General features: G+C 42.4%; 2 protein-coding genes across 4 annotated transcripts; one reads left to right on the top strand and one right to left on the bottom strand.

The window, feature by feature from the left end:
* Positions 1-11,898: 11,898 nt before the first annotated feature.
* RRP1B (ribosomal RNA processing 1B) lies at positions 11,899-32,944 on the bottom strand. Its single transcript, XM_048955844.1, has 16 exons — positions 32,664-32,944; positions 30,594-30,676; positions 29,514-29,571; positions 28,710-28,795; positions 27,559-27,620; positions 26,157-26,286; positions 24,697-24,761; positions 24,017-24,180; positions 23,357-23,451; positions 22,559-22,656; positions 22,108-22,127; positions 21,590-21,715; positions 20,092-20,831; positions 16,953-17,096; positions 16,224-16,290; positions 11,899-15,188 (listed from the first exon to the last, which is right to left on the bottom strand). The coding sequence occupies exons 1-16, from the start codon at positions 32,794-32,796 to the stop codon at positions 14,998-15,000; spliced, it is 2,262 nt and encodes a 753-aa protein (XP_048811801.1). The 5' UTR covers positions 32,797-32,944; the 3' UTR covers positions 11,899-14,997.
* A 136-nt stretch (positions 32,945-33,080) lies between these two features.
* LOC125698063 (heat shock transcription factor 2 binding protein) lies at positions 33,081-69,412 on the top strand. Of its 3 annotated transcripts, none has more exons than XM_048955957.1 (8): positions 33,081-33,191; positions 35,542-35,692; positions 41,996-42,099; positions 45,957-46,106; positions 50,078-50,216; positions 52,338-52,455; positions 59,889-59,992; positions 68,526-69,408. In XM_048955957.1, the coding sequence occupies exons 1-8, from the start codon at positions 33,156-33,158 to the stop codon at positions 68,732-68,734; spliced, it is 1,011 nt and encodes a 336-aa protein (XP_048811914.1). In that variant the 5' UTR covers positions 33,081-33,155; the 3' UTR covers positions 68,735-69,408. The 3 variants fall into 3 exon arrangements, with proteins under 3 accessions (XP_048811914.1, XP_048811906.1, XP_048811897.1); XM_048955949.1 differs by having other exon boundaries at positions 33,129-33,191; positions 35,545-35,692; positions 68,526-69,411; XM_048955940.1 differs by lacking the exon at positions 33,081-33,191 and adding an exon at positions 33,217-33,496 and having other exon boundaries at positions 68,526-69,412.
* The last annotated feature ends 48,251 nt before the right edge of the window (positions 69,413-117,663 follow it).

Genomic DNA, 117,663 nt, shown 5'->3' with positions numbered 1-117,663 from the left:
CCACTCTGCCCTTCACATTTCCACTTGCCAGCCACCATTTGCGATCAGCACTACACAAAGCACAAGGCTTGACGCTTCACCAGCGCACTGCCATGGCGAGGACAGTGCACACGTCATAGAATCATAGAATCATTAGGTTAGAAAAGACCTCTTAAGATCACCTAGTCCGGCCACCAACCTACCCCCACCATGCCCACTGCCCACGTCTCTCAGTGCCACATCCACATGACTCTTGAACACCTCCGGGGATGGTGACTGCACCACCTCCCTGGGCAGCCTGTGCCACTGCCTCAATACTCCTGAGAAGAAATGCTTCCTAATGTCCAATCTGAACCTCCCCTAGCAAAACTTGAAGCCATTCCCTCTTGTCCAAACACTGTTATCTGGGAGAAGAGGCCAACTCCTACCTTGCCACAGTCTCCTTTCAGCTGGTGATAGAGAGTGATAATGTCTCCCTTGAGTCTCCTCTTCTCCAGACTGAACAATCCCAGTTGCCTCAGCCACTCCTCATCAGACTTGTCCTCCAGATCCCTCACAGCTTCACTGCCCTTCTCTGGACACACTGCAGGGCCTCAATGCTTTTCTCGTAGTGAGGGGCCCAAGTTTAAACATAGTATGTCCCACCTGTCCCACAGCTCCTCAGGCACCCAGAAGGTGCTGTGAAGCCAGCAACACCATTCACAGCCACCCAAACCACTCTGCAATGGCCCACTGCTTGCTGCACTGACAGGCCACACGGCTTGCCAACAGATTTTGAAGTGAGTGCAATTGTATGTTATTGACACAACCCTTCAGAGAACTGCCAAAGAATAAAAGATGTGTTGGCTAGCAAGTGCTGCAATACATCAGGACGCTGCTGAGATAGGAGTTGATAAAATGCCTGGGAGCTTCATCTTCCTCTGGCCATTTGTCATTACTGACCATCGTGGGTTCAGTCAAAGATCATGTCACAAGGAGAAATCATGCCTGATGCCTCTTGTTCTTCTTAGTGGACAGCTTTAAATCGAGTCTGAAATAGAAAGATTATTTCTCAGAAATATTAAATTATATTTCCTCATGTTATCTAGTGGTGAATGAAGGAACATTCTATTCCTTTCTCTGTCATCACTCCAGTTGCAAAACACAGAGCTTGCTCTAGGCTGGCTTTACAACTTAACAGATTCTGCTTTTGTTTGCAGTACTTAATGTTTGACAACAGGATACAAAATAACCTCCACAAAAATCTCATGTTTTTCCCTTTGTACTAACTACTGACACTTGTATGAATTATTTCTCAGATGAGTATTTGAGGTGTTTGTCTTAAAAGAGTTGAATTTACTGCAAAGAAAAAGTGCAGTGCTTCTAAAGGTTTAATTAGTGTTACAGAACAACTTACATTCCAGTGCAGTTAAGGCTGAGACTTATATCTCCATCATCTATAAATGGAGGTATTTTCTAATTTTATAAACTGGTACATATCCTTGGAGTGTAAGGTCAGAACAGTGATTCAAGTTGATAATGATCTGCGTCTTGTATGCTCAAGATACAGCAATCTGGCAAAACATAACAAAACAGCATTTCACATGAGGAGGTTCTCTCAATGGAACACAGGTCTGGGTGGCAAGTTAAGAGTATATACTGGTTTTAAACTAAAAGAGAGGAGGTTTACATTAGATGTCATGGAAATTCTTTTCACAAAGGGTAGTGAGGCACTGGCACAGCTGCCCACTGGAGGCAGGTTGGATGGGGCTTTGGGCAGCCTGAGCTGGTGGGGGGGCAGCCCTGCCCATGGCAGGGGTTGGGACGAGATGATCTTTGAGGTCCCTTCTAACCCAAACCACTCTGTGATTCTACGATTCAGTTTCTAGTCACATATCTTCACTCTTCCTCCAGACTTCCTGTTTTCATACATTCAAACCCACTTCCTATCCCTCCTTTGCAAGACTCAACGCCTGGATTTCCTCCTCTCATCAATTTAGTATACCTAGAGCCAAAGTTGATTGCTAGTTTTTAACCTCTTTCACATTTTCTTCACTTTTGTTTTTGTTTTTGTTTTTTTTTGTTACAGTCTTCTGTTTTTTCATCTGATTTGAACTATTCTATCCTCCCCAGTAAATGTCATTTCTCTTTGGCAATTCCACTGTTTTCTTTCTTTCCATATTTCCTAAGTGTGTGTTCTTAACTATGTAGTCTCTGTTTCCAGTAATCACTCTTAAACTACCACCATTTTTATTCTCAATTTTCTCTTCCGCTTCTCCTTGTCCCATTCCTATCTGTACTCTCAACAACAACAACATATCAGACTCTTGTCCCTCCATGCTCAAACCAGGCAGCTGACTGGTATCTATGTTACCCTAAGGCAAAAAGGAGAATAAAGTGAGATTCCAGCTTCCATTTGCTGTACCAATATGAGGCAGGAGACTTGAGGAGCAAGATTGGCAAGTAAAGTCTGCTTTCATGAACTCTGAAGAGCTTAAGGCAGTACTTGTAACAGACCATAGACCATCAGATTTTTTTCCTCTCTAAGGCTTACAGAACTGTGTTAGAATTTGAGCTGCTTTTCCTAAATGGAGCAAAATACGCATTCTTGACATGAAAGCATCATCTTTTCCCCAAGTAAGCAATCCTAGACTTCAAAGCATAAGCTGACAACTTATTTAAAAAAAAAAAAAAGAAGAGTAAGGTATCTTCTGCCTTCTTCCAGCATTATGGGCACTTGTTGGAATACAGATGTTGTCCTTTTTTTCTGCTTTTTCTCCCCCAGCACTAAACTGTATTCCTTTGGGACACAACTCAAATAACATATCTGATTGGTTGCACAGTATTGCTGGGACAGACTCGGCCTCTCAGAAGGCAGCTGTGCACTGACATTTCTAGTTTGTTTCTGTCCTTATAGAGTCTGCCCTGGCTGTATAGTTCCCTTCATACATAGTGATATACAGAAGATGTCAGGAAGTTCTGGCACTTACAGCTGTTGGTTCTAAAAACAGCCTGAGCACGTCTGACATTCTCACCGAAGCAAGTTCCTCCCCCAAGAAGGAAAGTACACCTCGTGCATTTACTAAAGCCTGACTGTGGGTTTTGTACGGCAGCTATTTGACCACGTAGGCAAAGCAAGGAATATGCCCAGGGAAGCCTGATATAGCCAGCACAGCTGATAATAGACTGCTTGTACACGTGAGCAGAGAAACTACAGTGTGGGTAGCTGTGCTGAAGCCCTCCATATGAAGGCAGTGAGCCTGCAGATGCAGAGTTCTGCCTTCCCCTGCAGCTGCTGACAGTGTTTCTTACAGGGCAACAAACACATACTGTTTCTCCAGGGAAATGGAGAAACCCTTTCTATGCAGGATTACTGCAATCTTCTTAATATTCTGAAAGCAGTCCTCCAACCTCCTAGCAGTCTTTATACCCAGGAGGAATAGCCGAAACCTTCCTTTGTGCTCTAAGCAATGTATGTATATGTAGAGGATTAAGCAGTGGAATCTGCACACGCAACCAAACGTAAGCAAGGGGATGACTCAACAGCAGCTGAATATCAAGCACCACATTTTTTCAAAATATGGTGAATTTATACATCTGTACACTAAAGAAGTTGCCACAAGTAAAGCAAAGCCCACAGATCAGTTCTTTCCTTTCCAGAAAGCAGTTCTTCTAAGTGTGATCACCCAGTGTTTCTGAGCAGTGTTTTTTTTTGGGTTTTTTTTTCAGATTTTGCTCCATTCATTGCTTAAGAAGTAGTCCCCTTTGTCAGGAAAATGAGTGTGTCAGAGGAAGTAAAACTAGACTTCAACTCCACAGTCACTATGCATTCTGCTATGCTGTCCTCAAGCCTGCTCTCTCTGAAAACAAACAAAGAAAATCAACTCACAAGTACTCTGCCAAATCTAGGGGCTACTAAGACTATGCAGAGAGCAATACCAATTTAATATGTGACAGGGACCTTCATTAGAGGAGGAAAAAAGTCCAGGTTAGATCAAATGTAAGCGAACAGGGAAGCTATCCAAAGCTCCCCACTACAGCTGCTGCCACGGTACTTGCTGGGATGACACCTCAATCTCCTGACCTGTCACTGGACTCTGCATGGAGTTTGATGCATGGACGTTTTTTTGTTTTGTTTTGTTGTTGTTGTTGTTGTTTGTTTTGCTTTTAAGTTAGCCTGTCCCTTCAAACCAGTTCTCCTCGATTAGAGCAGAATATTGTCAAAATAAATAAATAAATAAATAAAAATTGTGAGTAGACAATCATGATTTGATGAAGAACGGATAGGCCAGAAGACAACAGTTTACCAACAAATGGCTATGTTCCACAGATGTTTTTTGTTCTTCCTATACTCTCCTTCTACACTTCTCCTTAATCCCGTCATTGCACCATAAAGCAAAACAGACCTGGAGTAATACAAAAAATTGGCCAGCCAGCAGTCCACATCTTTTCCTACCTTATCTTTGCTCCTGAGCAGACAGAACAGCTTTATTGGCCATTTCTTGCATGAGCTGTACCTTCCAAGGTCTGTCTTGCTACCCTTTGGAATTCCAGTGGACAGGGCATAAAGATGTTGTGAGATTACAGTGAATAACCAGCTTAGCATGAGACAACAGTGTCGCAGCATTGCACTGAAGGTAATCAGCTTTTAGACTGCATGAACAGAAATACAGCCTGCAAGACATATAAAGTAATCCTTGCTTCATATTCAGCCTTCATAGGGTCTCTAGTTGAGTATTGTCAATATTGATGCACAACCTTAGGAGGAAATGGTTTCTGTATCATAATAAAAGGACAACTACAGTAACAACCTACCAGTACATGTAGCTCACAGCTACAAAGATGAAGGGAATAAAATGATGTCCATAGTGGAGGAGTTACTTCCATTACGCAAAAGATTGTGAAAAGCACAAGAAGAGATTGCTTTGGAAGATTGCTTTTATCTTCAGTTCATTTGTTTTTGCATAACTAGCGGAAGAAATATATTTTCTGAATGTTAGCTGTATATTAATTTTGCCTTGGAGCAGAGGAACAGACATGTGACCATATAGCTTGGATTTTCTGCATAAGCACAGTAGAAAAACTATGGGGCTGCCAAAAATATGAAGCACTCAGCTTGATCAGAGATGAACAAAGAGAGGGTCTTCAATCAGGTTTTGTATCTTATTTATGGAAATGATTAATGTAGTCAGAAAATGTCAATAATGGCAGGAAAGCCATTTTCTCAGCGAAAGAAAGCAGATGATTGAAAATTGATTTTGCCATCACACCTGTTCTGCACGGTGAAATTAGAATGGCTATGCCAAAGCATTTCACAGAGCTCCCATCTCCAGTACTAAAAGAGCAACAGCCAAGGCTGCTTTGCAGAAACCTCACGTGACGTTAAGCCTGCAAACTAGCAAGGCTGATATGCATTCATCTTTGGTGAAAAAGCAGCCTGCAGAAAAACTGTGGGACTGCTTCTTCTTTAAGCAGAATTGAGGGAAACAGTATAGCAAGCAGTAAATAGTAAATATGATACATATAATTCTGTACTGGAAACTGCAGTCTTCTCCTATCACTTTTGAAATTTTGAACAGCCTGGCCTTGTAGTGATTAAAAAATGGTCATTATTAAGAGAGGAGGTGATCAGAAGAGCACAGTGGAGTATCCATTCACTTCTACCTCTGATTTGAATCTGCTCTTTATCACTGACTTGCAACAACTCAACATGTTCTGATTCTTTTCACAAAAATATCATCCCAGTGGGGCATGAGGGAGGAGAATACGAAACATCTCAGCTCCAGATGCTAGGTGTAGCCTTGCAATCCTCACGTGAACTGGTGTATCAATCAAAGTGAGTTGAATAATGCACCAGTGACCGAATGTCACAATGGGAGATGGGCCAGCAAGAACAATTTTCTTTAAAATAATCACTGTCACAAGATAAAGTTCAGGACTGTATAGTGTGGGATTCTTGATCCTCAACCACACCTCCTTCAGAAAGATCAGGCTAAAATTACTTCTTTTTTAAAAAACAATGCAAGATCACTTTGCTGTGAAATCATCAGCTGAAATATCCCTTGTATTGGTACAGTTCCCAGTAACTGGACATGAATATTTCCATTGGTACTGTTGCCCGCATATTTTGTTTCTAGTGTCCATGTAACACCATTGTGGAGTTAATCAAAGGGAAGCAGAAGGCCTCCTTCAGTTTGCTAAGAGAGCTGCAGTGCTGAGGGTCAGCTTGCAGTTTTATCCTGGATGCTCATGCTTGTGCCTTCAGGATCCAGGCTGAATGTTCTTACCCCCTGTTACCTGATGTTGGTGAAAAGTAACTCTCATTATTAGGTGCTTACTCCCAGTTACCTCTTTTTAGTGCTTGTTTAATCATTCATAGAATCAGAATCATTAAGGTTGGAAAAGACCTCTAAGATCACCTAATCCAACCACCACACCCATTCCCACCATGCCCATTGCCCATGTCTTTCAGTGTCACATCCTTGAACACCTCCAGGGATGGTGACTCCCTGACCTCCCTGGGCAGCCTGTGCCACTGCCTCACAGCTCTTTCTGAGAAGAAATGTTTCCTACTATCCAACCTGAACCTGCCCTGGTACAACTTGAAGCCATTCCCTCTCATCCCACCACTGTTATCTCGGAGAAGAAGCCAAACCCCACCTCACTACCACCTTCTCATTCACCAGGGTTAAAGATGTAGCAGAATAAATGCTCTTTGCATAGATAGCTCTTTGCCAACCACTAGCATATTTGCAGCAGCAGACAAAACTCTGCTTTGGCAAGCAATGAGGTAGGACAAGCAATCAGCTGTGGTGCAATACAGTACAATGTGGTCACGATAATAGCATTACAGCAATGCACACAAATGTTTTCATTTTGCTTTCAAACCAAAAGCAAAAGAAGGAAAAAAAAATGTGCTATTTCATTGCTCTGAATGGTTTGATTCCACAGGCATTTCAGTACCTGATTTTTAATATTTAACCTTGAAGCTGCGACACAATGTAAATTTGTTTTATAAAACACAGCTACAGCTGGAAAGAACAGGGCCTTTCCTGGCAGCAGGAATAAGGCTGGCTATCATGAATTGCCTCTCTCAGCAGCTTGTCCTGTCTGCATCTTGCGTCACGTGCTGTCCTTGTGCAGTCATGAGTCACTTGCTTCAAATCTCACTGCTCAGGGCAGCATCCTGGGGAGCAGTATTTCTTCCCTGGGGCAAATGTGCACATGCAGCAGTGAGAAGCCAGGCCACCACTGTGCTCTAAGCAGAACAGATTTGCATTTCAGTTCAAGCTGCGGGGAAGGGAGTACATGGGATGTTGACTAATACTGCATCTGTTTTTAGTCCCGTTACCTGGGTAATGGCAATTTCACTTTGTTCTTTTCTTCCAGCTATTACAAAAGATTTTCTACTTTAATTTAACATTTACTGAATCAAACTATCTAGTTCTTCCAGCTAGCACTGGTTCACTAGCAAGATGGTGGTAATAGAGGACTGATTTCAGGGGTATAAGAGATGTTAGTTCTGTTCTAAGCTGGAAACCCCTTTCTAATTTGCCTGTGTGATGAAGGGACAATTCTTAACACTATTTTAGCTTTCAACATTGTAACTTATAGCAACCACTACTCTATGTAGTTTTGAAGTTGCCCAGTTTTTTCTTTCTTGGTACAAAATTAAAATGGTAGGATGAAATTAACAGACAGTAGCAGGGCCAATATTTTATAACAAAGTCTCCAAATTTCACCAGGAGTTTCAGTGTGATCCAGGGTTTGCTGGACGCTGCATTTACTGATAAAGTACATTCTTGGTTTAGCACTAGTTAATGTATTAAAAACAAAATGAAACTAACCAACAAACACAAGAAAAACCCCAAATTTACATATATTCTTCTAGAATTGTGATTCACACAAATAGCCAAAGCTGTAAAAAGTCAAAGGACTTTCACGACTGGCTTTTTCTATTTTTTGATCCATGAATAACAAACTGTTATTTCCTAAAACTGAAGATAAACCCAAATACAAAAATACAAATATGCAATTCAAAGGCAGCTGCCTGCCCCCCAGATCTAGGAAGAGATAAAAGAATAAAATCAGAATCTAGGTTCAGCATATCACCAGCAATGCAGTTGTGCGCAATCTACAGAATCTGGATGCAGGTTTCTGGAAAGGGAGAGCCAGAACACAGAGTGTCGTTTTCAACTCATTTCAGTCTCACTTAAGTGAAAGCAGGATATTTCATACAAAGATAATTTCTTTTGAGGATTTTCATCTTCCTGAAGTTGGTGTTCTGGAGTGAAAGAAGAGAGAACTTTTGGTGTTAAAACTGCAAACACCATGTACCGTAAAACATCCAGCAAGATGCTAGCAGTTTTGAGAGCAAAGGTGTTTTTTTCCCCATGCCAGTCTCTACAATTAAATATGCTAAACTGATATAATAAAAATTGAAGATTGCATGAGGTAAATGGGCAAAGACTGTAAGAAGTTACCATTATACAGATACCTGAGCTGATCAAGATGCATCAGCAGCAGCAGCAAACCAATATCATTATCCATGGCAGGATAGAAATAATCAGCAAAAACTGCTTTATCATATGCAAGCTCTAAACGTGCCAATGGCCAACTGCAAATTTCTGAACCTGGCATTTGTATTTTTTCCTTTAGAACTGTACTGTACTCACTTACATTAGAAATTCATCTCCTCCCCCAAGGAGTTCATTCACTGTTCCCTGAAGTGAATGCATGCAGGGAGCAATCAGGAGCTTCCTGCTCTTGGCAAAGTGGCAGTATTGGAGTTCAGGCCCTCAAAAGCCAGTTTTGCAGCCTGTGAACATCAAACATTTTCTTCCTGTCTTTCCAGAAAGAATGGATTTCTAAGGAACAAACACTGGGCGCTCTCTCCTTTCTGTCAGTCTATCTGGAGCCAGTGCAAACCTCATGAATGATTCTTGTTCTTCCTTAGAAAGGGATTAATGACAGAAAGACTTGAGGGTTTTCTTTTCAGAAATTACTCCATGGCAGTACTCTGCAGAGACAAGTACACATATCAGATTGTACAAACATTTAGAGCCTTCATTTTATGGCAAATACCTCCCAGATGTTTACCACAGTGCCAAGGCCTACAAAAATGTGGCTCCAGAGTGCAATGAGATTGCTCCCTAAATTAAGGGACTGTGGGATTCAGCTCCCTGGAGAGCCCAGCTCTTGGCACTTCCACTTTTTTTCACAAATCAAAGAGGTAGCATTTAATCCAGGGTTCTGTTCAAGCTCACGTTAGCTTGTAAAGAACAAAATTCCCTTAGCAAGAGCAATTTTAGGATCGTATCTTTTTCTAAGTGGGATCATGGAGCATGGTTAAGATTGGAGTCCAACCAAGCCTCGATCAAACTAACATTTCCAAAAGCAGAAATAGTAAGAAATTGTGTGCTCAAAAATCTTACTGGACTTTGGGAAGCAGTCCTCCTTTTTAAAATTATTTTCTTCTGATCCTGTATGCAAATTTTTGTGTTGGGTATGACATTCAGTGTCTGGTTAGTCTTGTGAGTCTTCATGGAAGGTCAGACAGAGGGAGAAATGCTATCAGCTTCTCAGTAACAAACACTGCAGGAATGCTAACAGGAGGCAGTGTCCTAGATTGAAGAACTTTTACATGCTGTCAAAAATGTACAGTGAGCAGAATTCAAACCTTGCAGGGCTTTACTTTTATTCTGCAAGACAAACATCTGAAGGAGAAACGTAAACAAGCACAATTTACCTTAGGGTCTGTTACAGCCACTGGAGATTTTCTTTTAAAAGCAACTGTGAAGTTGGCTATCTGTTGGTGTTGAATCCAGAACACTGTGCTATTTCAAAAGAATAGCATAAATTCGTAAAAGAATGATGGTCCTACTAGCTACTCTTCTCCATTTAACTCTTCAAAAGGAGTCCAGCCATAATTGACTTGATTTTAAGCCCATGCCTTAAAGCTCAAGGACTTCTTCAGTACGAAATACTAAAGGATAATCAGAATAGTCAGAAATAATCAGGAAAGCAATATAGAGGTGGTAAAACCTGATGTCGTCTCTTAGAAATACATCATGGAAGGAGCACTACAGACCAGAGTCAGTTATTTCATTCCAAAGTCAATTTCAGTAAAATCATTCACATTCCAAGATGAAATTAACAGGAGTCTACAACAAATTTTGGGCTTTCTTAAATCTTTCTTTTTTTTAATTTTTCCCTCAGGAAGGGTTGTTCCTACTACAGCTGTAGTTCTCAGATTATATTAATAACTTTGAAAGTCTCACTGTATTTCTCCTGGATTTGCTTGGTGAGAATAAAATGTAAAATACGCTCATGTTATTTTGCAGAATGTTGCCCAGAGAGATGTTTTCTGCCTTCTTAGAAACACCAGACAGTATGGATCACTGAAATGCCAACCCAGGTCCAACCTGCTTGCATGGATCACATAAAGAGCCATCAGGGGCACTGAATCCTGAAATAATCCCATGAAGCCAGTTCAAGATAGGCAGCACAAATTTCCCTGTACAGTGCCCCAAACAAAGCAATTTAGATCCTATACCACAGGAAGGCTGCATAACTGTAGTGGAAATGCTAAGTCATGGCCTGAACCAGTGATTGAGCACCTGGTGGGAAGGCAGGACCAACCCAAGGGAGCTCAGGTGCTTGCAATGCACCTGAATGACCGGAAGGGGTGTAGCTAGGATCCACTCCTTCCCAGACCTAAGTTCTTTACTATGAGAATGGTGAGGTGCTGGCACAGGCTGCCCAGAGAGGTTGTGGATGCCCCATCCCTGGAGGTGTTCAAGGCCAGGTTGGATGCGGCACTGGGCAGCCTGGTCTAGTATTAAATGGGGAGGTTGGTGGCCCTGCATGTGGCAGGAGGGTTGGAGATTCACTATCTTTGAGGTCCTTCCCAACCCGGGCCATTCTGTGACCTCATTTAAGGGTTAGCAGTGGAGGGGAGAGCACCTCTTGCTAGAGATCCCTGCCTACCTAAGGCCTTCCAAAGGTAAGCAGCTCTTTTCCTGCATTTCTGCCTGCTGCATTTGGGCTTGTTCTCATTTGCTGTAGCCAAAGACTTTGCCACCCTGCCGTTATTGTCTCATTATAGCATCACAATAATGTACTACAAATAAGTTGTATCTTGGCCCCATGGCTAAGTTACAGACAAGGATTTCCACCTGACAACATGTAGAATAAAAGCACATGCAATGGTTAATTTAAAGTTAAGGTTCATTGCTGTCACAGTGACCTTTGCTACTGTAAAAACATTCTGCTATCTAAAAACCTATGTATTCATAAAAAAAAAAAGTGTAAACCTCTTTAAACACGTAACAATATCATTACTTCCACAGGACTTTAATTCATTTATATTTTAGCTCTACTGGTGCCATTTCTGAAGATTCCATGCCACTTAAAAAAGTATTTTGTATTTTTTTTTTATTGCTGTTTCTTAAGCACAGGACAACTCAGTTCCCAAGATGAAAATGTAAAAGGCTGGAATTCTCTGTGTATGTAACACCTTTCTTCATTCTACTGGTAACAAATATGTGAACAGCTTTTAGAATGCCCATGTGCTGTATGCTTTGCAGCATACCTGGACAACTGTACCACTGAAGTACACACTGCCTGTATTATTGTAATATTGTATTAATATTATTGCTTCAATTACCAGTTCTAATTGTTGAGGAATTACTGCGTTTGATCTACTTTGCTTCTGCTAAGCAATTTCACAGCTGCTATCTACTTTATGACACAATTCCAAAGGTCAGTAGTTCGAGGCGTATGAACACCTTATCACAGCCTCACTCACTTCTAATGTGTCAAAGTCTTCACCAGAATTGGTTACTCATACAAGAGACAAAGCACTGCACATGCAAGAATGATTTCTTCATACTTTCAAGCACTACCCTCCCATTTCCACGTATAAATTTACCCAAAATATAATGGCCACAAAAAATAAGATGGTTTATTGAAGTAGACTAAATGATCTAATGCTTAGACACCATATTTCCATTAATAATGTTGTTGCAAGGGTACATAAATGACAATGGAATTTTTTCCTGCCTGTGATCCATCTAAGCACAGGAAATACAAAAAAGTGTGCTAGAAGCTTTCTGAGTCACAGAGCTTTGATAGAATATAAAAGATCTTACATGCCCAGTAATTTAAATATAGTTTCAACTTTTTATGTTACTGGATATTGTGCTTTTGAGTCCTCTTGAAGCCATAAGGGATTACAAACTGCTAGAGCCTGAGAAACACAAAGTTGATCAGATTTGTACCAGAAATGTAAAGATAACCATTAAAAAAAACAGTCCTTTAAAGATATGCCACAAGCTTAAATTTTAACTCAGACTATGATTGGCAGCTTCAGAGATGGAAAAACACTATGAAAAAAGCTATGAAGACACATCACACAGGTTAGTTCAGCTTTTCTTTTCCTTTTTTCCCCTTCAGTTAAACCTCCCCTTAGAGAACCATTACGTCTGTGCAGTGAATATCTCAGATGTTATATTTATTTCTCCTTTATTTATGTCTGTATTCAGTGTTTACTGGAATTTTCATTATCCCGATATTTGGGGTAATTTACGTTAATTAACCTGACAATGCTAACTGAGCTGCATTGAGGCGATTTTTTTGTTTGTAAAGTTGTCCTGAATGAAATTCCAGACACCACTGAAGACATTACACACTCTGTATGCATATTTATAAAACATTCCACCCCTGACATAGCACAGACATTACATGCATGAATTGCAACACATAATTACATCATAAAACTTGTCGATAAAAAACCTGGCCACCATTGTTGTCTGCTATGATTAGTGGTGTCAGCAACGCAATACTTGCAATGGGTTCAAAGGATCCAGCATCAATTGAAAAAGATCCAGACAACCACTTAAATACATTTCCATAATAGGATATATGTAATAAACAAAATAAAACCAACGTAAAACTCCAGTGTATCCTGATCCTTGATTTTTTTTGTAAGCACACCAGATCCACCTCCTGACTGTTAGCATCTATATCCTTGCAGGAATATAGCATCTTCAACAGATGGCATTGACAACCATGCAAATACAAATGCATTTATGCATATTCCACAAAAAACTTCTCACACAGTACAAGATAAACACACAACATACTTATTGTCTTGCAAGAAAATGCATTATGCTAATATATAGAATGAGATTTTTAAAAAAATTGATTAATGATAACTGTTTAAACAGCAAAAGCTATCAGTTTTACCAGATGTATTCTCCAGAGATCTATACTGAGAAAAGGAAAGAAGAGGGAAGAAAAAAGAAAGAAAGAAATTCGGTCCTTTGTTTTAAATGAGAGAAGATGAGCAAAATGACTTTCTAACATCCTGATGGCAATACCACATAGCGAGTGAAAAAACTGTCATGGTTAGAATTAACAACCAAGACCAACCAGCACTCTGTAAGGACAGAAATCTTTTGAAGAAATCTAGGTGAACTATGAAAGTCTGGTTTCAGTCCAGTTGCATATAGGGACTACTCTGGCAGAGGACAGTCAGCACCAAAGACTGGTAAAAAGTAGTATTTAGCAATGCAAATGTGTTACACCACAAAGTTTAATTCTGCTCAGCGAATTAGCAAAACATTTACTAGTTCTCATAGCAGAAGGTATTGAAGTAGTCCCACTTTCTCTAACCTAGGGGATCCCAGAAGGAATGAGTGGAAAGTTTAATGAAGCTCTGTTCTGGCATCAGGTTGTACTTTGAAGCTGAACTCTTACGTAGAGATCTGCTGCAGAGCCTCTGCTTTCTTTGCACAAGCAAAACTTTCAAATAAAGATTTGGTATCTTTCAACCATATTAAAAAGTTTTTATTTTCATTTGCTTTCTCTTTCCTCATAGTTCCCCCTTGGAATATTGTAACAGTCTCCCACAGATGTACACAGTGTTCTGTACCAAAGTAAAAAAAAAAAAAACATCTGCACATCAGTTAAAAAAAAAAATCCAAGTGTAAGCAATGCAAGGAAACATTGCAGAAAGAAATCTTCTGGTTCTACATCAAAGCCAAAACCAAACTGTTTGGACTGTCAAGTTTTACCCTGTGTTGAGAGGCACCGAAGATTTGAGAGGCATATCCTAACCAAGGATGCATGACACTGATCTAGCTTTACTACAACCAGTGGTTCATTCACTGAATGAGATCTGTTCTGGTAAAATGTGGTGATACCAGCTGCTAAAAAAGAAATCTAGGCTCCCTGTGATACCCCCAGGAAAGTCAGCACTGGAGCTGGAGTGGTGGAGAGACCAGCTGGAATTATCAAAGATTTCTCCCCTGTGACAGCATGTGAATTACAGTAGAGAAGAGGTCAGCTTACCGTATGGCAAACATAAGTCAGCTTTGGCACTTGTATTACCAAAAGTAACAGAGTGAGAGTTCTCCACTCAGCAGAAAACCCACTGTGAAGATTTAACGTATCAGTGATGGGTTGAGCAGCCACATACCTATAACTCCTGGAAAATCTTTCTTAGTTGGGTAAAGCTACCCGAGACCAGCTCCTATTAAGCAGAAACATGAGGTAATTGTTGTTTGCAGAAGAAGAAACAAGATGCCAATGATGGGGTAACATTTTAAAATACACAAATAACTAACGGAGTTAAAATTTCTGTCATCTTTTTCCTTTCAAGCCCTGACCCATTAAAAATAGTTTAACAGCATGAATTGCAAGGTTTCTCAAACTGGCTCAAAAAAAATCCCAGAACAATGCAACCCTCACCATTCCTGAATTAAATGTAAAAGTCTATTGTGAATTACGTGGACGGTGACCATATTTTTGTAGACTATACCTGAGTAGAGAGTGGATTTTATTTCTTTTCCGTTAATAAGCAAAACAAATATTTCAAGATACAGCTGAAGTGCTGTTAAAATAGTGATGTCTCAGGTCACAATCAGAATCTTGTATATACAATTAACTTAAAAAAATAAAGAAGTTCAAAATACCTCCAGACAATGTTATATTTTAGCAAAACGTCCTGTACAAAAGTAGGCCATTGCTATTGGTTTAAAAGAAACCCCTAGCAGTTATTTTCTTCTTAGTTTGTGCAGTAAGTGGTTTCTTCAGTTCAGGCTCTCTGTCTGGGGTACCTGCAGGAGACTTCAGCACTCCATGACGGGGTTTCTGTGCAGGATTGAAAGCTACACGAGAGGGTCCTTCTGGGCTCACCAAGATACTTTTGTCAGTCTTTTTAAATTCTGTTGAAAAACAAGCAAGTCAATTAAAAAAAAATGCAATTACTGGACTCATCAATTATCTGTGGAATTGTCCAGCCCTGGAATTTTGCCTTAGATCCTTAAGTCCATCAGAGATGGTGGTGAAATGCATTTCTTAGCTGCGTCCCTTTGACAGTGAGGTTTGTTGCAATCCACAGAAAGGTTATGAACAATTCATTCCCTGCAGTTCCATAGGCCAACAGAGAATTAGCCTATCCCTCAGAAACAAGTGTTTATTTATCCCATAATCCAGTGTCTCTGTTCTTACAGTTAATCAGCATATATCTCCAGAGACTCCTGGTTATCACTTCTGCTAGTAGATACGCATTTTTGTTTTCTTTGTGCAGCTGTTACATTAACAAAAATGCATACATCAAATCACACTCTTCTACATTTGAACTTGGCCTACAATATACCTCAAAGTAACAAAAGTAGCTAAGTGAATACATGCAGTTAAGTAAATGCCTTGCTCCATAGCACAGAACAGGAAAAAACACTGTCTGCTTACATGTGAGACACAGAGAGGGACTGGTATTTATCTGCTCATTACTAAATTGCATTAGAGGCAGCCAAAATGAAAGTGCAATTTTCCTGTAATACAGCCTGAGCTCATTAGAACATTGACACCTTTATCCTGAGAAACAGAACAAGCAATGCAGAATATGAAGGGGGGTGTGCTTGAAAGGCTCCCCCTGCATAACAGGAGGCCAGGGAAGGAGAGATTGTTACTATCACACTCTTCTCAATCTATAAGGCTTCATCTGCAAGTCAACAATGCAGCACCATAGAACGATGCAAGTCTAAGCCACCAGGCTGAATATCCTCAACTTCTCCTTCTCCTCTGGTTAGGAACTTGAAGATGGCTTATGAACTAGTCAATGAATTGTTAATAAATACTGAGACAGAGATCAGACCAATCCTGCTTGAGAGAGATAACAAGAATTTTAAAGTGCAAATGTGTACAGCTTCCCCCTTCGTTGGTGACATGCGAGTGTCACACAGATCTATCAGACTCACCAGCAGTCATGTTTTTATTCAAACCAAAGGTGACTTTTTTGGAGCCGGATGATTGCAGCTTATTCAACTGTGAAGCAAAATGAAGGCAGAAAATAAAATAAGACTCCTGAGGCAATAATATGAGTTCTTTTACCTACATCCCATCAAAACTGATGCAAAGCAGCCTACTCCCCTCACTTCGGTTAGAAGCCCTCCAATGATCTAGAATTAACATAATGATCTCTGCTAAGACATTGGTTTTCTAGTCAAAAGCAAACATATTTAATTTGTAGAGTAAATGACACGCTCTAGGATCATTACATTATTTGACACCAAACAAGAAAGTTTGTGTGAATTAAATAGACGGCGGTCTTTTGAAGCCTGTAATGCAAGTGGAAAGAAATGGAGGCTCAGAGTCAGTTAACAGGACTGAAAATCAGGAGGTTTTTGTTTTATTGTGAAACGAGCAGGTTCAAAATGGCACCCTTTCAACAGAAAGGCATTTTTTAAATCAGTGGAGAATAAAGAAGAGACTTTGAAAATGCCTACAATTTGTTTTCTGAAATTCTGAAGCTAACTGTAGGTCTGTCTGCAAGGAAATGTGACAGCATCTCCAGATTTACCTGCCTGCATTAGAAGATTAACACAGACTGGAAAAAACAGCATGAGTGAGGGTATGTGCTTGGTTTGGGCATGTTTCAGGAAAACACTTGTGGCAAGATTTAGCTGCCACTGGTGAAATCACATTACCGGAATGGAGGCTCTGGTGGAGATGGTACTTCTGGCCTTCCTGAAGAGTAATGCCTTTGGGACAGTTGATTTTTCAAATTTTACAAAGTCACTCCCTTGTTTTGCTTTCTTTTTCTTTAATGGCAATAAAGCGGTGCTGCTTTCCTACAAAGACAAAAGGGAAAAAATCCTCAGTACAGAAGTATTGTAACTAATCAATACCTAGTGCAACGATCAGAGCTTACCACACATGGTTCTGTCAATGTTGCCAAAGCTCAGAGAGAGCTGTCTGGTACTCACATAAACCAGCCATCCTAATTAACCCCCAGGAATTAATCTTAGACTTATCCTGACTGAAAACACAACCCTAAGACAGGTTGTGTGCTGGAACACAAAGCTCACTGCATAGCAAAGTAAAAGGACCCTGCCAAAATGTTGCCTGGCTCATCAGGATGCAAACAAAGCTTTCACCTTCCTGTGCATGATGCTGCCTTACAACCAATTCAGCTCTTCCATAGCACCTCTGGTAGGATCAGATACATAACTAATGAACAAACTCAGCTTTAGGCTGACACGGGAACGAAACAAAAAGTCAAATATGGTGTCTGTGCGCACTCAAGAAATCCAGCAAGTGTAAGTTGCTACTAGTCTCTTGCCTTCCCCTCAGTTTCACTGTGAGTGTTGCCATTTGCTAAACCTGTCCTTGCCAGAGGGGTTGGAATAAGATGGGTTGACGTGAATGGGATGAAGTTCAACACGACCAAGTCTCAGATCCTGCATTTTGGTTACAACAACGCAGCGCTACAGGTTTGGGGTTGAATGGCCAGAAGGCCGTTCTCAGGAAAAGGATATGGGGATGCTGATTCTTGGCATAACATAAGCCAGTTGTGCACCCAGGTGGCAAAGAAAGTCAATGGAATCCTAAATTGTATCAGAAATAGTACAGCCAGCAGGAGCAGGGAAGTGATCATCCCTCAGTACTCAGCTCTGGTGAGGCCACATGTTGAATACTGTGTTTGGTTTTGGGTTCTGCACTACAAGAAAGACTTGGAGGCCCTGCAGTGTGTCCAGAGATGGGCAACAAAGCTGTGAGCAGTCTGAAGCACAAGTCTGATGGGGAGCGGCTGAGGGAACTGGGATTGCTCCGTCTGGAGAAAAGGAGGCTCAGGGAAAACTTTTAGCTATCTACAGCCACCAGAATGGAGGTTGTGGCGAGGTGGGGATGAGCCTTTTCTTCCAGGTAACAGTGACAGCACAAGAGGGAATGGCCTCAAATTGCACCCAGGGAGATTGATGTTGGTTATGAGGAAAAAATTCCTTCTCTGAAAGAGTTGTGAATCATTGGCAAAGGCAGCCCAGGGCAGTGGTGGAGTCACCATCCCTAGACATCTTTAAGGGTAGATGTAGCAATTAGGGACATGGTTTAGAAGGCAATATTAGTGGTTGGTAAATGGTTGGACTAGCTGATCTCAGTGCTCCTTTCCAGCCTTAACGATTACATGATCTTTAAGGTCTTTTCCAACCCAAGCCACTCTATGATTCTTTGAAAGCTATCCCTTTCCATCCAAGGCAATTCTCAGGATCTGTAATTTTAATGCTAATGAAATGCACTGCTTCAGAGCTTCTCAACGTGTTGTCTGTGAGCATCAAATGCCTGTGAACTACTGTGAGGCTCATCTGCACTTTACAGTGATCTACAAATGTGAAATTCCTAGAACAATTTGCAGCCATGCTGTGGAAAACATCCATGGGGATACAGCTTCTGTCAATTTGCTTTAAAACAAAGCAGAACTCTTCTAGCTTCCTGAATTCTGAAGACAACCATGAAATAGCACTGAATGTGCTCGTTTTTCTTCCTTCTCTTCCTTTTTGATATTTGAAGATCATTTCTTAGGTGGGTATATTATCTTGTGAAATTAAGATCCAAAACATGCCCCTTGTAATTCCTGGGCAAGAGACCAACGTTACCTAATTAAAATTAGGAAATAAAATAACATTTCTCTAATGATGAAATTCAAAAGAAAAAAAAGGCAAAGCCTGATTTCCTCCAAAATTATGTATCTTAGCTAATGCTCTGCAGGGAGAAAAGCAGTTTACATACTGGATTAAGAATTGTTTTGGTTCTTTCCTTCTCGGTGCTTTATCATCAAAAAATAGGAAATGTTGAAACAGTGTTAACATCATTTTCAGTAATGTTTCAAAATGCATTCAGAGGAAGACTCAGTTGTTTTGTATATCACATTTAATTTATGTTTTATGAATTTTCTACCCTGTGAAGTGGGAATGTCAGCAACACTTCCAATAATACAACTGAACCCATAAATGCTTAAGGATGAACGTACACACAAAATGAATGGTTAAAGGGATTTCAGAGGCAAGAGACAGAATAATATTCTCTCTCAACAACGCCACCAAAAACATACAGTGTAAAATACTTTTGGACTCTCAAATTGCTGCAATCTACCTTCATTGCCAAAAGAAAATGGGAATGAACTTGTTCCCAAACTGCAAAACTACACATAGTAAGAACAGTGCAGTCAGACCTTCCTAGTGAAAGTACAGCCTGACTTTTGTGAGGAACTAGATCATCCTCAAAAGTGATCGTGGAACCACTGATGACACTGAAATTCCCAGTGCCAGACTATCTGTTCACTCTTTTCTGCATAGCACTAACAAGATGCAGAAGTGAGTTAGCAAAAAAAAGCCATGATTGGAATTACTGAAAGCAATATCACAAGGAGCTTATACTAATCCAAGTATACGGTGTTGCTGCTGAACTAAAAAGGTTCCATCTCAGCATTCCCATCCTTTTGCCAAGACATGGCAAGACTGCACACGTGCTTGTTCAGACACCCAGTGCAAATCAATAATTAACTCAAAGGGGAAATCAAAAAAATCAAACAAACAACCCCAGCCAACTACAAAGGCAACTCTACAACCTAACCAACCAAGTTTCAGTGACATGAATTCTTTCACAGCGATAGCTGGCACAGGCTCTAATGTTACAGCGTAAGGAGGTGTAAAAATGTAGCAGGGGTGAGAGGATTCTTGTGAAACCCATCCTTTTGGTAACTGTACAGGTCAGATGTAAAAAATAGCCTGCAAGTTTGTGAAGAGGGCAAAAGGGAGGGGAAAAAAAATGAAAAATAGATCTACATACCTCCTTTCTACTTTTCTTGCACGCAGTCTCCAGAATTCCATTGCCTTCAACAGAATTTATCACCTCTATAACTTTTCGCTTCTTTTTCAAGGTTGCTGCTTTCTGGTTGGAGACTTTCATCCCTTCCAGAGCAACCAGCTTTGTCTTTTTCTTCAATTTGACCTTTGTGGAAGGTTCAGATTCAGAGTCCACATCTCTTGACAGTGGGCCCTTCTTGTTGGATTTCAAGTCTGCCTGCTGCAAAAAGTTCTCCCCATTGACCAAAGCAGACCCTGCTTTTTGTTTCTTTTTCCCAGCCTTAGGAATTAATGGTGTGACAGATGGGTTGACATGCTCTGCCTTGTTGGCATTAGCTGCACCATTTTGACACTCCAGCTTTCCAAGAACATTCTGCACTTTTGGATTCATTTTCTCTGACTGAATCTTTTTACTCTGCTCTGTGTCAGTCTGACTGCTCTGTGCAGTGATGCTGTGCTTATCTCTGGTCTCACTTACTGCATTTCTGATCTCATTTGTCTCATTAACTAGCAATTTCTTCTTCTTCAACTTATTATTTTCTGGCATCTTTCCTGGGTTAAATTTAACAGATCCAGATGTTTCAGCTACTCCCTCCTCAGAATTTCCATCGATTGTTCCAGAATCAGCATGTGGGCTCTCCCTTATCTTCCTTTTTTTTCTCCTCTTCTGTGGAACTGATGCCTCCTTTGCACTTGATGTCTCCTGCTCATCCTTCCCCGAGCCTATCCCAAAAGGAATGCCATACAACACAAATATGAAACAAAAAGGTACATACAGCAAATGAATTCTGGTTAGTCCTTCATTTTCATTTTTATTTTTTCCTCCTAATAGACATAATATTTTCTTGTTTTACTGTTACAGCTGCTCAGGACATTGCATTCCCTGAACTTCTAGCCTAATTAATATTTTGCTGATCTTGCCTTGTCACAGCTGACTTCTAAGCCATTCCATGGGGGAACAATACTCCGTACAGAAATAATGTTAGAAAGAGTTATTATCTACCTATTAATCCCAGAAGAAGAGCAACTCAGGGGTTCAGTAATTCAGTGAGATATTTTTGGTATGATTCAGCTTTGGCCATGTCAGTATTAGACATACTGCTATAAACTTGTTCCTGCTTCCTTTCTTCACCTATGCAGAAGCTCCACCAAATTCTAATGCTCTGATATCCTTTTCCAGGAACACTGACACAATTCTGTTTTTCTACAGTAAGTGAATTGCTCAATGGAGTAATGCAAACAACTGCTTTCAGTTCTGCTTTTGATCAAAACTGAGGTGATCTTCACCTCAAAAATGAGAAACAAAATTCCCATCACAGATTGAACAGACCTTAATTTCACTTTTAACCTTCACTGCAATACAAATTAGTGCGCTCTAAACAACAGTTTATGCTTTCTTCAGAACTGCAGTACCTGATACTTTCTGTTATTGGACAAATGGTCATAGATCATCTCTCTTAGAAAGGCTGACCTTGTCTTACCTTTTACTTTTTCCAAACTGTTTTTCTCTGAAGGTTTAACAACTTTTTTCTTTCGCCTTCCTCTGCTGAATGTATCATCGTCTTCATCTGTAGAAACATCTTCAGGGAAATCTTGGGGGAAGATTCCTATTGAGGGGAAAGGGTAAGGTATCTGAAAAGCACTGGTATTTTCCATGTTGCTGTTCATACACAGTGTAATTCCCACAGAAAGCAGATCAACTCATTGTTACCCATTCAACTCAAACCAAAATCCTACCAGTGATTCCTATTTGATTAAGTAAAAATAACAATCTTTCATTTAAGGACGAAGGACAGGGTTGGTGAAATTGTGGAAGGGATTTGGCAATCTCATAAAAAACATGCAATTAGTCCTAGTGAAGTTAAAGGAAAAAGCCCACAGTACTACAGTATCCTTGAAAAGCAGCTTAAAAAACAACAACAAAGATTTGCAATACACATTGCATGGGGATCATTATGTATTCTTTAAATGAAAGAAATTCTTTCTGCTCAATCCTTACCTTCTGCTAAATCCTGGAACCTGGAAGTAAGAAGGAAGGGAGAGAAGGAAGAACAAATCAGCATTACTGATTTAGTACCAATTGCAACACAAGTAGCACAGCGTCACTGTACTCATTATAATTCTGTTGAAATAGAAATGATTTTACAAAGGAGTTATAAAATGCTTACTCCAGAAGAGATCCAAAATTGAAAGCCTTGAGAAAAGAGGAATGTAATGCTCCTGTAACAATAATTTGTGTCACATATAATGAAACGTGACATTCTGCAGGGCACAGCCACCCAGTGCAGACAGACCACAGTTGCCAATGAGGAACAGCAGCACAGGCTTCATCAGGCACTTGCCAGGTAAGCCTTCCTTTGTGAGACTGTCACCAGAACAAGAGGGCAAAGGAAAGGTGAAGTAATTTAAGACAAGATAGCACAAGCAAGGCGTATTTCAACAGAACTCACTTTTTGACCAGCTTGTACAGACGCTTTCTGTTAAGGGCAGGTGTATTTTTCTTGCTTGCCAGTTCAAAGAGTTTGTCAGCAACAGCTTTATAATCAAACTGTTGGAGGAAAGCACAATATGGCTTTTCTTAGTAAACTTACCGTGCAAGACAACCCAATGAGACTAACATTAACATCAACTCAAGAACCAGACACACCCTTTAAACACTGACTTCCTTTAAACCCAAAGTAATTTTCTTTTGAAATGTACACCTTCACACATTTCTACTCGCTTTTAAAGCTGTTTGTACTCGGTATTATTTCCTGAAACATGTCTAACCTTAATTCCTATTGATGAAAAAAGCTAACCAACTTCAGAACTCCCCAAAATATTTAGTTAAGGACCAGATTTAAAGTATACCATTTCTTGTTTAAAAGCTACAGATGGGTGAAGAATATCTGCCTGAATGTGCACAATTGGTGCATCTTTCAAAAACACTACACTGCACTGGAAATAAGCCTAGAAAACACGAATTGCAACATGTTACTCTCTTACTTTTGCTCTTAGTGTCAATAAAACTTATGGTGACTTCTTGACCATCCAGAAGGCCACACATTTCTGAACTTCTGAAATAGGAAAGGAAGAGCAAAAGGAAGAAGGTATAGTAGAGGAGAAAGAAAGAATCAGGGAAGAGGATTAAAATTTTATAACATGTTTATCTGATTCACACTCTTTCTTTCTGCACATGTTGAAATAAATCAGCAACAAAAAAGAAAACACAGAGGGGGCACTGCTAACAAAGAAAGCAAGTCACAAACCTGAAGAACAGGCCCAATACTGTCATCAGCATTTTCATATGCATCCTCTGTTTTTTCAGCGCTCTGTGCTGATTTTCCTGACAAACGTCTATTTGCTGTTAATAAAAAGTAAAACCAAAACATTGAATATTAATGCTTAGTTTGTAAAAACAGACACCAAGCACTACTCTCATACAGCAGAAGATTAGCTGCAATTTTCTTCACACCACCTTGTGAGCCTGTCCTGCTTTAACTGCTTTAGGTTGCCACTATGCAATACACAATAATGCCATTACCTGAGAACACAAACATACCTGTATCAAAAACCTGCCTGCTCTCGTTTTTTTTTTTCCATTCATTTTTAGTTCCCACAGAATGCCAAAACCACACTGTCTTTTAAAAAGTTCTGAACACCCAAGAGCCAAAGGCCAGACTGGATTATTTAGCACTGTTGTAGAAAGCTGGTATAGTCCGTTTTTATTGAAACCATCCATTAGTGTGACACGTTCTTGTGGAATCACTTTATTTAAGCACATCCGAAGGAAAACAAGGAAAAAGACAATCACTTTCACATCACCCTGGACAAATGTGTTTGAGTGGTTCAGTGCAGAAATGTATTTTTAAGAAATAGACTATTTAAATTTTTATTATTACTACGGATACTCATAACTTCGTCCTCACCTTTGGTTTTCAGCATCTCTTTCTTTCCCTGTTCATCATCTTCAGACACATCTTCCTCATCGCTGCTGCTTTCCAGTTCTTTCATTAGGTCTTCAATGGCATACGGGGACTGATCCACAATGATCTCAAAGATACCACTGGCTACAGCATGCATCACAGAAGGACTGTGTTAAAAGAGAGCAGGAATGAGAGCTGAGAAGCAGAAGCATGCTCTTTTCTGCGGAAATTTGGGGGACACAAGGAAAACGAGTAATAGGGAACAAAGAGAAAGAGCACCTAGCTCCATAGATGGGAAAAGTCACCCTATTAATTTCTAAAAAGCAGTCCTTAACATCCAAATAATCATGGCTAGTGGGTGTTTTGCTAACATTCCCCTCTTAAATTCCAGTGTTTACATGCTGCTTTCCATTACATTGCTGAAACAGTCCACCCTACTCACCTGCTCTATGCATGCTAGAAACAAAGCCAACCAACACAGGTTGACATGTTTTTTTATAAATCTATAAAGATTACTTATCAATTTTAGAAACACAAATTATCCTCAAGTGATTACGCACACAGTAAAATATCCTTCTTTCTCTATGTTCTGAAGTTAGACCACGGCTTTTCTTGTTTATTTGGATATTGTGAGGTAGAATGTCTTAATTCTTAACAAGTATTTATCCTTTCATTAAACTTACTCTTTTGATTTGGCAACAAAATTGCAGAAAGGTTCAATGAACTTGAGACTCTGGTCTGCTGTGAGCTGTACGGTTAGAAAGATAGAAGCAGTTAGCACAGTAAACATATGTGCATTCAAATTCCTTAAATATTTGGTGTGTGTTTGTGTGTGATGGGATCACCTTTAACAAGTTGTGCCAGTGTCTTTCAGCATACTCTCTAATTCCACCTGACAGGAATATCCAGTGGCTTTTTGTTACCACTGCTACCACTAACTTCCAAACATTCTTTGGAAGCATTCTAAAAACGCTAACAGCTTTGCAAACTTTAACTTACTGAGGAGAAAAATACAATGAGTGAGGCTTCGTATTTCAGAAATAGAAAAATGAGATGGAAAAACCTTAGGTAGTTTGGTGCACATTCACAAAGACAGACTGTGACATGAATAAGATCTGTCTTTCCTTTAACCTGCCAGCCTGCACCACGACAGTCAGCTACAGCACTATTACAGTACTACTGAAGTACAGTACTACTGAAATACCATTTTCCTAAGCTCATTTTATCACCTGTAACTTCAAGCGGTCTTCAAGACTAAATCCCCGCGACTGCTATTTGTGGGGCTGTCACTATGGAGCTTACAGGTATTATATAGGCTCCAAGAGCAGACTGGTCTCTCACCCTCCACCATCTGGAACAATAAAAGTGGCAGGCAAGATCATATGCAACAATGACTGCAAAAAATACAAATGGAAAGCTGCTGTTTCCTCCATCACTACGGTAAGTATCAGATGGAAGAAATAAGGAGGAAAATGTGCACAAACCTAGAACTAAGCATGGGGCAGCAGGCAGCTCACCCTAGTGGAGTAACAAGAAAAAGTTTGGAAGAAGTTCGGCAGCAACAGGCTTTTAGTTGCTGCAAAACTGTGGCACTGAAACAGAAAGAGACAGCAATCCACAGCAAAGACTGACCCATGTCATCATCAAAATGAGCAACCAAATGTAAAGGGTAACTTGCTCACTGCACAGGTCCAAAGCTCACAATAAAAAATAACACGTAACTTTGACAGCTTGCTTTCTTCCTCTATGTAGGTGCATTATAGAATCAGCCAAGAGCAGGCTGCGGGCCCATTTTTGCAAAAGGATTGCCATCTGTGTTCTTGCAGGGAAAAACAATTTAAGTCCTTTCAGAGAAACAAACAGTTCAGAATGGCATAACTCTTCCACTGCTATTTCCAGCCTAAACTGGGAGCTGTGTATGTACCAGTACTCAAGGACCTAAATTACTATATTCTCACTTTCTGCACTAAGACACGAAGAAAGTGAAGGCATAAGTTGTAGTAAGTTACCTTCTTCATGCTTATTCAATGTTGCTATGCTATATTTAAAACTGTTAAACATATATAATGTAAAGAAATCGTATTTCTTTTAAGGTTCTCCAAGCTATACTGACATTTATCAGGAATACAATGCATTTTCTAACCTCCTTTGCACCAACTTTAGCCAATTCTTGCAGATAGATATCAATGAAGTGGAACTTTATCCCTTTGGGAGTATTGCTGTCTGGGTCCATGACTTCTTTCATTAGTAGCTGCAATAGCATTTCACTTAGGCTACAAGGAAAAAGAAAAAAAAGGAATAAAAGAGCAAGATATTAATATTCAACTGCTCAGGTTCTGTTTGCTTTGAAAAGAGACCCCAGTCATTCACAGTTTTACCTGTTCTTAAGGTGGGAGTTCAACACAAGAAACAAATTCTATTGTGGATTTTCATCTTAAAGAAGAATTTAATAAGAAATCCACATACAATCAGAACTTCTTGCAGTCTAGATTATGTTGTCACATCTTACAATCCACTCAGCACAGTTTGCTACAGTGGAATTCACAGTTTTAAAAGTCACTTGAATATGGACCGAACTTTTATTATGCTATATGACTTATGGATGTTTTGAGCAGGGCATTCCTGAAGACCCAAATGTCATCCTTGATGAGTGACGTCTCCCACTCCTCATTTTATGAGATAAGTTTCATTTTGGTGTACATCCAACAATTCAATTTAACACTGATCCTTCTCAAACTCATTTCCATTGCTCAGACTTTGCCTTCATTAAAGCATACTTTGTCCCTCACAGCAAAACAGCGACCCGTGGGCATTTATCAAATGCAAAACTTGGATAAAATAGAGAGACTGACAGGTACATTCCTATTTTCTTTTCATTCTCATTTCCTGTTTCCATGAAATTATACCCATATGCATCCACACTCCAGAAGGTCAAAGACAAAGAAGATAAACATAATACTAGGCTATCACTTTCAATCAACACTTCAAAGACTGCCATCAGCTTAAATGCAGAACAAGCTTACAAGTGGCAGAAAGTAGAGCAGGATAACTGCAATCACTCACATTTTATGGCATATGGGAGAAACATAAACAAAATCATGAATGTAAACTGGCTTCCTGTTGCATACAACAAGAACAGCTTCCAGATCTGTCTTATAAAAAGGCAAGTCACCATGATTAAATAGAATAAATAAAAAAAAGCCACAACCAATAAGAAACACATTAGAGTAAAAAAGTTCATTTTGTGTGTTTTCCTGATGTTGACTCACAGTCTAATCCCTCCATAGAAGAAAATTCACTGCTAGTTCTCCTGGCTAGATAAGGAAGATCTGGCAAAACATATTACATATTTGAAAGTCTCATGTATCAAGACTCCTTTCTAAGCTACGTATTATAATTGATAAAGAAAGCAAAGAAGTCCTAGAGCTGAGGCTTCATGGCAGTGCTACCCGTGAAGAAAAAGGATCTATTAAAGGAAAATATATTTTGCAAAAATAAATTGGTAAACTTCCCTACAATGCAATTACATTCAGGAATCTGCTTACCTTTCATCCCAGTCATTTCTTTTCAGCACTTCAAAAGATTGCCTCAAAATCATACGGATTAGCTGCAAAGTACAAAATCTGTTACAGGTGTTCTTGATAATGGATAAGAGTTAGTGTGACTGTAACAGGAATACAATTCTTAGTGAAGCTCTTCAGAGCACAAGATGAAAAGCTTCCTCCCCCGAACATTTTGATAGACTTGTCTATCATGTCAAGCAATGTGCACTGAGGTTCAAATGACAATAAAGTATTTTCATGTCTCAAGCCCAGCAAAATCAATGACTTCCTCTACTGTACAGCTTTGTCCAGCTCCATCACCCTGATTTCCTCATTAAGTGCTGGAAGACCTAAAAACCCCAACAACTTGAAGAAGCTGGAGACAACAGTGAAGACAGATTATAACAGTAATCATTTAATTGACAAGAACCTTTTCCTAAGAGATAGCCGTGTGTAAAATAAATGCATTAACCTGATTCAAACACTGAAGCATCTTCTGTCTCCTAACATTGAGAAACAAACAGCAGCAACAAACGTGCCAGCAATTACTTCATTTGAAACAAAAAGATTAATTTTGTTCTTGCAAAGGCAGATCTTTTAGGAGTGTTCTTTCAGTGATTTTACTATCTGTTTTAATATAGCACTTCCTACAGAAAGAATTCTGATAGCTGAATGTGCTACAGTGGATACTTTAGTACTGGAAAATTGGCATTCTAGTGACAACTGGTTTGTTAAATGGAGTCATAAATGTCTTTTGACAGCCCACTGTAAATCACTGATCTTGATGCAGTGTCTGCTGAGATAGTATTAATATGCAGTGAGAGCACTTATGCATGACATCAGCTTTCTTTCTAAGAAGTTCTCTCAGTGTAATCTATAAGAAACATCACTGAGATATAAAGGAAGGTAAACAAAATAACTCTCAGCACGACATAAACTGGCATGACTTTTAAATTTGTGATAGTGTGCAAAAGCCTTAAAAGTAAATATGTTTTGCAATGAATAATGAAAATAGTCACTTGTCTTCTCTTGAAACATACACAAATGCATGTGCTGGATGCTGCCTTCCAGCACACCACCATATTCTACACATATTCAAAGAAAGAAAAAAAAAGAAAAAAAAAAAGAGAAAGAGCTACAATAGTCAACATTACCATATAGTACTTATCGAGACGTAGATTGTCTATTCCATTCCACTCACGGCTCATAGTTTGCCAAAACGTTCGAATGAACAAGTGCTCTGCAAAAGAATAAAAGAGAAGACTTGTAACTGCTTGTCTGGCATGCAGGTTTCTTCTGTTAACCCCAAAAATCTCAAGAAATCACTTCAAGATGAGGGAGAACTGCATTTCCCTAGGGATTTGCCCAGTGACTGACGTAGATCCATGAGTAGATATGCTTGAGTCAGGTACACATCCACTAAACAAAGCAAGAAATGGCACACAGATACTTTTAAAGACAAGCACAATTACAGTGACAATTGAAATAACGTTACTGAGGCTGAGCTTTGTACCTATACATTTTCAGGCATATATGCACAAGTTTGAGCATTCATTTCTACTCATGCTAGTCAAGGCACTGATCAAGCACTGCATTTCAAGTGGATTTTGTATATTTTGTGCTTAACAGCTCATGAAACAAGGTTGGGTTTGAGCAGGAAATACACAGAACAGCAAGGTAAGGGGTTAAGTTTTCTCTGCCATCCACCTGGCAAAAATCTCACCTTTCTCACACTGGAGAGACAACCCTTCCCCTGCAACAACCAGAAATAAACTGCATCTGATCCAGGGTCTTGATACTTTCCTAAATGCAATCACATGTACCAGCTGGACAGCCAGCAAAGGAAAAAACAAAGTTATGATCCAGATCTGTCTCTACCCTAGGACTGTGAAAGTAGGCTCAAAGTCATCAAACATTAAAGCACCTTGAGAAGAGTCAGATAATTAAATAGTACTTACGAGCCTCTGTATTCTGAATCACATGGATAAGCTGTGAAATGTTATTTGCAAGTTCCTCCTAAAGGTAAACAAATACAGTTAGTATAGTGTATTTCAGAGCTTGGTCTCCTTACTACACATTCAACAAGAGAACAGCCAGAAATATGAAGAAACATCCCTCATAAAACATTCTCTTAACAACTGCTTTTGTACCATAGTTTGTACTGGGATTAGGTTAGTTACAAGATAAAATTCAAGGCTATGAAGCCCTGTTTGACCAGCTCCCTGCACAGATCATCCTATTGACAGCAAGACTGAAGTAGGAAAAGAATAATCCAACATATCTGAATTAACACGCAATGTAAAACTTTTGGGGTACTCTTCTCATGTAGCTTAAATGTAGGTACACCTCTGTATTATTAGTGAGATAAACAGAGAATAAACATTACTTATGAGGTAAACAGAGAAGCAATTTGAAGCCTGATTAAGTGAGGTTACTAAGATTTCTACTGCAAAACTGGCATCTTTTGAAAATAGGTAGACAAATCAAAGGAGGGGGCAAAAAGTTGGTAATAGAAAAAATATCATCAAACTCCTCATACTAAGGAATGTTTGGATTTTGTGTTGAGGGACACGGTTTAGTGTGAAATATTGGTGATAGGTGGATGGTTGGACTGGGTGATCTTGTAGGTCTTTTCCAACCTTGCTGATTCTGTGATTTCTGTGATTCTAACAAAAAACAGGAAGCATAAAACTTTCAAACTCAGCGAACCAAAGGTTGTAGGTATGCTGAAGTTGCAGGTTAGGGCAATCTGCTGTTACTGCTGTAGTTCCATCAAATCAATGCACTTCATAGCAATATATATTTCATCTGGAAGGTAAATAGTTACATCTGCTTTTGAAAGGGTGATTGCAAACACCAAATGGTCCACAAGGTGAGGATCACTGACTTAGTTAACTCTACTGAATGTACCACAGTCAGGGCAAGACAGAACAGTGAGCAAGACTCACTCAAGTCATTTTCACTATTCTGAAGTAGTATGTCCTTATAGTACATTTTAGAAGACACCCACTAAGACAAACACAAAAGCAGTACTATACCTGTAGCAGCGGTTTATCCTGCATCCACATACAATAGAACAGTCCCTTCCATATTTTCAGCAGTTCTTCCTGGCTAAAGCCACCTAGAATACAGAATAAGCGTGAATGAAAATGAAACATCCCACACTTCCACCAAAATGCTTTCAATCAGTTCTTTCTTTCTGCTTCCCTCTATTTCCCATTTTTTCTTTCTTTTTGTCATATTCTTATGAGTGAATACTGATTCCTACAATAAGCAGACTAACACCACTTGATTTCATGCCTTTAAGATTTTATTGTGTGCCAAAGTAACAAAGACTTCAAAGAAATCACAGAGATGAGAGATGAACACTAAGGTAAATCTGATAAATCCGTCTGCAGTTAAGCTTTGTTCCCTCTGGCACATTGCTAAGAGATGACAAGTGCAAAACCTAGAATACAACTTTTTAGTGCTTAGTGCTTTTTATTTTTAACCAGTATCTTTATGCAAGATACTAAAGATAGAAGAAAAGTCGACCCTTCAATTATCAGCCCAGAATAGCATGCTCTTCTCTTACACGGTGCAGTGGAACTGCCAGGTCAAAGCCTGAACCAGTGGTTGAGCACCAGGTGAGGAGTGGCTAACCTAGGGAGTGCAGGTACAAGCAATGCACCTGAGAGAGAGAAGGGCTAGAGCCTGGATCCATCCACTCTCATTAAACAGTGAGCAGCATCCCTCTGGATAGAGATTACCTATCTTTCAAGCTGTTGCTGGTTGTCAGAAGAGTTGAGTCAATTTTCCTTCTTTATTACCTGCTATTGCTTTGTAGTGCCTGTATCCTATACATTGCCTTTTTTTTTTTTTTTTTTTTTTTTTTTTTTTTTTTTGCCATACACAAGGAATGGATTGATCAGAAAAACAAAAAGGACCACTTCTGAAAAATAATGTGCTTATCCAAGTTCATTCACACACATGTAATGACTTCAGAGATTCAGTGGTTCTATGCTTCCTCTGGAATTTAACTTCACTGAAGTTCTAGCTCTTCAGAAGGGCTCCCTGGCATGGCTAATAACCCTAGCATAGATCATACTGAACAGTCCATGGCCTGTGTTCTGCCTACCTATGGACCATGAGACGAAGTCAGCAGGAACTCTGGTACCTCATTCAAAAGTTGGCAAGTTCTTTATTGTTCAAGTAAAGGACTCTAACTGGCTTACCTGATGTGTGACTCTCATCTCCGACAAAGCACTGTACAGACATATGCCTGCTTACTCATAAATAACTTGAAAATTGAAAAAAAAAAAAACAACTCTTCCTGAACATAACACTCTTTTTTCAAGACCAAATCAGCTTTCATTTTAATATTACTAGCTTGAACTTTACTCGAGAGGAAATAAATCTAAGAGCACTGGAAATCAGTCACTTTGCTTTTCGCCTTGTTTGAATTTCACGGTGGGTTGATCTTCACGTGCAAAAGGTTTACTGACTGCTTCACTCTGGTGGTTTCCTAGTATTTTAAGGCATTAATTAACATGCAACCTTATCTGCTAGTGAGGGAGCTCCTATCCACCTGAGAGTTTCCACAAACTGGGAGGAATCTACACTTTGCAGTGAGACTGAACACAGTGATATAAGAAATATGAATATAGAGATGCTACATCTAGCACAGGAAATGCCCTAAACTAAAACAATCCGCACTTTGGAGGGGCAGTACGTACATTTGCTTGCTCTTACTAATCCCTAGGCATCTCCTTTGATTTATTTATAGCAACTGTCAGGAAGAAAGCCAATAGGTACCCTGGGGAGCATTAGAAAGTAGGGCCAGCAGGTCGAGGGAGGTGATTTTCCATCCTCCCACCCCCCTGCTCTGCTTTGATGACGGTTAAGGGCCCGGAGCACCCCCCTTATGAGGAAAGACTGAAACAGCTGGGACCACCTCCTCAGCAGGCAGCAGAGCATAAAACCACAGCCTTCAACTCTCACATATTGCGAAACAGATGCGTAAAGGTTAAAACAAGAAAAAAGAAAGAAGGAAGCAAAGAAGCGAGCCCCGATCCCCACAGAGAAGTCTCAGCGCAGGCCCTCCCCACACGTGCCCCGCCGCTCCGTACCGTCCGGGCGCTGCGTGCGGACGCTGATGTAGCCTCGCAGCTTCTTCACGGCGCGGTCCCGGATTCGCTTCTCGTTGGCGGCCAGCCGCTGCGCGAACTGGATCTCAGGAGCCTGAGCGGCGGCGGGAGCCATGGCCCGGCAGCACCGCACCGCACCGTGCCGTGCCACCGACACTCGGGCGCACACTGCTGACGTCACCGAAAGCGCCGTCGCCTTTTCTCTGACGTCATCAGGCTTGGGGTGGGGGCTGGTCGCGGTGTGGGAGAGCAGTTGCGCCCCGCTTTTACACAAACTCTCTCAATAATAATAATAGTAATAAATAGACAACTGTTGTGCCTAAAGGTGTTTTTATTCGCTGTAAATCACAAAACGCCCAGCCCAGCCCCTCCCTCAGGGCAGCGGCGCAGCGTGACGCGCCGGCGCAGCACCTTCTTCCCGCCCTCTGCCTTCCCCTCTCTTTCCCGCCCTGCCGCCGGGCGGTGCTTGGTGCCATGCGGCGCTGCGCGGGGCAGGCGGGCGAAGCGCAGGTAGCGCCCGGTTGGAGGGCGGGCTCTGCCTGAGGGCTGCGGGGAAGGGCCGTGCTTCCCTCTGCGCGGAGCGACTCATTGCAGCTGGACGTTGTAGTGCGGGGAAGTGTTGGGTGAAAAAAATAAATCCTGGTTTTTCTGTGTGAGGGTCTGTGGTTTACAGGGAGGAACACCCCGCGTTTTGAGCCTCGGTAGTGGGTTTTGCCTGGATTTGGTCGCTGAGAGCAGATAATGTGGTTTTTATGCTATGCTTTGTAGTTTTGAACTTACTGAACTCTATTTCTGGCTTTCCTGTTTGTCTGACTGTAAGTGTTCACCTGGTGTCCTCTATGGAGTCCTATTACATATGCATATGTGTTCTTGAGACTAAAATGAGTTGTTTTTCTGTGAGTTGCGTAGCATTGTGTGTCTTGATTGTGCTAACTTTCCTATAAAGGCTCCCTAATTGCAACTGCAAGTTAAAAACCTTCTTCCATGTCTGTATTGATGGTGAGCGGAATTAAATCCAGTCATTGACTGGTTGCTAGCAGAATTCCTCAGAGGTTGGTACTGGGGCCAGCCCTGTTTTATGTCTACATTGATGATTTGGATGAGGGAATTGAGTGCACCCTCTGTAAGTTTGCAGATGACATCAAGCTGGGAGGGAGTGTCAATCTGCCTAGGGGAAGGAAGTCCCTACAGAGGGATGTGGAAAGGTTGGATAGCTGGGCTGAGGCAGTGGGATGACCAGGTGCTGGGCTCTGCACTTCTGTAATAACAACCCTGGGCAATACAGCAGCTTGGCGCAGAACAGCTGGAAGGCTGTTCTCAGGAACAGGATCTGGGGATGTTAGTTGGCAGCCTGCTAAACATGAGCTAGCAATGTGCCCAGGTGGCCAAGAAGGCCAATAGCATCCTAAATTGTATCAGAAATAGTGCAGCCAGCAGGAGCAGGGAGGTCATCAGGACAGTGATAAGATGAGAGGAAATGGCTTCAAGTTGTGCCAAGGTGGGTTCAAGCTCTACATTAGGAAGAATTTCTTCTCAGAAGCAATAGTGATGCAGTGGCACAGGCTGCCCAGGTAGGTGGTGGAGTCGCCATCCCTGGAGGTGTTCAAGGAAAGGGTAATTGTAGCACTGAGGATCATGGTCAGTGGCCATGGTGGTGATGGGTTGATGTTGGACTAGGTGATCTTAAGTAGTTTTTCCTAACCTTAATGAATCTGTGATTCCATAATGACCTGAGTTTGGAAGACTGGACTGGAGATGGCTGTACCTTGAGGCGATGGTTTCTTGTATTCTCTAGCACACTCATCTGTCTGAAAGAAGGTGAAACAGTATGTCAAGAATCTCAGTTTCTGAGACCCACACCATTCCCTAAAATTTAAACTGCTTAGAAATGTCATTTTTGCATTGTGAAAGTTTACTAGGTCACTAATGTTTTAGACAAAGGAAGCTGAACTTTTTTCTATGTCAGTGTGTAGCATCTTTAAGATGCAGCAGTGTGCATACCAAAATACACCAGAAACTGGAGTTGGGTAGTTTATTATACAGAAAAAGTTGGTATCGTTTTAAAAATCAATACACGTTCTCTTGAACTGTGCAATTGAAGTTATTTCATTGCAGTATCTTGGCACAAGAGGAAATAAGTAAATACATTTCATAGAACCATTTTAGTTAGAAGAGACCCTTAAAGGTCATGTAGTAGAACTTCCCTGCAATGAACAGGGACACCTACAGCTACATTGGGTTGCTCAGAGTCTGGTCCAGCCTAACCTTGAGCATCTCTAGGGATGGGGCATCCACCTCCTCTCTTCTTGTTTTGATTTGGGATTGAGTTACTTTTATGTGGGATTGGATTACAAATAGCTTTTGCTTCTCACAAAAGGTCAAGTACTCTGAAAAAAAAAAAATACACGTGTTCTAGATAACTGAGGATCTTGCAATTATTTGAGTTAATTAAAAAATGGAGTTACAGTGTATGTTTTACAACAGTTTCTAAACAATAGCTTTGCATACATATAGCATTTTCAGACATGTGAATGTTAATTCTTACAGCTTTCTGAGGTACATTGCACACATTTTAGGTGAAAAAACAGATGTAAAAAGATAATACAATTTGCTTTAGGCCAGAGTGGCAAAAATCAGATTACACTCAAAGACTTTCTGTCCCAGTGACTCGCTTTAAATTATTGCTCAATAGTTCTCTTAAAATAAGGTTATGAATTTCTAAATTGATGTAGTGCAGAGCAATACTGTTGAGAGAAAGGACGCAAGCAAAAGTGTACTTCAAAGCAGAAACAGTGTCATTTTCTGGGGGAAGGGGGTTTGTTTGTTTTTATGTTGGTGGTTGTTTTGTTTCCCATTTCAGAAGGATGAAAGCAACGAGGACTTCGTTCAAGTCAGAAGGAGGGATTTGGAAAGGCTGACAACTGAGGTCATGCAATTGCGGGATTTCTTACCCAAGATACTCGATGGTGATATTGTGTGGACGTTCCAGAAACTGGATGCTATTGAATCAAGTGAGTTGTGCCATGTTGTAGGCTGAGATAGTTTCTGCCAAGACTATTCAGTGCAAACTGTTTTGCCCAGATGAATGGTTGTAGAGTTTGAGGCGTTCCAAGTTTAACTATGATGTTTAGATTGCTTCAGGAAATTAATGTTTTTGCAATGAAGAAAATTAGAAAGCACATTAGAAATAATTAGGCTTAGGTCAAATTAATTTTTAATATTTTGCTGTGGATAATACAGTTCACATGGTCGAAGAAGGTGCATCAGGAAAAAAGTGACTCTTCTTGGAGGGAATGGGAAAGTATTCTGTTTTTCAAAATGTCTCTTGAAGTGATCAGCAAAAGAACAGGTAAAAAAAACAAACAAACCTGCAGTTAAGAAGCTAAATTTGAAGGAATAAGTAATAGCTTTGTGTTTAATAGGTTGAGCTTTGAAAACAGCTATTCTACCTTGAGTTTGAGTCAGATCTTGACTTCTTCTCTGTGAGACTTTATCTTGATGAATACCCAAGCAGTTGAGTGAAAGATCTATCTAGCAAGTCCCTGCCTCTTGGTGTGAGTGTCTGCATAATCTCTGGCCCACGTAGCCTTCTGGAATGAGACCTTAATGTATAATTTTTTAACCTTCTTTGGGACTTTGGCTCAGATGGTAGAGAGCTAGATTGTGGTCTAGCCTCAAATAAATGTATTGGCCGCAAAGTACTGGAAGAGAAGCAGAGCTCTGGAGTCCTACACCAGAATGCTGGCTATGTTGGTTAAGATAGATATGGAACCACTTTTCATAGGATCCTTTGGTTCAAAGTTGCTTTCCTGCTATTAACTAATTTTTAGTCAAAATCCTGTAGCTAGTAGTACAGTAGAGTACCTAGGAAACATCATGACTCAAACCTTTCTGTAACTTCCAGAAGTTACCGCTTTTCAGAATTACATTCCAGTCTTTAGAGCTTGCTGCAATTGCTGGCAGAACTCTAGGCTAATGCTTCCATTTTTTTTTTCCTCCAACAAAAGTCTAGGACATAAGCACAAGACCTGCCTATGATAGCAAAGATTGTATTGGGGTGGAGTTTCCAGCAGTCTCCATCATCTGCTTTTTGGAAGGCTTCATGCATGCCATCAAGTACCAATAGAGATAAGGAGACTATACCATCTCCTGCTGCCACTTAAAGTGTCATCCACGTCACAAGATGTGTTGTAATATCTTGAAATGGCCTATACCATTGCATGGTATCAAGGACTGTTGCCTGTTGGGTTAAGCTTTCAACATCTTCAACTTGTTACATCTTTCTTTTACATAATTTTATCAGTGCTCTGTATACTCAATGAAGATTAAGATGTTATAATTATGAAATAAACAAGAGAGCTAGGCAAAGCAGATTACGATAACAAAAAGAGAATAGATGGAAAGCTTACCTGTATCCGGGGCTCACTTACAAAACTCCAGCAGAGTGGATCTCAAGATCCTTCCCTACTGGTAGCCAGCTCTTAAATGGGTCTAGGAGCCAGGCTCCACCCCTTCCATCAGCACAGGTAAATTGCCTTCACCTGTGCTCCTCTGGCTGACTCATTGCTTGCCTCAGGTGATCAATCAGAGGTTCAGACCGTGACTCAGCAGTTCCCATACATGCTCAGCCACAAAATTCCTCTTATGCTCCTTGTGTCAGGCACCAAGGTGTCGTTATCAGAGCATTCTAGCTGCAGGTTTGTGTTGTTGACACACTGATCTCAAGACTTTTTTCCAAATGTTTTGCTGGCTTGCCATTACTCTGTAGGTACTTTGGAGCAATTGCTGAAGTCAATCTTTAAATTATCTTGTGTGTATCCCCATAAAGGAGACTTCTTCCAATTAATGTTGTGTCTTGATTACTTATTCAGGCTTTTGCTGCTGTTTTCCTCTACAGCTGGGTGTGTCAAGTGGTGATTTTTGCTATTCCATTCTGCTCCCACTTCTGTAGCAACAACAGCATAGAATAAGATACGCTGTGGAACATGCTGCTCACAAAAAGTGAGATGTCACAGGGGCACCATTGCAGCTGTTGGAAATCCTCTGGCATAAAATAGTGAGTTGTCTGGTTCTGGTCAAGTAGGGTCTGTGGATGTTGGTCCTTAAGTAAGGTCTGTGGATGTTAGTGTATGAAGCTTACAGGACTCTTCTGGCAGCTGCTTGAGATGGTTTTCCATACAGGTCTCATTGAACCCTGTGGCTGATCCAGGCTTTCAGCAACTATCAGTTTTCTAGGTAGTAAACCTAGAACATCCAAACATCAATTGGTTTATAATCTGGATTATAGCCAGAGACTTTAAACACCTCTTGTTTGTTCAATTGTGAGACTGATGACATCTTGAATAGCTTCAGGAAGCTCTGAGATCATTGTATTTTTCACTTGCATAGCTTGATCAGTTAGATACCTGTTTGCTATGGGAGTATCTCGCTGGTGGTATCCAAGATCTGAACTGGCAACAATACAACTGGAACTACATTTGTGCTGCTGTTGAAGTCTTTGCTAAGGCTTTTTCCAGCATGATTCTTTGTCTCAAAAAGAGGGGTCTGTTTTCTTCTTACTGCCCTATTCAGGAAGAGTGGTTGGCTCCAGGAGCCTTAGAAAAATTATTATACACCTATTCAGCAAGACCTAGCCCACTGTATATAGCACTGTTTAGATCAGTAGAATTGGAATCCCATCACTTGTTATTCACTGTATCTGTACTCACTTCTCCACTTCCAAGAGCGTTGAATTTAGATCTCTTTTCCAGAAAATACTCTGGTGTGACCTATAGCATAGAGAAGAACGAGCCCACTAGAATTGTATGCCATTTCTTCTGTCACACCAAGTGTCTCCTTTTTTTTTGCTATGCTGTTGCTTTCAGGGAAAAATGTCACTTCTTCCTGGAGTCAGATTTACCATTGCAGTGGTAATGTTACGTATTTACTGTTTGTATAGAGATATCATTTTGTATTTTTTGCTCATCCTTGTTGACAGTGAACACTGCTTCTTCGCTTGTTTAAGGCAGACAGTCTGAACCTCAGGATTTTAGTCTCAAAAAGGAAGGAGCTTTCTTACCAGGGAGTTGGGACTTACAGACAATGGGAAAATCTGTCGGGCTTCCTCTGTGCTGACAGGACTGCACTTTGCAGGGAGTGAGCAGCACAGCTGTGGTGTTTAACATCAGAAAAATGTCTGGTGCTCGTTCAACTGCCATATGTCAAGGGATTGTCAAGTGTTGGGACTGGTAAATCCAACTTTGAATTCACTTCAGAGCACACCTGGAAGATTTGACTGGATGCAACAAGAGGAGTTCCCAGGATTGAGGCATAACTGACAGTAGGTCTCTTTATCAGCTCTTTTCATCAGTCGTACCATTTTTTCCCTTATAGGATAGACTTAATGTTAGTTTCCTTTGACATAAGCCATCACAATACCTTAGAGGTAAATTCTTCTTTTATTTGCAAGTCTTCAAAAGACAGCACGTAGTGCTTTATATGCAGACCTAAGTTAATACCATTCCTTTTCTCCTGGCTCAGTCTTGGTCTCAGAAATCTAGCAGTGAGATGTCCAGTATCTTCATATGCCTCCCGGCACTGCCAGTACTATATTCAGGATGAATCCATCTCATCAAGGAGTGGAGGTGATTCTTTTCACTCTGGAGAGTTTGTCTCCTTGCAGTGAGACAGGGCTTCACTAGGAGTTGGTTTCACTGGGTGTCCTTACCTGGCAAGGATGAAGGGGTTCTTGGTCTGCCATTGATAAGCAGAGCTTGCCATCCTTGGACTCTATATGTCTTTATGTTATAGAATCATAGAATATCCTAAGTTAGAAGGGACCCATAAGGATCATCAAGTTGAGCTCCTGGCTCCACACAGGAGCACCCAAAAATCAGACCGTATGTCTGAAAGCATTTGCCAGAGTTCAAGAAGAGTCTGGACGATGCTGAAGACCTGCATTCACAAAGTATTAAGATACATGGGACTGGACTTTGTGAAGGAAAGAAAAATTTCCTATAACTTGAACAGTTCCTCAGAAGCTCAATGAATCCATCCTCCTGTTCATTTCTATTAGTTTCCTTTGAGCTGTAGGTTCAAAAGAATTGCATGTTTGGAGAGAGCACCCCGGCCCCTGGGCACATCCCGAGAGTGGGATTTGCATTGGCTGGATGCTGTCTGTTGAAATGTCCCGCTCTTGGTGGTTTAGCATCCCACAGTGGTCAAATGGAAATACATCCCATCTTTTTAGAAGAGCTGCTTCAGGTATCTTATTTTATATCTGCTGTTCAAAGTTGCATGGATGCATTGGACATCATAACGTTTTGTTAATTAGGACAAAGGAAGAAAGGAACTTTGTTTCCAAATAATGTAGAGCTATTAAACTAAATGTATTTTTTTGATGTTACTTTTAAGCTTTATGATATACTCTGCTCTTGTGAGGCCCCACCTGCAGTACTGTGTCCAGGTCTGGAGCCTCCAGTACAAGAAAAACAGAGAGCTGTTGGGGAGGGTACAGAGGAGAGCCATGAAGATGATCAGGGGACTGGGGCACCTCCCCTACAAAGACAGGCTGAGGGAGCTGGGCTTGTTCAGCCTGGAGAAAAGAAGGCTGTGGGGTGACCTCATTGCAGCCTTCAGTACCTAAAGGGAGCCTAAACAGGAGGGGAGTCAATTCTATGAAAGGGTAGATAAGAGCAGGACAAGGCGAAATGGTTTTAAGTTGAAGGAGGGAAGATTTAGGTTGAGTATCAGGGGAAAGTTCGTTACCAAGAGAGTGGTGAGATGCTGGCACAAGAGAGGTTGTGGATGGATCATCCCTAGAGATGTTCAAGGCCAGGTTGGATGGGGCCCTGGGCAGCCTGGTCTAGTATTAAATGGGGAAGTTGGTGACCCTGCATGTGGCAGGGAGGTTGGAGATTCATGATCCTTGAGGTCCCTTCCAACCCTGGCCATTCTGTGATTCTGTGGTATCTTTTTATGGCGTGATCGTGTGTGTTACTCGGTAAGTACATTCAGAAATATTGACTGTGTGTGAGGGGAAGTGTATATAAGGCATGCTAAGCCATAAGCAACAGATATGATCAAGGATGTGATGCTTCGGGTGGTGCATAACTTATTTTTAAGCTTTTAATATTTAGAGTAGATAATGTCTGCCTGTTACTTTATGAAATTATGTAAAGGTATAAACACACATAATAAAACTAAGTAGCTGGAGCCATGTTTTTTTGAAGTAAAAAAGTATATATAAACAGTGAGTGTATATATATATATACACTGTATATATAGTATATATATATATACACACAATACATATATATACACATATATAAATACACAATACATATATATACTTACTAGGTATATAGTAAGTATATATAAACACAATAATTGTTCTCAAAAAATCCTTCCAAGTTTTTTTTCTTAAACAGACATCAGGATCTTGTAATATAATAATGTAATTATTATTGCATTATTACGTAATTATTGATATTTTTTACAATACTGAATTATTTTAAAATACATTATTAAAATAATATAAAAAATAATGTAATATTTGAAACTTGATTTCCAGCCACTATGTAAAGCACCTGAAGTGCAGCATGAGATGTGTGACAAATCAGACTCAGTTTTAAGGGAGTCACTGGTAAATTGGGTTATCACTGGCACTGTTTAAGTGACTTATAATGCTTTATGCACGTTCATGTAAAATATTGGAAGTAGTTGCATAAAATTCCTATTATCCACACAATTTGTGGTTTGTTCATTGAAACATTCAATTTTGAATGATGTTGGTGTTCCTTTTCTTTGATTTTCACTGTATTTCCTGAATTCTGAAGGCAGCAGACAGAAAATAAAATAGAACGCTGGGTACATTTAAAAAAAATCCCTGGGGTGCTCAATTCCAGAATAGTATCTTATCAGCACATGCTATTTCATCATAGAATGGCCTGGGTTGAAAAGGACCACAAAGATCATTTAGCTTCAACCCCCAGCTATGTGCAGGGCTGCCAACCACCAGACCAGGCTGCCCAGAGCCACATCCAGCCTGGCCTTGAATGCCTCCAGGGATGGAGGCAACCTCCTTGGGCAAATAGGTGTATTTCCAGTCCTTTGCTGTTTTGAATCAGAAGCACCATACATTTAGGTTTGTTTTTTTAAGTCCTGTTAAAATGTGACAAATTGCTAAATATCGGTTTGGCCACTAGGAGGTGGTCTAACACAAGCAGATGTTCCATGTGTCTCATAAATACTGTGCTTAGTGGATTCATTTTTCTTTAGTGCAAGCCAGTTGGCTGTAACTTATTATTTCATTTATCTAATTTATTCTGTCACAGGCATGGAGAAAAAGGAGGAGGAAATAGAGCAGCTGAAAATGGATTGTGAGCACTTCAGAGCCCGCCTGGAAGCAGCCCAGACAGATTGCATGAGGGAGAAGAAGGTATATTTGCCACCAGGATAGTGAGATCTGTATGCTTAAGTTCTGAGTAGGAAATTGGGAGCAAGTGATTTTTCTTGTTTGTGTGTCAAAAAAACTTCCTCAGCCTGGAAAACAGGCTCTTTCTGGCCTTTGTAATGTTAAAATCAGCCACTAGTTTTCTATAAATATATAGTAACATGCTGAAGTATGGCATTGGGTGCTCGGGGAGATTGTGGTGTAGATGGCATTGAAAAGGTACGGTACAAAATCCATTCTTTTCAATTCACTGCAACTGTAGCATGTTTTCAGAGAGGGGAGCAGAAAAAAATGTAAGCAACACAAAGTGCAAAATGATGCTGGCTTCTCCTTTGGTTTGCTTTAAGCTGCGTACCTGTGTTTAGTTTGAGGTTCTTTCACAATGCACCTATTGATCCAGTTGCCACGTATGGCTGTGAGCTGAGACAGAGTTACAGAGCTGCTTTTGCTATGTCAGTACAGTGTTTAGTGATTATAAGAGGGAAATGCTTAACAATGCAGGAATAATGAAGACCACGATCTCTCGGATCTTGTTAGAGTCCAGTAGACTTCACAGAAGATTGCATAGACTAGTGGTTAATTTTTGAGAGGCAGTTGTGAAGCAGTGGTGATTATTTGCTGCAAAAACTCCCTTCCAAGGAAGAGTGAACTTAGCAGAAGCTCATTTTGCTGGAGTTCTGCAGTTAGGATCTGCCAGGTGGAATGTTGTACAATGACAGATAAGTCTACAGAAATTATAAATAAGTGAAAACTCGTGACTTGAAGTTTTAGGGCATGTCTGTGTGAACAAGTCATTCTGGTGTGAAGTTTAGTATGAATGTAGCAGCTGTCTGGGTGGCAGTTCATGTGATGGAATAACTGTCTGTTTGGATACTTTTCTGTCTGCTGGGATAAAGATTGCAGTTTTGATGTGCTTGTTGTTTAGGCATCCAGATTGAAATCTCAGTAGGATTTAATAGTGTTGCTGCTTTGGATATTGATTAAGTGAGGCCCACGTTTTGTACACGTGAATATTCAAAAAAATGAATGGAAGGCGACTTAGGTTAGTGATTTCTTTAGGATGAAACTTTTAGTTAAAGCATGGGTAGTTAAGTAAGAATTATTGGTATTTGGTGATCTTGATCAAAGCTCTTCATATCTTTGCTGTTGTGCACACCAGTTGCCTAAATGGCTCCTGTTGCTTGTCAAAAAGGTATATGCCCCATCCCTGGAGGCAGGCTAGATGATTCAAGACCAGGCTAGATGTGGCTCTGGACAGCCTGGTCTGGTGGTTGGTGACCCTGCGCGTAGCAGGGGGGTTGAAACTAGATGATCTTTGTGGTCCTTTTCAACCCAGGCCATTCTATGATTCTCTGATTCTGCATTTGAGTGGACAGTGTTTATGTACATTGTGAAGTCCTGTAGCTCTTTGGGATGAAAGAAGGTGGTGTATGCACAAGTGATTTTTTTTTTTCCTTTATGATTTTGCATGGTGTTTTTCATTTGCTTGCTGTTCTATGTATCCTTGTGTATAGTTCCAGAATTATTTTTTACATATTTATTTTCTGAAGGAAAAGGAAATGATTCACTGAAACGAATGATAAAAATGCCTTTTCTGGCTGAGCAGTGCCTTTTTCTTAGGGGACCACAAATCAACATTCTGTTTTCCAGAACTGCTTTGCAATGCTGCATCACTGGTGAGTGAATTGCATTGCTTCCTGAACCTGAACAAAACCTGGAGTGTGCGTGTTATTCTTGGCTAATGCCTCCTTTGTCTGCCTTTTTGTAGTTAGGTGCTTAAGCATCGCTGTATTCCTGTGCCTTGACCATTTCCTGAGGGGGGTGGTGTTGCATAACGCAGCGATTGCTTCACGATTTGAACTCTCAGGAGTGTCTCACTTCCAGGTTGTTTGCTTTCAAGCTCCATTTATCTTCCTGGCTCCTGAATGTTCTATTTTGTTTTCTTTGCTTCGTACCTTTGTTCTCATATTGTTTTTATCTGTGCACCACTGTGCTGTTTCTCGCGGCTTTGCACCATTGTTGGGGGATGTAGCTATGTGGTCTGGCAGAGCTTTGTTTATTTAGCATTAGCATCCCCATGCAAAATGCCAATGAAACACATTAAACTGTACATTTATCTATGGACAGTACAGGAAAAAAAAAAGACAGGGACAGTATAGGAGATAGACAGAAAGATGCTTGTGGACATTTTGTCGATGCACATGGTAGCAGAATAGTTGATAATTCCAGCAGTGAGTTATGTAAAAAATAAAATTTGGCTAACTCACCTGAAAATGATCAGAGAATTAAGAAACGAGACAATTTTTGTGACAATTTATGCCTAGGGAATTGGCAGCAAGGTTCAGTCTTTCGCATATATTAAGCCATAAGGTGAGAGAAACTATGGAAAGAAAATATCCGTGTCAGTCTGCTTGATAGATTTCATTTGAACATTCCAAATCCTTCCCTGTGTGTTCCATTAGCAGCATGATAAAGCAGCTCAGTTCTGGCTGTCAGATGTGATATAGGGGGCTAGGCAGGTGATTGACGACAAGCAGACAAACAACCTTGTACTGGTTGATTCTATGTTACATAAATTTTTAGGTGACTACCTTTCTATTCTCTCCAAACTGAAAGCAAAATATTGAGGCAAATCTCTAAAATGCCAAGATAGGAACTTTAAAGTCTCGATGGGAATATGTGCTTGAAGGTTGTGTTGCATTTGCTTACTTTGCAAATTGACATCGAAAAGATGCCTTCTCATTCCCCAGGCTTCATCCTGATAAGTGGATAAACAGGGAAGAGTGGGCTGAGGAGAATGTTTTCTGTGCTGAATCTGAAAATCACATTTCGCCCCCCCCACAGAATGAGCAGATCAAGATCCTTCTGTGATCTGTGGTTCTCTCACTTAATCCCTGAGTTAATGTCAGTTTTCTTGACAGGCCCTTATCTTTCCCTGCAGCACTAATACCACCCCTCAGCACTACCTGGGAGTTCCCACCCATCTGGCAGACTGTGGTATCCCGGTCTCCATCTCACTGTCAGCATTAGCTTGAAGCTGAGAAATGCAGCAGTTTTGCTGTACCTGTAGCAGTCTGTGGGAAGCCAATGAGACATAGAATCATACGTAATCTTGTTACATCTTTTGGCCACCTTCCTAAGTCTTACTGAAAAGTACTGACAGATTGAGACTGAGTCCTGGTTGTGTTGAATTGCTCTGTTCTTTCTTCAGCTCCATAGCAAGAACTACCAAGCACCTCACTCAGCTGCAGGATACACAATGGAGTGTGGGCTTTTCTGGTCTTAAGTGTGAAAGGCACTTCAAACTTCAGGCTTGTTTTTCTAGGGACTCTTACTTTGCCACTACTTTTCAGGAATATGCCAGTTGAAAGAAGTTAGAAGAACCAACAGGGATAGCCAACGTTTCTCCCACATTAATGAAGGCAGCCCATTTTGAAAACCAGAAGAACCCTCCCTTCCTGTGAGATGTTCCCGGTATCTTTTGTAAAGTGGCTGGAAAGGCTGACTTCTGATGCTGAAATCTCTTCCCTCTCTGAGATACAGAGCTATTTGCTTAGGATGAGTAGACTTTCTTATCAGACTTCTCTAGGTGCCCCTCAGTCTCAGTGGGTCACTTGGCCTGCCCTTGTGGACAGGCTTCTGGTTACTGTCAGCCTAAGTGATATGTTTACTACTTGGCTGTAGCTCAGGAGAGAAGATTCACATTCAATGCAGTGAATTTGCCCCCCATCCCACGCACACCCTTCCATATATATGACTGTGGCGTTTCTTATTCTGTCCTGTAGCCTAGAAACATCTGGGCTGACATGAAGTGCAACCCTAATTTCTTTGTGTCATTTCAGGAGAAACTAGACCTCCGGCAGCACCTGCGTGAGGCCAAGCAGCAGCTCCTGCAGCAAGCAGAGTATTGCACAGAAATGGGTGCAGCTGTCTGCACCTTGCTGTGGGGTGTATCTAACAATGAGGAGGCTGTTAAAACCATTCTAGGAGGAGTAAGTATGGCAGGTGAATACTTACTGGTGGTAATGCTGGTAGGTATTTAAAATAAGTACCTTGTTTTGTTACACTTTTTAACACAGGAATATATTTCAGAAATAAATTGGACAACAAAGATGTTTCCTGATTTGAATATTCTCTAGGAAACATCCATGTTCTTTTAAGAAGAGCAGGAGATATTAAATGCTATGCAGTAATTAAATTTTGTTTTAGCAAGTAAGGGTTACCTGTTGTCTGCCACACACAGTTAATTTGGAAGCAAGGGTACAGCTAGCATAACATTATCAAGCAGCAATTCCATGCTGGCAGAAAGTTTGGAGGAGCTGTTTCTGTGAAAGGAGGACACATTCATCAGTTCTACTTCCTTGAATCCTTACCCCAGTACAGTCTTTGTGCTGCCTTAATATTTGTGTGAATCCTGAAAGTTTAGAAAGTGTAGCTGTTTCAAATTTAGTGGATCTTAATAAATCTTCAGTGTTAAACATGAGCAGGTAGTTTACTGAAAACAAAGCAACAGAAAAAAACAACCAACAAACAACAAAACACCATCAATTATAGACAGCGTTAATGTTATAACTAATATAATTTCACTGCAGCTGGTGGAATTAGGAGGAATCAGAAGAATAAGCCTGACAAAAATATAATTTTGGTCTTCTCAAAGCTGACATGAGAGGGAGTTGTATTGAAGCTGAGTAAACTGATGTCACACTTTCTTTTGGTTTTTCAGCAACATGATAGCTTTCAGTGACACCTTTTGATCATTCAAGATATAAAATACAAAAAAACTGATAGGTGGACAGATTCTACAAAGCCCACCCATAGCTGTAAAACCAGAATAAAATCACATTCTGTATTTTCAGGACAGTTTATAACTGTAAGAGCGGATAATCATTTAGTGACCAGGCATTGTTTGACTTGTGAAATGGTATTGAAAGGGCACGCTTCCCACAAACAAAACACTAGCAGTGCTGTATGTGACCTTCTTCTACAAGCTGAGAGTAAAGTTAGTAGAAGCCTTGTTGAAAACAGTCTTAAATAGAAAAATCAAATAGCATTAAGTAAAAAGCTGAATTATACACTGACATACAGTTGTGTGGAAAGCCTAACTATGAAGATGCAATTCTTTTATTTCTAAGTTTATTTGAAATCCCTAGCAATCATCAGAGCCCACTGAACTGCTGCATTTCTGGTGAGGGTCATAGAAACATTTTTGGGCGTAACTTGCAGAGATGCAAGTAAAATGATAAAAAAAGGTTTGCAACAAGGCTACTGTGAATTAGATAAATGGATTGCATGGCATTGTATCAACCACAGATTACAACTGGCAGTGAGTCAGGTTATTAAAAGACGATGGAGGATTGTCATACGAAGTTTTTGGTTTGGGTTATTTTTGGACAAGCTGTGCAGCTTGTAGTATCTTCTCAGGGGAAGATGCTGTGAACTACAAAAACGTATGAGAACATGAAGAGTGCTTTCAAACTATTGCTCATATTTAACTGTGTGGGGAAGGGTGGCATCAATTCAAAATAACTTCATGCCTTGGGGAACAATGCTCAGCTTTTTCAATCACTGCACGGATATAGAAGTAGTTCTTTTATATAGCTCTGTAATGTAGATTGACTGATATGATATTTGTGACTAATAAAGCATTCATGTCGATGCGGGTTGGGCAAGTCAAAACTTGAGCAGCAAATTTCAAGTGTAACATGAATAGCTTGCAAGGCAGTGGGAGAGAAGTGCCTGGCATTTGTACTGATGCTTCACATTTCCCAAAAGAACCTAAAGAAACATCCGGACAAGCAGCATGAGTGACAGTATTCAAGCACACCTACCTGCATGTGCTAAGGACCAAGTAAATTAGCTTCCATGAGGTTGTTTTATGTGTCTTTCAAAAAGACACATATGACACATACTTCAGATGGGTATTCACACCGCAGGGTGTGGAAACAGAAACTGAAGGTTTAATTTCAGAGTAACATCAAGGTTTACTTCAACATAAGACATTTTGGACGTTACCAGGTGAGCTGCTACTGCAGTTATCTGTGATGGTGAAAATCTGCTCTGTATTTTATGGCAGCACTTTTGTACGTTAACTGATGTTTTCACTGAGAAGTTACATGGAATGCAAAGGAGGGGCTCACTGCACCATTTTAATGTGCTCAAGCACATTAATGGCTGCTCTCAGAGCTGTCCTTATCTCAGCGTCTATGGGTGAGAGATTCTTCAAGTTCCATGAAAACACTGTCAAGCTAATCAGAGACTGCACAAAGTATGTCATGTTTCTTATTTATAAACTTGACTGATCTCTGCTTCCTCATCTGAGACCTCACCACTAGTGAAATGATGGTTGTTTGGAAAGAAGGCTCAGCAGCAAGGACACCAGTGGCACCCCAATGGACCGACTAATAATTTTGCCTGGTTTCTGGTTTCCTTAGCACTCTCTTAGTACTACTCTTGCATAGTGTTCTTGTATGAATACACGTTTTTTATAGGAGCTTACATTAGTCTGCAATACTAAATTTTCTTCCTTCATTTTCTCTTGTATCCTTTGTTGTTTAAACGATAGTCACTGCTTATGTTAAAATGACCATCTCTGAGGAGCATTACCCATGCATGTATACAAAACACATTTGGTGCAAGCAGAAGCATACTTTTTTTCCCCTTGTCTTTCCTCATAACCCATTCATTCCTATTCTGGGACTGCAGTTTCATTTGTGAAGAAAGAGTGTTGGCTCACCCTGCCTTCTATGTCCCACTGTTGGAGTCACCCCACACGAACTGTGCTGCGTTTCTCCCAGATCATGTCTTCAGTGTGGTCCGTGTGCAGCAGTGGAGAAATAAATGAATGGTATCGGTGGGTTTTAAGTATTGTGAAGATGGTAGTTTTGATAAAATACTGAATATTTCAGTCACTTTGCAAACTAAGTAGGAGTTCAGCAATTTCACAAAGTGATGGGAATTGTAGGCACTTTCTTGAGCTATTTGGCTTTTCCACTGGCTTGCTGCAGGAAGTGACGAGGTTTCAGTTCTCATGAGATGACTTGCAAAATTATTAAGCACACCAGGAAACCTGCGCTTTCTGTTATGCTCTTTTGATCGAAAAAACAGAATCCTCTGTGGGAAATAGTGCTTCAGCAGTGTTTTACAGGTCAGCATTTAAGGAGAAGCCGTTCTTTCAGTTGCTCTCTGTGGGTTCTGCCTGCATCTCTGACCATGTTCTTTGATCTGCTCTGAGCTTCGTGCTGGATGATTAATTCTTCAACGGAGATACCCCAAAATGGAGCAGTATTCCAGCTGAGATCTTGCACTGCGTAGAGGAGATTGCATAACATAATTACAGGCCATGCTTCTGTTTACTCATTCTGGCATGATGCTTGTCTTTCCTAGGTGACATTGACTTAAATTTGACCTGTGACCCAGAGGAGACCTCTATTTCCTATTCTAAAGAACTGCCTAGCACGTTATTCTTCATCTTATATTGAGCAATACATGAATCCTTTTATTAGGATCTCTGAGCATTTCATTGGTTTTCTTAGGAAATTCATAACAAGTCATGCAGGCTAGGCAACTGTCCGGTTGTCAGCTAGATAGAGTTTTGGCAAAAGTGGCTGTAGTTGAGGTGAGTATGAAATGCCTTGCAGCTACTGCAAAGCAAAGAGATAATGGTCTTGGTTTTGAGAGTAAGCGTTTTGTTTAATATGCATTATTTAGAGTTTAGGATGTAATTATGCAATAATAGAGTTTTATAAACGTAGCACTGAGTAGTTTCCCTTATTCTCCTGAGATAATGGTTCCAAATATTAGAGAATTAAGCATGTCACTTGGTGTTTACCTTTTACTTTATACTGTTTTATGAGGTGACTGGATGCTTTAATAACTTTGCAGTTTGTCCAGTTTTATTGTAGGATCTAATAATCATAGTCACTGTAGTGTGAATAATTTTTTTTTTTCTCCTCCACGCTTGCAGAGCAAGGCAGCAAAGTTTTTTACTATCACTGCACAGACTATGGAGAGCTTTGTGAAGTCATTAAGTGAAGACATGAAACAGCAGGATTTGGATTCTGATGAAAATCAGTTTGTGTTAGCGTTGGCAGGGATTGTAACAAGTAAGTTAATGTTATCTCTCAAAATAGCATTTCATGTACACTGGGAATTTCTTTATTGCTCTGTATGTACCACAACAATTACAGCCTTCTGAAGTCAAATATTTAGTCAGTGTTGGTATCTTGGGTGACTTCTAGTCTTCTAAAGCTCTAGCAGATTTTTTTAATTTGGTAACTCTGTGAGGAATTGAACTTTCTGAACTTCAGTTAAGGATGTGATGTGTAAAATTTGTTCAGTTCTGAAATTTCTTAGCACTTCTGGTCAATCTGAAGTAAAGCAAGTACTCTTTCACTAGTCATCTGCACTCACCTTGCTTTGTAAATGTCAAGCAGTGTACTGTCTGAATCACAGATAGTGCTCACATCTTTGAGATGTTCTAGCTGCAGATGATGCAATCATCTCAAGGTATGTGTTCAGCATTTTGAATTTGTGTAAGAGTCTTGTTGTCAGGTGGACTCCATCTTCGCTGTCTTCTAGATCCCCAATTCAATGATCCTAAGAGAAGTAGAAGTTAATAAATGTTACTTCCACCCTAAATATTTTTTTAGAGGTAGAAAATAGATAGGAATCACAGAACAGAAGGAAGACAGAGATTGTCTCTGTATGGCTGCCCTTGGCTTGGAAGGCTATTATAGATAGGGATGATATATCAACTGCAGTGCAGCTGTCAAAATGGTATTAGTTAATGATGTGATGCAAGGTAGGTGAAACAATGGCTGTACAAGTGAATCTTGCATTAGTGGCTTTTCTGAATGTATGATCTTAGGTGCTGGTGTGCCATTAAAGAAATAAGAAGTGATATGTGGCACATTGTGCCACTGTACCAACTAAAGGTGGGATGCAGTTCTCTCCAATAGCTTCACCAGAAAAAAAAAAAAAAAAAAGAAAGAAAAAAAATAGAAATAGAAGCATAGCAAAAGTAAAGTCAGAACAAATAAAATGTTTAATGGCCTGTGTGGGGGAGGATGACGGTGTTTTGCCTGAAGAGGAATCAGTGTGGTGGAACGAAATCTTGCCTCACTGAGGCTGATTTTTTTTCCACTGAATTAAGTGATGCCAAGGTTTTTCTCTTTGTAATTTAGGAAAGGGGTTGCTGAAACTTAAGTATGATAAAGGATGCAGACATACAAATGATGTAGAAAGTATGAGTGTAATCCTCCTAGTATTACGTTAGAGGAGGATAGCTGGTCACTAAGTGCCAAGTAGTCAGAAGTCGGAGAACAGAACAGAAGTTCTGAGTGCAGTCTTAACACAGCCCAGCATGAACACACATTATGGCACCAATCCTTAATTATGTGCCGTATCCTTTGAACATCTGCTTAATTCTGAGTTTAAAAGGCCTTTAAAACTGAAAAAAAAAAATAAAAATGGACATCCATAGCAGAGAGAAACTGATACGTGGAGGAACTTTGTCATGCAGCACATCCCAAAATCTGCCCTGAATGGGAGACCAGGGAGCTGAATTCTGTCACTCATTACATTCATGGTACTTGACTCACTTGGAGGAGGCTTGAAAGTCCAAGTTGCTTGAAGATGTTTTACACATAAGGATTTCCTGAGTTACAGGACTAGCGTAAGGGAAAATATTTGAGGAAAATCTGTTTTAGAGCAGTAGTCATTGGAAATGTTTTTGCCACTTGGTTCGTGCGTGAATAATGTAGTGCCTGCAGAGAATTAGGAGAACAACTCTGAGTAGACTTTCACAAGTATCGCAGTTGTGTAATGTGCCAGGCATATTGGATTGAGTGACTGTAAAGCAATCTCCAATCCTGTTCCTGAAAATCAGAACCTATGATGATCAGCTTTGCTTCATTCCCATGCTACTTGTAGATTTTAGGCTAGAACTGCTTGAATCCGTCCTTTTGTTTCATGATAACTGTGTTATTGCTAGAATGCTGGCCACTCTGAACAAATATTTGAACTATTGAAGTAGAATTATGAGGGAGTTTGATCAGAATCATTTGCTGCTTCGGTATTTGCTCTGACGATGGATGTAGCTTCAAGTTGATGCAGATACAATAGTTCATTCATCACAGCTGACATTTTTTTACTTGTTCTGGTAATTATCATAAAGTTATGTTTGCAACATGAATTTTATGGTGATATTTTGTGTTCTCTCACAGATGTGGCTGCACTGGCTTGTGGCCGTGAGTTCTTGGTTAGTTCAAGTCGTGACCTGTTGGACACAATGATGCACCTCCTGGGAGAGATGAAGCCAGGACTTTGTACAAAGTTTAAAGTGTATGATGACTTTTTTTTTTTCTTCTTTGAATGTAGATCAGTGATAAAAGCAGTGTTACCACTTTCCCATTATTATTTCCTTTCCTGGAGGTGAGGCATAACGGTTGGAAACTTTCCACAGAAGCATTCCTTGCAGATACACTAGGCTTACCTGCAAGGCTAGCTTTATCTAGATTTTCTGTCCCTTTAAAAGACTCCTAAGCACTGTAATACTGCCCACCTACCTTAGGAGGGGCTCATTGTTTGAGGGTCAGATAAGGAAAGTGTGAGGTCAAGCTTTAAAATAGAGATAACTGTGGGAAATGTAGATTTGTGGGTTTGTATTTGTTCTCTTCCACTACGAAGAATACCTACTTGCTTAAGTGAAAAAAGTGCTCTGCTAAGAGCAAAAATTAGATTACTGAATACTAAAACATTAGTAGCCAGAGGCTCTGTACACTTGTACTTGTAATAGGTGTTGCCTATAAAGGGACTTCATGACAGAGAGATGAAAGAAAAGCCCGTGTTACACCCTTCAGCCACTGAAGAAGTTGTACTTAGGAAGTGGTGGAGAAACTAAGAAAGTTGCTAGCTGTGTCTTTTTCTCACACCTTTTAAAGCTGAGAAGAATGACTTTAGCAAGCAAATTACCACAGCTTATCAAGTACTTACTATTTTGCTACACAGTGAACACTAGCCATGTCATGTCATAGAATCACAGAATCACAGAATAGCCTGGATTGGAAAGGACCTCAAGGATGATGAATCTTCAACTCCCCCACCACATGCAGGGCCACCAACCTCCCCATTTAATACTAGACCAGGCTGCCCAGGGTCCCATCCAACCTGGCCTTGAACACCTCCAGGGATGGGGCATCCACAACCTCTCTGGGCAGCCCCTGCCAGCACCTCACCACTCTCATAGTGTAGAACTTCGTGGTTAATTTGTTCTTGAAGATGGTTTAAGCCAACGTGTGTGGTCTTGTTTTTATAGCTGGGCAGGGAGTGCATGCTATGAATTCATGCACAAGCTAGCTATCGCAGTTCAGCTGACAAACAGCAACCTTGTCGGCCACAATAACCTGATTGCATCTCTATGCGAGCACTTAAGCAGCTTGTATGTGATGAGTATGAAATCAGGCTCAGTCCTAAATTCGGATAGGTTTTATATTGCTTAACCTCAGCTGTCTGAAAGCTAGTGGTCAAGTATCTGGTGGCTTTCTGTGCTTCTTCCTACCATCAGTGCAAAGAGATGGGGCTGTAAAATGACTCATTCAGCCCATGTTGGAAGTGAATAAGCTGCCCTCTGAAGATACTTGCCTTTACATGAAGGGTAGCGAAGAGGAAGCTGAACAGCCTGTGCTGTATGCAATAGATAGATACTTTGGGGTCAGTCGTTTCCTGTGTTTCCCAAGCTTTGGTCTTGAAGGTCAGCCTCAAAGCAAGCTAGTTAACACTTGCAGCGGTGTTTTTCGTTAAGTCCCAACTAAAAGATTCAACTTAAGAAAGAAAAGATAGTTTGTGCCTTCGTGTATTTATGGAAAAATACTAAGAGAGGTCCTGCAGTGGTTGAAAGCATGCATGTCAACCAAAAAAACAAAAACAAAAAGGATTTTCTTTAATGGGGAGGAGAGAAAGTGTTCCTAAACATAGTCAAGATTTTAAGCAAATGAGCAGCTGTGGGGTAAGATGTGATTTTTGAACATTTCAGGTTGTATTAATGTAGTTTGATAATGCAATTGGATTTGAAGGCCCTCCTTTTGAAACGATATTTTGTTTTAATTATATTTCAAAATCTGCCAGAAGACTCGCATGTGATGCTGTGAACATTGTGGCCGTACTGCAGTACAAATACTGAAATACATGAAATAGAAATAAAGTACACAGAATCAATCCCATGAAGCCATTAGAGGTTCAATAGAGCCTTGTGGTATAATAAATTGAGTGAAGTCTAAAGAAGAATTTGCACAAGAAACATTTAGATGTTGTACTGAGGGGCATGGTTTAGTGGAGAAATATTGGTGGTGGGTGGGTAATTGGATGGAATGATCTTGGAAGTCTTTTCCAACCTTGGTGATTCTGTGATTCTATATACACATACAGACAGATATTTTTACAGCTCTGTCTTGTGGATGAGAATGTCCATCATTTCAGAAGGGTGGTGTATTTCTCTCAAAATGTCACCACTCACTGCATGACATAGAATCACAGAATTGCTCAGGTTGGAAAAGGCCTTAAAGATCATCAAGTCCAACCACAACCTGACCATACTACCCTAACTCTAATAACCCTCCACTAAATCATGTCCCTGAGCACCACATCCAAACGGTTTTTAAACACATCCAGGGATGGTGACTCAACCACCTCCCTGGGGAGCCTATTCCAGCGCTTAACAACCCTTTCTGTAAATAAGTGTTTCTTGATATCCAACCTAAGCTTACCCTGGAGCAACTTGAGGCCATTTCCCCTCCTGTCTCCAGTGAGAAGAGACCAACCCCGCTCTCGCTGTAAGCACCTTCCAGGTATTGGAACAGAGCACTAAGGTCTCCCCTCAGCCTCCTCTTCCCCAGACTAAACAGCCCCAGTTCCTTCAGTCTCTCCTCATAGGATATATTCTCCAAGCCCTTCACAAGCCTTGTTGCCATTCTTTGGACCTGCTCCAGCATCTCCATTTCCTTTCTGTACTGAGGTGCCCAAAACTGAACACAGTACTCATGGTGGAGCCTCACCAGTGCTGAGTACAGAGGCAGGATGACTTCCCTAGTCCTGCTCACCACACCATTCCTGATACAAGCCAGGATGCCATTGGCCTTCTTGGCCACCTGGGCACACTGCTGGCTCAAATCCAGCTGACTGTCCATTAGTACACCGAGGTCTCTTTCCTTCAGGCAGCTTTCCAGCCACTCCTGCCAAAGCCTGTAGGGTTGCCTGGGGTTGTTGTGACCAAAATGGAAAGAAATTACTGACTTAACATTTAGGCAATAAAAGACAAAATTTGGCTTCATATTTTCAAGGATGTGTTTGTCCTTTGCTCAGTTTTGTTGCTTTAAAATTATTTTTTAGCTTGTATTTTCAAAAGTATTTTTCTTTACTGTGTGACAAATAGGGGGAGACTGACTAATTCTGCACGCAGCAGAATCGAACACCAAGTAAACTGGGAAGAGAAGTTCTCTTCTTTCCTTTTCTTAGTTTGAGCAATCCTGTGAGGGTTTTTTGTTGTAACAATGTATAAATAAAACATTTAGGGGAAAAGTTTCCAATTATTCTCACAATGCTACACTATCCATATAGCTAAAGCTTCTATGTGGGTGCTAGGACTGAAATCACATGACGTTATTTTGCCTTTCTGAAATCATGGTGTGAAAGATTTTACATGGCATTGCTGTAGGCTTTGATCAACACTAATAATTATTAGGTGGTCAGTAAGCATTTTCACAATTGTTTATGTCTGTAATTAAATTGATAGGAATCTTCAGCTTTGCTCATGTAGCACTTGGAAGCAGCCACTGAGAATGTTTCACTTTATGTACTAATCCCATCTATTAAGGAAAAGGGTCTTCACAGTGGTTTTAGCTGTAGATTTTAAAGCAGTGACAGATACAGTAGTACACAATGTTAATTATTTTGGAATTGCCTAAATATGAAGACTGTGAGGTGCATAACTAAAGAACTCTGACAGAAAGCAGAAAATACTGTCTATGAAGTCATGCTGTGTGTCAGATTTCCTTCATAAAAATATGAATTACAAAAAGTACTTACTAGCATGTGCAAGTACTGGTGATATAAACTGGTATGAAGGGCCTGGAAAAGTTTGTATTGTACACATGTCTGTTTAATTAGTAATAATATGCTACTGTAGGATGAGGCCCTTAGTGCTGGTTAGTGGGATGGGCTGAGTCCTGTTGTGACCCTGCAAACCACAGCACTTTACTGGATCACCAGCACAACTCAAGTCTCTTTTGTCTGCACATAGCAAACAAGTAAAAGAAGAATACAAACATAGCGGTATCTCTTTACGTCACTTTATTTCTAACTGTAAATGTCAAACAGATTAATGATGAAAGAAATTGTCGAGAAATATTAGCACTTTCCATTGTGAGGTATTGTTTTTTGATCATTTTAATTCTGGCTGATTAGATGTAATTACAGCTGTGCTGCTTTGTCAGGGCTTGGATTCTGGATTGCATTAAGAGCTGCAGGAGCCATATAAAAAGGAGCGTGTGGGCTTTATGGCTGCAAATTCAATTCCACAGCACCTCTCACTGCTTACTGATGGCCACTGATGCAGTAGATTTAATAATCTATTGCTCTTGTTTCTAACTACTTAAGAGCCTGAGTGATCAAACTCGTAGCAGTGCAGCAGTTAATGTAGCTTATCTTTTGTTGCAGACTGAACTGAGTTGTGTTGCTTTCCTTTCCTGCTATATGAAGATATGCATGGAGACTGCTGGAAATCTTGCTGATGGCAGATTAACTTAAGCCGTGTTCACTTAAGAATGAGATGTGAGGTGTGAAGACTGTTAGGAGTAATGTTATTTCCCTCTTGTTTGGAAATGGTGCCAGTAGGATAACAGGCAGCTTTATCACAGTAGTGAGAGATAGCAGCAGCCAAGTCGATCCCAGAACAGGGCAGAGAATTCCAACCTGCTCCTGTTTCTGTATAGTTGTTTGTATGAGACCTAGTGCTATGTTCTGAGTATCATGATGTGCTCTGTCAATGTTACAGGAGCTGCATTCGTTCATTTTCCCTTTTCATTGTTCAGAGCACTGACTTACATGTTGTCATCTTTGAAAAATAAATAGGAATTCATAACATCAACCGTAGCTTTTTTAAAGTGCACTAATCCTGTCATTCCAGCCACTGCACAGCTTTTAAGATATTCTGCATAAAAGGCAGGGTAGGAGAACATCACTGGAAGGGTGAAAGGATGTGTGAGACAACTTCTGACTCCAGAACTTTTCAGGTGCATCGGGGTCATCTTGGCTGGAAGTTTGTAGTGGTTGAGTGTTATTCTTCACTGAGAGGGCAGTGAAGTGCTGGCACAGCTGCCCAGAGAAGCTGTGGTGCCCCATCCCTGGAGGCTGGATGATTGGATGGGGCCCTGGGCAGCCCAATCCAGTGCACAGTGTCCCTGTCTGTGGCAGGTGGGTAGGAAGTTCCAACCCAAACCATCCTAAAGTTTTAGGATTGGTTTGCCTTGTTATCATCCATGGCTTTTTTTTTTTTTTTTTTTTTTTTTTCCTGTATGCTTTCTACCATTAAGTAGAAAGGTTCCTGCTGACAGTTAGAAGAAAATGGAAATAATTCTGAGGTAAGCTCACTGACAGTACCTAGCTGAAAAAGAAAATTTTACACAAAATTTGCACAAAAACTCTCATCAGAAATATGGAAGGCAGTGTGATATTATCTGCATCAAACGTTTGAAAGCAGAACTAGCTCAGCAGAAGCTGCAGGAGAAGGTTTAGTGTCAAGAAAATCCTTTGCATTTAGTGTTAGTAGTTGCTAGTGCTGAAAAGTGGAGATGTGTTTGGAGCCTCAGGGTGCCACATTTGTCCAACAATCTGAAGCAGCTAAAGCTGCATTTTGGCCTAGGCACTTTATCTGCACAAACTGGCAAAGATGCCATTTCTCTGTGTAGAATCCTATGTCTTACAGCATCACACCAGCACTGACGTAGCTGAGGCTGATGCGCTTGGTACTTGGTAGTCAGCCCCCCCCTTTCCTGATGGTTTTCAGATTTTTTCAAGTTCCTGTTCATACTGAAGGGTCTCATGTTTGCAGTAACTTAATTGGAAGCCATCTTGAGAGAAACTGCTGGGATCAGCAGGCTGGAGTCATCCTGTTCAAATACCAAAACTTCTCCAACAAATCTCATTTTCTCCTTGTAGAAACGCTGAGAGTGGTTTAATATGTAACTTGTTTTCTACGCAGTCCCAAAAGAGGACTAATGCACCTCTTTATTTAGGGGGCTGATAAATTAGGAAAAACAGTTTTGGGGAGCTTTTGAAAATGTAGCTGAAATGAACGAGTTGTGTTTTTATTGTGTGGTTCACACGCTGAAGTGCAGTGTGACTGTAAAGAGCAGCAGTCTTGGCTTCAGTTTGTCAGAGGTGTCACGTTAGATTTTTTTTCAATTCTCAATTAAGTAAATTCTTTGTAGCTGCAAGACTGTAGGCGGTCTTTGTTAACCTACAAGACAGCATATGGGTTCTGTCCTTTGTCAACCTGATGACCGTAATAAAGAACGAAAAGAAATCACCTTCTAAGAAAATTGTCTTTTTTCTAAGGCTTTGAGGTTGCCCAAATGTCATTTGGAAACAAGTTTTGAAGAGGTGTGGGTGAGAGCAGCATTTGGCCTGTGCTATCCTGTGATGATTTGTGCTAAAAGCATACTTATGGCCAAATTGAAGTCTGGTGCTGTTGTCTTAAAACAAACCAAAAAAGGCCAGATGTCTTTCCACTTGTGAATTGAAACTAATCAATCAGGATTCCTGAAGGCAGAATGAATAGAAAAGCCTGCAATGACATTTTAAGAGATGAGCAGTCTTGTTTTTTCACAGCAGGGTCTCCATTTACAGGCCAGCAGCATCCGGTTGGATGAGGCCTTGGGCTACCTGATCTAGTGGTTGGTAACGCTGTGTACAGCAGGGGGGCTGGATGATCTTTGAGGTCTTTTCCAACCCAAGCCATTCTGCGATTCTATATTTGTGATTCTGTGGTCACGCTGCCTACCACCTGTGGCAGAAAGCAGCAGTCCAGCATAGGAAGAAGCATGCTAAGCTGAATTGTGACTACCCGTGCTTCCTTTTTTTATACTTAGAGCCTGCTCCCTTCTTCTAAGTGCTTTGGTAGGTGTAGTCACTTCCCTGTAAGAGGAGAGAGAATGCATTGGTTCTCCCTGTGCATTAGCTATGTATTACATCTGTTCTCATCTGCTGTAGAAATAAGATAATACTTCAAAGAGAATGGCATAAGCTGTGTGTCTGTTTCAGCTGACCATAGGATTGGTGTACATAAGGCCTGCATTGCACAACCAGTGGAGCACATCCTTTGACGTTTTCTAGTACTCAGCCTACAGCCTTTCTTTTTTGTGTTTCCTGTTGGCCCTTTTACTTGTCAGAGCAAGCAGCTCTGAAATCTTCTTGTGCCCAGCACAGATTATCACTGTGAACCTGTTGTGTAGATTGTATGGGCATGTAAAGCCAAATCCTGCTTCTGTATGTTTCATGTATGTTTGATGAGCCTTTTAGGTGGCATGTTTTTCTACCAGAGTGAAATATGTAATCCTACTGTAGCTACATTGTTTTGTAGCATTTGAAACTTGTTTCTGTCCTCAAGGTATAAATGATGAGGTGACACTTCAGCATCAATACATGATGGGCATAAGTAGAAAGAGATAACAAAAGATGCAAAGAAATAAAAATAAATCACTTCTTTTTCCTTTCAATTTTAGGCTAATGCTAATGTCACTTTACAACGTGAGTATCAACTTGAAAGGCTTGAAGTACATCAGTGAAAGTCCAGGTTTTATCCCTTTGCTTTGGTGGCTCTTGAATGGTAAGTTGCTCTAAGAACCTTGTAAATTTGGCTTTGGGGATTGTAGATTGTGGGAATATGGCAGGTACAAAATAGAAACCTGACTGTGGAAAGCTTTTGTCAGATTAAAAGTTAACGACAAAGACACACGGGGAGGAGGTGTGCATTTCCCACAACACTTCTGATACTGTATGTAATACTCCATTAATATAAAATTTATGGCTGATATTAAAAATAAAGAATGGTGAGATGTTGTGAAGTGCATCAGAAAAGTCACCTGTATTTTTGTATACCAACTTTAAAACCCGAGTGAAACTAAGATCACTGAAATACAACAAGGGAAAATGTAACTGTGTCCTGAGACATTTAGGAGAAACGTTCTTTCAGAGGCCTCAAATCCCTGTGTAGGAGCCAGCTGAGATTGACGTTGCTGGCATGTGTTGGAACTTGGCTGGCAGCTGTGTGCACAGCTTGTAAGGGACAGTAAGGGCTGCAATAACTACAGAGCCATGACACTGTCCTGCATGTGAACTGCAATACTAGAGTTTGCTCTGTCTTGGGTTTCTGAGGTTATTGTGGCTTGTCCATGAGAATATTTTTGGTGCTCATTTATTAGTATCAGGGAGGTTAGTCATCTTGGCACGCTGCATTGCTGTGCAAAACCCTGCTGTAACACGAGAAGTAAATACAAAAGGTAGCTGAAGTGACAGAGGTTGCATCTGCTTTTTCAAAGAACTAAATTCATGTTGAAGTTTTTGAAAAGCTTTGACTTGGGCTTGTAAACTGGAAGTTGTTTGTTTTTTCCACAGTTCTCTCAAGTATTTTAAGGTAGCCGTGCTTTTCACTAAGGAACTTACAGCTTTGCACTGCCATAGACTCTTCTGCAATCTCAGAAAATGAAGTAATCCTTGTAACGCTGTTGAAAAACACCTGTCTGTTTTTACAGCTTTTTAATGGCAGTTGAGAAAAATTATGTTCTCAGAGAGTACCCTGTGTATATCGTCCTTTGTTCTGCTGTATGTAGAAGTTGAACATATGCTAGTTCAGATTTTCCTTTACTCCATGTTTGGCTAATACACATGAGCTTTGCTCTAGTAAAACAAACAAGCAAGCAAAAAACAACAAACCAAAATTTCAAAAACCTGGTCTAAATGTGAGTTCCCAAGTGTGCCCTTCTAAATTTTGTGATAAGATAAAGAAGCTGATCTTGTTTGATGCAGTCTTTTGTTTGAGGGAGGCTCCCAGGTCATGCAAGAGAATAAAATAGGGCACAATTAGAAATAATTTACTGCTGTTAGTGGCAATAAGAAATTTGAAAGGCTACTTTACATTTTGATACTGTTAATTGTGTGTGGATGGGTTGTGGAAGGAAAAGATGGGCATGGCTAATTCCTTTATGTGTTGATAATAAGTTTCTCCCCATACAGCAAAGGAGGAAGATGCTCAGATAACCCGCATCTGCTAGTTCAGATTTTTGACTTGAGAGGAAGTCTGCTTACTGTCAAGGGAGATGGCTGACTAGTTTGTATATCGGATGAGAGGTTGGACCCAAGATGCAGTCTTGTTCTGGTCATTTTCTATGAGATCGCTGTCATTTTCTCTACATTTAATCAACCTCTGAACTTCTCCAGAATTCAGTAGCTTTCTCACGCACTTGCTTCTCTACTGTTTCTGCAGCCAGGATCTTCACCTTCTGCTGGCCCCGATTAGATTATAAACATCTGCAGTTGCCACAGTATAAAGACTTACATTTTTTTTCCATGCAAGAGAACTGAGCAATACGGTTTGCTGTCAGTGTCTCGTATACGCTGCCGTCCTACAGGAAGCTTCTTCAAAGACTGTTTTGGCTAAGGCTTGAGAGATGATTCAGCTTTCCGCAGTTCTCTAGGCCTTTATCTGTGCTTTCACTAAGAGAGTCTTCTGAAAGCATCCTCTGACTTGTTTTTAATTTTCAGCGAATCATCTTGTTTATGTCACCAATCTACAAGTGTCCATGATCTCAGACTATACATCCAGGCCAATTGCTTGTATACAACAGATAAATCCCTCAAGTTCTTTCTCAGAATTTTCAGTCACTTCCCAATCTTCTTGTCCCCCAGGGAAGAATGTCCTTCTCATTTTTCCCCTGTACTCAGTACTAGTGAGGCCGCACCTCGAGTACTGCGTCCAGTTTTGGGCCCCTCACTTCAAGAAAGATATTGAGGCCCTGGAATGTGTTCAAAGGTGGGCAACAAAGCTGGTGAGGGGTCTGGAACACAGGCCATATGAGGAGAGGCTGAAGGAGCTGGGAATGTTCAGCCTGGAGAAGAGGAGGCTCAGGGGAGACCTCATTGCTCTCTGTAACTTCCTGAAGGGAGGTTGTAGTGAGCTGGGGGTCAGCCTCTTCTCTCGTGTCATTAGTGATAGGACCAGAGGGAATGGCTTCAAGCTACGCCAGGGGAGATTCAGGCTGGACATGAGGAAGTATTACTTTTCAGAAAGGGTGGTCAGGCACTGGAATGGATGCCCAGGGAGGTGGTGGAGCATGGGGGTGTTCAAGGAAAGGCTGGATGTTGTGTTGAGGGACATGGTTTAGTGGGAGCTACTGGGAATAGGTGAATGGTTGGACTGGATGATCTTGAAGGTCTTTTCCAACCTTGGTGATTCTATGATTCTATGATTCTAAGTAAAGTAGAGAGGAAACACACGATATCTTGATTTTCTTTATTCTCCCTTGTTACATCTAAAGCAAAGAGTGGTTTGATTCAGATTCTCTGCCTGATTGACTTTTTCGAAATATGCCTTGACATTGAACACATGGATGATAAGAGAAAGGAGGCAAACCTGGTTATGATTCCTAGTGGAGAAAGAATGTTAACAACAAAGGGATTTTGTCTGTTCTACTGTCTTTAGAAAATTTGGATGAGCCAGAATGTCTTCACATGCACTAAAAAGAATTCTTAATAGCTCCTTCTGCTGGAGGCTATGCTGGAACAGGCAAAAAACAAATGCTTGACACACTTTCTGAAGGTAATGCAGAACTGTGCTTAGCACTGTATGACATAGACTGTTCTTTTCCTCTTTTTTCCCCCCTTATTAAGTACTGGCTGAAAGGTGGGGCATCCTTTAATAAGCAAGAGTGATCACTGAAGAAAATAGTCCCATAGCTGTGCAGCTGTTGTATTCTTGCATAGCTATCACCTATTCCTACCTGTATCTTCCCAGCCTGGTGGGAGCATGAAATATGTGGACGATGACTCAGATTTCTGTCTGTGAAGCAGCTTGTGGAATTAGTAGGTTTCTCTTCTTGTGGAGCACCATTTGTGTGTAGAGCAGCTGTTGCTGTCTTGGAGGATATAGGCAGCTTTAGTTTTCTCCATCTCCATCTGCTGTCCCTGTGTTGATATCTTGGGTAAAGGTTTTATGTAACTTTCAGATTTCAGGAAGCTCTGTCCTCAGCAGTAGAAAGAGAAGTTATATAACTTTAGATGGAAATCCTCTTGAGATTTGTCGGTATTTTTTTGCTGGTGCTTTACTTCTGCAGATGCATTAAGACTTTCAATCTGCCATTTTCAAAGAGGTAGACTGAGACTTTTCCCTGCAAAGGATCTTTTGAAGAAGTTGGAGTTAGCTCCAGTGTTACTGGTAAAGACTAAGTTTTGTTTTTCATTTTTAATCGTACAGAGCATGTACAAACAAGTGAGGGCTGGAGAAAATTGGGCTCTTCACTTTTTTTTTGTTTTGTTTTTAACTCATGCATCCATTTTGTTTTTCCTTTTTTTTCTTTTTTCTTTTTTTCCATGTATTGCAGTTCTTGTTCTTGTTGGACGTATTAGAGAGGTGGAATTCAGAGAGACTATGTCAATGACATTTCCCATTCTTGCTGGGAAATTGCTCCAGGTACTTCATTAAACAAAAGACAAGAGACATATGACTAATCTTAGATCTCTCCCTTCACCTTCCTCCACCACAATTCCATACGGAAATCTAACCTTGTTTATCCAAATTCTTTGCAAATGACGGTCTCTGTTATAAATGTCTATATGAAGCACATTCTCATTTTGCTGCCTGCAACCTTCAGTATTTGCTCTTCATGACTAATCCTGACAGCTTCTTTCTTTTCGTTTTGGATTGGTTATAGCTGTCAGAATTTTGGAAATTCAGGTTAAATGCATGGCAGCGTGCTATTTAAAAGACATCTGGACAAACAGAGCTCTGCTATTTATGAATCAGTGTCTGTATTAAAACAAATTTTGGTTGGTAAATAGAAACCTCAGTTACCAGTTTTTCCAACTCTCAGCAGTTTCATATTCTTTTTGCTGTCTTAAGAAGAGGATTACCCTACTTGTCCTTAAAGAACGCATCTATTTTCTTAAATGGAAAGATGTCAGCTCTAACACAAAAAGTCCCTGAACCACTGCTGACTGAAAAGCTCGAAAGCAGCTAGAGGAGGTCTCACTGAATACTTGCCCTTTTCCCCTGCTCTTCTCTAAGAAGCAGATTCTGTTTTTCTAAATAGAGCTCTTGGTGAGCCCTGAGAGGCTGTCATTACCATCTGAGGAGGAGTTTCTTGACCAGATCCTCCTTCTTAACATCAGAGCTGTGCAAACTGATGTTCTCCATCCTGACAGTGGTTTTCCTTTTGTGAATATATGTAAGGAACCTTAACTCTGGTGAATGCATCTGTCACTGTAAAGCACTAGTTTGGTCTCCTGTTGATCAGTAGCTATTTTGGGAGTCCTCAGATGCCCAAATTAGGATTGATTGAAGCTGGGGAATGCACCTAACAGGTCACTTAGGAGTCTGTCTGCTGCAGGACTGCATCTGTGTGAGTTCCTTTTCACTCTCAGCCCTATATGTAGCAGTCAGGCAAATTGGGTCTGCACTGACTGCTATGGTCTCCTTCCTTGTGTCTCCCTAAGGATTTCCCTGGTAAAAGTATGACAAGCATGTATCTGTAGGGGAGTGGGGATTTCTGCTGAGCTGAAGTCCGTGTATGACCGTGAAAGCAGTTGCTTGGCCAGGGAACAGACTGAAGCAAATCCAGCTGCTCTGCAGGAGCTGGAGAGGATGTTTTGCAGAGCAAAAATGCATTTGCATCCATAGGAATTGCAACAGCAAAGCTGTTCTTTTTACTGCCATGATGTTCTCCCTGCTCCTTCCTCGCATAGTGTCTGTGTTGCAATACCTCTTGGCTCTTGGACCAATCAGCATTATGAAAGTGTCCGGAAAACTCTGCATGCTGCAGATATTGGCTCAACTCCACCAGCATTAGCGCTGTGGAAAGATCTTACATGGAACTAGCTGTGGCCCTATCTCTCTCTATTAGACCTGCTGTGAACGTAGTCAGTTTGACAGGTTCATAAAAAGGAATGGGAGAGGTTGTCCCTTTGTGCTAGAATCAGACAGTGATTGAATTGAATTACATTAGCAGCAGTAATGGGAAGCTTTTGAAATATTGCTCTCGTACATAGGCATAGCTGTAAACTGCTTGCTGGTAATAAATCTTACACTCAGGTGGCCAGGGAATGGTACGGGCACGTGTAAATGGAGCTCATGCAGCTCAGAGCCAATTGTAGATAAGCTGTTTAGCATTGATGTAATGCAATTACTTAAATCCCGCTGTAGGGAACAGTTCATCTGAGAGCATGGTGCTAATGACAGATGTGACTAAAGTCTGTCCACGTTATCAGTTGCTTTTGTCAGTGACTGAAAGCCAGTGACATCAAACAGTGGTGCTGGCAGCTCGCAGAACGTCAGCAAACTCCAGCAGCTTCAATACCTTGTTAAAATTGCATCAGCGCTTTGTGATGGCGGTAGGCTCACGCTCCGCGTGTGATCCCCGACTGAGGCAAGCAGCTTGATTTCTTACCCTATTGCCCAGAAATAATGACTGTAGTTTTGAAGTTTTAGTGCAGGAGATGTGTGTGCTGGTTGTTGGGAGGATATGATGCAGTGATTTGATTGCAGTGGAGGCTTTTTTTTTCTTTTTTTTCTTTTTTTGATCTTGTACAAACAAGATGTTACTCAGCTAGTGTACAAATGACTAAATCTGGAAGCTATTGAAGTACACAGTGCTGAATAATGAAGATTCCTCACATTTCTTGTAACTATTCTCTAGATGGGGGTTTTAGAAAAAAACCTCCAAAGATGTTGAAGAGGGAAGGGTAAGATTTCTAGGGTTATTTTTAAAAATCCTCTTAAAAAACATGAGTATCTGTAGTAAGTACTATTTTCAAAATCATATGTAATTTTAAGGAAGTATATTCTGAGGCACATGTATTTATTTAATTCAAGGCAACTCACAACACATGCACAACAATGGAAACTGGAGGTTAGATGCATATTATGTCATCTTCTGGTGCAGAATCATTTCCTTCCTTGTTAGAGTGAGTCAAGCTGTTGGGCTTCTCTGGCTGCTGTTGAAGATTCTTCCTAGAACCTCCTCACTTATTGGAAAATGTTGTTGCTAGTCAAGCTGGAGTTCATTTCCTGATCTCCTACAGGTCCTGACTTTGTTACCCCCCCGGCTATCCCTTGGTTCTTAATCAATTCTTTACTTTGTACAGCTTTTAAACTCTTGCGGATAATAGTAAAGTAAATGCATGTAACAGCACTAATAATGAAGCACTATTTATCCAGATCTTACGTACATGGAGCTTCCCAGCAGCATAGCAAATCACTGCAAGTATTAATGTCTTTATTACAAGGAGGGATAATCTCACACAGAGGAAGGCTGTAATGAGCTACATAGATTTCACTCCCAAAAGCTTCTTTCAGCCTATTTAGGTGTGTTTTATTGCTGCTATTTCCAGTGAAGAAATGCAGAATAATTCTAAGTACAAATAAAGGGGGCAATAAATACATAAATAAACACATAAAAATTAAAAAAAAAAAAAAAGAAAGACTGGCAGGCATGAAGATAGAAAGGGATTCCATGGGCCCTCAGTCCAGAAACCAGCAATAGGAGCTGTTCTATGAGAATGGCCATTTCTGTAGTGGTGCAGCACTGATTATCCCTGTTTTTTTTTTAAGTACTTACTCAAATGACTTAAGTTATCCAGTATGCCCAGTGACTAAGGATAGTCTTGCACAAAATAGCAGAAAATGCATTTTGTTGTTTGGTTTGGGGCAGTTGCATTTCCTAGGAGAAAGTAGAATTCTTTTCTCAAGAGGTTTGCACTTTAAATAGTGAAGAAAATGTGGTAGAAAATAGATACAGATCTCATTTATTGAAAGAAAATGGGGGGAAAAAAGAGAGACTGGCTGTCTTGTGGGGATAGATCAGATGTCACAATTTTTAATATTGTTCTTCGGCGATGTGACAGTGGGAATTGCTTAAAAATTCCATCTGAACAGACAGTTTCATGCTTAAAGCCATAGTCATTTTCACTGTCCACCTTATTCCATTTTCTCCCTTGGATGCTTCTACATTTCCCCTTATGCTTTAATGGGTAATTCTCCTCACCCCTTTTCCAGGTTGTAGGTGTCACTATTAAATAAGCCAACAAATAAAAGAATTTGCCTCAGCCCGCCAAACATTTTTCCTTACAACTCAACACAACATGATCTGTTGCTGCACCACATTTATGCTCCTCCAGTGAGAATTTGGTCTCTGTGGTCATTTCAGGTACTTATTTCTCCCCACATTCCAGCACATGGCTTTATTGAAGGCTGGCTGAAGATTGTGCATACTAACAATGAACACTTAAATGATGTATGGCAAATGGAACAAATAACTTCTTCAGCCGTAAAACTGTATTATACATTTTCATTTGGAATATGCAGAATAGAGAATTGCAAAAATTGTGCTTTCTGTGAGATGCTTTTGCTAAAATTATAAGCAACTAAAAGCAAACGGACTGTTGTGAACAATTAAAAGATAATGCTCCTAATGTTTGAGTAATTAAAATTGCATCTTGTTTTCCTAACAGTAGAGTTGTTATGTCTTCTTAGCTTAAGCCACTCAAAGGTCTTCCTTGGTAAATTTCTCTGATGCAACAATGCTGATCTTCAGTACCCATTTCACTTTCATGTAGACTGATTTAAACTGAAAGGTTGATGTGTTGTTGCCAAGAAAGTTTTGTAAAGATAAATGTTGTATTGAGCTTTGAAGGAATCTGAAGGCTTATGTAAAAAATTAAAGGAAAGCATTGTGTTTTACTGCTGATTTGATTAGTTGGTCTGTTTGATTCTTAAGTCTAATTAGTCATGGGGTAGAGCTTGTTGTGCTCTTAAACTGTATTGCATCCAACAGTATATCTCAGTTACTGACTGAGTAAATTTAAGCTGATAAATTCCCTTATTTGTAGCCTTTTCAACATCTGAAAGATAAGAGAGAGGTTTCTGGCTGTCTGTTCCTCCCAAACACAACTGAATAAATGCTGCTGAAGAGGGCAGAGTTGTTGTTTCAGGTTCCTTCGGGAGCCAACAAGCCAGCACCAAATGGCATCTGCAAATTATAACACTGTGGTTATTCCCAGCCTGTGTGTTGTCGTGAGAAATGGCAGCATACTATTTTTTTGGGGAGGCTCACTTCTAATAAGCACTGGATTCTTTCCTCTTCCACTTCTAGACCCGGATACTGAAGTTTGCCTTCACGTTCTGCGGCTCCTCCAGTCTGTGATTCTGGAGCCAGAAGTATTAGCCAAGTCAGCCTGTGAGATGCGTGATACTTTGCCATTTCAACGTATCATTACACTGTCAAAGAGCCGCAATGCGGAACTGCAAGCACTTGCAAAAGAGCTACTTGAAGATCTTAAAATACTTGAGTATGAAGCATAGAAGAGCTCTGTGACACCGACTGCTTATGTCTTTCCTGTATTTCTGTGCTGCGGGAGTTATTGGTAATTGTCTTGACAGAAAAATTCCCTGCATAAGTTTCTCTGACAAAATTTCTTTATGAAATTAGGCAATCCAGGTACAATAATGCCGAGGAAAATATGTTGGGTTGTAAATGTCCAGGTAGGCAATCTGGTAGAGATGGGAAAGGCTTCATTTCTAGGAGCAGAGTTTCGTTGATGATGGATTTCCAAAGTGCTACAGGTTATGTTGACTGTTTATCACATGCAGGGAGTAGAATGGTCATCTCATCCGTTGATGACGTGTTGTTTATTGGAGTAGTAAGTAATCATTTCGGTCCATCCTTAAGATCTATTATACCGGAAGAGAACCTTGTTGCTTCTCATAATTCTATGTCAGAATGCATCCCAAGTTCTAGTTTTATTGATCTTATTGCATCTCTCTTTTTGCATTTTAATAAAATAAATTTCAAATTCTTTAACATGTGATGGATTCTGTTTTCGAAATTTGCATTCAGACTCACTGGAACTGCAAGTCAATCCATTTTATGGCTGCCAAGCATACTAGAAATCGAGCCATTGTTTTTTTCAAAAGCCCTGGAAAAAGGATATTAATTACTGTTGTTTGTGGTACCCAGTGTGCAGAAGATGCTGGAATTAACAGCTTCTCTGTCATGAGCAGCGTTGCATTCCCTCAAAACTGTGCTGCTAGAGCTGCTTTGTATAACTTGCTTACCTCAGTGATACATACAGATTTGTGTCCTTTTTACTGGTAGAAGTTACACGTGTATTTTAGAAAAAAAATGTTGTCCATTTCTTTGATGATAGAAACACAGCCAGTTAGTTGATGCTGTTTGAAGGAGTAGCAAATGAGAAATGCAATGCTGTGGTATCAAAATACTAAAGTTATGGCACATCAACTGTGTAACTAGCAAAATACAGAGTGGACATCTTTTAATCCAACTGTAAAGAAAACATATAGGATTTAAATATTGTCTAAGTATAGGTGTGAAAGCATTTCCAATAGACTTTTTTGCAGAATGATGAATATTCACAGTTGGAAATGTCATATACCAGCTGGAAAATTGGAAGTAATTGGCTCAAGCATTACAAACAGTAGCTGTCTGATTTGGGACTGTTTCACATGAAGATACAAGTCTCACGCAGAGGGGTTGCACAGGGTTCTGCAGTGTCTGATTCAAGAGTACATTGAACTTGCCAGGTGCCAATTTTTGGAAGACTTTAAATCTTTTAAGTGTGCTTTCTTTGGATTTGTTTTCTTATCTTGCTATCCTGGAGTTTAATCTTAAAAGGATCAGAGTGATAACCTGTAATTTCCCAGAATATCAACTCATGAAAGTGTTTGGTTTTAAGAAACACTATGGGGCGTCCACTTTTAATTTAATGGATATCTGCTCATGATAGTCTTTCATCAAACTTTTGGAAGCCAATAAATAGCATTAAAAAGAAGAAAACTAGGTCAGCGAGCAGAACTGGTGAAGCCTCACGTCCTGTAGACTTGAGACTTTCCTTGAACACCTTTCTGTCCCTTCCAGCCCTTCCATTATGAAACCACATCCACCCAACTGACTGCATGGAGTGTGCTAGGTGAGGGTAACGTGGATGCTCACGGTCAGGTTAGTAACCTGTGGCAATGGGCTGTCAGGCTGCTGCCAAAGTGGGTGCACCCCAGTCTGCCAGCTTTGCCTTTAGAAGGTTTTTATAGAGATCTCTATTGCTGTTTACCCTAACTCTTCATGGAGCTCAAGGGAGCTTCTTTGAGAAGTCATCTCTTCTGCCAGATTTGCTGGGAACTGACCAACAGATTCAAATGATACAAAAGCGACTGGCAATGCAATTGCACCTCATTTCCCTATGAAATCAGGAAAACAAAACAGTCAGGACTTTTCATTAGTTGTATGTCCACTGAAAACCTCAATTGTGCTCAGCACTTAATAGCCAAGTTAAAATAGATGATTCCCAGCAGGCTGCTCAGATCTGATGATAAGTTTTTAATTGTCTCTCAGATGGTTTATTTTTCAGGCACAGCTCACCAGGACTGCTTCTTCAGAATCAAGCAATCAGTGATCCAGCTAGCTTAAGAAGATCATTTTTTTTTTCTGTCCTGAGGGTTTTATTATGCAAAATGGATGAAAAAGAGAGACTCACTCCATCTGTGAAACGTTTCCAAGTTGAACATGGAGCACAGTATGACTGGTGTGGTCCAAGACCTGTTAACATAAACATTGTAAATCTCAGGTTCTATTTTGCTGAAAAGTTTCAACCTGAAACTGAGAAACTAGGAAGTTTTACTGGTTTAGAACCAGAGTTCAGTGTATGGTTTGGAAATGCTGGGTTTAGAATGCTGCTTTTTCTGCATCCAACTGAAAAAAAAAAAAGATGTGATTATTCTGAATAGTAACTAATCAGCTGATCACCAGCTTGCAGGAGAAAAGACAGTTCAGACAGCCAAAGCAGCAGTTTCTGTAGCCCTGTTCAAAGTCTGGAGTTATTCCATTGAGCTTTTCCTCCATTGCACAATCTCAGAGTGAAGAAGAAAATACAAGTTTGGTGTTGGATTGAGATTATCTGAGTTACTCTAGATTTACAAGTGATTTATAGATTTATAGCTGAAGGTAGAATTTGACTCTTACGCTAAGCTGTCCCAAAAGATTAAAAATCTGTTTTAAAAGTCTTTAAAAGAAAACGCCTGTTTACTTCACGATATCAGCTGCACAATTAAAATTGAACTTTACTCCTTTGAGTTTTATATACTGCGTACAAAGCTGCTGAAATTGCGTCAGTTCACTGACACTCCTGGGAAATGCTCACTTTTCTTATTTGATGCTGATGATTGACGTTAAAGGAGAAAGAAATGAGGATCCCCTAAACATATTGCCTGCAAGTTAAGAAATTCAGCTATACAACATCCTGCCCCACTGTTTGTTTGTGCAGGTTTTTAGGTAGTTTTTAAAAGGAGCTGGAAAACCTCAGTAGAGAAGAAAGTAAGAACCAGACCGAAGGCAGATCTCTGACTTTCCTGGAATCTCTGTGCCCTGTGCTGAATGGCAGATGTGGCAGCATGATTGTCCTTACATCTCTCTAGGGGGGACTGCGATCTTGTATGAGAATGGCAGCCAGCTGCCCAGTTCCTAAGGGAAACAGATGTGTGGTTGCATGCTGACACTGTCCTCTCACAGGAGTTTATGCCAAAGGTGGTGGATTAGGGTTCACAACACATCATCTTGTTACGATTGTTTAAGAGTGGAAGTAAGCAGTAGGACGAATTGTAGAGGGTGGTGATCTGTTCGTGTGGCCACGAGTGAACTTTCAGATGATTAAATTTCATTTTATTGTGCCAATCATTTCGCTGCTCCTTTGGGTTAACATTTGCACTTGTGATATGCCCTGATTAGCACAAATTGGACTTCAGAATTGATAAGATTTTACAAATCTTGCAAATGCTGTATGAATCATCTCTTCTACTGCTTTCAGTCTGGAATGATTCTGGAGGTGAGGAGAAAGGAGTTTTACCAGGGAGTAAGAAACCTCCATTTCCTCTGTATTTGCATGCTACCAGCTACAGACTGTGCTCCTTCCATACACGGCATCAAATGTGCAGCTGCATCATGCCATGTGTACCTTGTCCCATAGGCAATTCTCCTGATACGTATGCAAGGCCTTTTGCAACTGCTGATTTCTTATGCATATGAGTTACGAGATACCACTGATAAAAGTCATCAGAAAACTCTTGAGGTCATACAGGTTTTAACTTCTCCAGTGCTTTTATGATGACCTTTACAATGTATAACTTGCTAGGTCAGAAACTTCAAAAAGACCTTGACCATATTATAGTTCCACATGTAATTTATAGGACTATAATTTTTACTGTGGGCGCGACTGCGGTTAAAGCATTTCTGACGCCAGGTGCTCAATCTCTTTGAATGTGTGTGTTTTTCATTTTCTGTGCTGTTTGGCTGCAGTCATAAGAGGCAGCTATCGCTGACAAAAGGGGAGGTGAGGGCCTCTAAATGGGCTGGAGAAGGCAGGATGTAACACAACCAGCCAGTTCCAGATGAACAGTGGAGGTCAGGTCCTACTGAGCTCCTTGAGTGGCTATCGTGCCACTTAGGTCTTGATTTGAGCTAAGGCAGAGAAAAGGGTTGGATGTTGAAAAAGCAGGTGAGCGTTTTGAAGCTTTCTGCAGAGAGAGGAAAGCTCGCTTTTATTCTGTAGTTGTGTCGCCAATGGTGCCAAAGAGTAAGAGTCACCTTTTATTACCATAAAGCAGAACTGAGAGTGCAGAAAAAAAGCCCAGCACCTGACTCTGCACCCTTTTATCCTGCGCAGGATATGTCAATGGAATCAGTTTCACAGGATCACAGAATAGTTAAGGTTGGCAGGGGTCTCTCTAGAGGCTACCTGGGCCAAGCCCCGCTCCAGGAGGGACACCCAGAGCAGGGGCACCAGGATTGTGTTCAGGCAGTTTTTGAAAATCTCCAAGCAGGGAAATATTCACTTTATCTTAGCTATAGCATGTTTGAAATCTGTTCATCTCAGTCAACTCCAGGGGATTTGTTGCTGTTGTTCCTGGCATTTTTCCAGCTCCCCTGGAGCTCTTTGGGGCCTTTAGTGCAGCACAAGGATAGGTCTTCAGGAGAACTACTTCTGTTTGCTCAGCCTGTGGGTTTTCAGGAACTGCTGGAATGAGGAGGGGGGTGGTAACTGTTCAAAGACCAAGGATAGTCATCTTTGAGTCACATTCTATAGAATCATAGAACCGTTTTGAGTTAGAAGGGACATATAAAAGCCATCTGGTCCAACACCCCTGCAATGAATAGGGACACCTACAGCTACCTCAGGTTGCTCAGAGCCCCATCCAGCCTGACCTTGGATATCTCCAGAGACAGGGCACCTCTCTGGGCAACCTGTGCCAGTGCCTCACCACCCTTACTGTAAAAAACTTTCTTTATATCCAAACTAAATCTCCTCTCTTTTAGTTTGAAACCATTTCCCCTTGTCCTGTCACAGTAGACCCTGCTAAAGAGTCTGTCTTTCCTTCTTACAGCCCCTATTTAGATACTAAGAGATCACTGTGATGGGAGTTCAGGACAAGGAGAAATGGTTTTAAGTTGAGGGAGGGAAGGTTTAGGTTGGATGTCAGGGGGAAGTTCTTTACAGTGAGAGTGGTGAGGTGCTGGAACAGGCTGCCCAGAGAGGTTGTGGATGCCCCTTCCCCAGAAGTGTTCAAGGCCAGGTTGGATGGGGCCCTGGGCAGCCTGGTCTGGTATTAAATGGGGAGGTTGGTGGCCCTGCATGTGGCAGGGGGGTTGGAGATTCATGATCCTGGAGGTCCCTTCCAACCCGGGCCATTCTGTGAGTCTGGATGCTGTAGGTTTTGATCAGACATGTGCCAGAACGTTTAATTAGAAGTGGAATATCTATGAGATGAAACTACAATTGTGTCAATAGAAGAAAAACAGAGGAAGGGTCTTCAGTCTGGTTAAAGAGCGAAGCAAAGCACAGGGGTGCTGAGGGGACAGGCGATGCTGGTCCTGCTGGCAGTGCTCCCAGTGGGACTTGATTGTTCTGGCAGAGGGGATGCAGAAGATGCTGCAAAAGAGATATGTTTTTTTGTGGAAGTTTCAGGCAGCTGTTGACAGCACTTGGAGGAAACACTGGGGCAGCTTTCTGTCAAAAGGACAGCTTGACAGGCGGGCAAGCTGCCTGCAGCATTTCAGGCCAAGCATCCCCTGCCTCTGTGGCACAGACGTGTCTGCAGAAGATCGTAAGAGGAGGCTTAATCAGCCCAGCAGAGCTTAGTGAGGTCTGCAGCACAAGGCAAGAGACTCCCGCTGTGATGCAAAGCCAAGGGAAAGGAGGCAACAAGCTGCTTGGAAGCAGCCCAGCACAAGCGATAAAGACAGCGAAAGCTCTGACGGCAGCAGCTGCAGGCAGAGCAGGGCAGCAGCATGAGGTGAGGGACAGACATCTGAGCGGACACTCCTTGCTCTTCTGCCCAAGCTGCATGAGTTTTAACTACAGGGAAGGAATGACCAAAGGCACCAGAACTTCATTTGTGCCAAAGTAGCACTAGTGTTGTGTAAGACGTCTTTATGACTAACAAACCTGGTGTGAAGGATGGTGTGGTTGGGAAAGGCTCCCATGTCTGTTGTGCTTGCTCCCAGCAGGCCTGCTACCTTGCTGCCATTGGAGATGTGCGGGCAGAGCTGCTCACAGCTGGCTTTGCTCCATGAGGTGATGCTGGTGAGCCCACACTAGCTTCCCTCGGGGCTGGTTCAGCCTTTGCCCCTTTAGTGCCTGCATCCCTTGAGATATGTCCACTTGTGGTCACCCTCACCGTTCACAGCATGTTTCCTTCAGCTTGTGAGGAACGAGGCAAGTTTAAAACTCGCTTAAGAGTCTCCCCACAAGAGATTGCTCCTTTTTAATTGAGACAATTTTAAATCCAGATACAGTGTGAACTGGGGCTGTGTGGATGAGCAAGCCTGCATTTTATGGACATTGCCTCCAATGTGTGTGTGTGGGCATGCCATTAACGCTTGTTGGATCCCCGGTACACATGTGCAGAAATACATGCACTTCTGTGAGTGCTTTTTGCATTTTGCAGCTTGGCTGAGCACAGCTGTGCTTTGGAAGCTGCAGTGGATGCTTCATGCTGTGCCTGATGCGAAGCAGCACAGAGCTCTCCATGCGCTTGGAAATTGCTCAGCAACAAGAAGCTACCGATAGCGATTGCTTCTCTTCCCAAACATACAGTTTCTTTTCTTTTTATTCCGGTAACAATTTATTCCTGCAGAGTGATTTTCATGAACATCATTACTACCCTGTTGCAGCAGAAACTTAATCTCTCTGAACAAGAGCAGCTGAGCAGCAATGAGTCACCCTCTGCTTCCAGTAAGGAAGCCCCTTCAGGAAGCCTCTCTAGCAATGAAGTCCTGCACAACCCTGACCAGCCTCTGAGCTATTCAGCCCTAACAATGTTGACAGCATGTAATAACTGCCTCGGAAACATTCGGAGATTGCTTGTCAGGCACAGCCAGTGTCTCCAGTACCCAGGCAGCTAACCTAGAAGCAGACAGAATTTGGGTGAGGAAGCCAAGGGAAAGGAGGCACCCTCTTGGCTATCAAAGAAACTGAAAGGCACAGGAGTCATTTCTTGAGCACCAGTGGCAACCTGGCACGCAGTCAAAAAAATTAGAGACTGCTTCTGGAGATCGCGAAGTCAGCTGAGTTGCTGAAAACAGTGGTGCTGCTATAAGTGGCCTGAGAGAAAAGAGGCTTTAGGGGCAGATTGTGAGCATGAAGGCACAATGGAACTGATATGTGAGTTGCCACAGAAGAGCATCTTTGGAGTACTGTACTGAGACTGTAATGATAAAGGCTCAGTATCCCAGAAGCCTTTTATCCCAGGATGATTCACATTTTTCAGGATGGAGAAAGGGAGAAAGTTCATTGGCCATTAATTTTTAATTGTGATGGAGTGTTCTGTAGTGATAGATAGTTTCTACTGTACTGGCTGTCTACAGCATGCAGTGGCTCACTGGAAACCTGCACACTCATAAGGCTGTCGCAAGAGGAGTACAGAAGAGAATGGAAAATAAAATACTGTTACACAAACAAAGCATTTCTGTTCAAGCGCTCTGCTGCTACTAAATCGTAAGTTATTAGACCTCCATTATAGTTACTTTAGGCACAAGATGGTGCTGCATCTTGTGCTGCAAAGTGCCAGAAGATGCTGCCTCTGTGGTTCCTGTTGGGGCTTGTGAGGCAGCCTTCCAGGACAAGGTAGGGCTTAGCTGTTGGGATGCTCATTTGGGACTCAGAAGACAATGGTTTGGTTCCTTGGGCAGCCGCAGGCCTTCTGTGGACTGAAAAGCTGAAGGGCTGAGCGTCTATCAGCATTCCTGATTTCAAGGGGGATATGCTGAAAGATTTGGTCTTCCAAATTTGCTTTTTGACTTTGTTTTCTTTTCGTGGGATCTCCTTCCTTTCTGTTTTGATCTGACCACTGTTACTTAGGTTGCAAAAGGCTTTGGGGTAAGTATCTGAAGTAGCTGGCAAACACCAAGGGGCTGTCACCTCACTTGATGGCCACAAATGATAAGGAAGCACCTAAAGGCTGTAGCTTGAACAGTGGGTGGTTGAGGGCAGAAGAAAAAACCTGAGGAGCTGCAGACTCCCAGGTATTGCTCACAGCCTTGGTTGGTTGAGTAGGTGTGATGTGGCCTTTTTGCATGGATTGTGACTGCTGCTAAGAGGATGTGTTGTTGCAAATTCCTCAGAGTCCCTTCCATCCAGGAGATGTTGCTCCAGCCAGGTTACAGAGGAGTCATTGGAAAAATAAGTATCATAGAATCATAGAATGGCCTGGGTTGAAAAGGACCTCAAAGATCATCTAGTTTCAACCCCCCTGCTAAGTGGAGGGTCTACAACCACTAAACCAGGCTCTCCAGAGCCACATCCAGCCTGGCCTTGGAATGCCTCCAGGGTTGAGGCATCCACAGTCTCTCTGGGCAACCTGTTCCAGTGCGTCACCATCTCTCAGTGAAAAACTTCCTCCTTACAATCTTCCCTGACTTAGTTTAAAAACATTCCCCCTTGTCCTATCACTATCAACCCATGTAAACAGCCGTTCTGCCTCTTGTTTATATGCTCCCTTCAAGTATTGGAAAGCCTCAATGAGGTCTCCTTGGAGCCTTCTCTTCTCCAAGCTAAACAAGCCCAGTTCCCTCAACCTTTCTTCATAGGAGAGATGCTCCAGCCCTCTGATCATCTTAGTGGCCCTCATTGTGCTGCTCCCACCTTTCTGCAGTCCAGCTTGCACCCTGCAGTCTGAATTTGGGCAGTGTGAGCTCTGGGTACTTTGAGGGAAATCATAAAGGGCAAAGGGTATCCTGGCACTGAGAAGATTCAACCTTTAAGCACAGTGACATATAAAGAAGGATATTCTGTTTATGGAAGAAGTGAAGAGGGAAGTGAAAGACTGGGGAGCAAAAAGAAGCAGCTCACTAATGAAAGCGTGTGCTTTGGGGTAGGGCAAAGAGGCCTGCTGCCTCGCAGAAGCAGAAGCCACCATCTGTGGTGCACAGCTCATAGCACAGCCTGCTGCTGCTGGTGGCCAGGCTGTGAGGAGGCCTGCATGGGCCTAGTCTGGCTCACTTCCCTCCCCTGGGGGTGCTGGGGCTGGATGCCTTTTGAATATCTGAGCCATCCATTTTATGAAGGTCTCTGCTTCCTTGGAAAGTAAAGTATATGATCAAGAAGTGTGTCACCCAAGCCTTGGAGTATATCCCATGTGCCTTGTTTCTGTTGCTAGTAGAAGCCCAGAGAAGCTGACCGGGTCTGTGGCATCATTCTGGCTGGGAATCGGGATTTCTGTCATGCCCAGCATGGCCCCCACAGCTCTCTTCTCCCTGTGAGCTCTCAAAGAAAGTCCTTCCTTCATTTTGCAAGGTCTCAGAGCAGCCTCCCCACACCACAGAGCCTGCTGGTGGCTCTGGGCATTGTACCTAATGAGCTGACAGCAGGTTAGCTGCAGCAAGGCTGTCCCTGTGGGGCTGCGAATCCTGCCTTAACCAAGCTGACTGGTACTTCTGCTTCTCTGCATCTGCAATGAGCCCTGGATTGCTGCAGAGGATACAGCGGAACTGAAAGGAAAACAGCAGCAGCAATGGCTGGAGTGCTGCAGGATGTCACCAGGAGCTGCCTAGGCTGGGCTGATGTCCTGTCTGCTGCATGTCCATATCCTGCAGAGAGGAAGGGAGGCAGGCAGGTAGGTGCCATGACTTTCTGTTTGCCCTGACCCTCCCTAAGGACTCTCTGTGATTTCCTTCCTCTACCATGCAGGGGATGGTTTGTTTGTTGGTTTGTTTGTTTGTTTTACTCTGAAAATGTCATTATCCTTGAAATCAGAATGGCCTAAGATGCAACAAGGACAGGGCAAAAGGTCTCCTGGGTGTCTGTGACTGAAGATGGCAATCTTTTTTCGTGCTTTACCCTTTTCACTTCTTTCCATAAAAACAGGCACATTCCTCTGTTCTGCCCTCTCTGCACTTCCAGGGATTAAACACTAAAAAAGCATACAGGCCTTTGTGCTGAGAAAAGACTGGAAACTGCTGTAGCCTCTAGAACCTATCTGTTGTCAGCAGCACCAGACCTGATGCTTGTCTGATGGGAACTACTGCAAAGGGCATGCAAAAAGCACCTTCACTATCATGCAGATGATGCTACTGATATCAGGGCTTTGGGTGCCTGTGCCACTATGGGAAGAGATGAGGAAGAGATCAGTACCAATGAAATGTTACCATATTATGGAATTAGCAGCGTTTATGTATTGTTTAACAGATTTTCTTCATAAGGCCAGAACTAATTTGTAGCTGAGCAGCAGAGGAGCTGTCTGCGGGCAGCTGGCTGGATTCATGGGTGACTCAGCTCGCTACGCATGTGTTCCCTCAGATCCAGTCATTTCCCTCATCCCTCCTGGCTTTTCTATCTTACAGAAATATTCAAAGAACTAACAAAGTGTGTGCCTAGCAGTGTGATACAGGGTTTGGATTTCTATGAGCATCTGAGTACTTTTCTTGGGAAAAGCAATGTGGCAAGTTTGAAAAAAAGTTGGATTCGATTTTTTTTCTTTCCTTGCTTTCATGGGGTAAGACTCATGATATGGAGCAAAAGCAACAGTACAGAAGGACAGAAATGGGAGTTCAATGCAAAACATAACCTCAGTGTTAATGATGCTATTTTTCATATGAGGAGCAGTGCAGATGCTCTACTCTTTGTCTACTAGGTATCTGGAGTCAGCCCTGTGTGTGAGGAGATCTCCACTTGTGTTTCTGAAGTACCTGTGTCTCTGCATTTGTTCATGTATGCTTGGAGCATATCTGATGGCTCTTGTTGGGATGCTCTTTCCCAAGCAATCAAAAGGGAACCTGTCCATCCTTTTAAGAAAATATCAGTGGGAGACTTTCAACACTTGATTGAACTTCCCCACTTTCTCTGTGAAGGCAGGTAGATCTGTGACCTTGGCCTTGCCAGCTAGCAAAGCTTCCCAGTCCTTACATGTGGAAAGCTGGAGGAGTAAGAACAAAACTTATGTAGCTGCCAAGAACACAGTTAACATTCATAAAGCCAGCTTATGATGGCCCATGTTCAAAACAGCTGACCCCTTAGAACTTTTCATAATACGTAAAAACACATCCTTGTCCAGTGAGTGGAAATGGGCTTCTTGCAGCTGTAAAAAGATAAGGCCTCTTCTTGCAAGGCAGGAAGAATTAAAAAACTGAAAAAGCTGGTGTAGCATACAGGACATCTGGTGTACACCAGCACTCATCTTTGCTCCAGCAGAACTAATATTTACTTCATCTGTTTTGAGATGAACAAGAAATTCCAGCAGCTGCCATCTCTGAGGAGAACTGCAGAAGGGGATGGTTAAATCCAGCATTGTGTTGAGCTCCTGGGATTGCCAGGCAAGGAATATCTCCACTGATGATGACATTTTTAAAAAACATGCTCCAAGTTTGATCTTGGTTCCACTGGGCATTTTGCCATAGATCTTAATGACTTTGTGGCTGATCTCTTAATCTCTAATGCACCTGTGCAAACTTGACAGTTTATTCCAATTTCATGCTTTTTGGAAATGGTCTCACACTAATGCCATCAGAGAGAACAATTTTTAAGGTCATTAGTTCAGGACATATCAAATAAATACTGTGAGAAAACAATGTGTAAATGTCATATTTGTTTAACACACAAAGTAGCTCCTGAAGAGCAGTTATCCTTATGTCTGAAGCCAGCATGAAAATTGCATTCTGTGCCTAGAAAATGCAGATCTGATGGTAGTGAAGAGTGTTAACATGGTTGCTTGTCTTCTCTACTCTATTCCCCTTCTCCTCGTTGCTTGCCATGCATGCATTTGTTTGACTCATTCACCCATACCTTTAAATTCCTGGACTGCAAGCCAGGGCTCAAAGCATAAGACTTCAGATTGTCCTGCAGCTGAGTGCTGATAGCTGTGTTTTGCTCTTAGGATAAACACTGCTTTCTAGCTACTATTTCCAACAAAAGGAATTGTGTTGAGTGGGCAGTTATTCCTTTTCCACAGCAGTAGAAGACGCACAGGCCCACTGAGCGTAACCTGAGGCAGAAACAGGTGAAAGCTTTATGATTTGTCTGTTCTATTGATAGTTACACTTGAAACTCAGTTTCAAGTCTGCCAGCATTTTGCTTATGGAGGCAACCTTGAACCCATAGCCAAAAATACCACTGGACTGTCAGAGTCAGTAGCAAGACACATAGATATTCATTTTTCTAGGGATTAGGATGGGGAACAGGATGAGTGGAGGCAAGAGGACTGTAAGGCCGCTGCCTTTCTGTGTCCCAATGAAGTGTTCCCAGTGGGGTGCATTTGGCACATCTTTTGATGAGGAGAGGCCACTCACCCTAGCCACTGCTGGAACAACATCAGCATCCCTCAGCCTTTGAGATGGATCTTTAGTAAGTAGTCTCCCTGCCCCATTTCAGGCTGAGTTGATAGCTTTGTCAGCTCTCCAAAGATTAAGCAGAGCCCCAGGTGAGTCATTCAAAGCACCCATGTGTTTCTTTATGCTTGGCATACAGGAAGCTGGACCTTCTCAAGCAGTGAGCGGATTAAATAAGAGTGGTATCCAGGTTAGATGGGGTTAAATGCACAATCCTTTACGTGCTCTAGGAATGCCAGGCTATCAGCAAGCCCAGATAAACTTCAATAATGGATAACTACTGCAAGACATTGTGTCAAACTTGGGTTAAGCATGACAAGAATTTCCCCAGTGTAAGAAGATGACATTTGCTGAAAGTATGCAGGCTTTTTGCTTTTTTTTTTTTTTTTTTTTTTTGCTTGCTTAAAATATTTGCTTGTTCATTCTGGAGAAAGTTAACACTGTGGATTTACGTTTTACAATGTAAATGTTAGTCCGTTAGCTAGTTTTTCTTTTTGGCCAGGTTTCTCTTGGTATTAGCAAAATGTTTAATGGTTATTTAATTAACTACAATTTTATATGTTTCTCTTATTGATCTTGTAACTCAGCAGAGTGGCAGGGGCTTGAAGCAGGGCTTTGCTCTCTTTATGATGACGTCTGTTTGCTTCTATCAAGCTCAGTGACTCAATTTCAATTGATTTGTACACCCAGAGTTTCAGCCACGCTAGAGTGTGGATGTAATTTAAAATAAAGAGAGATGAAACAAAGTGAATATAGAAATGCTGACGGTTTCATCGTGTGGGAGGATTTGATGTCTTTGGTCCAGTGGAAATGTGAAGTGCCAGAATTTGTGTCCAAGTGGCAGGTGCAAGATGTTGGGAGCCTTCTGGGAGCCTACAACACAACAAACTGCAGTAACTCATGTCACTGGTAATCCAGACATTCAATCAGCACTGAAGAAACAGCAAGAATGGCATCATTTCCACTTTCGTGCAAAGAGAACAGTAGCTGTATCAGACAAAATGACAACCCTTAATCCAGAATCTCATCTCCAGCCATGAATACCACCCAGTGAGCTCAAGACAAATGCTGAAGATCCTGAAAATAGGTACATTTCTTTAGGAAGATCATGAACACTTCTTTCTCAGCTTCTTGTTTACTCTCATCTGTGTTCTGAAGCATGAGTTGTTCCCCTGGCCTTCACCATGCTCTCCTTGGCTGCTACTCAGGGAGAAGGCATTGTGGTTTCCCTCCTGCCTGATAGTTCCCCCCTACCATTATGCCTGGTGCAAGGGGCCAGCCTGACCCATGATCTATGCCATATTGCTCGGAGGCATACGCTCCCTGGCTGTGGTCCTCCTCCACCCCATGGCTGTCTGTTTCCATCCCATGTCCTCACAGTGGAGCAGCTCTCTCCCTTTTGGTATTGTTGATGCCAAGGGAGCTCATACAGATCTAAGAGGAAGTTGAACAAATCTGTGGTGAAAAATCCACTAAGCATCACCACAAGAGTTGTAATGCTCATAACTGGCTCAGGAAATCCCTGAAATGCAAGTGGTTGTGGGCTGGAAGGGCAGGCAGCAGAAGAGCATATAGGGTTGCCCAGTACCTGGAGATCTAGGGTTGCTCATCAAGGCCAGGCTTTCACAATGCTGTGTCTTCAGTTCTTGATGCCCTCAGCTCTCAGCTCTCTGCTTTGTGCTGGGACTCACTTTTCCTCCATTGTGCCTCTCATCTACTTTTGGCAATGCTGTCAGCAGGTGGGACACTTCAGCTGGGTTAAACCCAAAGGTGTTGTGTCTTTTTTAATTACTTATCTGCCAAACTCATTGCCTAAGCCAGTTCAAAATTTATCCCTTCAGTCTGTGGTGCAGTGTAGTGCGGGGCAATGGCACAGAGGAAAAGAAGGGAGGACCGTGTTAACTGCCTGAGCCAGTATTGCTATTAGCAGCTTTGTGTTGTGAAACCAGAGCCTGTTAGTCCTGCCATTGCTATGCCCACAGAAACCTTTGCAGCTCAAACCTCAGCTGATGGCAACAGCTCTCCGTTAAAGTGAGAAGTGTGCTAATTTGAAGCAGCAACAATTAATTCTAGAGAATACCCTGTGGCTCCAAATACTCCACATCAATCTGACCCAGCCTGTGGACACATTGCTGTGCTGTGACATTGAGATCCCTAGGCTGCTGGTACCATCCTGTCTTTGTAGTCAAGCAGGTACAGAACTGATAACATGTTTTCTTGTCATAGTTCTCATTAGTAAAGGTACAAATCTCTCCATGTCATATCCAGAAATTGAGTTTTTCCATGTTTGAATCAAAGTTTTCTAAAATCCCTGCGCTCTTCTTGTATGTCTGTGTTAGGAAAGAAATAAACTATATCCCTGTGTATATAATTTATATAACTATGTATGTATGCATCTATGCATTTATGTAACTTCTCAGAAGAGTACATCTTGCAGTCTCACTGATTTTAAGCAAGAAAAAGTTCTATGAAAAGCAATGCGCACATCAGTCAAGGAAACGCTGGCATAAAATAATAGTGGCCAGAGTCCCCTGTGTGCTCTGATTGCTGCACAGCTTTCCGGGAATTCAATATAGCCCCAAGACCCAGCTTAACTAGCTGCTCTGTGCCACTACAGTTGCTCTGAGCATGTAGCTGCATCTGTAGATTTGTTCCTCTATAAAGCGGAGCACTCTCAAATGCAAAGTGCATCCCCCTGCTGCTTGTGAAACCTTCCTCTGCGGCCTTGAAAGGCCCGAGCAATCAATGCATGATACACAGAAGCAATCAATACGTGATTACTGCCATTGTCTATTGCACTATTGTATATCCACCCCTTTCCAGCCTGGCATCCCATAATTTCTTTTGGAAGCGGAGCAGCCTTCTGTATCTTCCAAATCAGCAGTCACATTGGAAACCTTAGAAAGCTCACTGGAGAAAAAGCTGGTGTCTTTGAAGTGTATTTTACAGCTGAAAATCCCAAACCAAGCAACCTTGTGCTGGCTTGCTTTCCATAGCCGTGGCCCAAGAGTAGGGGGACAGGGTGGGGACTTGCTTCCTGGTGGTGTATCCCTAGCTGAATTATGGGCCTATGGCAGAAATCTCATTTTCTCCAGATGGCTCTCAGGAAATACCCTCCCCATCAACTATTATTGCTTAAATAATAGGGAGGGAAGTGCAATAGACTTGAGCAGTATCTGAAGTACTCTGTGGGGCACATCCCAAATCTTGTATAGGGCAAGGCTGCTCAGACAACTGATTATAATGTCTCTTGGTGGGTGTATGCACTTCTCTTTTTGCCCCAGAGTGATGAGGTCATGCGGAAAAACACAGATACTTGTTTAGAAATTGGTAAGTTGGTGAAAAGAAACGTTACAGAATCTCTTCCTAAGCTGGGACCCATTTATTGCCAACATTCATGCATAGATTCGACTTTAATAATAGGCCCTGTAGGTAGGAAAATATGTGTATAAACATTTGAAGGATTAGAATTTTAAATGTTAAGTTTCCAGAAAGTCCAGTCCAGGAAGAGAAAAGTCTGTCGAGGGAGAGGTCTGCTGGGATTTGATTTATGTACAGGACATCCTGCTCAGTTCCGAGATCTTGCAGATATGATTCTAGTTGGACCCCTGGGTTATTGTGATGGCAAAGAAAAGAAGCTTGCCCTCTCCCTTGTCTGCCAGAGGCACTCAAACCTATCTGAGCATCATATCAGTGCTAAACATTTGCCTTTCTGTATCACATTTCATCACCACTGTTCACTAAGCAATGTTAAAAATGCATGGCATGTGTTCAGCTCCATGCCTGTCGTTAATTAACAAGATGCGTGCTGTCATTTGTGTAATGAAGCTCATCGTCCGTTCCATAACATACCCATGGAAGGAGACTGTCCAGAAAGTTGGGTAAAGAGAGAGGGCTCTTAAGAGGTTGCTTCCTAGCTCCTCTGCAGCTGCATCTATGCTTTCCCCAGGTGGTAGCCTGAGTTAGTCCTTTGTGTTGGGAATGACAGTGCAGTGGGTAAGAGAGAAAGGATGCTGAACTCATGTCACTCTCTAGCAAGAAAGGCAAGGCACCCTAGACCTGCTCTGGGGTGGTGATATTGACACATCTTCTGTGACTTGAGTGACTCAGTCACAACAAAGAGGCTTTAGAAAGCTGCTTTGTTTGGCTACTGTGGGTGCTGGTACTCATCTCAAACCATGAAGGGCTGGTTGCCATGGCTGCCAGACCGTCCTCTGGTTTAAATGGAGCTCCAGGGCTTCAGCACCTCAAGCTACTTTTCTGCTACCCAATTACTTGGTGCCAGGGGACATTCCCAGACATTAAGACTGAGTCATCCATACTCTTAAATTGTTAGGATGTCTGAAGCACATCTGTGGTCCTTCTGATGTTTCCCAGGCATGGCTTGGAAGCCAGAAGGGTCTGGAGACCATTTTTGGTGGGCATTCGAGATGAAGCTGCCTTGGTTTGGCAGAAAAGAGAGTTGAATAGTCTGGATGTGGAATATCCCATGCTGGCCGGACTCAGTGCCAGAGGACAAACCTGGGCATGTCTGATGCACTGTTACAGACATAGCCTTGGAGTTTCCAGCTGCCTGTCTTTAGCATAGAAGGCCCTTTTATTTAACAGAGGGGTTACAAAGAGTTGCATAGTGCTTTAAAGGTCATTGCTTCTGTTGACTGTTTAACTAAATATAATACAGCGTGGCTTGATGGGAGCTGGTAAGGAAGGAGGTGGGTAAAATCACTCATCTGGTTGCTTCCTTATATGTGAGGGAAGGAAGCGTCTGAATTAGAAATGGGTAAGCTGTGTTTACCTGAGTTTCCTTCTGGCCAAAGCTAACTTTTACCTTGTTCTATTCCTGACATGCCTTTCATTCACATCTTTATCAAACATCCCCACAAACTGATGTTGAATCTCCTACTTTGTTAGGCTCTGCAGAAAACCTCAAGCCCACCTGGTTGCCCGTGGACAAGTTGGGCTTGTTATCAGGAGTAGTTAATCCAGTTGCAGACTAACAGTCCTCCAGGCAGTTTGCTCCCTATCTCATTACTTTGTCACTGACTAAATTCCTGCAGTAAATCTTTGTGCTTTGTCATTTTACTGAAAGTCATATTACTTCACCTTTACCTTCAGAGACAGCAACGCCAACCTCAGAGAGATGACTTGCAGCAACCTTGCGGTGATATGTATCTTCCACTTGCTGATATCCAGGTAGCTGTGCCATCTCCAGAATGAACTGTGTACCAGGCAGGCTGCCCGTGGCTTTCACTTGGAAATCCCCCCATTCCTAACCTTGTAAGTATCCCAGAAGGCATGTGAGGCTGCTAAAATTAAAATTGGAATGGGATGGATAATATGACAGCTGCGTGGCCTTTGAATCACTTGCTAATCTAAGGAAGAAGCCCTGTGCCTCTGCCCCACAGCTGTTCCCAGCATGGGCACGTCCCCAGTGAGGCCACGGGCCCAGGAGATGGCCAGTCCAGCTGTAGAGTGTTTCGTCCTGGCTTTGTCCTGTCTGCTTTTCCCCCTCAGTTCTCCAAGGTTGTGGCCCCAGGCGTGACCCGATCTTTTAAGCAATTTTGTGCTCATCTACGCTTCATTTTGTTCCAACGGTCCCAGCTTGTTACAATTCTTTGCTGCCAGCTGCCTTGTGCCAGCATCCTCCACAGCCAGCAGCTGGGCTCAGTAGCACTGAGCATAGACTCAGCACCCAGCCTGCCCTCCCTCTGTTTGGACTTATTGTACGCAAGTCCTGGGCAGGTGTTTGCTTGGAGAAAGCAAATGCAGGCAAAAGGTGCAACCACACAGTGAACTGCCATGGAGCTGGTCCTACTGGTTCCTCCAAAGCTGTTGCACTGTCCAGGAGATGGGTGAGAGGGTATGCTGTTGTGCCGGCACTGGAGATGAGCACTGAGGCACAGAAAGCTTGACTGTCCTTCCCAGGCTGATGCAGAGAGCCCATAGCAAATTTGGGATGGGATGTTGGGGCTGGATCTGGCCCCAGGAAGGACATCCTGCAGAAACTGGGAGGGAGCAGCAGGCAGCAGGATTGGTGCACGTGGCTGGTGACAAGAAGAGGAGTTGCCCCTTATGTGCTCACAAAGCAGCGATTTAAAGGTGACTTTGAAGGGGTCTGCAAGAATAAGAGCATTTTTTTCCTAGGGTAAACCTGTCTGTCCATGGAGACTCTAGAAATGAAGTAACATGTCTGACAGCAAGCCTCACGAGAGGCACGAGATCCTCTACAGGTGTAAATCAGCAGCTGTCCCCTGGTCCCATTTGTTGCTGCTCTTGCTTATGGTCCATGCTCCCATCTGTCCCCCCAGGATGGCAAGAAGCAGCACAACAAATTCAGGTGTGATTACTTCTCACAGAAAAAAGAAACAGCAAGGGAAGGCAGCTCGGTTAGTGAGGATAAATCTAAGTCTGATTATTTTCTTTTCCTTGAAGGAAAGCAGAGTTATGATGCAAAGACAGAAAGACAGGAATACCATAGAACAACTGAACAAGGGTGGATGGGTTTCAATCTGATGGGTTCCTACACCTTCCTGCCACATCACTGCTAGCATTGGAGACTTGGAGAAAACCTGAGGGAATGGCTACTTGAACAGCCTTCTAAAAAGCCAGGGATAATTCTCCTTATTGTTACTCTGCCTTTTTTTCACCAGTGCCACTCCATTGATTTTCACCGCAGTGACAAAGCTGTAAAACAGGCTTAATGTAGTGCAGAATCAGACCTCGTATCTAAATTTGTTTTTCAGAACTCTTCTTTTGTTATAGGGAAGAAGCAGTGCCCTAAGCTTAAAGGTAAGATCTGCGTGTTCACTGCAGCATAAAGACTTGTGGATATAAATTGTGTTTTGATGAGTTCATAAAGTACCAATGTACTCCATGGCACCAGACTTTAACCTTGGGACGTTCGCTTTCTGTAATGTGATTAAGGAGCTTTTCCCCATGCACAGCAGATACCAAAGCAATTTTTTGTGTATGGAAGTGGGGCAATTGTCCGGCTTTACGCAAATGAGGAGCTACTTCAGTGCTTGCCCTGTGAAGAGACTTCAGTTTCAATGGGCTTCAAGATTGCACTTTCGTGTTAAGTGGAGCTGTGATCTTTTTCCAATGAGTGTTGCTATGCAGGGCCAATTTGTGACGTCCATTATTCTAAAATAAGCAACTTCTGCACAGCAGAAATATGCTCCACTTGCACTGCTAATCTGTCTCTCACACAAAGGCGTGTTTGGAAGAAAAGTTATTTATTGCAAGTAATAAATGCAGGTTCTCAAAAGCATTTATAACTTAGTTCCCAGAGTCAGAGCACTCCAGTTTGAAATAATTTCCTTTCAATTTTCTGTATTTTCAATCTATTTCCTGGCTGTTTTAGACCATGTGTTGCATACTTAATTATTCTCCGAAGGAGAATCTCAGCCACTGAAAATGAAATATACTTACCAAAATTGCTCATGCTTAAGTTTGTTCTTCAGGTATCAACTATTGCCTGTTATAAGAAAGAAAACCTGGCTGTGAGTTGAATAAGCACATCACAATGAAGTTCCCTGCCTCACCTGTGCAGAAGGCTGTAGATGTCCTCCATGTAGTTTCTGATGTTTTCTTGCTCATTGGTATGACAGCCCTCTGAATGTCCTCTACTGGAGAAGGGAAATAGCAGTGAACAGCTACCCACTGTGTGAAATCACAGAGGAGAGGCCAGGGTGCTGTGGGATTGGAAGCCAGTTTTTCTGTGGTTTTATACAGTATCTTTCACCCTAGTAATCTGCGTCGCTGTAAGAGCTAAGCTGTTGAAATTCTTCCCCAAAGGACTCAGACGTTTTCATTACACTGGAAGCCACATGAGTTACTTGCTGTTCAGGGCTTTGCTCTCTTGAGGTTAGAGGGCTTCATTTGATTTTTATATGACTGTTCTCAGGAAGGGGAAATGTAAATATAGACCAGTATTTGGAAAAGTTCATCAGGTTAGTCTGGGGCTTCCTTGTGGCTTTATCCACGAGGTACCATGGGACCAGGAAGTGCAACTGAATAACTCCACATCAGCAAAAAAATGTGAGGTTTGCACTCCTGTTGTGCTCCTGTGTGAGGCTGGTTAAGTGGCCCTTTACCCTACCAGCAACAGCCAGCTGTGGTTGTGCAGCTGCACAGTTCTTGCAGCAGGACAAAGGCTGATTCCTGCCTGCTGGTGTAAAAGGTTTGCATAAGGATGAAGCACAGCTGCATCCCGCTCTTGTTCAATAATCACAAGCATATTTAGAGCTGCCCAAGTAGGTATGGGAATGATAAACCAAGTGGAAAGGGATCTTTACAGCAAATAATTCGTTTGCTTATATTCCCTATCTGTCTGCTGCATTAGGAAAGGGAGAAACTGCAGGTGTTCCTGTTGTCTGTGCCTTTGGAGGGAAGAAAGGAGTTACAGTTCAAAGAGGGGTCACTGCTCCAAGGTCACACAAAATCTCTGTGGATGCTCTGGAAGTACCCACATTTCATTCTCATTTTCAAACTCCTTCCAGTATTTCATCCTTTCTGGCAGACTGTGTTAGTCAAAAGAGGCTTCTCCTGTTTGCTGAGAGACCTTCTGCTTGACAGCTTTGTCTTCTGAGGAAACATTTCTTCACAAGAAGAAATCAGTTTGACTTGAATCAATTTGGCTTGATTTTCATGTTTTCTTATAGCTGACAGCAAAACTTGTATCCCTGTATAATTAATTTCCACAAACATCCTTATAGCATGCAAGGCAAACTGTATTGGCCACTATCCATTGGAGTTGAAAATGGAAGAACCAGCTGCACTGGGCAGTTCCTGAGCAAAGGGCAAAACACATGCAAGACCCTGGCTAAGCCACTAAATTCTCTGAGTATAAACTACTTGCACATGGATCATGGGATCACACGCAGGGAGCAATACATAGCTGGTAGTACGTGAGCTTGCATATGCAAACTTGGTTTTTTTTTAATAGAATCATAGAATGGCTTGGGTTGGAAGAGATCTCAAGGATCATCAAGTTCCACCCTCTCTGCTACAGGCAGGATTGTCATCCACTAGATCAAATACTAGATCAGATTGCCCAGGGCCCCATCCTACCTGGCCTTGAACACCTCCAGGGATGGAGGTGTTCCACAACCCTTCTGGGCAGCCTGTGCCAGCACCTCACTGCTCTCTTGGTTAAAAAATTTCCCCAACATCTAATCTAAATCTCCCTTCCTTTAGTTTAAAACCATTCCCTCTTGTCCTGTTACGATCTACCCATGTAAAAAGTTTATTTCCCTCATGTTCATAAACTCTCTTTTAAATATTGGAAGGCCACAATGAGATCTACCTGTAGCCTTCTCTTCTCCAGGCTGAACAGGCCCAGTTCTTTTAGCCCATCTTCATAGCAGAGATGCTCCAGCCCTTAGGTCATCTTTGTGGCCATCCTACGGATGCACTCCAACAGCTCCACTCCTTGTGCTGAGAACCCCAGACTTGAATACAGTACTCCAGCTGAGGCCTCACAAGGGCAGAATAGAGGGGGACAATCACCTCCCTCTCCCCACTGACCATCCCTCTTCTGATGGAACCCAGAACACCATTGGCCTTCCAGGCTGCAAGCACACACTGCTGGCCCATGTTCAGGTTTTCATCAGCCAGGACCTTTAAGTCCTTCTCAGCAGGGTTACTCTCAAGGAGATCTTCTCCCAGTTTGTATACAAGTCAGGGATTACCTTGATCCAGGTGCAAAACCTTACACTTTGCTTTGTTGATTCTCATTTTTATGGTATCGGTGCATTGTTGTCACAGCCCATATTGAATGTGCGGTCTGCTGCATGGCTGGCATTTGCTATTTCAAAGTACAACTGTACTTACTCACCTACGGAGCCAGCCAAGTGACTCTGGATGGCAGAGCATCCTTGAGATCTTTCTCCCCTTAAGTCAGGCTGCTCTAAGCACTGTTTGAAAGGAGTCTGCTAAAAAATCTTAGCTCCTCTGTAAAGGCATGGCTTGTCAGGGGAGGTTCAAGTTGGATATCAGGAAAAAATTCTTCACAGAGAGGATTTGTGAGGCAGTGGCATAGGCTGCCCAGGGAGGTGTCCCTGGAGGTATTCAAGAAATGTGACCATATAGCACTGAGGGACATGGTCAGTGGGCACAGTGGGGGTGGGCTGATGGTTGGACTAGCTGATCTTAGTGGTCTTTTCCAACATTAGTGATACTATGCTTTTATGATCCTCTGGACATGGCACCAGAGCTTATACTTACATATATATACTCAAAGGGATGACTGGAAAGTACTTCAGACACCACGTTTTGGTCAGTGCTGATCCCATGAGTGATTGGAATCCAGCTCCATGCTCTCCTGAAAATGTGTGGGGGGCTGTTGGATTATCTAATTTTTACGAGGCTTGTAGATAACTCACCGCAACATTTTTGGCTTGTCCTGGAGGCTGGCAATCAAGCATTGCTTGCGGAAAGCCTGAAGTTTTTTACTCTTGGGTTTTGCTAGCAAATACGAACGAGGGTTCAAGTTAGTTTAATGATCCATAAAAGAGATGCTTTATTTTTTGCAGCTATATATACACGTGCGTATGTGTGTTTATGTACATACATAAAAAAATATGGGCTGTTCCCTTGGCTTCATCCCACTTTCCATGAAAAGAAGTGTTCCCCTGGAAGCTGTAGCCATTCACGTCCCACAATCTGCCACCTGTCAAAGCAATCTAAGATTTACTAGTGACAACTGAGTGCTAATGTCTGCCATCCTTGCCCTGCAAATAGCCCATGAATTCCCAGTCCCATGGCTCTTACGTCAGCTCTCCTCCCCAAGATTAGTTCAATACCAGCCAGTCACCCAGTGGCCATTTGAAGTGATTCACTCTTAGAAGTGCATATCTTTGACACTCACTAAAACTTCAGGGGAAAGTGAGTCATTTCACGTTATAGAAAGTCATATCTTGCCCTTGGTATTTATATGTATACATGAGTGATAATCATTTATTTTTAGACATCTTTCTCCAATATAAATGCTGCTTCCTTCGATAAAGGTCGCCTTGAGAGCCACATGCTAATATTCAGCTTATTGCACAAATGCTGCAATAGATTATTTATTTATTCATTCATTTGCAGCAGTGCAGTGGGATGACAAGGAGCTACAGCAGAATCTTATTGTTGGGAGTCAGCCTGGAGACAGGGTCCCTGTTGCTAGGCTTATCTGTTGAATATGCTTTCGATAGTGCAGTGAAATCATCCTTTTCCTGGCATTTTCTTGCTGATTTAATCACTTTGGTTTGCCTCTTTGACCATTTGGTAATGAACAATTTCAGGATTCAGCCACAAAACCCTGACTTTTCAGGGAGGACCATTAGACCATATATTTGTCATGGTGTCCTGGAGAAGCCTTGGGCCTAGTTAGGTCTCATCACCATCCCAACAAACCAGGATTGAACTTGTGGGTGGACATGGACATGGACTGCCAACTACAGCAGCACTGTGTTGGGACCTATGGCAGTTTGGGGACATGCCACCCCTGAATTTCACTAGTGTTTGTTCACTCCTAGGGAGAAGTGGATCAGTTGAGCTGCCAGACTTGGTCTGAGTCTTTCTCACTTGAGCCTCCTGCCCTGTGGCACACATCTGGGGGGAAATCCCAAGTGCATCTGCCCTCTCCTACTGATGTGCCTCTCCTCTCCTCTCCTCTCCTCTCCTCTCCTCTCCTCTCCTCTCCTCTCCTCTCCTCTCCTCTCCTCTCCTCTCCTCTCCTCTCCTCTCCTCTCCTCTCCTCTCCTCTCCTCTCCTCTCCTCTCCCCTCCTCTCCCCTCCTCTCCCCTCCTCTCCTCTCCTCTCCTCTCCTCTCCTCTCCTCTCCTCTCCTCTCCTCTCCTCTCCTCTCCTCTCCTCTCCTCTCCTCTCCTCTCCTCTCCTCTCCTCTCCTCTCCTCTCCTCTCCTCTCCTCTCCTCTCCTCTCCTCTCCTCTCCCCTCCTCTCCCCTCCTCTCCTCTCCTCTCCTCTCCTCTCCTCTCCTCTCCTCTCCTCTCCTCTCCTCTCCTCTCCTCTCCTCTCCTCTCCTCTCCTCTCCTCTCCTCTCCTCTCCCCTCCTCTCCCCTCCTCTCCCCTCCTCTCCCCTCCTCTCCTCTCCTCTCCTCTCCTCTCCTCTCCTCTCCTCTCCTCTCCTCTCCTCTCCTCTCCTCTCCTCTCCTCTCCTCTCCTCTCCTCTCCTCTCCTCTCCTCTCCTCTCCTCTCCTCTCCTCTCCTCTCCTCTCCTCTCCTCTCCTCTCTGCTGCTGCTCAGGCTCAAGGCCAGAAGCAAGGCATAAAACCTGATCCAAACCATGACTCTCCTTCCTCTCCATCCTCCAGCAGTTAAATATAATTTTGGATATAAACTATCCAGATTAAAGAGATATCTGGGATACTTTACTATCATGCTGGCTCCCAAGTTCAGTAAACACAATAAATTGTGGAGCCAGATAGAGTTCTGCCTGAACTTTCACATCAAATTTTAGTTTGATGTTGAAATAAGGTGACATACCAATTTCAAGAGTACTGACTTTTCCCCTATTGGTGTTTATGTAAAGAGAGTTCAGCACATGGGCTTATCCCTGCACCCTGGAGATGCTGCCAAATGTAACTGAAAGTGGTGTTTTCCTATTCTATCCTGTGCTGGCCACCAAAAGTTCAGAGGGAGAATGGGTCTCAGCATCTGTGTAGATGCCATGTGAGCACAGATGTTATATTATTTTGGAACATAATTATCAGAAAACATTTCTCAGGCTCCTTGTCTGCTCTGTTTGAAATCATTTGGGGCAACTAATCATATCACAGGCAGGCGACCAGCCATCTTCTTCTGGCAGAATGTAAGAGCTGAGTGAGAATCAAGTTTGTGAGACATCTGTCTACTTACAGTGAAGCTTTCTCACTATCTTACAGAGAACAGATGGAAATCCAAGGGAAAAGGCAGAACATACATGATAGGAGATGCAAGTCCTAAATCTGACATTCAGTAGTTTGACCACTTTCACCACAACAGTAAGACATATTCTTAACTGGCAGAAGAAAGAGAGGAAGTAAGGCATGCACTGTGCGTACCTCCGCTAGGACATATTTATGTTTTGTATGAGTGGATGACATTAAACAGAGGTTCTCATCTCTTTCTGTAGCTGAGAAAGCTGGCAGGGCTCATGCTTTGCTAGACCTACTGGAGTCAACACATTAGTGAGGATTTCTTTGTTGTTTGGCAGTCATGGCCATAGAAATTACCAAAACAGAGCAATGTAGTGCTTCTTACTATTTTCCCAGCTGTGGCTCAGCTGCTCTCCCATCTTGCTGTGTTTCTGACAGATATAGAAACTCTTCGGAGCTTTTTAATGAATGAATTCTTAGTCTTCAATGTTTTAAAATCATTTGTGATCACCTTGTTTGACCTCTATATGTTGGAGGACTTAGGATTTTATCCTCTAGCTCCCAAAATCAAGCAAAACAGTTTTTGGTGGAGTAATGCCTGCTAGGACAGTTTTGCTAGACTAGATGTAAGGGCATCAGGTAATGGAGGTTGCACACTGTCCCTCTGCGCAGTGCCCCTTTGTAGTGAGTCCCTTGATTGGGTGTTCTTATGACTAGATGCTTGCTAGCACAGTGCTCTTCTGCATTCAGTTTCCAGCTGCTCATATTACCACTCTGTTTCCTGCTTTGTCAAAGGATGTTTCCACTTTATACGGTTTCCTTGTCTAGGCATCTGGGCACTTCTTTGTGATGAGCAGAGTAGAAATCCCAGCTCCGCTCTCAACTGATGACTACCATCAATGGGCACTAGATGGGAAGTGGCTTCCTTTCCAGAGGAACAGACTGACAAATTGGAACTGTGCATAAGGTCCCTGTGGCTATGACTGAATGCTCTTACAGCTGGCCCCTGCAAGGTACCTGCCTTATTTACGTGATGCTGAACACACTTACTTCCCATCCAAATCTTTGGTGGTGGAGGTTGTTCAGCATCTCTCAGCAACCTGGTCACCTTGGATGATCAATTGGTATAAATGATGCTTACTGACACCTAGGCTTCCCTGTCCCTGACAATTAAAGGGCTGTAGCAGTAAATTAGCCATGGGGTTGCCTTTTGATCAGTCAACTGCATATTGGAAGGTGATTTCCTGAATCCTGGGCATATTGCAGAGGGTTTGTTGGGGATATTTAAAGAGTCATATGAGGGAAATTAAAGGAGGGAAAGAGGACAACACATATCTAGAAATTATTCACTTGTTTGTGGTGCTACCCTTTTTTTTTTTTTTTTTTTTTTTTTAAAGCACCCCCTGACAGCCTTCTATTTGCAAAGAAACATAATGTACTCAGCAGCAGTGAAAACACAGGACTGTTTGTTGAGCTGTGGCATTTTTAGCTTCTGCTCCCTGGAGCTGCTGATGAGAGATTGAGAAATAGTTGTTTAGTGGCCTTAGAGTTGTGTAAATCATTTTAGTCAACAAACTTGGCTGCTCTTTCAAGTTAATGTGCCCTTAAAATGTAACACCATTAGACTATTTGTTTTTGGAAAGTTAATCTAAATGCTTTTGCTTATAAACAAGAAGCATCTATAAAAAGGACTCTGCAAAGCAACAGCAAGACCAGAGTGTGCAACAGCATTCTTACACAGTGCCAGCCCTTCCCAGAGAAGTCACCGTCCTGCTGAAGTCTGTGGAAGTGTTTCCACTCTCTTCAGCATAATCAAGATCTGGCACAGTAAGAAAACAAGCTCTGGGTGTCAACATACTCTACCTCTCCCAGAAACACAGAGGCATTTTGGCCCCTTGACAGTGATCATTTTACAAGTAAATACCGTTTTATTCATGTAAATCCCAAATGGCTTTCTGAGTCCGTAGGGAGAAAATGAAGATGGAGATCCCCAGAGCTCTCTCATCAGGTCAGAGCTTCCTTTCTCTCATCAGTGAGAGTTACCTACCCCACGGAAGCATGTCGGCAGCTTTCCTGCTGTATAGGGTCTATCCTGTATTGTGCAGCTTGAACTTCACTCTTCTTTCCTATTAAAGCCCTGCTGGAAGTATAAAGTCATTGAAGTCTGTGGCAAGGTTTCTTATTGACTTCAGTGAAGTTTGGATCAAGGCCATTTAATTAGGCCACAGAAAAAGCTGTTTTGCTGCCACATCTTTTCCTGGTTTAACAATGTTACCTGGATAGGATCATATAATTTCCATCCTATGTGGCTAATAAAAATGGCAGCAAAAGCTACCAAAATAGCCAGTTGCCAAACAGTTACTGAAAGTCACTGCTGATATTGGTTGTTATTGGTGTTGCCACTTGAACTCATTTTGGGTAACTGACTTTTGCCATCTGATGTACTGGCTACACAAACTGCACTTATAGACACCTGAAAGAACGGCGTTTGGATGACCTGTATCCTGTTTCCCATCCATCTCCTACCTCCATTTTGCACACTGGACCTCTCTGATGACAACCATGAAGAGGCTGCTTTGATGTGTCCACACACAGGGAATATCTCCAGCTCCAGAGGCATTAGCTGTGCTGGAGGACAAGATGATTGCTTGAACCAGAGAGGGTCTGATTTCAGTGGTGGTCTCAGACCTTCCCTGAGGACATGGTAAAGAAGCTCCTAACCTTGATGTAAAAAAATATGCAACCTCCTGTATTGTAGCTGTTGGCTGTAGTGGTCTCTGAGTGCAGCTTGCTCCTCTGAACTGTGTTTCATCCATTGTGGAAAATAACAGCTTCTGATTTGAGGAGTCCAGTGCTTGAAAGGAGCCCCAGCTCCTCTTTGAAAGACACTCGGTACCATTCCTTGCTCCTCTGATGTTCATCCCAGGTGTTTCTGAGCTCCTAGCCACCTGAGCAGAGGCAGTCTGAGGAAGAGATGCGCCTGGTGTGAGTGGTGTGGCTGGGCACAAAGGCAGAAGAGGGGAGCAGAAATGCCTGCGGGGCTGAAGGGCTGTCCTGTCCTCTCCTTCTCCTTCCTTGGGAAGGTGGGTTGTAGTTATGTACAAGCAACATGCCGACAGCATTGTTGCAGTGCGGTAAATAACATGTATAATGTTACAAATAATTCCTGGCTTTCACACCTTGCATGCACGCTTACAGCTGTCTTGTGAGTCATCCTACAAAGCATGAGGCACAAAGAGGCTTTTGGAGAAGCTTTTGTGTCGCCAGTCTCCAAGAACAGTCCATCCTTCAGGGCTGCCTCTTTCTGGGGGGATGTCTTGGGGCCTCGGTTTCTGGAGTAAAGCAGGAAAACAAAAGCAGAAACAGAACAGGGAAATCTATTTCCCGTGGACATTTATCAGAACAAAGAGTCACCGAGCCCATTCTTATTGCACTGCAGTGACTGTAAAGGTGAGGGTAAGGTAGAGATTTCATATGAGGGAAAAAGAGGCAAGAAGCTTGGGAGGACATTTGAGGAAGGCATTCAAGTGAAGAGCTGGTAGGGGAAAGGGGCAGGCATCATCTTAAATAATGCAGGCTCCAGATAAAGGAGAGAGAGAGAGAATTCAGAGATAACAGAGGGGACTGAGGGTATAGATGCCCCAAGCACAGACTGCTGGGTGGACTTGGGGAGGAGGAGTGAGCAACCCTTTTAAAGGAAAGCACTGGGTGGATTAGCAGAGGGCTGGATGCAGAGGGATGACTCAGTAGTGATGCCTTCATTATGAGAAAGGCTGAGGGGGAGTCTTGAAATGCTAGTGCAGAGAGGAAGAGACCAGGCATAGGTGCAAGGAGGGAGGAGGAGAGAATTAATGCAATAAAACCTTCTGATGGGAGGGAAAAAAAAAAACACCAAAAAAACAACACACCAAACCTCCCTACCCTAAACTGTAAGCAAATTAATTCAGAGCTATTCGTGGCAATGACATCAATTCTTTGCTCCTGAAACAGTAATGGGAATAGGGGGAAAAAGTGGGAGGAAAAAGAGGAAATGAAGGAAATTAATTTTTGGCAGTAAAATTGATCATGAGCACTTAGGTATTTCTGGAAATGTTTTTCCAAATTTCCCAAGTAGCAGAGGCTGTGGTTCAATGAGGCAGTAAATCAGCTTTCAGGGCAATTAGCACTGGCCCAAAATGATTGCAACCATTTCACACAAAACAGTGAGCTGCTATTTTCAATCCCCTCACTGTCTCATGTTCAGCAGACAGCGCGTTTTTGGATGTGTTAACACTATGACAGGAGACTGCGTGCTAGATCAGGCACTGCATGGCATCCTGGAACTGACATGGAGCTAGTGTGACAGAGACAAGCTGCACGGATGCTGGACCACGTGCTGAGGCCAATTCAATGGAAATGTGGCTGAGTGAGTATGACCTTTCTGCTGCAGTGCTATCCATTCAGGGAACTGGCTGGCACAGAGAGCTGGTGGTAGGGATGTACATCCACAGCCTTCAGGGCCAAAAGCCTGGCACTGAAGCACTGAAAGCTCTCTAAAGACATGCAACCAGCTTTGGGTGGCAGTGGGTGATGGACTTTTCAGAATCCCCTTGGTCCCCAACTTTCATTAAAATAAATGGGTTGGGAGATAGAGGTCTTCTGAAAACCCCACTTGGTATCTTTAAAAATGCTCCTCTAAGTGCCCAATTCTCATCCAAGTCCACAAGAACCATGTTTTGTCTTATTCACCTCCACAGGCTTTAGCATCTCTTTACCCTGTAGCCATGCATGCCTGGGTCGTCCCCTTCTTGGGATGCCTCTGGCTCGCAGCCTGGAAGGCATTGCCAAAAATACATCTGGTTTTTCCAATTCAGAAGAGCTCTAAACTGTCCACTAAGCACTTCCCATGCAGATGGGGGACACAGCAAAGCCACAGCGGCAGCAGTGCCTGAAAGTCTCTGTTCCTTGGCCAGCAGCCAGCGTTGAGCAGGCAGGAAAGCCCTTGTTTGCAGAGGTTGTAGCCATGCCCTGAAAGCAGAGGTGACCCTCTGGTCACTCACACACAGAATGGAGTACATCTTCAGTACCAAGCAGTCTGCTTCAAGGTTTCCTTCAGCAATCCATGGTTCTTGGAAAGCAGAGCTGTATTTTTTGGGGTGCTGTGCAAGCGGCAGTGCAAGCAAACACAGATGAAGGTAGAAGTTTGGATGCCATGAGAAAATCCAAGGATAGTTTGAAATACAGAGAAAGCATGTCTTTTTGAAGAATTTCGAAGAATGACAAAGCTGAAAAGTTTCACACTTGCACTAACCAAAGATCATTAAAGGAATATGTCAGGGCAAGAAGAGAAAGCTTCTCCTAAATTGCTCTGGGAAGTGAGCCTGGGTCTATAAGAGCCATTGCTAGCACTATGTCAGTGTGACAGCAATGCAAGGTCAAGTGAGGTCAGCCCTAATGACATTACACTGGGAGGATGCCTGGGGAGCCAATGTGGAAGGTGCATTCAGAGTTACTAATGCCTACATCAGGGTCAGCTGCTAACAGCCAGGTGCTGATTCTAAGAGCTCCCCTTCCCTGAGCAGTCTGTAAGCATAGATATGTTTCAAATAGCAAGGAAATTAATGGCCATGCTGAGGATGAAGTGCTCCTAATGCCTGACACCATGCACACTGATTTTGCCTCTGCCGAAGCCGGCTGCTTCTGAGGGCTTCTCTTCCTTCCCAGCACGTTCCCCTCAGCCTTTCCTCTATTTCTTCTCCTCCCTTCTCTCCCTATAAAGAAGTCATCCAAAACTAAGATCCTGCTCTGGCATGGAGCAGCTTACAAGTGTTGAAATCCTGCTGCTTGTTTCTTTTCTGCGAAATGTAATTCCTGTTCACTGGTTGCCTTATTCTCAGTACATCCTTGCAGGACCTGTTGCCCCTTTCCCCATTCTTAGCTCTGCACAGCTGCACAGAGATATCCCTAAAGGCATGGAAGTAGATGTCTTTGCCAAATCAGCCTCCTTTGGGTCTGGGAGGGCCCCAAATGCTCCTTGCTGGTGCCCGAGTTGGAACGGTTCCAGCTGGCTGGTATGGAGCCTGCTCAGCCTGCTTGCATCTACCACCATGGTTTGGAGATGATCCACATGGGTGCCCAGGGATTTGATGAAACCCTTTAACTGAAGAAATGCTGTTCCCCTGCTATTCCGGGTCTCTCAGCTTCTTTCACATCCCCAGTTGCACCAACCTCCTGGTCATTTCTGAGGAGGACATATCCTTCAGGACTTTCTTTTGTACTCTGTGACAGGCTTTTAGCATCATTCTTTCTTTGATAAGCTATTTAGCCTTTCTTTTCTTACTTTGAGTTTTGTCCATAACAAAAATGATTTGTCATCGGAAACGTGTTTTTGCCTGTTTGTTGTTTTGTTTTTTACCCCACATTTCTTGCCTCTTGCAATCTTTATATTTAATTTCTGCTAGGCTGCCCAATATGTTTCTGCTGCTGCATTGGCCTCTTCATTCAGACTGATGTTCAGAAGTTTTGCTGTGAAAAAGAGATTATTTCCTAAACCAGGTTAGGTAGCTGCACAGTAAGCAGAATTTAGACCAGCAGAAGGATACAGCTTATTTCATTCGGAGAGGACAATAAGATAAATCTTCCAAATCAGTCTCTTCCACATACAAGCTTAGCTCCTTTAGAAGCTGTCGCTGGCATCAATCAGGCAGTTTAGCTGCTGCGAGGGCCCTGCAGAGCAGACGAGTGCTCTTTAGTGAAGCCACCTGAAGTACTGGTGGTTTGACGCCACTGCAGCACGTCAGTCAGGTAGGGTCGCATTATTTGTGCAGCATTTCGGCAGGTTTGTGCAGATGCCCAAAGGAGCGATGCTCTGAAGCCAGCCTTTTTGCATTTGTAATGTTTGTGGCCTGAGTGCCTTGCTGCAGCCATTGTGTGTGTTACTGCTTCATTCCAGACTCTCTGTGCTCTCTGGTCTTCTTCACATATAAGGTGGGAGTGGACTTGAAGAGCCCTGGAGGGCCTTTGCTTGAATGCAGCAAATCATCCCATCCCCTCCTCAGCAAGACACCCAAGCCAGTTTTTGGCTCCATTTCTATTCAGCAAAACATTTGGCTGTGAGTTTGGTATTAAACTCATGCTCAAATCTGCTGGCTTATTGTCAGATTGAAGTCCACAGTGTGTAACTGAATGCAAAGGGAGCCAATTACAAGGAGGGGGAGATTTGCTGAGCTGAGTTCAGGCTAAAGAGCATCCAGTCTATCCCAGGCCTCTCCTCTCCATCAGCTGCTGTGTGAAGCATGGTGGGCTGTTGTGGATGCTTTTCCATAATGGGTTTCACACAGGCTCAAAAAGGTAAGAACTGAAGTATGAAGTCACTGCTGAGGAGGTGACACCTTTGCTTGTGTGGTCTTCAGGAGCAGCTCAGACAGGGCACTGCATGCCCATTGGTCTCTGTGAAGAGAGAAAAAGGGGCAAAAGTGATCCTTCCCTCCCTGTTAACTATTCCTCCTAGAAACTGATAAGCCAAGCATGATTTTAGAGGTGCACTGTCTTCACAAAGTGCCATGATTCTAACAGATCATTTCCTCTAAGACAGGAGGTGACGTTATATTCATGAAATGCTTCACACAACCCTATCTTGTCTTCAGGAGCTTGCCAAAAGACAGACGATCTCTTGCAGAACTGCATTTCTGTCGCTACAGCTAAGATGAATACAACCTGCTGTCATGGGAAAATGATTTTGTACCTGTCTCTAAACCAGACCTCAGAAAAAGCATGAAAACATCTGACGAGCTGAGCAAACTGCAGTAGGGGGGATGGGGCCTGCAGGAGGTGAGCAGGCCTCAGGAGAAGAGATGAAAGCCACAGGAGCTTATCTGCTCAGAGAACGGGAATGCAGGTGTTGTGAAGGTCCTGCTATTGGGACTCAACCAGTTATAACGGGATGCTATATTACTCAACTCTTCTGTAAGCAATATGAAGCCGTGAGCAAAGGCTGGGTGCTGTACAGTGACAGATGCTGACAATCTCCAGATGCTGGAAAAGAGCCCAACTCTATGGTCACCAACCAAGACACATTCTTTGCACGTTGTAGGAGGCAATGCAACAGCACCTCTCCTTAGTCTTTAAAGTGGGAATCATAACAGTCAGTAGCCTCCCAGAAAACCGGCTATGTTTAGATAGTGTTCTATGAAGAAAGTCTGAGCATGCTTGGGGAAGCTCTATTCAATTGCTTATGGACTTAAATTTAGCAAGAGTTATTTTTCTAGTTCCCATTACATCCGCTGGACTGAGTAGTCTGCCCTGCTCTGACATGCTCTGGCAACACAGGACTGAGTCTTTGACTTGTGAGGGTGCAAACCAGAAGCCTCTCATTTATTCAAATGCAATTGCTGGCCCGTTCTAAGCAAGAGGATACCCTCTGCAGACCATTGTGATTTGCAGAGAAAAAACACAGAGCTTAGTCATCAAAAACCGGTGTTAGTCATCACGAGCAATATATCTTCCTCTGAAAACATAAAAGGGAATAAAAGTTTGGTAAGGTTTACAGGGCATTACAAAAACACTGCTATCACAATTGCTGGCATTAATCCTCATTAGGTAGCCTTCCTTCCCAGTGGGATGCAGAGACGTCGCCAAATGCTTTAGCTCTGGTGCCCATAAAAGGTTTCTGCTGTAACTGTCTCGTTATCAGACCATCAATGTCCTGACACTTCCTAGTGATTAATCCTGTGTTGAAATGAAATTAAGTTTCCATATATTTGGCAGAATGACCCCAGGACTTCCTATTTGGGGAATACAAAGAATAAGGCCTCTACAGCCTACAGGAAGCCAGAGTCTCTGATTTCCTGCAGAGGCAGAACAAGAACAAACAGGGAACACATATTTCACAGTGGCAGTTGAAAGCTCACGTAAGAGCCCTGGTGGCCCCCATGATGAAAACAATTAGAAAGGGGAACATCCCTGGTCCCAAAATTCTTTGTGGGTGTTTTGTTACATGCACAATATGCCATTAGAAAATAGATGTAAGTCAAGTTAATGCCTTTTCCAGGTGACTATTAAACTTTTCCTTGGCTTATGTTTTATGGTTTACATCAGCAAGATTGTACTTGTAAAGTAAGGGAGTTTTAGGTTGTTATTTGGTATGCTAGACCCTCTAAATCCCTTTGTGCTTAGGAAAACACAGTGACATTTTCTTTGATGACTTTGTTTAAATGAGCCAGGCCAGAGTCAGGCTGATGCAAACTCCAGTGAAAGGAGCAGGAGGAGGTGGTAAGGCTGCAAATCCTGTCTATAGCTCCGCACTGGCTTAGAATGAAAAGTGTGCAGGGAAGTGGAGGCACCATCCAGTCTTCTGGGGCCTTGCAGCACCAGCCCTGAAGAGAGAGGCACTGCTGTGTCTACGGTGCAATTTAGTGGCTCTAACCCACAGAAAGTAATGCTTCAAAATGTTTCCAAAGTGCTGGAACGCATGGGCATCATCAGCTTAAAATTTGACCTCTGTTCTAAATAATACTTCTACATGAATACTATAAATGAATACTTCTACTTGTATGCTTGCATGTGTTTATGTGTAGATTGTGTCTGAAAGTAATGCTTCTAATTCATTTCCACGGCAACTACAAGAGATATAGAGATTACAGTAATGCTATTTGACAGAGAAAGTTCTCAACTACGAAACACTTTCTTCAACGTAGTCACCACCACGAGCTATGCATTTTGTCAGCAATGAACAAGAGCCTGCATGCCATAAATACTACATGGTCATCCAGAAATTGACTTGCCTTTCACACTGCTGTCATCACTGCTGAAATGCATCTACCACCGCCTCACTGTGCTCACATGCACTGGTTGGTATCCATAAACATTCCGCAAGGATTGATGTATGTCAGCGGGTGCCATCTTTTCTGCAAGGAGGAATTCTGTGACATGTCTTTGTTTCATAAGTGCTTTTATGTCAGATGCCACTGTGTAAGTGTCCCTCTTCTGCCATCTGTCACACGGCAACAAAATGTAAGAGGTGTATTGGTGGGAAGGTTCAACCTCTACGGCCATACTGCCAGCATATGCTTCTGATGTCATGGGCCAACAAAATAAAATGGGAGGTACTACTTTCAAAGCAGCCCTCAGATTAGCATGTGTATATTCGTAGACAGAGGAAAACCTGTTCTGGTTGCCTGTGAGATCCTTGGAATTACCTTGGTTATTCTAGTGTATTTACTTAGCATGTTGACAGTGCTTTGTCAGGTGGCTCTTTCAGTACGGCCAGTTTTGCCAATGTCTCTGGCTGTTTTTGTTGGTTCTTCTCATAAGAAATTGTCTTCTTTCTATCCTGCACAGGTACCATGTTACCATAACTGTGACTAAGAATGTCTTGTTTCCTACTGTTTTCTATCTGCAGAGTCCCTTTCAATGCTTCCTAGCTCAAGCTGGTGTGAATGATGGGAGACCCACACGCTGCGCAGCATTAGGCTTGGTGTTCTTCCATGGAGAAAGGTTAAGACTTCTCTCCTGCAAGCAGAAACTTGTCTAGCGTGGCTCTCTGGAAAGCTACTTGTCTTTGACTCTGCTTTTGTAAGGGGAACTGGTGTTGAAGCTCCAGACCTGAGAGAAGACTCAACGTTTCCCACCATGACATTTTTCTGAAAAGGCATCTAACATTTTCCTTGAGCTATTAGAGATACTATTGAGACATTAGCCTTGCAATGGTTGTTTCTATAGCCTGAAAGTACCAAATGCATAAGGAATACAGGATGTCGCTCACAGGTCCTTACTATGGTGAAATAGAGAAGATCACATTATATCAAATATATCCCAAAAGAAATACAGAAGCAGTGTCTGGGTGAACTCAGGACAAGTTAATGCCACAAAATGCATCTGGGGACACAGCAGGAAGCAAGATCCCTCACTGTGAGCAACTAGATCCAAAAGACTCCTGTGCTATACTTCTCTATCTGTGGGGAATTGGCCAATGCTACCTCTTCACTTGTTCTCTGCTCTGAGCTTTATGAGGCACTGTGTGTGTCCTTGAGTCTGCCAGGTGGGGGCTGGCTGAATCTCTCCCAGTTACTCTGTGTTAGTAATGTACAGACAAATCTGCGCAGTGCTGCCAGGTCTCGTGATTCTGTGAGCCCTTCATTATTTGATTTTTGTGCTGTTGCCTTTTGCTCCTGGATTAATGCAGTGGAATTCCCGTTTACACTAGCAAGTAAGATGGTTTAAAAAAATAAAAGAAAAAAAAAGCACTCCAGGTGTCTGGTATACTTCTTAGAGAGGAGATCCAGCAACTGTTGACGCACAACTGTGTCCCAGCTGTTAGCAGTGGGCTGAGACACATTGAACTCTGAAAGGCGCCACTGCATCACTGCACAATGGATACAGTTGTAAATAACTCCTCTTTGAGAAAGCAGACTATAAAGTGGCCACCATTTTCTCTCACTGTAGACCACCCCTATCCATGCATTATCTTCTCATCCTTTCCTCTTACAGTAACTGAGCTGCCTTGCTGACAGCGGCTGGTGGTTTTCCACTCTTCCAGGGGAAAGTCTTCATGGAAGCTGCTCAGCGATCTTCCCTGAGGAAAGCCTGGTGGAGACACCAGGGATGTCCTGCAGGATCATTCCTTGGGACACAAGGGGTGCTGCCTGGAGGTGGACAGGCTCCTAGAGCAGAAGTGCTGTGTGTGAGAGCTGTGGATGCATGTCACATGCTATGTGAGTGCTATGCAGCTCCATAGTTTCCAGCAAGGAATAGCTTGTGCCCACCAGCCTGGGCTAGGACGCTCCCAGTGTGCACTTTCAGTACAGGTTTCCTTTATTACATCATCAAATCCCACCTCCTGTATGGGATTTACTTGGGACACATCTTTTTCATATGTTTTTTGCTGTCTGGCCATTGGCAGCAGCAGAGGCTTGCTCCTACACATACATGAGTTAGCACTGCAGATGTCCTCCATTAGGAAACCTTTTGGGCAGCCTCATGGACAAGCACACCACCCTGGATACCCTGAGCACAGTACTCTTCCTTCCACAGCCTCAGAGTAATCCTCATCACAGCAACATTTCATTTTTGTTGAAGGGAGCGCTAGCTCTTGCTAAGACACCTTGATCTAGAGCCAGTGATTCTTTAAGGAAAAGATCACAGGATGGCAAAGGTTGATATAATTGAACTATAACTGAAGATTATCTTGTTAAGAACATTTCTACTTTTATCTTCTTATTTCCTCCCAAAACACACAATTGTGAGTTAATCAGAAACTTAAGACAGATCTGGAGATCACAGAATCATATCCTGAGCTGGAAAGGACCCACAATGATCATGGAGTCCAACTCCAGGCTCTGCATAGCACAACCCAACATCAAACCCTATGTCTGAGAGCAATGGCCAAACTCCTCCTGAACTCTGGCACTGATGTCTGTGCCCACAGCCCTGTGCAGCCTGTTCCATGCCCACCACCCTCTGGTGCAGAACCTTTCTCTAACCCCCAGCTGCCCCTTCCCTGACGTAGCTCCATGCTGTTTCCACTGCCAATTCTACCAGTCAAAAACTCCTCTTCTTGTGAGCACACCAGTTACTAGCATGTCCTCTACAGTCTGTCTCACTGGTACCAGGCTCTCTTCGCTGGGTCTGCATGTGATGAGAAGTAGTAGCTACCTGTGGCATCACTGTGGCTGACACTATTTGCTTTTGTAAGCTGTAAGGTAATAAAGGCATCTCAAGGTGCTGAGCAACAGGAAGTGAGGGTAAAGCTGTGTGTTGCTTTGGTAAAATCCAGGCATCTGAGCTCGACTTCTTTACTCCTGCATGGAGCATCTCCGTGGAAGTCATTATAACCAATATATAGTGGGCACTGCAGATGGAAAATGCTGGTTTTTTTTTTTTTAGTGGTATAACTCTACTGAGAGAATCACTATCTAAGAGTTTCATCAAAATCTTTGTGTTACTAAGGTGTGAGTGAACAGAGAACCTGCCCAATATGTTAGTAATGATAAAGTTTTCCTGATGAAGCGTACGAAGCGCCAAGCAATTGCTCTCTTCATTTACACCTCTTTTATCCCAATATAACTTCATTAACAATTGGAGTTATATAACAATATAAATCCATTGACAATTACAGGAGAAGTTGTGGATCTCCTGGGAGGAATTTCACCTTTACAGTTCTTGAAATTGATGACATGTATACCTTTCTTTTAGTGTAGCTATGATTGTTCAACAAATTAAGTTCTATACAGAGCAGATGAAACCACACCTATCAGGGTCATTAAGAAGCAATGAGCAGCCAATTCTTGTTCGCATAGTTTCAGAGACTGCTAAGAGTTGGAAACCCACAAATGAGTGATTAGATCCTTTGAGGAAAGAGAGTGTTCAAATTTCTTAGCCAGTCTCGAACCTGAGTGAGGATGGTGGTAACAAGAAGCTTCTACGGGGTATCTCCCAGCAACCCCCTGCTTGATGGCAGAGATCAGCTCAGAGGAAGGCCTGATCCTAACTTCTTATCTCCTCCCCTTGGCAACTGCCTTCAAGAGACATTTTAACTTTCATCCTCATCCCCCTCAGTCAGTCCCTCTTATTTAGACTGTGGGACCATATCTCCTAGATCAATCTTCACATCCCTTGGGTCTGAAGAGAAGCTGGGATTTTCTTATCAGTTTGAATTACAGTGGATGATTTTAAAACTTTCATCCTAGAATGTGTTCCAGGAGCAAAACAGATTGCTGGATCTTGTGTGACGTTTCATGTACTTTATACAATGCCTGAATCAAGTAAAACATATTGAAGTTTGAATAGGGAAGCTTCTGGTCTGCTCTGTAGGTTTGCCTAATTGAGAGCCTTTCTGTGCTTCAAAGCTTTTTTAACATTTTGAGTTAATCAGGGTTAGGAACCATTTCACTGTTTGAATTTGTGACGGCAGAGAGTTAAAGCTTTGCTTACAAGTCTCTCACTTGGAAACACACACAAAGCTGTTCAATCTTAACTCCCCAGTTTGCTTTAAGGTTTTTGGGTAAGCATTTTATCTCCTCTCAATCTCTGCGAAAGGTCTCCAGATCTTTATGTACCTTTCTTTCACAGCAGAGTTTGTCTAGACTTGGTGGGGACCGCGCTGACTTTGCCATCAAGTCTGTAGGAAGACAAAATACTTCCCAGGTGTGTGCTGGCTTCTCAGGATGATGGCTAACAGAGGGGTAGAGATTAAAATATAGTAGCAGTACTGATATGAGTTATGGGTTTGGGGATGAATTCTGACAGAACATTCAGAGAGAATATTAAGAGAGGCGCACCACTTTCAAGCTGAAAAAAGAATCCAAGACTGTGATCTGAGTTAGACGACAGTGTCTTGGCTATGTTTACTGAAATTTTCACTAGCCTCATAAGAATTTTACAGAGAAGATCTACGGTCCTTATTTATCACTGTGGAGAAGACACTAAAACTCCAAAAGAAAGATGTTTCTTGGGGAGATCTGAGCAAGCTCACTCCTCTACATCATCTAAAGGGTTAATTGAGATATCGTAGGCCTTTAAGACCCACAGTTTGCCCCACAGGGCCGTTGAAAGGCACGAAGGTCTCCTTCCCACTTTATGGAAAGAGACTGCAGGAAACAACTTGGCCATTCCCAGTTGTGTCATTCACTCCACCAAGAGGCTATGGGACTGAAATCCAGCACCTTGCAGGAAGCCTTCTTGAAATAGTCCCCAGCAGCTCTGCCAGCTCCTCCTCTTTGCCCTGACCACATGCCAACACGTGGCCTTTAGCTCATGTGGCTGCCACTCACCCATGCGTGGAGAAGGAGCTGCCCCATCCCTGCAACCCACTGTGATTGCCACAGCACAGGGTTTCCGCAAGGCAGGCCACACATCTGCTGCTGGAGGCTGTGGTCTAAGGCTTTGCGGTGGCTGAGAGCTCAGCCTCATGCAGCAGACCCCAGACCTCATAAAGCTGTGACCCTGGTCCCATTTGTGGTTTAGTAATCACTCCTCAGCAGCTGCTGAGGAGGTATAAGTGGATTTACATGTCTCTTTTGAGACATATTTGCCCCAAGGCACTCACTTGGATGGGTCAGAGATCCAGGCTGTGACTTAGCATCTCCTGCTGGCTGACTGGAGGCATCTGCTGCTGCCCCACCACATGAGAGGACATTCCCCATCAAGTTTTGATCATATACCCCAGAGGCACTTCAGGCAAAAAGAAGAGACAGAACCAGGGGCCACATCAACCAGTAAGTCACAAAAGGGATATTCATAAGAGTTCAGCCCCTTCACTAACACATCCCGTCTAGGAGCATCTTTAGTCCTTTACAAAACACTTATCCCATGGTAAGCTTAGCCTTCTCATTCAGGATGTTCTAGCTAAAAGAAGTTTTCCAAGAAACAGATCTATTTCCACAAAAATATTTCTGGAAGCCTGGCCCAGGAGTGAGAAGCCACTTTCAAAGGTGTGGGAAAATGAATGGGTTGTCTGTAAATGAAGACCATTTATAGTCTAGTAATAGTTCTTAAGATATTTGAATAGCATTTCAAGGCTAGAGCTGAGGATTTTGTTAGGATGTAGAACATTCCTCTTCTGTTTGCCTTTTATTTAAATAATCACTGAGATATTAAGATCTTGTCTCGTCTGGAACAAAAATGTGTAGTAGAGTGTTTTATATCAGAGTAGCAAAGCAGGCAGCTTCAAGCAGACACTACTACGTGACATTAGAGTCACACATTAATTTCAATTACGTCTCTTGGGATTAGCTCACATTTAAAATGAAATCTAAAAGGTCATATTTTATACTGAAATAGGGGTATTTAGATAGGGAAGAGAGCATGGTGTAACTGCACAATATACCTGGCTTCTGTACATATTCATAATGCTATACGTAACCACAGAGCTTGTTATATGTGTATGAGGTCTTTAAGTTTGCATGAAGGAGTGATTCCAGATCTAAATCTTTGCTCCATCTGCAGGCTTGAGGCTTCCCCATACATATGAGGATTGGGGCCCTCATCTGGAGTAAGCTGATGCCACTCTATTGATTTCAGAAAAGCTAAACCAATTTACAACAGATGAGAATCTGCTCCAGATTTCCCAGCTGCCCTATCAGAAATCTTCTCAGAGCATTGACTGAGGGGGAAAAAAAAGGTCTCAGCCTGATATCAAGGAACATAATAGACCTTTAATTTAATTGACTTAATTTTATTGGCAGCTATTGTATGATGAAATGAAAACAGATGATCTAGATGAATAAGAAAAGGTTAGATGGGAGTAACCCATTAGTAAATATCAGGGCATCATCCTATTGTCCTCATTTAATAAAGAAACAGGTCAGTAAGTATAATCATAAACATTTTTGCATTTTAGAGAAGATTTATTTGACATCATTACTAGCAGAGAGATAGATTCTTGGAAGAGCAAAGGATGAAACAGTCTAGCAGACGAGAAGCTAGCTCCTTTATCTGGCATAAAATGGCACATCTCTTCAGACTGACGTGTTTAATTTCACCTTTTATAGCAGTTCAGCTATCAGTTTGGATTGCTGTGGGATATTTTTTTAACATTCATTTCACAATTTTTCTTCACTTGCAGCTTCTCTTGCCTGTTCTGAGCAATATCTGCATAGATCTAACTTGATACACATTATACCTGAGAGAGATCGTCTACGAAAGGGAACTGAGTTTCTTTTCAAGGGCTTGATCTCGGGTAGAGCTTCAGGTTTGTGATCATTTAGCATACAATTGAATCAGTGCACAGGACAACACAGGATACAGTTCAGCTTAATCACCACTGTGGTCACGTCTTGACTTGCTAGCAGTCACGGTGGCTGCCAAGATCTCCATGGGCATCTCATTCAACCATATCATTGTGGTCAGCATCCTTCATCCCTATGCCTCCCACCTCCCTCCCAGCCCAGGCCATGTTGGGTGCTGCCAAGTTCTGCTGATCCAGCAGAACATTCCTGACAGCTCCTGACTGCCGACAGGGTCTGGCTGAACACACTGTGGGGCAAATGTGTCTGTGACGACCACTAGGAAGGGCATGAAGGTGAGTAATGCGGCTGTACCTTGGGCACTGTGAAGTGGGCCAACAAAGCTGACTACCTGAAGCTATCCAGGTCCAGGAGAGCTGGGAGGGTGTGCACCACATTGGAAACCTAACTACCACTCAAGAAGCAGCTTCTCCCCACGTGTGCTCAGTGGTGTGCCATGTGCCAAATGATCCAACCTCACATGCTGAAAAACCAAGCTTTCAGCTGTCTGTGTCTCACTGGAAGTCTGTCCAAACAGCATTTAAGAACATCACTGAAATCTCATCCAAGGACAAGAGTACCCTGAGGGAGAGAACAAATATCACACACTGTAAAAGAGAGAAAATTCAGATCAGATGCAGGGAAACCAAAAGTGATTCCTTACTTAATTCTTTGCCGGTATAACTGGCCAGTGGTGAATGCCATTTGTGCAGGAGCAGAGAAAGCATTAAAAAAAAGGCTGTCCAGACCAGCCTTGACAAAACCTTTTCTGAATCTTTACCTGCAAACAAATCATTCTAAAATGGTGTAGATGGATTAAAATCTTAGTTTTCTTTATGTAAGCTGAACTCAGTGAGAGATAAATGTTGTGTGAGTGCAGACTTTTTTGTCTTTATGGCTTCTGGGGTTTGGCTTAGCCCTGCAGGAACAAGGCCTGCAGGCTGGGCTATCCTGCAACAATGGGAATGGTCGCCCAGCCTGGAGCTGGGGAAAGCCAGCATCACACAAGCCCTGACACACTGCCCTTCCAGCACAGAGTGCCACTGAGCCCCAGAGGGGATCCCCAGCAGGATTTACTAGGAAGAGTTGCCCTCCTGTCAACAGCATTCTTGTCTCTGCTGCAACACCCCTATGGGCCTGCCACAGAGGAGCACTGAGGCTGGGGGCATTTCTGCACTGATTTTCTCCTCCCCCTCCTTTCCCCAGTTCCACTGAATTGCGCAAATCCTGCTCTGTGCTTTAAGGCACCATACCCAACTGAGCCAGAAAGACACGTCTGCTACTGATAATCCAAAGCATTACAAACACAGTCATGCGGTGACGCCATGCTTGACCACCACGGAGCTGATGATGCAGCAACAACTTGTTTTTCCAGTGCTCCTGCCCTTTCTCCTAGTGTTCTCCCCTTGGGCCTGAGGAGGCGACAGGGTCTCTGCTCGCAGAGATCACACTGAAAGAAAGCAGTGAAAGGGGGCAATGGTGGCTCTTCTGTGAGAGATATTGGTGGCTTCTCTACTCTCAGTGCATAAAGGCATTTATTGGAACAGGCTGCTCAGGCAGGTGGTAGAGTCAGCGTCCCTGCAGGTGTTCAAGAAATGTGGGGATGCAGTACTGAGGAACATGATTAGTGGCATGGTAGTGGTGGGTTGACTGTTGCACTTGGTGATCTTAGTGGCCTTTCCAACCTTAACGATGGTATGATTGTGGTCCACTCCTCCTTGGTGAGTGGGATTTTGGAATACAGAGTTGCATAGTGCTTGAGTGGCCCCTGAATATCGTATTCCTGCATGGGGGAGTCTTAAGCACTGTAGAATACACCAGCTGCTTAGGAATCAGGTGTCAAAGTTAATTGGAACACATCCCTTTTCCTCTGTGCAATAACTACCTCTGGGATGGATGGTTCAAAACTAGGGTTTTCCACCAGAAAAGCCAAATACGTTCTCCAAAGAAATGTCAAAAGCCAAACTTCCCAATTATTTTCCTTTCATTAAAAAAAAAAAAGAAAAAAGAAGAGAGAGGTGAAGAAATGAAGATTTTCCTGGGAAACCTTTCCTTGGTGAAATTTTTCATTGTGGTCCACAAGAGAACCTCTTGCAGCTGACTTCCTCATTTCAATTAGGGCTGAAGCTGGAGCTAGCAGTGCAGAACTAGGCCCACTTGCTGGGGTCCCTGAGGAGGCTTTCCTGGGGTGGGAGGCTGAGCACCGTGACCCATAGTGGGCACAGGGTGAGCTGTTCCCTGCAGCACACTGCAAGATGGAGGAAAAGCAGCTTGTATCTTAACATGTTTGGCCTGGCAGGCATTTCAAAGGCTTCTCCTCTGAATCAGGACTGCAGGCACTGCCTACATTTCCTTTTTGCAGAAATTGGCAGGTTGAGCTATGCTAAATTCCCTAATCCTGTTTATCTGCTGCCTCCTTCCCAAGAGGCTCCGGTGGACTCTTCGAGCTTTCCTTTATGCAGTTACTGGAATGATATTTGCCTGTTTGAAGGCCAAACAGAGACAGGGTGAGGTGAAGGCAATCTGGGTCCTTTGGCACTCCAGAATGTGGGATTTCAGTGAGCAATAAAGGCAAATGTGATGGCCCTTTCCCCTTTCTTCTTTCCCGGAATAATAAACCCTACATGAAATGACTTGTGTCCAGGGCAGATGTTAGACCTGTAAAAATAACCCATTGCCCAAGGCTTCCAGTAGCAAAATTATTACTTCAAAGGAGGAGCTGATCATGCTCTCTCTTGCCTTTTCCCTACTGTCCTGCTCTAATGGTGACATGCTGTCCTGATGGGAGAGGAAGAGGGCTGGCTGCACTGGGCTGAGGATGGAGGCAGAGAAGCTACCTCTTTTCTAGGCAAAAAACCGTGGTCTCAGTACTGCTTGGTGTAGGGATGTGCTCTATGCTGTCCAGCAGCTGAACTGCGTATCCCCAGAGGGAAGAAGAAAATAAATCAGATCTGTCCTTAACCTTTGCACAGGGAAGTTCACTCCTGTGCTTTCCAGAGTCGTGTGCCAGCCCTCGAAATGGGTCTGGCATACACACAGTGCTCAGACAAAAGGGGCGCTGAAAACTTAGCAAAGTTTGTGTGGATGGGTATCTGCTGGGCAGGGATCCTGGCCGGGCGTGATTCACCTTCCCTCTCCTTCAAGAGACATATTTTTATGACCCTGCCACCAGACTGGCAGCAGCTCTGCAAAATGCCGACTGTCTTCTTCTGGGGCTAAACGGAGAGGCTACCTCAAGCACGTTTCTAAAATCAGCCTCTTTCTCTTATTTACGACATTATTTTGCGTAATGAGCGTTGCTCGTGAGCCTGTTCTCTGGAATGGCATACTGGAGGACCATATGTCATGGTTTAGACTGCCAGCACATCAACATTACAATCATTTGCAGACTGTTTTATATTTCTTTGATTTGAGAATCTGTGTAATTAGCTCCCCAGAACAGCCGGGGAGAGGAAATGCAGTCTGTTATTTAGGCAGAATTAACATCCTTGTTCTCTGTATTGTGATCCTTAGTTTCCTAGTGCTGCTGCCAGAGCAGTGAAGAGATCAGTGCTAAGATATTCGTTCCCTGATCCTGCCTTCCTTGCAAGACTATTTCTACTGCTTTTCAAGGCTCTCTCGAGGATCTGCAGACTGGTACAAGATGTGCTGGTGCTGTAACAAACAACTGCATACTGCAAGTTGCATTGAAAGATCTGTTGTCACCAGAAGTGGTTTCAGCAATGAGAAAAGCTCCCAAACACTTATTCTTACCACCAGCACATCAGTTTACTGCTGCTTACTGTGTTTTCCTCCAGCACCCCAGCAGGATCCAGCTAGAATTTCCTACCCTTTGTGTTTCAGACCTGGTAATAAATCTTTTCTGACCTGTTGTGGCACAAGGCATCTATGGATATGCCAGTGGGGAAAATTTACATTATTTTAGTATGTTAACAAGCCTCTTTAGGCTTCTTCTCTGTCAGCATTTGGCCTGCTACCAGGCGTGTGATTGTTGTGTTAAGCTTTCCGTTTCTGTTCTGCTATTTTTCTGCAAGCTGATTGTTAGCACTGAACAGCCAGAAAGCAGGAGGAGAGCACTCCTGTGAAACTGCTCCCACTCATCTGGGTGTTGCACTTTGGGAGGCATGGAAGGGCCCTGCCCCACAGGGAAAGGGCAGGCAGGTGTGTGCAGATCCACAAGGTACCATGGTTAGGGGTCAGGGCAGTGCCCCAGTACAAGCACTGACCTGACTGGAAGGCATAATTCGATATACATGCATACAAAAGGAGAGCTTGCTTTGTATCATTAAAAAGAGTATGTCTCCCAAACGCCTTATCAGCAAGAAAGTGTGTCCAGTGCTCAATTGGCCTCAATGTGTTAGACATAAGATTGGGCAGAGATTTTCCTCATGATGGAACACCCCTCTCTGCCTCTTTCTTCCTCATCTTGCACTGCCATGAGAACCTGAGTGTCTGTCACTTGATAAACAGTAAGTTTAAGGTGGCAAAAAGATGGTGGCCAGCAGGGAGAGGGAGAGGATTGTCCTCCTCTGCTCTGCCTTCATGAGGCCCCACCTGGAGTACTGCATCCAGGCTGGGGGCAATCAGCACAAGAAGGAGTGAAGCTGTTGGAGTGGATCCGGAAGACTGATCATGCCAAAGGTGATCAGAGAGCTGGAGCACCTTTCCTATGGAGACAGGTTGAGGCAGCTGGGCTTGTTCAGCCTGGAGAAGTGAAGGCTGCAGGGAGACTTCATTGTGACCTTCCAGTGCTTGCAGGGAGTTTACAAACAAGGTGGAGATTGACTTTTTATATGTGGGCAGATAGTGGTAGGACAAGAGGGAACAGGAACACAGAGAGTGCTCTGTTTCTGTAGGAAAACAGACAAGAAAGCATGTGAGGTATAACCAGCTCCTGCTCTGTTCTGTCTGCTAGAACGTGTGCACACAGGGTCAGCCTGGCTGGGTTTTGGGAGCAGGCCTGCAGCTGACCCCCTGCCATGTCACATTTTGGCCAGGAAGGTGCTATTTTTAAGACGCTTCTGTGGATTTAATATCATTTTGGCTCTGCTTCTGCTGACGTTGTGACAGCAGCACCAGGCCCTGGATGTCAGCTGGCTTCTCTTCTCCTTGTGCTTGTCTTCTCTTTGCTGAATTTTGCCTCACTGACCTTAGGTGGGTGGTTTGCTATATGCTCTCTGGGGCAAAACAAACTGCTTTTCCCTTTGGATACTTCCAGCTCTTTCTCACTTCCACATTGCCTGCTCTGGCTCACAATTTTGAGATGTTTCACACTGCCTTCAAGATACTTTTCTGTTACTGCTGGTTGTCCGATTCAGTCCTACTTCTGCAGGTTTGGGGAGCCCAAGGCAGTCATTTCTACTACTCCTGTGATTCCATCCATCTGCCACCATGCTGGTTTCAGCCCACCTCTTCTCCATTTTGCTGCCAATTAACCTCACAAAAGATTTGGCTGTCTATATTGATAGGATCAGCTGAGATCTGACTCCTAATGGGGCTGGGGGAAAGAATTTGACCCCAAGTTAATCAGGAATGTGATTGATCAGTGTACAAAAGCAGGAGTTGCTGCTCTGACCCAGAAGATGGTATCGTGTTTGGAGACTGGGTGGAAGGCAAGAAGGCCTTGTCATCTGTTAATTTGCTCCATTAGTATCTGCTTGGAAGTTCGCAAGGTTTTGATAAGATTTTATGAACTGGGCAGCCATTAATACCTATCCCTCAAAGGCTCTGCTAAGATATTTGCAAAGTTGTTGTATTCTGTGAACACAGAGGTGAAGGAATTGATATTTTACTGAGAATATAAAGCCAAATCCAGCATGTTGTGAAGTACTTGCAAGTTAATACAGAAAATAGATATTTGAGTTCCTAAAGGAGCACATTTGTTTCCAACGCTTTTGCAAGGGTGATACATTTTATAATCTGTTGGTTAGCTTGATCTGTCAAGAAAAAAAGGCTGTGAGCACAGACCTGATAACAACTCTCTAGTAAGAGCTGTTTTGTAAAAAAGCCCCTTTGAGTTAGCAGCGGAATTGCTTTCTCTTCGTTTGACATCTGCTGGAGCAAGCCTGTGACTTTCTGCAGTCATTCTTATCTCTCTGTCAAGCATTGAACCTAGAAAGCGTAACTGGACAATACTAATTAAGCCTTATCTCATCTCCATCTAACAGAGTGGTCAACAAACAGGACTTTCTCAGTGTAAGTGTTCCTTGAGTTTACATGCTTTACAGCACAGCTTCTCTTCCTGTGTGGAAGGGTTTTCCCCAGCTACTTTGTGATGCACTTTTTGGAAGAAATTCATCCACTCCTAGTTTATTTGTGTCAACCATAAGGTCTCTCTGAGCCTCTTCTCTCAAGAAACATGCATTCCAGAAGAGATCTTTTCAGACAGCACAGCATCTCCAGGGTCTGGCACCTGAAGTAAAGTGCTTGTTCTGTGAGAGATCCAGTCTTGCATATTTAAATTTCCCTCCTTGCTGTAACCACTAGCTCAATCTGGAGCCTGCTTGAGAAGGATTTCCATTTCTATTATAGCCAAACTGGAAAGCATCACCAAGCCCATGTCTCCCACAGCATTTTTAAAATAGAATTAATGGCTACATGTCTAAGACTGCTCAAAACTGGAGCTAGGACCTGAGTAAACGGCCACAAGTTGCACCAGGGGAGATTTAGATTAGATATAAGCAAAACTTTTTCTCTCAAAGAGTGGTCAGGCACTGCAATGGCCTACCCAGGGAAGTGGTGGAGTCACCATCCCTGCTGGTGTTCAGGAGGTGTCTGGATGAGGTGCTTTGTTTGTGGTTTAGTAGCTTAGTGGGTAGTAATGATGATAAGAGGACGGTTGGACTAG

The sequence above is a fragment of the Lagopus muta genome, chromosome 1 (assembly GCF_023343835.1).
Source record: "Lagopus muta isolate bLagMut1 chromosome 1, bLagMut1 primary, whole genome shotgun sequence".
In the NCBI taxonomy this organism is placed as follows: Eukaryota; Metazoa; Chordata; class Aves; order Galliformes; family Phasianidae; genus Lagopus; species Lagopus muta.
The sequence above is the reverse complement of the archived record's forward strand: the minus strand, read 5'-3'. Positions and strand labels throughout refer to the sequence as shown.

Coding starts and splice junctions, on each gene's coding strand:
- LOC125698063 (XM_048955940.1), top strand. CDS start 33,434: ATGCTATGCTTTGTAGTTTTGAACTTACTGAACTCTATTTCTGGCTTT. Junction 33,497..35,541: donor GCTTTCCTGTTTGTCTGACT/GTAAGTGTTCAC, acceptor TTCCCATTTCAG/AAGGATGAAAGCAACGAGGA. Junction 42,100..45,956: donor ATTGCATGAGGGAGAAGAAG/GTATATTTGCCA, acceptor GTGTCATTTCAG/GAGAAACTAGACCTCCGGCA.
- RRP1B (XM_048955844.1), bottom strand. CDS start 32,796: ATGGCTCCCGCCGCCGCTCAGGCTCCTGAGATCCAGTTCGCGCAGCGG. Junction 17,097..20,091: donor GCAAGAAAAGTAGAAAGGAG/GTATGTAGATCT, acceptor TTGTCTTTGTAG/GAAAGCAGCACCGCTTTATT. Junction 15,189..16,223: donor GAATAAAAACATGACTGCTG/GTGAGTCTGATA, acceptor GTTTTTCAACAG/AATTTAAAAAGACTGACAAA.